This window comes from Coregonus lavaretus (assembly GCF_964263955.1).
Source record: "Coregonus lavaretus genome assembly, chromosome: 17".
Taxonomy (NCBI): domain Eukaryota; kingdom Metazoa; phylum Chordata; class Actinopteri; order Salmoniformes; family Salmonidae; genus Coregonus; species Coregonus lavaretus.
Genome location: NC_140004.1, coordinates 44,036,901 through 44,181,079, shown reverse-complemented (window position 1 = coordinate 44,181,079; position 144,179 = coordinate 44,036,901). Strand labels below are relative to the sequence as shown.

Genomic DNA, 144,179 nt, shown 5'->3' with positions numbered 1-144,179 from the left:
AGGCCTGTCCGGCCCGTTCCTGCTCCCCGCACCAAGTCTGTGGTGCGCGTCGCCAGCCCAGTCCGGCCCATTCCTGCTCCCCGCACCAAGTCTGTGGTGCGTTTCGTCAGCCCTGTCCGGCCCGCTCCTGCTCTCCACACCAGGCCAGTGGTGTGCGTCGTCAGTCCAGCACGGCCCGCGCCTGTTCCCCGCACCAAGCCAGGGGTGCGTATCGTCAGCCCGGTCCGGCCAGTGGCTACTCCACGCACCAAGCCAGGGGTGCGCTTCGTCAGCCCGGTCCGGTCCATTCCTGCTCCACGCACCAAGTCAGGGGTACGTATCGTCAGCCCGGTCCGGCCAGTTGCTACTCCACGCACCAAGCCAGGGGTGCGCATCGTCAGCCCGGTCCGATCCGTTCCTGCTCCACCAGTGTTCAGTCCAGCTCCGGCCAGCAGGGCCAGACCGGACCAGGGGTACTTTGGGGGGTTAGAGAGCGAGTGGGGATCATGCCCGGAGCCGGATCCGCCGCCTAGGCGGAGTGCCCACCCGGTCCCTCCCCTGTTGTGTTTGGTTGGCGCGGCCGGAGTCCGCGCCTTTGGGGGGGGGTACTGTCACGCCCTGGCTCTGGGGACTCTCGTATGTTGAGCCAGGGTGTTATATTCTATGTTTGTATTTCTAGGTTGGCTTGAGTGACTCCCAATCAGAGGCAACGAGTGTCAGCTGGTTGTCTCTGATTGGGAGCCATATTTAACTGTCTGTCTTTCACTTTGTGTTTGTGGTTTCTTGTTCCTTTTGATTTGTGTTTGTGTCGAAGGACTTCACGTTTCGTTTGGTGTTGTGTTCGCTGTGGTGTACAATAAAATAAATATGTACGCATCTCACGCTGCGCCTTGGCCCGCTACTTTTCAAGACGATCGTGACACTTAACCAACAATGCAGTTTTTTAAAAGAAAAATGTAAAAGAAAAAAGTGTTAATTAAAGAAAAATAGAAAATAAAAGCAAATAGCTAAAGAGCAGCAGTAAAATAAAATAGCAGTAGGGAGGCTATATACAGGGGGGTACTGGTACAGAGTCAATGTGCTGGGCCACCGGCTAGTCGAGGTAATTGAGGTCATATGTACATGTGAGTAGAGTTAAAGTGACTATGCATAAATAGTAAACAGAGTAGCAGCAGCGTAAAAGAGGGGGATGGGGTGGGGTGGGGTGGGGTGGGGTGGGGTGGGAGGCAGTGCAAATAGTCCGGGTAGCCATGATTAGCTGTTCAGGAGTATTATGGCTTGGGGGTAGAAGCTGTTGAGAAGCCTTTTGGACCTAGACTTGGCGCTCCGGTACCGCTTGCCATGCGGTAGCAGAGAGAATAGTCTATGACTAGGGTGGCTTGAGTCTTTGACAATTTTTAGGGCCTTCCTCTGACACCGCCTGGTATAGAGGTCCTGTATGGCAGGAAGCTTGGCCCCAGTGATGTACTGGGCCAAACGCACTACCCGCTGTAGTGCCTTGCGGTCGGAGGCCGAGCAGTTGCCATACCAGGCGGTGATGCAACCAGTCAGGATGCTCTCGATGGTGCAGCTGTAGAAGTTTTTGAGGATCTGAGGACCCATGCCAAATCTTTTCAGTCTCCTGAGGGGGAATAGGTTTTGTCGTGCCCTCTTCACGACTGTCTTGGTGTGTTTGGACCATGACAGTTCGTTGGTGATGTGGACACCAACATGTTCAGGTTATCAGTCAACCTACCACGGTATTTACAAACAGCACAGGAATGAAATCATCCACATGTATTGATCACATCTTTACTAATGCTGCAGAAATCTGCTCTAAAGCAGTATCAACATCCATCGGATGTAGTGATCATAATTTAGTAGCCATCTAGGAAAACCAAAGGGATGAGGCAAAAGGAATGGCAAATAAGTCTGGCTACACAGCTGATCGTCAAATATACCGTAAATTGGGAAATCATGTGACTAAATTAAATATTTACTAATGTCCTGCCACTGGCACTGAGTAAAGCCTGTGTGCCTATGTATGCCGATTACTCAACATTAGCTACCACAGCAAGTGAAATCACTGCCAACACTTAACAAAGAGCTGCAGTCAGTTTTAGAATGGGTGGCAAGTAATAAGCTAGTACTAAATATTTCAAAAACTAAAAGCATTCTATTTTGGACAAACCATTCACTAAACCCTAAACCTAAACAAAATATTTTAATGAATAATGTGGAAATTGAGCAAGTTGAGGAGACTAAACTGCTTGGTGTAACCCTGGATTGTAAACTGTCATGGTCAAAACATATTGATGCAATGGTAGCTAAGATGGGGAGACGTCTGCCCGTAATAAAGCGCTGCTCTGCTTTCTTGATATGGCTATCAACAAAACAAGTCCTACACTCTTAGAAAAAACGGCGTTATCTAGAACCTGAAAGGGTTCTTCGGCTGTCCCCATAGGAGAACCCTTTGAAGAACCCTTTTTGGTTTCAGGTAGAACTCCGGTTCCAGGTAAAACCATTTTGGTTTCCTTGTACAACCCTTTCCACTGAGGGTTGTAAATGGAACCCAAAAAAGTTCTACCTTGATCCAAAAAGGGTTTTACCTGGAACCAAAAAGGGTTGTTCTAAGGGGACAGCTGAAATAACCATTTTGGAACCCTTTTTTTCTAAGAGTGTAACTAATTTTGTCACACCTGGACTACTGCCCATTCATGTGGTCAAGTTCCACAAAGATGGACATAGTCAAATTACAGTTGGCCCATAACAGAGCAGCACGTCTGGCCCTTAAATGTACACGGAGAGCTAACATTAATAATATCAAATCAAATCAAAATCAAATCACATTTTATTTGCCACATGTGCCAAATACAACAGGTGTAGACATTACAGTGAAATGCTTACTTACAAGCCCTTAACCAACAATGCAGTTTTTTAAAGAAAAATTTAAAATAAAAAAGTGTTAAGAAAAATAAAAAATAAATACAAATAGCTAAAGAGCAGCAGTAAAATAAAATAACAGTAGGGAGGCTATATACAGGGGGGTACCGGTACAGAGTCAATGTGCGGGGGCACCGGCTAGTCGAGGTAATTGAGGTCATATGTACATGTGGGTAGAGTTAAAGTGACTACGCATAAATAGTAAACAGAGTGGCAGCAGCGTAAATGAGGGGGATGGGGTGGGGTGGGGGTGGGGGTGGGGGGGCAGTGCAAATAGTCCGGGTAGCCATGATTAGCTGTTCAGGAGTCTTATGGCTTGGGGGTAGAAGCTGTTGAGAAGCCTTTTGGACCTAGACTTGGCGCTCCGGTACTGCTTGCCGTGTGGTAGCAGAGAGAACAGTCTATGACTAGGGTGGCTTGAGTCTTTGACCATTTTTAGGGCCTTCCTCTGACACCACTTGGTATAGAGGTCCTGGATGGCAGGAAGCTTGACCCCAGTGATGTACTGGGCCGTACGCACTACCCTCTGTAGTGCCTTGCGGTCGGAGGCCGAGCAGTTGCCATACCAGGCGGTGATGCAACCAGTCAGGATGCTCTCGATGGTGCAGCTGTAGAAGTTTTTGAGGATCTGAGGACCCATGCCAAATCTTTTCAGTCTCCTGAGGGGGAATAGGCTTTGTCGTGCCCTCTTCACGACTGTCTTGGTGTGTTTGGACCATGATAGTTCGTTGGTGATGTGGACACCAAGGAACTTGAAGCTCTCAACCTGTTCCACTACAGCCCCGTCGATGAGAATGGGGGCGTGCTCAGTCCTCTTTTTTTTCCTGTGGTCCACAATCATCTCCTTTGTCTTGATCACGTTGAGGGAGAGGTTGTTATCCTGGCACCACATGGCCAGGTCTCTGACCTCCTCCCTATAGGCTGTCTCATCGTTGTCTGTGATCAGGCCTACCACTGTTGTGTCGTCGGCAAACCAATCTTTATGCAAGCCAATCTTTCCTGGCTCAAAGTAGAGGAGAGATTGACCTAATCAGTACTTGTATTTGTGAGAAGTATTGACATGTTGATGCACTGAGCTGTCTGTTTAAATGACTAGCACACAGCAAAGACACCCATGCATACCCAACAAGACATGCCCCAAAGGTCTCTCCACAGTCCAGAACAGACTATGGGAAACGCACAGTACGACATAGAGCCATGACTACATGGAACTCTATTCCACATCAAGTAACTCAAGCAAGCAGTAAAATCAGATTTAAAAAACAGATTGGCAGGGTTGTATCTGGAACTGCATGTTGAAGTTCAGTCATATATGATCTACACAATACATTTCTATCTGAACATTCTGTAAATGTCCATTCTCCTGAATGTCCATTGCCCCAGGTGTACATAATCAAGTCAAACCAATTAACCAGTGATATTCTGTACAGAGACGTATAAATAAGTTGTGATGCTCAACTACTGTATGACTCTTTCAACATGCCACTGAAAAGTTTGAAAGCTGCAATACATTTTTTGATACCTGAAAATACTGCAGAGAAATTCAAAGCCATTTGCAAACAGCAAGTTGGATGCTTAGCAAAAAACAACTTTGGACCTTTTTGTCCATCTGAGGGGAAATGTTCTTGTTTCAAACACACTATACCATATTTAAAGGGATAGTTTACTCAGAATACAAACTAACATGATTTTCTACCTACATTCACTGTAGTTGATTCAAGTTTTTTTTATATTTAGTTTCCTTTAGACACTTAATAGCTATGTTTTGTAACGGTTAGCATTCTCAGTAACACTTAACATTAAACTGTTCGTGTGCCTGTGTAATAAAACTAATTACTTTTGGAGCAACATTTTATTAGCATGTTGTTAGATAATACTTTGGTAATTGCATTTAATTGCATAGCAATGAGCTGAGAGTTTAGTAACTACTGTAAACAAGAGGACTAGTGACTGTTCCTTATTCCAATTATGTAATAACTCCATTATGATACAATTATAAAGCAATTTACAAAGTCCTATGCAACAACAATGTTGCTATTGTAATAATCACAAAGTTACTACACATGTATAAGAACTTGATGTCAAGTGTTACTGTATTACCTTATGTCATTCATTATGAACATATATTTGTTAGTAATTTTGAAGCTTCAGAAGTGATCTACTCTAATCAAATCAAATCAAATCAAATGTTATTGGCCACATGCGCCGAATACAACAGGTGCAGACATTACAGTGAAATGCTTACTTACAGCCCTTAACCAACAGTGCATTTATTTTTAAATAAAAAAGTAGAATAATACCAAAATAAAGTGTTCCGAAAAAAAGAGCAGAAGTAAAATAAAATAACAGTAGGGAGGCTATATATACAGGGGGGTACCGGTGCAGAGTCAATGTGCGGGGGCACCGGCTAGTTGAGGTAGTTGAAGTAATATGTACATGTGGGTAGAGTTAAAGTGACTATGCATACATAATTAACAGAGTAGCAGCAGCGTAAAAAGATGGGGTGGGGTGGCAGTGCAAATAGTCCGGGTAGCCATGATTAGCTGTTCAGGAGTCTTATGGCTTGGGGGTAGAAGCTGTTGAGAAGCCTTTTGGACCTAGACTTGGCACTCCGGTACCGCTTGCCGTGCGGTAGCTGAGAGAACAGTCTATGACTAGGGTGGCTGGAGTCTTTGACAATTTTGAGGGCCTTCCTCTGACACCGCCTGGTATGGAGGTCCTGGATGGCAGGAAGCTTGGCCCCAGTGATGTACTGGGCCGTACGCACTACCCTCTGTAGTGCCTTGCGGTCGGAGGCCAAGCAGTTGCCATACCAGACAGTGATGCAACCAGTCAGGATGCTCTCGATGGTGCAGCTGTATAATTTTTTGAGGATCTGAGGACCCATGCCAAATCTTTTCAGTCTCCTGAGGGGGAATAGGCTTTGTCGTGCCCTCTTCACGACTGTCTTGGTGTTTTTGGACCATGATAGTTCGTTGGTGATGTGGACACCAAGGAACTTGAAGCTCTCAACCTGTTCCACTACAGCCCCGTCGATGAGAATGGGGGCGTGCTCAGTCCTCTTTTTTTTCCTGTAGTCCACAATCATCTCCTTTGTCTTGGTCACGTTGAGGGAGAGGTTGTTATCCTGGCACCACATGGCCAGGTCTCTGACCTCCTCCCTATAGGCTGTCTCATCGTTGTCGGTGATCAGGCCTACCACTGTTGTGTCGTCGGCAAACTTAATGATGGTGTTGGAGTCATGCCTGGCCATGCAGTCATGGGTGAACAGGGAGTACAGGAGGGGACTGAGCACGCACCCCTGAGGGGCCCCCGTGTTGAGGATCAGTGTGGCAGATGTGTTGTTACCTACCCTTAACACCTGGTGGCGGCCCGTCAGGAAGTCCAGGATCCAGTTGCAGAGGGAGGTGTTTAGTCCAAGGATCCTTAGCTTAGTGATGAGCTTTGAGGGCACTATGGTGTTGAATGCTGAGCTGTAGTCAATGAATAGCATTCTCACGTAGGTGTTCCTCTTGTCCAGGTGGGAAAGGGCAGTGTGGAGTGCAATAGAGATTGCATCATCTGTGGATCTGTTGGGGCGGTATGCAAATTGGAGTGGGTCTAGGGTTTCTGGGATAATGGTGTTGATGGTGTTGATGGTGTTGATGTGAGCCATGACCAGCCTTTCAAAGCACTTCATGGCTACAGACGTCAGTGCTACAGGTCGGTAGTCATTTAGGCAGGTTATCTTAGAGTCCTTGGGCACGGGGACTATGGTGGTCTGCTTGAAACATGTTGGTATTACAGACCTAGTCAGGGACATGTTGAAAATGTCAGTGAAGACACTTGCCAGTTGGTCAGCACATGCTCGGAGTACACGTCCTGGTAATCCGTCTGGCCCTGCGGCCTTGTGAATGTTGACCTGCTTAAAAGTCTTACTCACATCGGCTACGGAGAGCGTGATCACATAGTCATCCGGAACAGCTGGTGCTCTCATGCATGCTTCAGTGTTGCTTGCCTCGAAGCGAGCATAGAAGTGGTTTAGCTCGTCTTGTGTCACTGGGCAGCTCGCAGCTGTGCTTCCCTTTGTAGTCTGTAATAGTTTTCAAGCCCTGCCACATCCGATGAGCGTCAGAGCCGGTGTAGTACGATTCAATCTTAGTCCTGTATTGACTCTTTGCCTGTTTGATGGTTCGTCGGAGGGCAGAGCGGGATTTCTTATAAGCGTCCATGTTAGAGTCCCGCTCCTTGAAAGCGGCAGCTCTACCCTTTAGCTCAGCGTGGATGTTTCCTGTAATCCATGGCTTCTGGTTGGGGTATGTACGTACGGTCACTGTGGGGACGACATCATCGATGCACTTATTAATGAAGCCAGTGACTGATGTGGTGTACTCCTCAATGCTATCTGAAGAATCCTGGAACATGTTCCAGTCTGAGCTAGCAAAACAGTCCTGTAGCTTAGCATCTGCGTCATCTGACCACTTTTTTATTAACCGAGTCACTGGTGCTTCCTGCTTTAGTTTTTGCTTATAAGCAGGAATCAGGAGGATAGAGTTATGGTCAGATTTGCCAAATGGAGGGCGAGGGAGAGCTTTGTATGCGTCTCTGTGTGTGGAGTAAAGGTGGTCTAGAGTTTTTTTTCCTCTGGTTGCACATTTAACATGCTGGTAGAAATTAGGTAGAACGGATTTAAGTTTCCCTGCATTAAAGTCCCCGGCCACTAGGAGCGCTGCCTCTGGATGAGTGTTTTCCTGTTGACTTATGGCCTTATACAGCTCATTCAGTGCAATCTTAATGCCAGCATTGGTTTGTGGTGGTGTCGTATCGAGTAAATGCTGGCAATTATTGCTGATAAACAAAGGAGTCCGCTCATACTGAACCTTTGATCATACGTTTTATTCATATCACAAGCTTCCAGCATGAGTTACAGGTGTCAAGATCACCCGGAGAGCAGTGTCCTCAAATTGTAATGGCTGCTCTAACCTCTTCTTCGTCTAGCCCATACTTATAAACAATGCAAAAATATGGGTTGCTCCCTCTGCTGTCCAATCACCTGTCTCCCCTGGGGCGTCACCCTACAAATGGCTACTTTTGAACTAAGATAAACATTCTTTCAGTTCCACTTAAAAAACCATTAACAAAGACATAATCCTAATACACTACATTTCCCCCCTTCGAGACTAAACAGTCTCGAAAACAAACAGAATAGGATTATGACAAGTAAAAATTTATCTTATTGAGTATCTGTAACATTAAACCAAAAAACATTATTCTCTAGAGTGTAAATACCTTTCCATGAAATATGAATAAATGTTTATGAAGTGTGAATACATTACTATGAAATATGAAAAAATCTTTATGGAGTGTGAGAGCGAAAAACTGTCTGGCAACCTTCGTTCCAAATCCATCCATCAATCAAGACAGTAAAATTCTCTCACGGTCCCTCTGCCCCAGGCAACCACCTAGGTACTCCCGATGAACTCATAAATCCTTATCAATGCATTTGAAACTATGATGCAATTAAATACACATATAAGCCCCTGCAAACAAAATACTATCCAAAAAATGTCCACACCAAGGCTGGTCAACCCATCGGACCCTACCGTGGACCTCTATCCCTGCCTAGACCCAATATCCCTAACCATCAACGAAATAAAAAAAAACATCTAAGATCCCCACATGTATTCAATAACATCAAATATCATTCTACAAAATTAATACCTAAGAATATGACACAAATTATGTATTTACACATGCAAATATGTCTATATTTCATTCAGACACTGGAATGTAGTCCACTACACTTCATCTCCTCCGTAGTCTCCTCTTCCAATGTATTGTTGATGATGGAATCGGAATCTTTCCACACCTTCCTTGTTCCATCTCCTCCAGTCATTGTCCTTTCATATTGTCCCTTCATATTGTCCTTGTTTGAGTATTTCAATCTCCACATATTCCCCCAAATGCTTCTGGAAGAAAAGAAAAGACCAAACAGTATCTTTTGCAAAACAACACTTTCAAATTAAACATCAATATCAACTAAGAATATAAAAATTATATATAAATGATGTATGAATCACTATAAATGATAGAATAATGAACTAGGATAATACGATTCATTCATACACTTCCCCCCTTTGATTCATAACATCACACTAAAATCACACTAATATTGAACAAATTTTGAAAAATGATCAAATAATCAAAAAGGATATTTATCATCAATACTCCATCCAGTCCCACTTGTCCCTCTTCATCCAGATCAGGAACAGTCAACAACGGCATCTTAGTGTTGTCTCCAGGCATCACAACTCCAACCTATCTCATAGCTTTCTCAAAGGTCAGTAACAAATTACAAACATCACACACAGTGCTATCAAAGCTGCCATTAAAATCTAATCCATCACTGCTCCTACTGGGCCTAACTGATCTTGCAACCAAGTCTTCGCTGACCATCCAGCTCCTTCAGATCTACCAAACGCATCCCTTATATTCTTCAATGCATCTATAACACTCGTGATATTATCGGAACTATCTGGGATCAAAGTATAACAATCATCCCCCGTCCGATTCATAGCCAAACATAAGCCACCTTGTTTTGCTAAAATATAGTCAAGAGCCATGTCATGTTTCAACAGCATCAGTCTGTGACTTCTTTGAGTATTTGACAGAAGGTTAAACCCTCTTATTGTTTCATTCGCAAACCCCTGCAAAGTATAGGTAATATTATCAATATGATCTGCCAAAAATGTTACACCATACCATGGAAAAAGTACCCCCTTCTCTCTTAGAATTATCCTCCAATGATAGGCTTCCCAGACTATGAAATGTCGCCATGTCCCTTTCCACCCTACTTCCAAAACTAGATTCAGATTTATCTGTGTCCGATGCTACCCCTCTTTTAATGCTAGAAACCTCATATGGAAGCTTCAACGTTGACATGTAACAACATCCTGTCCATCAATAGGGTAAGAATATATATGCTTCATCACCACAAAACCTCAAAATATCTCTAAAATATCTCTAAAATTCCAAAATATCTCTAAAAAGAACACCTAAACCTAGGCTTAAACAAATGTTTTGACAAGGACATTATTTTATCTGTTACTGATTGTTGCTGATACAACAGCCATTACCAAGCATAAGATTGACACATACTTGATAGAGGTCGAGTGACCGTCTAAAATGTTTGGTGCTAGAATTCTCAACAGACATGGACCCTCAATATTCCTCACTGATCTTACAGAATGAGCTAGCTACTGGAACCAAAGATTCCTACCTGCCCATCCATTTTTAATTTTCACAACAGAAGAATCAAACCACATGCATTTAGTTTCTCTCTTCCCTAACGAGCGGTACTGATCAGATACCTCTCCTTGTCTGTCATTAAAATCAAAGACCTCATCCTGTACCTCCATGATAGTATCCTTCACTATTTCAGATGAATCTATATTGTTCTCTACTACTATCTGCTCTCCTATTTTAACCCTATTCGTACTATCATTGACAGCACTCTCCATCCGTAACATAAACCCTGAGTCCTTCTTGCTACCCCCTTTAATTTCAGAAAAGTTGTTGTCAGTGTCGGTGTCATACTTCCTACATTTGTTATTGCCGTCGTACCATTAATTCCTTCCAAAGTTACCATTAAAGTATTTGATTTAGTTGATGTATTAACACCCTTAATTACTTCTAGTGGGAAAGTTACCGATATCCTCTGTGTATTATTTACTGTTGGAGTGGCTAATGTAACATACTCCTCCTGAACTCCTTCGGTGACTGTGGAAGCTTCAACAAATTTCAAATCTTCCATTATAAGCGTCACTTTACGAATTACATAGCCTTTTAACCAATAATTCTTAACCGGAACAAATTTTAATGCTTGCACTAGGTAAGTACACATATATTCTACCTGATCTTTCTCTGTAACATTACGCAAAATAAATGAACAATCACTCATAACCCTCTTCCACTTCATAACGTTGTACAAACTATACCTCCTTTGACTAGGGGGCACAGCTTCTACATCTGGTCCTGATAACAATACTTCTTCTCCATAATTATCTCTCCATGTGGGAGGAACGTCCCCATCCTAACCCTAATAACAGTATTTTCCTCTAAAATTGGTGCTGGAGCTATTGGTTCCCTTATAATCAAATGCGATATATTTATGGCTTTAATAACTATCAATGATGAAAGAGTTAAATTGCTTCTCACTGTTGTTTTAATATGCTGAAGTGTTAATGTCCTTATTGTTACTTCATCTAGTTTCCCCAAAGCTTTGAACTCTTTACTTGTACTTCCATCTATCACCACTAGTGTCACTTTATTTATTTTTTAGCTCTCAGCCCTACCTCCAATCCCTGACTTTCAAACTTTTAATTATAACAAAATACACCTATAATTACCTTGATCTCCCTGCTGGGAACTGTAAATATAGATACTCAATCACCCTCAATCTTCTCTTATCATTCAGCAACGCATACTTTCTCAATGCATCTGCTCCTAACAGATCTAAACTCCTACCATATCTATCTTCCCACTAAACTCTAAAATGTCCTTCACCACTGTTCTTTCTCTCTTACTACTAACTTTGAAACTTAGCTTACTGTCTTAGAGTTCCTTCAACCCTAGTTCTCCTAACTTTTTTAATCTAATCTTTTCTCCTAACCTTTAAAAACCTTTTTCCACTGATTTATTCACAAAATCCCTTTACCACCAAATTTTTTGAATATGTGATTGGGAAGTCCCCACCTGCTTCTGACTTCTTCACACACAGACTTGGCAAACTACTAAACATCTTTTAGCCTAGCCTGAAATCTCTTGGTGTAGGAATGTAACCCAGAATAACAGTCACCCCTTTTAACTTTATTTTCAGACAGATTGTCTAATAGGCAGTCTAATAGATTATCATCCTTCCTATGATATTATCTTTTTAAGCAAATATGATTCCCAAAAACCCTACTTTTTTAAAAATCCTCTTCCAGACAGTCGTCTAGTGTACATCTTATTGTACAGTTCAATTTACACCATGCATCTCTTCCCAACAATGCAATAGGTATATGTTCTAATATTAGTATGTCTATTTTAATTTCTCCTTGATTTTTATAGCAGAGCTCAATTGGTTCCTTAAGAGTAATTAGCTGTTTTACTACCTCAAATCCCTATCCTAATTAGTTAATTTTACATAGTGAGATGTTTAACCTCTTTAGGCTGAACACAGATAAAAGCTTTTCCACTATTCACCTCTCCTAGTCCTCTGTTTTTACTTCAATTGTTGGATATTTTCCTTCCTAATTGGTGCTACCAGCTGACACCCCCCTTTCGGATCTTCTAGGCACTCTAGAATCCTTGCTCTGGACCCCTGTAGGGGTTCACCTGGAGAACAGGTGATCTTCACTTGCTCCTTTATCTTCCTTAGAAATGTCCTCTGTTGTTTCCTCCTGACGCATTGCAATCACAGGTAAAGTAACCAATCTGTCCATAATTATAACACTCTTCTGAAAGTTGCTGGAAGTGTAGCTGAAATCTTCCTCCTCCTTCTAAGCCTTCTCGTCCTCTTCCTCTCCAATTCTTGGGATTCTTTTCTTAGCAGGTTTTCTTCTCTTCTGTATCTTCATCCTCATCTTTCCGAACCTCATTCTTCTCTTAGTTTCCAGACATCTCGGTTTTTTCTTACTTCTGGAGTTTTGGATTCATCTTTCTGGTTGTTTCTGTTTGTCCTCTATCTATGATTCGTTCATCTTCATCTCTGATGCAATAATCACCCTCCTGGATGATCCCTGGAAGCTGAGGATAAACATCCCTAAGCTCTACTTCCTTCTCATAAGGTGGGTGTCTTTTTGCTGAATCCGTATGTGAGAAAGGTGTACTAACTTCTGCCATTAGTTTTTCTGTCGCCTTTTCTTCCTTTAGCATTTTCCTCTATACCTTTGTTTATCTTATCGCTGGAATCTTTTATCAGTTTTTGTTTGAGAATGAAGGGCAACTTTCGTTTCATTTGCCGGATAACCTAGCCCTACTTTAGTTAAAGGATTACTATTTTGTACTATATCAACAGGTGTACTCACCTTCATAGCCTTGCTGTCCTTTCTCCCCATTGTAACTACTCTTTTATATTCCTTTATTGTGAATTATTTTATTTTAGACTATATAGCCTATGGCTTCCCCCCTTTAATTTTTTTTATTTTAAATCAATCAACAAAAATATGAATATTAAAAATCAATTAAAAAATTAATTAAAAAAATATTTGTAATTAAAATAAAAAATCAATAAAAAAATCAATTAACAATTATGAATAATTAAAACCAATTTTTTATTTCTATATCCTATCTTCAACTAGTCAACTTCACAGCAATCCTAAAAATAAAGCCCTCTAACCTTACAACACTACAATTCCCATAAACCCCCTTGCTCTATAAGCACCTAATTATCCTAATTTTACAGAATAATGTCAGTACTTAATTTCCAACACAACTGCAATCAAACCCAAGTGATGCCAGAGACTCTAAAATGCAAATTTTATTCAAATGATCTGTCTGTTGCCAAGCCTCTGTGAAATTGTCATAACATCAAATATCCTGTAGGGGAAGATTTTGCAAACAGACCAGTACCAAAACCTTTTTGACTCGATCCTCCCCCTGTCACGTGATGTCACGTCAGCACCTCTCTTTCTCCCTCTCTCTCCTCTCGTCTCGTCCTATCATTCCTCTCATATGACAAAAGAACATAGAAACAGAAAAAGAATTTAGCAGTCATGCAATCACTGAGTTATCCACATTCAATATTCCCCCACTCATATTCGCTCTAAGACTTAACTCAGGACTAAATAGCTCAATAACATTTTTATTTATTTTAATCCGTCATTTTATTTTATTTATTATAATCCGTCAACATATATCTAATTTATAAATTCACTACATCCCAACAAATAGTTTCATTTTCAAACAACAGCCGCATTTTCCTGTGTCTGTTTCTCTGTCTCCACCTGCAGGCCAGCCCAACAGAAATATGACAATTTACCCACAACCCCCGTGTTGTAGTTTTAGCAAACAACGTGCTGTAGTCTAGTACCGTAAACTCAAACGTCTCATAATCTCGTGCCGTAAACTCCCCCGTTTTGTAGTGTAGTGTCGTAAAATTAAACGCATGCGCAAATACATTTAACGATACGATTCCCAGACAATAGAACGCCAGCATTCTACCACAGCCTCTCTATTTTACCCCTTATAATCAAACAATAACACTTAACAGAGCTCACAATTGCATAGAACTCTGAATTCTACACACACGAACATAATTTAAGAGGCTTATTCCATCGCAATGGCCCCCTTAGGTCACGCGTTAGCATGTAGCACGCAACACAATTAGCATTAGCATTTAGCATTAGCCTTTGTGTACAATGTGGCATGAAACACAACCAGCATTTAGCATCAGCATTAGCAGTAGCCTTTAGCTAACCTGTGGCTTGCACCACGCAACAGGTACCTTCACTGCCCTTTTCTTTGTCTATTCTCTACCGTTTGTGATGCCGTGGGTTCAATGACCATCCACTGAGAGATTACCCCAAGCAGACACCCCGTCGGATGAAAGATGAGCAATAATCACAATCAGATAAATCTCATCAACCCGAGTTTTTTAGAACACACCAAATGCACATCTAACGCGCAAACGGATTTTCGGCCCATTCCTGGATGGCCCCCCCGGGCTCTTAAATGGTGCAGTGCCCTAATGTATAGGTATATCTGCCTTGTATTATATCTGCCAATATCTGCCTTAATCCCTACCATCGATTGCTCTAAAATTCCAAGCCTACTCTCCCCCCTTTTGCACTGTCTACCAGTGTAACAATTTATAATGATTAGCCAGACCCCCAGTTCTCAGCAATAACGCCACACGAGGCACATTTCGGTCCTAATGGTACATTTCTCCAGTGTACAATCACATAGCATCCAAACTAACAACCTTCCAAGACGGTGAGGAAAAACTCACCCTTTTCTGGCCATGACTTCAGAACGAGTTAGCTTGGCGGCAACGAATGAAACAAAGAAGATTTGCAGACCAGCCCCACGTTGGGCGCCATTTGTCGTATCGAGTAAATGCTGGCAATTATTGCTGATAAACAAAGGAGTCCGCTCATACTGAACCTTTGATCATACGTTTTATTCATATCACAAGCTTCCAGCATGAGTTACAGGTGTCAAGATCACCCGGAGAGCAGTGTCCTCGAATTGTAATGGCTGCTCTAACCTCTTCTTCGTCTAGCCCATACTTATAAACAATGCAAAAATATGGGTTGCTCCCTCTGCTGTCCAATCACCTGTCTCTCCTGGGGCGTCACCCTACAAATGGCTACTTTTGAACTAAGATAAACATTCTTTCAGTTCCACTTAAAAAAACATTAACAAAGACATAATCCTAATACACTACAGTGGTAAATAGACAGCTATGAAAAATATAGATGAAAACTCTCTTGGTAAATAGTGTGGTCTACAGCTTATCATAAGATACTCTACCTCAGGCGAGCAAAACCTTGAGACTTCCTTAGTATTTGATTTTGTGCACCAGCTGTTGTTTACAAATATACACAGACCGCCACCCCTTGTCTTACCGGAGTCAGCCGTTCTATCCTGCCGATGTAGCGTATAGCCCGCTAGCTGTATGTTGTCCATGTCGTCGTTCAGCCACGACTCGGTGAATTTTTAATGTCCCGTTGGTAGGATAACCGTAATCTTAGGTTATCCAATTTATTCTCAAATGATTGAAGATTTTCTAATAGGATTGATGGGAGTGGCAGTTTACTCGCTCGCCGTCGGATCCTTACAAGGCACCCCGACCTACGTCCACGATATCTCTGTCTCTTCCTCATGCGAATGACGGGGATTTGGGCCTTGTCAGATGTCTGTAGGATATCCTTCGCGGCCGCCTCGTTGAAGAAAAAATCTTCGTCCAATACGAGGTGAGTAATCTCTGTCCTGATATCCAGAAGCTCTTTTTGGTTATAAGAGACGATGGCAGAAACATTATGTACAAAATAAATTACAAATAACGCGGAAAAACACACATAATAGTACAATTGGTTAGAGGGCTGTAAAACGGCAGCCATCTTCTCCGGCGTCATCAACCTCTAATGTTGAGGTGATTCCATGTCCTCATGTATTTAATTCAATATTCATACATGAGCCCTCCAAAACATGTGCTAATGATCATATATTTAGACTAATTCAACTTGTCACACCCTGATCTGTTTCACCTGTCTTTGTGCTGATCTGTTCACCTGTCTCCACCCACCTCAAGGTGTCGCCCATCTTCCCCATTATCCCCAGGGTATTCATACCTGTGTTCTCTGTTTGTCTGTTGCCAGTTCGTCTTGTCTCATCAAGTCTACCAGCGTTTTTCCCGTACTCCTGTTTTTCTCTAGTTCCTGTTTTCTAGTTTTCCCGGTTTTGACCATTCTGCCTTCCCTGACCCTGACCCTGCCTGCCGTTCTGTACCTTGTGACACCACCTTGGATTACTGACCTCTGCCTGCCCTGACCCTGAGCCTGCCTGCCGTTCTGTACCTTTTGGACTCTGTTCTGGATTACTGACCTCTGCCTGCCCTTGACCTGTCGTTTGCCTGCCCCCCTGGTTTTGTAATAAACTTTTGTTACTTCGAAACTGTCTGCATCTGGGTCTTCTCCTGAGCCGTGATACAAATATTTGGCAGCCATCAAATAAATACAGTTTTGTTTTAAAATAACTTGCATATATTCAAATACCTTCAAACGTTCAAATATGATTTGTTTTTCTGAGACTTGTATTTGAATATCAAAGAGAATAGTTGCCTTTTAGTTGAAACACTATATGAACTATATTCGACTACTTTGATTATTTGAAAAGTTTGTATTTTCAAACAGGGGTGCAACTTTCACTGGGGATGGGGACACATTCTTCATTTGCATTTTTGTCATTCCCAGTTTTATCATTGGAATGTGATACAAAATGAGGCAACGGTGTGTTTTAGGACCATGCGGTTGGGTAGGCTATTTGGAATGTTTATCCCACTTCTAAAACCAAAGTTGCGCCCGTTTTCAAATAAACTACAAACTACACCTATTTTCTGCACAGGTCTGGCCTCGAGGGGCGTACGGCCCATGTGCACTGTCCCTGCATTCTATTTACAACCGTTATTGTCAGTTGGAAACATCGACATCTCTGTCCACTCCCTTGCTAAAAACCCATTGCTGAGTTATGAAAATAAAATAAAAACACAGGAAAATTCTCCCTTCAATGGTGACTGTTTATGATAGCCTGCAACTTTGTCTAATTTCGTTGCTGATGACTGTTTGATTGAGAAAAAGTTGATTGAGAAAAAGTTAACAAGTGATTGAGAAAAAGGGTAGAAAGTAGCTAATCATTTAGCTAATCACTTGTTAACCAGCTAGTGAACTGTTAGCTAACGTTTTGAGATATGTATGTATTATGTCAGTTACCTTGTACAAACACACTGTCAATTAATATAGGCCTAGCTGTAGCTAAGTTAGCAGACCTTTATAGTTAGCTAACTAAACACAGCTTTCTAACCTGAGCTGGGTGGGTAGCTAGCTAAGCAGCTGGCCAGTTCAGATTGGAGACCTCTTGCCACTGATCAACACTGTCTGCTTGTTTTGGTGTAACTCTGCTACATTAGTTTGGAGATGGATAGCAGCTGTTGAAAACTGTGCTTAGTTGAAGAGGAGGGCAGAGTCAAGGAATGGCAGTATTTGAGGCAAGGAGGTCTGACAGCTTGATGTTGCCACTACAGTATGCTTAATAAAGGTGGTAAACAAATGCAAAAGCATAAAGTATAAACTGCACGAAAGAAACAAACTAATAATCAGTGTCATAAGTATTTCAGGATTGTACAAATCCTTAACTGACAAAAAAATCAAATGAACCTTGCCAAAAAGTATTTAAAAAAAAAAGGTCATATGAGATTAGTAGTGCAAGATATGTAAACATTATTAAAGTGACTGGTGTTCCATTTCTTAAAGTGGCGAGTGATTTCAATAGGCAGCAACAGCCTCTAATGTGCTAGTGATGGCTATTTAAAAGTCTGATGGCCTTGAGATAGAAGCTGTTTTCATTCTCTCTGTCCCATCTTTGATGCACCTGTACTGACCTCGCCTTCTGGATGATAGCAGTGTGAACAGGCAGTGGCTCGGGTGGTTGATGTCCTTGATTATCTTTTTGGCCTTCCTGTGACATCGGGTGCTGTAGGTGTCTTGGAGGGCGGGTAGTTTGCCCCCGGTAATGCGTTTGGCAGATTGCACCACCCTCTGGAGAGCCCTGCGGTTGCAGTGCAGTGCAGTTGCCGTACCAGGCAGTGATACAGCCCGACAGGATGCTCTCAATTGTGCATCTGTAAAAGTTTGTGAGGGTTTTAGGTGCCAAGCCAAATTTCTTCAGCCTCCTGAGGTTGAAGAGGCTCTGTTGTGCCTTCTTCACCACACTGTCTGCGTGGTTGGACCATTTCAGTTTGTCAGTGATGTGTACGCTAAGGAACTTGAAGCTTTCCACCTTCTCCACTGCGGTCCCGTCGATGTGGATAGGGAGGTGCACCCTCTGCTGTTTCCTGAAGTCCACGATCATCTCCTTTGTTTTGTTGACGTTGAGTGAGAGGTTATTAACCTGGCACCATACTCCCAGAGCCCTCACCTCCTCCCTGTAGGCGGTCTCGTCATTGTTGGTAATCAAGCCTATTACTGTTGTGTCGTCTGCAAACTTGATGATTGAGTTGGAGGAGTGCTTGGCCACACAGTCATGGGTGAACAGGGAGTACAGGAGGGGGCTGAGCACGCACCCTTGTGGGGCCCCAGTGTTGAGGATCAGCGAAGTGGAGATGTTGTTTCCTACCTTCACCACCTGGGGGCGGCCCGTCAGGAAGTCCAGGACCCAGTTGCACAGGGCGGGGTTCAGACCCAGGGCCTCGAGCTTAATGATGAGCTTGGAGGGTACTATGGAGTTGAATGCTGAGCTACAGTCAATTAACAGCTTTCCTACATAGGTATTCCTCTTGTCCAGATGGGATAGGGCAGTGTGCATTGTGATGGCGATTGCATCGTCTGTGGATCTATTGGAGCGGTAAGCAAATTGAAGTGGGTCTAGGGTGTCAGGTAAGGTATAGGTGATATGATCCTTGACTAGTCTCTCAAAGCACTTCATGATGACAGAGGTGAGTGCTACGGTGCGATAGTCATTTAGTTCAGTTACCTTTGCTTTCTTGGGTACAGGAACAATGGTGGCCATCTTGAAGCATGTGGGAACAGCAGACTGGGAAAGGGAGAGATTGAATATGTCCGTAAACACACCAGCCAGCTGGTCTGCGCATGCTCTGAGGACGCGGCTAGGGATGCCGTCTGGGCCGGCAGCCTTGTGGGGGTTAACATGCTTAAATGTCTTACTCACGTCGGCCACATAGAAGGAGAGGCCACAGTCCTTGGTAGTGGGCCTTGTCGGTGGCACTGTGTTATCCTCAAAGCGGGCGAAGAAAGTGTTTAGCTTGTCTGGAAGCGAGACGTCGTGTCGGCGACGTGGCTGGTTTTCTTTTTGTAGTCCGTGATTGTCTGTAGACCTTGCCACATACGTCTCGTGTCTGAACCGTTGAATTGCGACTCCACTTTGTCTCTATACTGATGTTTTGCCAGTTTAATTGCCTTGAGGAGTGAGTAGCTACACTGTTTGTATTCTGCCATGGTTAAATGCGGTGGTTCATGCTTTCAGTTTTGCGCGAATGCTGCCATCTATCCACGGTTTATGGTTAGGGTAGGTTTTAATAGTCACAGTGGGCACAACATCACCTATACACTTCCTGATAAACTCAGTCACCGTTTCAGTGTATTCGTAAAAATTATTTTCGCAAGCTACCCGGAACATATCCCAGTCCGCGTGATCAAAACAATCTTGAAGCGTGGATTCCGATTGGTCAGACCAGCGTTGAATAGTCCTTAGCACGGGTACTTCCTGTTTGAGTTTCTGCCTATAGGAAGGGAGGAGCAAAATGGAGTCGTGGTCAGATTTGCCGAAAGGAGGGCGGGGGAGGGCCTTATAACCATTCCAGAAGTTCGAATAGCAATGGTCGAGGATTTTAGCAGCGCGAGTACAACAGTCGATTTGTTGATAGAACTTCGGCAGCCTAGTCCTCAAATTTGCTTTGTTACAATCCCCGGCTATAATAAATGCAGCCTCAGGATATGTGGTTTGCAGTTTGCATAAAGTCCAGTGAAGTTCTTTGAGGGCCGTCGTGGTATCGACTTGAGGGGGGATATACATGGCCATGACTATAACCAAAGAAAATTATCTTGGGAGATAGTACGTTGGCATTTGATTGTGAGGTATTTTAGGTTGGGTGAAGAAATGGACTTGAGTTCCTGTATGTTACTACAATTACACCATGAGTCGTTAATCATGAAACACACACCTCCGCCCTTCTGCTTCCCGGAGAGATATTTATTCCTGTCTGCGCGATGAACTGAGAACCCATCTGCCTGTACCGATTTCGACAGAATATCCCCAGAGAGCCATGTTTCCGTGAAACAAAGTATGTTTCAGGCCTTGATGTCTCTCTGGAAAGAAATCCTTGCCCAGAGCTCGTCGACCTTGTTAACCAGAGACTGAACATTAGCGAGTAGTATACTTGGAAGCGGTGGGTGGTGTGCGTGCCTCCTAAGTCGAACCAGCAGGCCGCTCCGAGTGCCTCTCCTCCGCCGGCAATGTTTTGGGTCAGCCGCTGGAATCAGATAAATTGCCCTTGGGAGAGCAAACAAAGGATCTGCTTCGGGAAAGTTGTATTCCTGGTCGTAATGCTGGTGAGTTACCACCGCTCTGATATCCAATAGGTTTTCCTGGCTGTATGTAATGATACAAAACACTTTCTGAGCTAATCATGTAAAAAATAATACATAAAAAAACGAAATACTGCAACATTTCCTAAGAGCTAGTCGCGAGGCCGCCATCTTCGTCGGCGCCAGGATCAACATGTATGCATTTGTGTATGAATGTGTGAATGTATGCAGAACATTCTATTTTCTGAACTTTACAGTTAAAAAAAAAACTATATCTTCTGCTAAAGATTCTAAACGGTACTCCTGCCTCCTGAGTCGTTATTGAAAGTTTGTAAGCTGTCTGCCAAGCTTTATAACTTCGCACATATTGTGAGGGCAAAACACAATATACAGTGCCCTCCGTAATTATTGGGACAGTGAACAATGTTTCTAAACACTATTATGGATAATCCTGAATGAATCGTGAATAATGGAGAGTGAAAGTTGGACGCACAAAAGTCATACCCCCAAAAAATGCTAACCTCTCCTGTTATTGTAATGATGAGAGGTTAGCATGTCTTGGGGCTATGATATTTGTACGTCTGTAACTTTCTCGCTCATCATTATTCACAATTCATTCAGGGCTATCCGTAAAGAAGATTTTTTTTTTCACTTTCCCAATAATTACAGAGGGCACTGTACTTTTTAAGTGAAGGCACAACCACAAACATCTGGCTGATAGACAGAGGCTGAGAGAGAGGGAAAGAGAGAGGGAGAGGCAGAGAGAGAGAGGGAAAGAGAGAGGGACAGGCAGAGAGAGAGAGAGAGAGAGAGAGAGAGAAAGAGGCAGAGAGAGAGAGAGAGAGCGGGAAAGGGGGAGAGAGAGAGGAGGGGCTCTTTTCTCGCAAGCCCAATTTGTTCTCTTTGCAAGCCAATAATATTTCCCCATCAACCCCTCCCCCTCATTCTCTTCTCAGAAATCATGTGATTTTCAATCTTCCATCCCCGTTTTTTTTTTTTTGTCTCCAGAAGGTTTTAGACCAACCCACAGCCAAACAGCAAACTTCTTATAAAAACCAATGCAATTTGAAACACATTAACTTCTGCAAATTGACACACTCAGAGAGAGAGAGAGAGGGAGAGAGAGAACACAGTGCTGAATCTTCAATCCAGGACCACATATCAAGTTGTTAACCTTCATAAAGGTAAGAGTCACTTCATTTCTGTTTGATTTTTCTGAGAAGAAAAACTTTTATTCACTTGAAAATCCATTTGCCAGCATTTGTTTCTTGGCTCAAGAAATGCATTCTCATTTTATTGGTTGGGTGTCCATTCGAGAGATTCAAAAATTCTAAATCAAATAGCTAAATGATCCTTGGTATGACCTACTTAAAACAATTAATTACACTTTGGATGGTGTAGCAATACACCCAGTCACTACAAAGATACAGGCATCCTTCCTAACTCAGTTGCTGGAGAGGAAGGAAACCGCTCAGGGATTTCACCATGAGGCAAATGGTGACTTTAAAACAGAGTTTTATGGCTGTGATAGGATCAAACTGAGGATGGATCAACAACATTGTAGTTACTCCACAATACTAACCTAAATGGCATAGTGAAAAGAAGGAAGCCTGTATAGAATACAAATATTCCAAAACATGCATCCTGTTTGCAATAAGGCACTAAAGTAAAACTACAAGAAATGTGGCAAAGAAATTAACTTTATGTCCTGAATACAAAACCAAGAGGGAGAAAGAGGAAATATTTCTTAGGGATTTCTGGAGGATAGTTCAGGCCTTGATAGGGAGAGGAAGGGTTTCTGGAGGATAGTTCAGGTCTTGATATGGAGAGGAAGGGTTTCTGGAGGATAGTTCAGGCCTTGATAGGGAGAGGAAGGGTTTCTGGAGGATAGTTCAGGCCTTGATAGGGGAAAAAGCATTCATACGAAACAAACAAACAAGCAAAATACCACTTGGAAAGGAGATAGAAACATTCTGGACATTGAGAGAGTATCTTAATTTATGTGCAATGTGTGGTTTAATTGAAAAACACATTTAATACACTATATTATACAGAAGTATGTGGACACCCCTTCAAATTAGTGGATTCAGCTATTTCAGGCACACCTGTTGCTGACAGGTGTATAAAATCAAGCACACAGTCATGCAATCTCCATAGACAAACATTGGCAGTAGAATGGCCTTACTGAAGAGCTCAGTGACTTTCAACGTGGCACCGTCATAGGATGCCACCTTTCCAACAAGTGAGTTCGTCAAATTTCTGCCTTGCTAAAGCTGCCCCGGTCAACTGTAAGTGCTGTTATTGTGAAGTGGCAACATCTAGGAGCAACAACGGCCCAGCCGCGAAGTGGTAGGCCACACATGCTCACAGAACGGACCGCTGAGTGCTGAAGTGTGTAGCTTGTAAAAATCGTCTGTCCTCGGTTACAACACTCACTATCGAGTTCCAAACTGCCTCTGGAAGCAACGTCAGCACAAGAACTGTTCGTCGGAGGCTTCATGAAATTGATTTCCGTGGCTGAGCCTAAGATCACCATGTGCATTGCCAAGCGTTGGCTGGAGTGGTGTAAATCTCGTCACCATTGGAATCTGGAGCAGTGGAAACAATCTGGCAGTCAGACGGACAAATCTGGGTTTGGCGGATACCAGGAGAATGCTACCTGACCGAATGTATAGTGCCAACTGTAAAGTTTGTTGGAGGAGTAATAATGGTCTGGGGCTGTTTTTCATGGTTCGGACTAATGATCCTATTGCTCTATATAATACCAACATGATGATCCTAATGCTCTATGTAATACCAACATGATGATCATAATGCTCTATATAATACCAACATGATGATCCTAATGCTCTATGTAATACCAACATGATGATCCTAATGCTCTATATAATACCAACATGATGATCCTAATGCTCTATATAATACCAACATGATGATCCTAATGCTCTATATAATACCAACATGATGATCATAATGCTCTATATAATACCAACATGATGATCATAATGCTCCATATAATACCAACATGATGATCATAATGCTCTATATAATACCAACATGAGGATCCTAATGCTCTATATAATACCAACATGATGATCATAATGCTCTATATAATACCAACATGAGGATCCTAATGCTCTATATAATACCAACATGATGATCCTAATGCTCTATATAATACCAACATGAGGATCCTAATGCTCTATATAATACCAACATGATGATCCTAATGCTCTATATAATACCAACATGATGATCCTAATACTCTATATCAGGGTTCTTCAATTCCGGTCCTGGAGGGCCGAAACACCTCTGTTTTTCATCCTCTCCTTCTAATCAGGGGCTAATTCAGACCTGGGACACCAGGTGAGTGCAATGAACTACCAGGTAGAAATAAAAAACAGAGGTGTTTCGGCCCTCCAGGACCGGAATTGAAGAATCCTGCTCTATATAATACCAACATGATGATCCTAATGCTCTATATAATACCAACATGATGATCCTAATGCTCTATATAATACCAACATGATGATCATAATGCTCTATATAATACCAACATGATGATCCTAATGCTGTATATAATACCAACATGATGATCCTAATGCTCTATATAATACCAACATGATGATCCTAATACTCTACACAAGACCAACAATGAACTTCAAATGTCAGAAAACCGAACAATGGGGCTGTACAACTGTACAATGAGTCCACCCCCAAATGTAGCATTCATATTGATAATAACGACACTGTGATGGTTTAAGGTTCAGAGGCCAGTCTGGATACATTTGTCCACTACTTCGACCAAATAAAACCTCTTGTTGCTGAAGTTAAAACCTCTCCACTGTCACTACCTAGGACAGCCTCCGCTCCCTCTGTGCCCCAGTATGTTAGTCCCCAGTGTCCCTCTCCCTCCCTCACCTGCAGCAGACACAGCCCTGAGCAAGCCTCTCTCACACGTGACACCTGCAGTACCACAGCATCTTATAGAGGAGTAGATCAGCCTGGTGCGTCGTCAGCATAGGGATGAGATCCGGGAGCTGCAGTGTGCAATGAAATCTGTTGAGGAGGACAACCAGGCTCTCGGGATGGAAGTGCGCAGACTTAGAGAGGAACTGTCCAACACAGTCCAAACCAGCCACATGCACGACCTGCAGAAGGAGCTACATGAGCTAAGGCAGGAAGTTCTCAGCCACCACCCTCCACTCTACAGATTCCCACAAAAAACCCAGGACCAGGCCAACAGCTGAACAGAACCCATCAACCAACACAAACAACCAACCAACCCAACCAATGGACCAACCCAGCTGACCCCCTCCATCCCCATCTCACCTCCTGTAATTACTCCCATCAATCCTGCCATCCTCCACAGACCTGACAAGAAACCAGGCATTATATTAATGATGGGCTCCAATGGCCAAGGACCTTGGCAAAGTCTCAGCTCATTCAACAAATAGCTGCAGATGACCCTATGCCTGTTAGCTCTTATGAATACCCCATTCTGACTTTAAATCTCGTAGGGGTCTTGGGCTAATGCACCTAAATGTGCGAAGTACGATTTAAAAAATGGACACAATTGACATTTCCATGTCCTGACATTCTGGTTCTCTCTGAAACCTGGTTAAATGGTTCTGTCTCTGATAAAGACATTGAAGTAAATTATTAAAATCAAATTTCATGGTGTCCCGATCTTTAAAAGCTCCTGGTTGTAGATGTGTCCATAAACCAGAATACACATGTAGTAGGACTTCCGGTAGACAAGATGGCGTATTGAATACACAGCGGTACGAATCACCTCAAGATAAAAACATAATATTCAATATCAGTAAGTTAGACTAAATATTAGCACTTCATATATTCGCAGGTAATAAGATTCAATCTGGATAATAACACAAAACAAATCATAAATGTATCAACAAATATTACAACAACAAGCAACACTCAAACATGACGGAGGATAAACGAGGAGAATCAATCTCCAAGAGGAAACGCGACTCCTCGACTGATACAGATGATTTATGCTTTTCACCACTGGGACTGGTAAGTGTGGAAAGCGACCTGTTGAAGTCGATAAATGACAAACTAGGCATACTAGAATTGGTCAGTAATGATGTAAAAGAGTTGAAGGTGAGTCTTGAAATGAGTGACGAAAAAGCTGCGATAATGGAGAATGATACAAAATAACTAAAAGGGACAATCACTAAGATAGAAACAGACGTTAAGGAACTTAAAAAGGAGAACAACTTTGAGAGAAGCCTTACTAGACATACAAACTAGATCTATGAGAGAAAATCTAGTACTTACGGGTATCCAAGAAAAATAAGTAGATGTTACCGAACAAATTGTGAAGGACTTCTTTTTTACAGCGCTTCAAATCCCACTCGAGGTTGTCGATTAAATCCTACTCGAACGTGTACACCGTTTTGGACAAAGAGGACAGGGCTATGAGCGTCCAATCGTAGCCAAATGTGTTTTTTTTTAAGGATGAAGTAATGGTTAAAAGCCTAGGTAAAAGACTGAATTATCAGTTCCCGAGGGAGATTGCAGAACGGCGCAAAGTTCTGTACCCAATCTTCAACGAAAATAGATTAAAAGGGAAGCGTGTTGCTCTCATTGTCGATAAACTGTATATTGACAACCAAATGTTCTGCGACCCAAAGACTACTCCATGGCTATTCTGAAAGTTCTAATAGAGGAGTCGAATAATGGATCACCCAATACTAGCCATGGTAGGGATTGTAATAATAAAGCACATTTATAGTATTTTATAAAGCGATAAGACGGTATTACAAGAAAAGATAACAAGTAAAATAGTATATCTTCAAATACAATTAATTAGATTAGAACACATGTACTCAATCAACATAGTGGAGATAAAAACATAGCGAACAGAAGACATAGAAGGCACAGTGTGGGGATATGTGTGGATGTATTGTGATGGAAGGGGTGGTGTGCGTTTTTGTGTTTGAAAAAGTGTGGCGTTAAGTGAGTGAGAAAGGAAATGGTTGCATGTCCCAGAACCAACGTGTGTCTGTGAGCAGGGGTTGTGAGAGAGAACTTTCAATTTTGTGCAGATGAGGGATATACAGTGAGGGAAAAAAGTAATTGATCCCCTGCTGATTTTGTACGTTTGCCCACTGACAAAGACATGATCAGTCTATAATTTTAATGGTAGGTTTATTTGAACAGTGAGAGACAGAATAACAACCAAAAAATCCAGAAAAATGTTATAAATTGATTTGCATTTTAATGAGGGAAATAAGTATTTGACCCCTCTGCAAAACATGACTTAGTACTTGGTGGCAAAACCCTTGTTGGCAATCACAGAGGTCAGACGTTTCTTGTAGTTGGCTACCAGGTTTGCACACATCTCAGGAGGGATTTTGTCCCACTCCTCTTTGCAGATCTTCTCCAAGTCATTAAGGTTTCGAGGCTGACGTTTGGTAACTCGAACCTTCAGCTCCCTCCACAGATTTTCTATGGGATTAAGGTCTGGAGACTGGCTAGGCCACTCCAGGACCTTAATGTGCTTCTTCTTGAGCCACTCCTTTGTTGCCTTGGCCGTGTGTTTTGTGTCATTATCATGCTGGAATACCCATCCACGACCCATTTTCAATGCCCTGGCTGAGGGAAGGAGGTTCTCACCCAAGATTTGATGGTACATGGCCTCATCCATCGTCCCTTTGATGCGGTGAAGGTGTCCTGTCCCCTTAGCAGAAAAACACCCCCAAAGCATAATGTTTCCACCTCCATGTTTGACGGTGGGGATGGTGTTCTTGGGGTCATAGGCAGCACTCCTCCTCCTCCAAACACGGCGAGTTGAGTTGATGGCAAAGATCTCGATTTTAGTCTCATCTGACCACAACACTTTCACCCAGTTCTCCTCTGAATCATTCAGATGTTCATTGGCAAACTTCAGATGGGCCTGTATATGTGCTTTCTTGAACAGGGGGACCTTGCGGGCGCTGCAGGATTTCAGTCCTTCACGGCGTAGTGTGTTACCAATTGTTTTCTTGGTGACTATGGTCCCAGCTGCCTTGAGATCATTGACAAGATCCTCCTGTGTAGTTCTGGGCAGATTCTTCACCATTTTCATGATCATTGCAACTCCACGAGGTGAGATCTTGCATGGAGCCCCAGGCCGAGGGAGATTGACAGTTATTTTGTGTTTCTTCCATTTGCGAATAATCGCACCAACTGTTGTCACCTTCTCACCAAGCTGCTTGGCGATGGTCTTGTAGCCCCTTCCAACCTGGTGTAGGTATACAATCTTGTCCCTGATATCCTTGGAGAGCTCTTTGGTCTTGGCCATGGTGGAGAGTTTGGAATCTGATTGATTGATTGCTTCTGTGGACAAGTGTCTTTTATACAGGTAACAAGCTGAGATTAGGAGCACTCCCTTTAAGAGTGTGCTCCTAATCTCAGCTCGTTACCTGTATAAAAGACATCTGGGAGCCAGAAATCTTTCTGATTGAGAGGGGGTTAAATACTCATTTCCCTCATTAAAATGCAAATCAATTTATAACATTTTTGACATGCGTTTCTCTCACTGTTCAAATAAACCTACAGTTAAAATTATAGACTGATCACATCTTTGTCAGTGGGCAAACGTACAAAATCAGCAGGGGATCAAATACTTTTTTCCCTCACTGTACATTTTAAAATAAAGTATACTAACCTATTTTTTTATTGTCCTATCATGATGGAACGATCCCCAACCCTATATCATAGACACCCACCTGAGCGACCCATACACCAAAGAGAAGTCCCCATCTGTTTTATGGCCCTGCTGTGAGTTGCCTATATGCAGCCAAAACAGAAAAATAAATGCAGTCAGAGACCTATTTGAGCAGCACAGCCCCCTCAAGATTCTGAGCCTGCCTGGCAGAGTTGGTCATACAAAGCCAGAGCCCCCTGATGGGAGAGCATAATATACAAGGACATTCTCCAAGCTGCTAATGAGAACCTTGACGACCTTGTACCTAGCCGGTGGGGATTCCGGTGGGGTACGCCCACCCAGGTAGTGGCAGTGCTGGCAACACTGGCTGCAGTAACCCATGGGGAGGGGGTCACACTCGGACAATCAGAGAGGGGGCATATTATTGTGACCCTGATGGCACAAAATAATCAAAGGTCTGACTGCACGGAGATGCTTGGGAAAAATGGTTAGAACGGGGGACCAGAGTGTTTGTGTCTCAGGGGAAGAGGGTGGATCTGATCTCCATCATCTAGGACTTGACATAAATTAATCAAATCTCACATTGTTGTCAAGTTTTGCTCAATCTTGCATGCTTTCTCAAACAGCTGTAACTGTATATGCATCCGTAAATCAGGTCCTTTCTTGAGTTGGGTTCTGGGATGTAACAGCCGTTGAGCATCTGATGTTATTGTTGATTGTGGAGGAAAGGGGTTGAGTGTGTTAGAGTATGTGTGTGTGTTTATCCCACATCTGTTGCAAGGGGGTAAGGATGTTAGGGAGAATATAGGATGAACCACAATAATTGTTTGCTAAAAATAATAATTGCTTGACAAAAATGGAAATGGAAATCCGGGTTATAGGTAACAATCCTACGCATTAACTGCCGACATTATTACGCATATTCATTGATCATTTTGGAAATTAAGTGTCACGATCGTCGGTAAGAGATGAGGACCAAGGCGCAGCGTTGCAGACGAACATACTCTTTATTTAGCGATATACGACCAAAACAAACAAAACGATAACGTGACAGTTCACGGTCTAACACAAACCAACTAGAAACACGAATGGAAAACACGAATGGAAAACAGACTGGAAAACACGAATGGAAAACAGAAAACACGAATGGAAAACAGACTGTTTAAATATGGCTCCCAATCAGAGACAACCAGCAACAACTGACACTCGTTGCCTCTGATTGGGAGCCACTCTGGCCAACATAGAAATAGCACCCATAGAATTTACACCATAGAAACAAAACACATAGATCTACACACCCTGGCTCAACATAACAGTGTCCCCAGAGCCAGGGCGTGACAGTACCCCCCCCTAAAGGCGCGGACTCCGACCGCGTCAACCAAATACCACAGGGGAGGGACCGGGTGGGCACTCCGCCTAGGCGGCGGATCCGGCTCCGGGCCTGTTCCCCGCTCCCTCTCCAACCCCCCAAAGTACCCCTGGTCCGGTCTGGCCCCGCTGGCCGGAGCTGGACTGCACACTGATGGAGCGGATTGCTCTAGCTCCGGTGTGAAGCATCTGACCGGTGCCGAACCAGGCACCAGTGGAACAGGCACGGGCCGTGCCGGACTGACGACGCCCACCTCCGAGGCGTAATGCCCACCCGGCGCCTCCCCTGTTGGGTTTAGTTGGCGCGGTCGCAGTCCGCGCCTTTGGGGGGGGGGTACTGTCACGCCCTGGCTCTGGGGACTTTTATATGTTGAGCCAGGGTGTTAGTTTCTATGTGTTAGTTTCTGGGTGTTAGGTTCTATGTTTCGTTTTCTATGTTCTTGTTCTAGTTTATGTGTTTCTATGTTGGCTGGGGTGGTTCCCAATTAGAGACAGCTGTGGCTCGTTGTCTCTGATTGGGAACCATACTTAGGCAGCCTATTGTGCACTTGTCTTTTGTGGGATCTTGTTCCGTGTAAGGTTTGTTTTGTGTTTGTTTAACCTTGGACTTCACGTATCGTTTTGTTGTTTTGTATTATTGTAAAAGTACTCATTGTAAGATGTACGCATATCACGCTGCGCCTTGGTCCGCTCATTACGACGATCGTGACAATATGCAAGATATTTGAATAGATATACAGTGGGGAAAAAATGTATTTAGTCAGCCACCAATTGTGCAAGTTCTCCCACTTAAAAAGATGAGAGAGGCCTGTAATTTTCATCATAGGTACACGTCAACTATGACAGACAAAATGAGAAAAAAAAATCCAGAAAATCACATTGTAGGATTTCTAATGAATTTATTTGCAAATTATGGTGGAAAATAAGTATTTGGTCAATAACAAAAGTTTCTCAATACTTTGTTATATACCCTTTGTTGGCAATGACACAGGTCAAACGTTTTCTGTAAGTCTTCACAAAGTTTTCACACACTGTTGCTGGTATTTTGGCCCATTCCTCCATGCAGATCTCCTCTAGAGCAGTGATGTTTTGGGGCTGTCGCTGGGCAACACAGACTTTCAACACCCTCCAAAGATTTTCTATGGGGTTGAGATCTGGAGACTGGCTAGGCCACTCCAGGACCTTGAAATGCTTCTTACGTAGCCATTCCTTCGTTGCCCGGGCGGTGTGTTTGGGATCATTGTCATGCTGAAAGACCCAGCCACGTTTAATCTTCAATGCCCTTGCTGATGGAAGGAGGTTTTCACTCAAAATCTCACGATACATGGCCCCATTCATTCTTTCCTTTACACGGATCAGTCGTCCTGGTCCCTTTGCAGAAAAACAGCCCCAAACCATGATGTTTCCACACCCATGCTTCACAGTAGGTATGGTGTTCTTTGGATGCAACTCAGCATTCTTTGTCCTCCAAACACGACGAGTTGAGTTTTTACCAAAAAGTTATATTTTGGTTTCATCTGACCATATGACATTCTCCCAATCCTCTTCTGGATCATCCAAATGCACTCTAGCAAACTTCAGACGGGCCTGGACATGTACTGGCTTAAGCAGGGGGACACGTCTGGCACTGCAGGATTTTGAGTCCCTGGCGGCGTAGTGTGTTACTGATGGTAGGCTTTGTTACTTTGGTCCCAGCTCTCTGCAGGTCATTCACTTGGTCCCCCCGTGTGGTTCTGGAATTTTTGCTCACCGTTCTTGTGATCATTTTGACCCCACGGGGTGAGATCTTGCGTGGAGCCCCAGATCGAGGGAGATTATCAGTGGTCTTGTATGTCTTCCATTTCCTAATAATTGCTCCCACAGTTGATTTCTTCAAACCAAGCTGCTTACCTATTGCAGATTCAGTCTTCCCAGCCTGGTGCAGGTCTACAATTTTGTTTCTGGTGTCCTTTGACAGCTCTTTGGTCTTGGCCATAGTGGAGTTTGGAGTGTGACTGTTTGAGGTTGTGGACAGGTGTCTTTTATACTGATAACAAGTTCAAACAAGTGCCATTAATACAGGTAATGAGTGGAGGACAGAGGAGCCTCTTAAAGAAGAAGTTACAGGTCTGTGAGAGCCAGAAATCTTGCTTGTTTGTAGGTGACCAAATACTTATTTTCCACCATAATTTGCAAATAAATTCATTAAAAATCCTACAATGTGATTTTCTGGATTCTTTTTTCTCATTTTGTCTGCATTAGTTGACGTGTACCTATGATGAAAATTACAGGCCTCTCTCATCTTTTTAAGTGGGAGAACATGCACAATTGGTGGCTGACTAAATACTTTTTTTCCCCACTGTATATTTATAAATATCTATCTATCTATCTATCTATCTATCTATCTATCTATCTATCTATCTATCTATCTATCTATCTATCTATCTATCTATCTATCTATCTATCTATCTATCTATCTATCTATCTATCTATCTATCTATCTATCTATCTATCTATCTATCTATCTATCTATCTATCTATCTATCTATCTATCTATCTATCTATCTATCTATCTATCTATCTATCTATCTATCTATCTATCTATCTATCTATCTATCTATCTATCTATCTATCTATCTATCTATCTATCTATCTATCTATCTATCTATCTATCTATCTATCTATCTATCTATCTATCTATCTATCTATCTATCTATCTATCTATCTATCTATCTATCTATCTATCTATCTATCTATCTATCTATCTATCTATCTATCTATCTATCTATCTATCTATCTATCTATCTATCTATCTATCTATCTATCTATCTATCTATCTATCTATCTATCTATCTATCTATCTATCTATCTATCTATCTATCTATCTATCTATCTATCTATCTATCTATCTATCTATCTATCTATCTATCTATCTATCTATCTATCTATCTATCTATCTATCCATCCATCCATCCATCCAGTGGGGGAAAAAAGTATTTAGTCAGCCACCAATTGTGCAAGTTCTCCCACTTAAAAAGATGAGAGAGGCCTGTAATTTTCATCATAGGTACACGTCAACTATGACAGACAAATTGAGAAAAGAAAATCACATATGTCCTGGAAAACTCCAGGCTCTAACCAGAATAGAAAGAGGAGTGGGAGTGAAGAGGCGACTCCGGGATGCTGACCTTCTAGGCAGATTTGCAAAGAAAAAGCCATAACTCAGACTGCCCATCTTAATCTTTTCTTTTTATTGGCCAGTCTGAGATATGGCTTTTTCTTTGCAACTCTGCCTAGAAGGTCAGCATCCCAGTGGCGCCTCTTCACTTTTGACATTAAAACTGGTGTTTTGCGGAGACTACACTGCTCAAAAAAATTAAGGGAACACTAAAATAACACATCCTAGATCTGAATGAATGAAATAATCTTAATAAATACTTTTTTCTTTACATAGTTGAATGTGCTGACAACAAAATCACACAAAAATTATCAATGGAAATCAAATTTATCAACCCATGGAGGTCTGGATTTGGAGTCACCCTCAAAATTAAAGTGGAAAACCACACTACAGGCTGATCCAACTTTGATGTAATGTCCTTAAAACAAGTCAAAATGAGGCTCAGTAGTGTGTGTGGCCTCCACGTGCCTGTATGACCTCCCTACAACGCCTGGGCATGCTCCTGATGAGGTGGCGGATGGTCTCCTGAGGGATCTCCTCCCAGACCTGGACTAAAGCATCCGCCAACTCCTGGTGCAACGTGGCGTTGGTGGATGGAGCGAGACATGATGTCCCAGATGTGCTCAATTGGATTCAGGTCTGGGGAACGGGCGGCCAGTCCATAGCATCAATGCCTTCCTCTTGAAGGAACTGCTGACACACTCCAGCCACATGAGGTCTAGCATTGTCTTGTATTAGGAGGAACCCAGGGCCAACCGCACCAGCATATGGTCTCACAAGGGGTCTGAGGATCTCATCTCGGTACCTAATGGCAGTCAGGCTACCTCTGGCGAGCACATGGAGGGCTGTGCGGCCCCCCAAAGAAATGCCACCCCACACCATGACTGACCCACCGCCAAACCGGTCATGCTGGAGGATGTTGCAGGCAGCAGAACGTTCTCCACGGCGTCTCCAGACTCTGTCACGTCTGTCACATGTGCTCAGTGTGAACCTGCTTTCATCTGTGAAGAGCACAGGGCGCCAGTGGCGAATTTGCCAATCTTGGTGTTCTCTGGCAAATGCCAAACGTCCTGCACGGTGTTGGGCTGTAAGCACAACCCCCACCTGTGGATGTCGGGCCCTCATACCACCCTCAGGGAGTCTGTTTCTGACCGTTTGAGCAGACACATGCACATTTGTGGCCTGCTGGAGGTCATTTTGCAGGGCTCTGGCAGTGCTCCTCCTGCTCCTCCTTGCACAAAGGCGGAGGTAGCAGTCCTGCTGCTGGGTTGTTGCCCTCCTACGGCCTCCTCCACGTCTCCTGATGTACTGGCATGTCTCCTGGTAGCGCCTCCATGCTCTGGACACTACGCTGACAGACACAGCAAACCTTCTTGCCACAGCTCGCATTGATGTGCCGTCCTGGATGAGCTGCACTATCTGAGCCACTTGTGTGGGTTGTAGACTCCGTCTCATGCTACCACTAGAGTGAAAGCACCGCCAGCATTCAAAAGTGACCAAAACATCAGCCAGGAAGCACAGTCCTTTATTGGGGGTGTCTTGCTAATTGCCTATAATTTCCACCTGTTGTCTATTCCATTTGCACAACAGCATGTGAAATCTATTGTCAATCAGTGTTGCTTCCTAAGTGGACAGTTTGATTTGATCACGCTCTCCGTAGCCGATGTGAGTAAGACTTTTAAGCAGGTCAACATTCACAAGGCCACAGGGCCAGACGGATTACCAGGACGTGTACTCCGAGCATGTGCTGACCAACTGGCAAGTGTCTTCACTAACATTTTCAACATGTCCCTGACTGAGTCTGTAATACCAACATGTTTCAAGCAGACCACCATAGTCCCCGTGCCCAAGGACTCTAAGATAACCTGACTAAATGACTACCGACCCGTAGCACTGACGTCTGTAGCCATGAAGTGCTTTGAAAGGCTGGTCATGGCTCACATCAACAGCATTATCCCAGGAACCCTAGACCCACTCCAATTTGCATACCGCCCCAACAGATCCACAGATGATGCAATCTCTATTGCACTCCACACTGCCCTTTCCCACATGGACAAGAGGAACACCTACGTGAGAATGCTATTCATTGACTACAGCTCAGCATTCAACACCATAGTGCCCTCTAAGCTCATCACTAAGCTAAGGATCCTGGGACTAAACTCCTCCCTCTGCAACTAGATCCTGGACTTCCTGACGGGCCGCCCCCAGGTGGTAAGGGTAGGTAACAACACATCTGCCACACTGATCCTCAACACGGGGGCCCCTCAGGGGTGCGTGCTCAGTCCCCTCCTGTACTCCCTGTTCACCCATGACTGCATGGCCAGGCACGACTCCAACACCATCATTAAGTTTGCAGACGACACAACAGGGGTAGGCCTGATCACCGACAACGATGAGACAGCCTATAGGGAGGAGGTCAGAGACCTGGCCGTGTGGTGCCAGGACAACAACCTCTCCCTCAACGTGACCAAGACCAAGGAGATGATTGTGGACTACAGGAAAAAAAAGAGGACTGAGCACGCCCCCATTCTCATCGACGGGGCTGTAGTGGAACAGGTTGAGAGCTTCAAGTTCCTTGGTGTCCACATCACCAACGAACTATCATGGTCCAAACACACCAAGACAGTCGTGAAGAGGGCACGACAAAGCCTATTCCCCCTCAGGAGACTGAAAAGATTTGGCATGGGTCCTCAGATCCTCAAAAAATTATACAGCTGCACCATCGAGAGCATCCTGACTGGTTGCATCACCGCATGGTATGGCAACTGCTTGGCCTCCGACCGCAAGGCACTACGTACAGTGCGTACGGCCCAGTACATCACTGGGGCCAAGCTTCCTGCCATCCAGGACCTCTATACCAGGCGGTGTCAGAGGAAGGCCCTCAAAATTGTCAGACTCCAGCCACCCTAGTCATAGACTGTTCTCTCTGCTACCGCACGGCAAGCGGTACCGGAGTGCCAAGTCTAGGTCCAAAAGACTTCTCAACAGCTTCTACCCCACAAGCCATAAGACTCCTGAACAGCTAATCATGGCTACCCGGACTATTTGCACTGCCCCCCCACCCCATCCTTTTACGCTGCTGCCACTCTGTTAATTATTTATGCATAGTCACTTTAACTCTACCCACATGTACATATTACTTCACCTACCTCAACTAGCCGGTGCCCCCGCACATTGACTCTGCACCGGTACCCCCCTGTATATATAGCCTCCCTACTGTTATTTTATTTTACTTCTGCTCTTTTCTTTTCTCAACACTTTTTTTGTTGTTGTTTTATTTTTACTTTTTTTGTTTAAAATAAATGCACTGTTGGTTAAGGGCTGTAAGTAAGCATTTCACTGTAATGTCTGCACCTGTTGTATTCGGCGCATGTGGCCAATAAAATTTGATTTGATTTGATTTCACAGAAGTGTGATTGACTTGGAGTTACATTGTGTTGTGTAAGTGTTCCCTTTATTTTTTTGAGCAGTGTGTTTAATGAAGCTGCCAGTTGAGGACTTGTGAGGCGTCTGTTTCTCAAACTAGACACACTAATGTATTTGTCCTCTTGCTCAGTTGTGGCCCGGGGCCTCCCACTCCTCTTTCTATTCTGGTTAGAGCAAGTTTGCGCTGTTCTGTGAAGGGAGTAGTACACAGCGTTGTACGAGATCTTCAGTTTCTTGGCAATTTCTCGCATGGAATAGCCTTCATTTCTCAGAACAAGAATAGACTGACGAGTTTCAGAAGAAAGTTATTTGTTTCTGGCCATTTTGAGCCTGTAATCGAACCCACAATTGTTGATGCTCCAGATACTCAACTAGTCTCAAGAAGGCCAGTAGTATTGCTTCTTTAATCAGCACAATAGTTTTCAGCTGTGCTAACATAATTGCAAAAGGGTTTTCTAATGATCAATTAGCCTTTTAAAATGATAAACTTGGATTAGCAAATACAACGTGCCATTGGAACACAGGACTGATGGTTGCTGATAATGGGTCTCTGTACGCCTATGTAGATATTCCATAAAAAATCAGCAGTTTCCAGCTACAATAGCCATTTACAACATGAACAATGTCTACACTGTATTTCTGATCAATTTGATGTTATTTTAATGGCCCCCCAAAAAAATATATTTTGAAAACAAGGACATTTCTAAGTGACCCCAAACTTTTGAATGGTAGTGTACATCAGTCGGGTTTTAGACCAGGTTATAGCACTATCTCTGCTGCATCCCTAGTTATAAATGATGTGGTTAACAGTATGGATAAAAGGCAACATTGTGCTGCCCTCTTCATTGACCTGTCATTGGCTTTTGATTCTGTTGATCACTCACTGCTAATTCAGAGGCTTTCCTCAATTGGCCTAGACCAGGCTGCATGTAACTGGTTTAAAAATGACTTGACAGAACTCAATGTGTATCTACTGATGGTGTTAAGTCAGGTTTCCTGGATATTACGAAAGGTGTCCCGCAAGGGTCGATTCTGGGTCCTGTACTTTTTACTGTTTACATGAACAATATCGACTTGTCTGTAAAAAACTGTAACCTTATGTAGATGATACTGTTGTGTATGCTATTGCCCCCATGGTTGACAAGGCTCTATCTGAACTACAGTCTGCCTTCATTGTATTACAGAAAAACTTGATTGACCTGAAATTAGTATTGAATGCAGGTAAAACTAAGTATATGTTGTTCTCTTGAGCGCATAAAAATAACTCTGATGATTTAAGCATATGTACTTCGGATGGTGTCCATTTTGATCGTATCCCTTATTACAAATATCTGGGCATCTGGATAGATGAAAAGCTGTCTTTTAAAAAGCATATTGATGAGTTAGTTAAGAAGCTGAGAATTTAAAAGGGCTTCTTCTATAGAAATAGGTCCTGCCTCTCGCTAAATAGTAGAATGCAGATTATTCAGTCAACGTTCCTATCGGTCCTAGACTATGGCGACATCATCTATATGAACGCAGCTGCCACTTAATTAATGTCGTTAGATGCAGTTTATCATAGCACACTGTGCTTTATTACGAGTGACAATTTTAATACTCATCACTGCATTCTCTACCAGAAAGTTAATACTATGAATCCTTAATAACATGAATCTATCCTTAATATCATCAATATATCCTTAATGTCATTCATCTATCCTTAATATCATGAATCTATCCTACTGAGTTAGGTATATCAGCTTTTAGTTTTCTTGCATCTTATTTGTTGAACATTATCAGTATGATCCTGATAAAATAAAGGTTAAATAAATATAATTAATCTATCGTTAATATAATTAATCTATCCTTAATATCGTTAATCCTTAATATCATTAATCTATCCTTAATATCATTAATATATCCTTAATACCATTAATCCTTAATATCGTTAATCTATCCTTAATATCTTTCCATATTTTGTTTTTCTTTCTTTTCCCAGGAGAAAGCAGTTATTGTGAATGTTGAACAGCCACCATGAGGCCTGCTGGTCTTTCCATTTTCATTGCCGTCCTCTCAGCCTCTGTCCTGGGGTGCAGCTCCATGTGGCCTTGGCCTTACTCCAGCCAGGAGTCGCAACATGTTGACAATAATCGGCCAAATGAAGTGGAAATTCACTTAGTGCTGGGGCCACTCGATGTCTTCGACAACGACCCAGCTTATAAAGCTTACATAACGTCTTACTTCACACAGAAAAAATATAAGGTGTGTGTTTTAAAATTAAACACGGACCAAAACGGTCAACCCATTTTTGAAGAGCTTTCCAGGCCAAGTGGTATGAGCGATACACTTATTCAGAATGCTGATAGAGTCAAGATTACCTTGATTTCTCATGGTAACAGAAAACTTATAGAGTCAATGTACGGAAATACGAAATATTATGGTGTGGACTACAACATCAATAACATGAATTACCAACAACTGGCTAGTGTGGTGAAGGAATTGGTCAGCAAGCTGAAACAACCCCTAGTTGAAATGCGATTCATTGTTTGCAATGCTGGCTCGAACGCCGCAGGAAATTATATGACTGGATTCATGAGGGAGGTGAATAATAACAATCAGGGGTTCCATCTCCGTGAGATTGTGGCGTACGACACCTACGTGTCAACAACCAACACATTAAATGTTTACCAAACTGAATTAGTTGATGTTCCTGAAAAACAATTCTGGAATTATGAGCAACAGGGTATTATGGAACCTTTTCCTGATCTCTTCAACCAGGGGCGAATGAGGAATGAAATGACCATAAAAGATGAAAGAAGATTTGTGTTTACTTATGAAAATGGAAACGTGTATCGCAGCAACAAGCGAAAAATTACTAATCATAATAATAATCAAATGGACGTCGACATGGAAACAAACATAAACCAGCTTAATGACCAAAACAGCTTTGGGGAGCAGCTTGATAATCACTTACATGGTTGTTTTAAGAAGAGGCGGCGGCGCAGAAATGTGTGCAATTCAGAGGAGTATGTGGTGAAGGAGACGTCACTGAGCATTAAAGACGGTCAAGTGGAGGTGGAAGTGGCAAGCAGGAGGAACCCAGAGGACACCCACCTGGTCTCCTTCCCTCTCGATGAGTCCAAAACCTTCTACACCCGGCAGATCGAAGAGAATGCCATGCATCAGGGCAGTCGAGTGAAAGGGGCAGGTGGGGGTGTCCTGGACAAGATCAACAGAGGCATGGCAGTGTATGGCATTGTGGCTGGCTTCATTGGGGCGGGGAAGTTTTTTGCAGAGAATGACACAGCCAGAGGGGCCTTCACTCTCACCCAGTCTCTACACGGGCTTGGGGGGCTGACTGGCGTGAATCAACAGCTCTCCAAAATGTCCCAGAACATATTAAAAAGCACCATCCGTAAAGGGGCAGAGAGATTGGGTCTGGAGAAGACACTGGAGAGAATCAGCGGCTCACTGGAAAGAGTTGAGGAGAGTGCCACTGGACAGTTTCTGAAGGACATTCCCTTCGTTGGCTTGGGTTTCCAATTCTATTTCATAGCTGAAGATTCTGTAGCTATTCAGACAAGCAACAACTCTGACCCAGAACAGAATAAATATTATGGCTTAAAAGTTTCCAACTTAGTCTTGGACGTGTCAACCACAGTGCTGTCCATCGCTGAAGTGGCCTTCCCTCCGGCAGCACTCATTCTGGAGCCCATAATCATTGGCCTGACCATAGTTAGGATGTCCATCAGTGATTTCTACTGCGATGTTGTGAGTGAGCTGGACCGGCTGCCCAAGGCTGCTAATGACATACAGAAACTGACTGCTGTTTTAAAAGGGTTAGCGGAAGGTGCTTTGGATTTTGGGACGGGAGGGCTGCTGAGACAGATGAAAGAGGTGGATGAAGAATACAGGAAAAACCAAGAGCTTCTGCTGAATTTGTCCTCTCCGGGCGCCTATTACAGAATAGTGGCCAATGACGGTAACGCAAGCACCATCGACCTGACGGAAGGGGCGCTCTCTCAGTACGGGGGTTTGATAACGGTCCAGCTGTCGAACCATGGCAATGTCACCATTCAGATTGGAGGCATTGATGATGGGCGAGGCGGGGTCAAAACCATTGTGAAAACATTCCACAACCCCGCCATTCAGAGCATAATTCTTGGGGTGGGGGAGTCTCGCCAGTTCCTGTACACCCAGAAGACTGCAAACCTGTGGTGGGTCATCCCAGTGCACTCCCAACGGGTCATCTGTGGAGAACTCCTGCTCCGCTCCTCCCTGTTCGGCACCTATTATGGGAATGACAAGGACAACTCCTTCTTTGCCCTCCAGCAACCCGCAGCGGAGCAGCCTCCCCCGGCTCCCTCAGACCCCTGTGCTTATGGAGGCCTCGACTTGGACTACGTGATCCGGAACTACCGCTACACCATCCATGGCCATGGGGGGGACGACTTTTTCTTTCTCGGGCAGCAGGCTTCGGTGCTCTCTGGCGGAGAAGGGAGGGACCTTTACGTCTTTCCCACAGGCGGAACCATTTCAGAGATTGACAACTTCTCCCACGATTTGTTTGAGGATCACCTGCTGATTAAAGCACCTTTCAGCCGCATTGATTGTATCCGGTATCAAAACGATCTTTTACTCGTTTACGGACAACAGAAGAAGCACCAGATCACCATAAGGAACTGGTTTACCCACAGCAACGTTGACTACTATCAGCACATGACATTTCAGTCTGCTGACGGTGTCATGTTTAAAATAGCAGACAGAGGACTTACGGGGCACAAGTTCCATACTAACTGTGTCCCGGAAACTCTGGACAACACCAAATCCCAAAGTCCGGTGTCTCTCAGACTGGAGGGGGATTACCAAAGCGTAATCAGGGTTTTGGGCAGCAATTTTAGTGACAGCATTTTGGGCAACAAAAGGGACAACGTTCTCAATGGTGGTCCGGGAGCAGACGTGCTTGAAGGAGGAGAGGGAGCCGACACCTATGAGATCTTCCCAGCAGAAGGCTGTGATATCATCAACAACTACGCCACAGACCAGAAATTAGACTTGGTGGTGTTTCACGTGCCCTTCCAGAGTATTCGTGCAGAACTGCTGGATGATGGTGTTCGGGTGACAGACGAAAAAGAGCCCAAGTCGACGTGTTTCCATTTGCAAAAGTGGAACATTGACAGACAATATCAACACTTGGCGTTTCTGTCTTCAGATCATGTGACTTTTTACATCTCAAAAAGTGAAGACAGTGGGCTGGTAAAGACGCCGCTGATGGTCGACCTCAGCACAGAGAAACACGGCAGCACCGTAAACCTCAACAAAACTGACCAACACTTCCACACTGTGGTGACTGTCTTCGACTCCCCCTATGATGACGTCATTGTCGGGAATGCGCTGGGCAACTTCCTGAGCTGCACCGGGGGCAGGGACCGCCTGCAGGGAGGAGGTGGCAGTGATAAATACGTCATCAAGTCTGGGTGCGGAGGAGCTCACATCAACAATTTTGCAGAAGACAAAACTAGCGATGTTTTGTTTATCCAGTATGCCTGGGGGGAAATCAAAACAGAGCTTAGATTCCCACATCTCGTGTTGAAGGTGGCAGTTGTTAACATTGAAGTCGTCCTGTGGGACTGGTTCCAGGGTGAGAACTTCCAACACCTGGTTGTGCAGACTTTAGACGGTATCATTGCCACCTTGCCGCTCAATGCGTCAGACCAGAACATCATGAGTCCCATGGAAATTAACCTCAGCAAGGAGGAGTGTACAGACCAGAAACAAATCTTTGACTTGAGCAAAGAGCCCTGGAGGAAAGTGGAAAGGTTCCAAGCCAAATCTAGCAAGTGTTCATACACTGTGATTGGAAATTCGTTGGACAACTTCATAGACCCTGGCATTGGAAACATTTACAAGTACCAGTACCTGCGGGGAGGCAATGGGTCAGACACCTATGTCTTAGGCCATGCATACGGCTATGAGAATGAAATTGACAATGAGGCAGGAGACATGAAAATGGACAACCTCTTCCTCCAGGTCCTCTATGAAGACATCGAAGTTCTCCTAGAGAGACCCCACATTATCATGTTCTCCCGCTCTAGAAACGACTCAGTCCGTGTCCGCTTGCTAAAGTACTTGAAGGGGCCGAAGTTCCAGCACCTCCTGGTTCGTTCCTTGGACGGATTTCTGTTCGAAATCAATGGTGATTCTTACCCCTACAAGTCCGTCCTCAGCATTGACATGGCATCCTCCTCCAAGAGCTGCAACATCAGCTGTGCCTCATCAGGAAGCGAATTTAGCAATGTTTCTAAAATACGCGGAGCCACTGCTTTCAGTAACTATATCACGAGCAGCAACAGCAGTTTCCTCATTGCCGGGGGCAACATGAATGACTATATCCATGGCAACCAGGGAAGCGAGAAGATTGAGGGCTTTGGAGGAAATGACATCATCATCGGAAATGGTGGGAACGACGTACTGGAGGGTGGAGAAGGGGAGGATGAAATCCAGGGCGGTGAGGGAGACGACTTCATCTACGGGGGAGGTGGGTCCGACAGGATTGACGGGGGTCCTGGGATCGACACAGTGTTCTTTAGTGGAGACGTGCAGACGGGCAGCGGGGTCACAGTGGACCTGCACTCAGGCAGGGGGTGGGGAGCAGACGCAGAGAATGACACCTTCACTGGTGTTGAGAGGGTGATCGGGACAGAGTTCAACGACCTGCTGATCGGCGACAACGAGGACAACCAGCTGATTGGGAAATTTGGAAATGACACTCTGGTGCCGGAACACGGGTCAGACCTGCTGTGCGGGGGGCCAGGAAGAGACCTCTATATTCTGGACGACAGCAGCGGAGTGAAACACATCGACAACTTCGCCTCCGACGGGATCGAGGATAGTGTTCTAATTCGTAACTTCGCCCCACAGGACGCCTGCTTCTTTACTCTAGAAGGAAACCTGGTTGTTTCTCTGCATTACCGAGACCCTCTTCTAAACCTGATTGGCAGAGACACGCTCACTGTTATTTTTGACAACTGGAGCAGCAACCGCTCGCTTTACCAGCACATCAGCTTTGCCTTTGCAAACGACACCCTGATTGACTCATCCTACTTCAGCTCAGCCGCTGAGATTAGCCCCTCCCTAAAGGCTTGTAACTCATCCCTCCCACCCCTCAGCGTGACACGTGCTAATGAGACAGCCATTGAACTAGAAGACATGGCTCTGGGGAGAGTAGGAAGTGTGGCAGAGTCAATGTTCCGCTATAATTTAAAAGTGTCAGACCAGCTTTTCCACACCGACACTTTAACTTGGGGTAACAGGCCCTCATTGGAAATCAGTGGCCTCCTTTCTGGAGTCCTTTACACCTTTCAGCTTTACCTGACGAAATGTGAGGTTCCCGTTTTGGTTTTATGGGAGGCAGCACAGAGAACGAAACCCAATCCGCCAGCATCTCTGAAAGTGCTGCACATCACCCATAGCAGTGTGATGATAAACTGGGCAGCACCCCCTGAGGGATCTGACCCCAACAGCGAGAGTTACGCTTACATGGTGCTTGTGGAAGAAGACAGCGGTGACCTGGTGACGCACTTCAACACCAGCGACACCAGGGCGGAAATCCGCGACTTAAAACCCAAATCTGCATACAGGGTCGCTGTGTCGTCGGTAATGGAAGAGATGGAAAGTCAGAAGGCTGTCTTTCCACCCATAGAAACTCTAAACATATGCCTAGGCTTCATCGCCCCCAGTGGAAGCACTATCGTTGAGGAGAAAATGACAGCAGATGGACCGGTGGCGGTGATTGAGTGCCTGGAGGGCTACCAGCTGACCTCCGGCTCTGAAATTCAATGCACACCAACAGACCTATTGCAACCCTTGGACAGACCCTGTGTCCCCATAGGCTGCATCCATCGGGGCGACCGTGTTCCTCATGGCAGTACGATCTCTGTTATCTGTCTTGGCTTTCTCTTTGAAAGCATGTGTCGCTACGGGACTTTACAACCCACCCCTCCGGTGTGCTGTGGGAGCCCGCCGGAGATCAACAACGGGCATCACCAATCCTGGCGACACTCAAACTCCATTACAATTTTCTACAGCTGTGACCCAGGCTATGATCTTTATGGGGTGTCCAGCTTTACATGCCAGGTAGACTCAGGAGAGTGGTCCCCACCCACTGGAGGAGTGATACTGGACTGCATACCAATCCCTTGTCCTGCCCCTCCCCAGGTTCCTCATGGTACATTCTATTCACCTTCAGGTAGCACAGAGAATTTCAAAGAAGACGACTCTCTGTACTTGAGATGTGATGATTTCTACCACAGTTCCTCTGAGGACAGCAGCATAACCTGCCACAGTGGTTACTGGGGACTGAGAACCCCATCCTGTGAGCCCAACTTCCATCTTGTCAACGTTCAAGACAACCTTTATGACTTAGTTGACGATATCCAAGCACTGAGATTTTCTTCCGAAGATATTGGTCTCTACGCCAGGCTATCCTGCGAAGACAGACAGTTGGAGTTTGTAAAAGCGACAAGTACTCGCTGGACTGCACAGGTGCAGTGTAGAAAAGTAAAGCTGCAGACAAGTGGCTCGGATTACACAGGGATCGTTGAAGGGAACGTGGACGGGGCCGGTTGGAGCAAAATTTGTGTTAAAGACTTGACTGCAGCTAAAGCTGTCTGTGGACACCTGTTTCCTGGTCATGGTGAGTAAGCATTTATGTACAGTGGGTCCAAAATGATTGACACCATTGATAAAGATGACTGTATGAAATAAATAATACCAAGACTGAGCTACAGTATATTGTATGCTCCAATTTGTTTTGAAATTATATATTTGTATACTAATGCAATTGCTCAGAGAATGAGATTTTGATTAACAAGTAATATTTTTTCTCTCAAAAAGATAATTGTAAAAATTATTCAGACACACAGACGTAGACACACAGACATAGATACACACGCGCACACACACACACACACACACACATAGAAACACACAGACATACAGAAAGACACGCACACAGGCAGACATACACTCAAATAGACACACACACACACTCATAGACCCACACACACTCATAGACCCACACACACACTCATAGACCCACACACACTCATAAACACACAAACACACACACACACACACACACACACACACACACAGACATAGACACACAGACATACAGACACACACACATAGACAGACATACACACAGACACACACGGACACACTCACTAAACACACACAGAGAGACACAAGCACAAACATACAGAGAGACACGCACAGCAATATGAACTCACCAGACTATCATATATATAACCAAGTACCGTAATATAAATTCCTCTTATGTAATATTGTATGGTGAGTTTATATTGTTTATATTGCTGTTTCCATGACAGATATTGTGTTTATATTTTTTTTATTTCATGTTTATTTACAGTTTTTTACAATCACTTTGGCACTAATTTCAGAACCTTGACGTCATTTTTCAAAACTCTAGACACAAAACTCAAAACGGTCATCACTTGTAACACAGGCTGTCCAATGTTCAAAACATTGCATTGTGCGTTCAAATCTTTAAAGAAATCTTGCACTTGCACAATCATTGGTTCAAAAAACAAATGTATTGTGAAATACCAATGAAACGTTGATTTAGATCACCCACACACAAGCAACCGATAGTTTCACTGTGTCATTGTTCGTACAATCATTAAATATTGTAGTACAAAATAGGTGATACATGTTTCATTATGGTACTACATGTAAATACATCCCTGTAAAAGTACTGCTATAGTAGAGAGAATACTACAGACACAGTGGAATCATTGAACAAAATCTGAAATATGTTGATGAAAAACGATACAGTACTGTAAAACATAAAATGCAGTGTTCCTCAACTTGCTTGCTTGTACTGTAAAAAGCAAAACATAGGAGTGATTACTGTACTTCTACATTTTCATCAACTCTGTCTTGTGGATTTGGCCACAGGTTCTCATCTACATCACAATGGATGTTTTCATTAGCCAAACATCTTGGAAGAAACCTTCGGGCATGGCGAATCCAGGCCTGACACTGGTCTGCCGTGATGTCATTGCATGTGTCATCCATGGCCTGGAGAAAAGTGACTTGTTCATGAGGGCGCCTATCATAAACCTTCCATCTCCATGTGGAGAAAAATTCCTCAATCGGGTTAAGTAAAGGAGAGTATGGGGGTAAATACAGGGTGGTAAATTGTGCATGGGCCTGAAACCATGCTTGCTCGGATTTCATTGGACACTCTTTGCTGTTGCTGCCGCTGTCTTGGTCCGTGGCCTTGTCCTCTACCACGTTCCCCCACACCTCTCAAACGAGGCCCATGACCACCTCTCAGAAGGGGTGCTTGTCCCCTGCCATTCCTTTGACCAATACGTCTTCCTCGTCTTCCTCCCACCACTGCTTGACCTCTATTGTGACCTGGATCACCTGCCGGCTTCATGTTACAGTACGTATCGCTATATTGTTGCAAGTGGATCCCAATCAATTCTTTATGTACTCGTTCCATAATGTGAACTCAATCATCAGTAACAAGTTGGCAGAATTGGACAAGCAATTACAAGGGCCTTCATCCATACAGTGCAGTACTGTCAATACTGTAAATAGTCTGAAAAGGTGGCACATGGGACCATATAAACGGTGTCTGATAAAGAATGATGATGAAATATTACATCCATAGATAATGTAGTCTAATTGGTTCATGCTCCACGCTAATTGGTGACAATGAATCTCGTTATCTTGAAACTTTCATGATCTAAACATGGAATATTGTTTGTCTGTTTCCATACAACTATGCATTAAGAGTAATGCAACAGTTACTTATCATTTTGAGCAGTTGTATCAATTGATAGTTGGATAATTGTAATGAAATGAATAGACACTCATCTGAAATGTAATGTGTGAATTGCCTTTTGAAATAGTAGTACTTTGATGTTAAGTTGTGTCATATTGAACAGGTGATTTTTGTTAAATGAACAAATGATCTTAGTTTTATGTGTATTGTATCCAAGCAATTGAAAAAAGTGATAGAGTTTTTTCAAATTTGGTTGTGAGTTTTGTGTCTAGAGTTTTGAAAAATGACGTCAAGGTTCTGAAATTAGTGCCAAAGTGATTGTAAAAAACTGTAACCAGGTAAGCCAGTTGAGAACAAGTTCTCATTTACAACTGCGACCTGGCCAAGATAAAGCAAAGCAGTGCGATAAAAACAACAACAATACAGAGTTACACATGGGATAAACAAAAACGTACAGTCAATAACACAATAGAAAAAATAAAATATATATACAGTGTGTGCAAATGTAGCAAGTTATGGAGGTAAGGCAATAAATAGGCCATAGTGCAAAATAATTACAATTTAGTATTAACACTGGAGTGATAGATGTGCAGAAGATGATGTGCAAATAGAGATACTGGGGTGCAAATGAGCAAAATAAATAACAATGTAAATAATAATATGGGGATGAGGTAGTTGGGTGGGCTAATTACAGATGGGCTGTGTACAGGTACAGTGATCGGTAAGGTGCTCTGACAACTGATGCTTAAAGTTAATGAGGGAGATAGGTGTCTCCAGCTTCAGAGATGTTTGTAGTTCGTTCCAGTCATTTGCAGCAGAGAACTGGAAGGAATGGCGGCCAAAGGAGGTGTTGGCTTTGGGGATGACCAGTCAGATATACCTGCTGGAGCGCATACTACGGGTGGGTGTTGCTATGGTGACCAATGAGCTAAGATTGGTGGGTAGTATATGCGGCTTTGGTGACAAAACGGATGGCACTGTGATAGACTACATCCAATTTGCTGAGTTGAGTGTTGGAAGCTATTTTGTAAATGACATCGCCGAAGTCAAGGATCGGTAGGATAGTCAGTTTTGCGAGGACATGTTTAGCAGCATGAGTGAAGGAGGCTTTGTTGCGAAACAGAAAGCCGATTCTAGATTTAACTTTGGATTGGAGATTCTTAATGTGAGTCTGGAAGGAGAGTTTACGGTCTAACCAGACACCTAGGTATTTGTAGTTGTCCACATATTCTAAGTCAGACCCGGCGAGAGTAGTGATTCTAGTCGGGCGGGCGGGTGCAAGCAGCGTTCGATTGAAGAGCATGCATTTAGTTTTACTAGTGTTTAAGAGCAGTTGGAGGCCACGGAAAGAGTGTTGTATGGCATTGAAACTTGTTTGGAAGTTTGTTAACACAGTGTCCAATGAAGGGCCAGATGTATAGAAAATGGTGTCGTCTGCGTAGAGGTGGATCTGAGAGTCACCAGCAGCAAGAGCGACATCATTGATATACACAGAGAATAGAGTCGGCCCGAGAATTGAACCCTGTGGCACCCCCACAGAGAGTGCCAGAGGTCCAGACAACAGGCCCTCCGATTTGACACATTGAACTCTATCTGAGAAGTAGTTGGTGAACCAGGCGAGGCAGTCAGTTGAGAAACCAAGTCTACTTAGTCTGCCAATAAGAATGCGATGATTGACAGAGTCAAAAGCCTTGGCCAGGTCGATGAAGACGGCTGCACAGTACTGTCTTTTATCAATCACGGTTATTATATTGTTTAGGACCTTGAGCGTGGCTGAGGTGCACCCATGACCAGCTCGGAAACCAGATTGCATAGCGGAGAAGGTACGGTGGGATTCGAAGTGGTCGGTGATCTGTTTGTTAACTTGGCTTTCAAATACTTTCGAAAGGCAGGGTAGGATGGATATAGGTCTGTAACAGTTTGGATCTAGAGTGTCACCCCCTTTGAAGAGGGGGATGACCGCAGCAGCTTTCCAATCTCTGGGGATCTCAGACGATACGAAAGAGAGGTTGAACAGGCTTGTAATAGGGGTTGCGACAATTTCGGCTGCAAATTTTAGAAAGAAAGGGTCCAGATTGTTTAGCCCAGCTGATTTGTTGGGGGTCCAGATTATGCAGCTCTTTCAGGACATCAGCTATCTGAATTTGGGTGAAAGAGGGGGGGGGGGGGGGGGGGGGGCATGGGCAAGTTGCGTTGGAGGGTGCAGAGTTGGTGGCCGGGGTAGGGGTAGCCAGGTGGAAAGCATGGCCAGCCATGGCAAAATGCTTATTGAAATTCTCGATTAGCGTCGATTTATCGGTGGTGACAGTGATTCCTAGCCTCAGTGCAGTGGGTAGCTTGGAGGAGGTACTTTTATTCTCCATGGACTTTACAGTGTCCCAAAACTTTTTGGAGTTAGTGCTACAGGATGCAAGTTTCTGTTTGAAAAAGCTAGCCTTTGCTTTCCTAACTGATTGTGTATATTGGTTCCTGACTTCCCTGAAAAGTTGCATATCGCGGGGGCTGTTTGATGCTAATGCAGTACGCCACAGGATGTTTTGTGCTGGTCAAGGGCAGCTATATCTGTTCTTAGTTCTGAATTTTTTGAATGGGGCATGCTTATTTAAGATGGAGAGGAAAGCACTTTTGAAGAACATCCAGGCATTCTCTACTGACGGAATGAGGTCAATATCCATCCAGGATACCCGGGCCAGGTCAATTAGAAAGGCCTGCTCGTTGAAGTGTTTTAGGGAGCGTTTGACAGTGATGAGAGGTGGTCGTTTGACCGCAGACCCATTACGGACGCAGGCAATGAGGCAGTGATCGCTGAGATTCTGGTTGAAGACAGCGGAGGTGTATTTAGAGGGTACAACTGGGGGCTGAGGGGGGGCTGTAGCAAGCGGCAACAAGTGAGAGACTTATTTCTGGAAAGGTGGATTTTTAGATGTAGAAGCTCAAACTGTTTGGGCACAGACCTGGATAGTATGATAGAGCTCTGCAGGCTATCTCTACAGTAGATTGCAACTAGGGATGGACATTTCTGAATTTTTGGTGGCCTTCCTACGCCAGGATTCAGTCACTGCTAGAACATCAGTGTTGGCAGAGTGTGCTAACGCAGTGAATAACTCAAACTTGGGGAGGAGGCTTCTGATGTTAACATGCAAGAAACCAAGGCTTTTACGGTTACAGAAGTCAACAAATGATAGCGCCTGGGGAGCAGGAGTGATACTGGGGGCTACAGGGCTTTGGTTAACCTCTACATCACCAGAGGAACAGAGGAGGAATATAATAAGTATACGGCTAAAGGCTTTAAGAACTGGTCTTCTAGTGTGTTGGGTACAGAGAATAAACGGGGCAGATTTCCGGGCGTTGTAGAATAGATTCAGGGAATTATGTACAGACAAGGATATGGAAGGATATGAGTACAGTGGAGGTACACCTAAGCATTGGGTAACGATGAAAGAGATAGCATCACTGGAGGTACCGATTGAGCCGGTCTCCGTGTGTATGGGGGGTGGGACAAAGAAGCTGTCTGAGGCAGGTTGAGCAGGACTAGGGGCTTTACAGTGAAATAGTACAATAACAACTAACCCAAACAGCAATAGGCTAGGCATATTGACATGGGAGAGAGGCATTACGCAATCACAGGTGTTATTTGAGAGGGCTAAGACAACAACTGGTAATGGCAACGAAAGTTTGGGCTGAGGCTAAACAGATAAACAGGATGGGGTACCGTGTAAAGGAACAGTCCAGTGGGCATCAGATGTGTAGCTGAGTGATCATAAGGTCCAGTGAACAGCAATAGGTAAGTCCGGGAGCAGTTCGTAGGCTGCTACAGCACAGGCGAGCAGGAGGCACGGCTGTTGATTGCGCGTGCTAGCGGGCCGGTGCTAGCAGATGGATCTTCGTGGTCGTCGCAACGGGAAGCTTGTTGAAACCACATCAGACGATTACATCGGCAGACCAGTCGTGATGGATCGGCGGGGCTCCGTGTTGACACTAGCATGTCCTGTCCGGTTGACAGAGAGGTGGATAGCCGGGAGTTGGGCCTGGCTCGAGGCTGGCTCAAGGCTAACTGGTGCTAGCTTTGGGACAAGTGGTGATTAGTGGTGATTAGCCAACAACAACATCCATTCGGTTGCAGCTAGCTAGTTGTGATGATCCGGTGTTAAGGTCCAGTGATTCAGTGTTTCCAGCAGAAAATCTGAAATGCTCTGGGTCGATAGCACGCTGTGCATACTGGCCAATAATTGTCCAGGCTAGAGCTGGCTGGTAGGTAGTGCAGGCCATGGATAGTGGTGAAGACCGCTAACGGTGGCTAATAGCAATAGCTAATAGCAAGTAGCTAGTTAGCTGGCTAGCTGGCTAGCTTTAGCCGTGGGTTCTTGATAAAAGGTATGAAGAAATAATAGAATCCGTTCCACATTGGGTGAGGCGGGTTGCAGGAAAGTATATATAGTTAAGGATGGAAAGTGAGATAGAGAAATATATAAAAAATAAAATAAAAAAAAGAAGCTATTTACATGAGGACACAACATAATACACGACCACACTGGTATGGCATCTGTTTCCATGACAGATATTGTGTTTATATTGCTGTTTCCATGACAGATATTGTGTTTATATTGCTGTTTCCATGACAGATGTTTATATTTCTGTTTCCATGACAGATGTGTGTTATATTGCTGTTTTCATGTGCTCTTGTATTTTGTTGCTGTTGTGTGTACAGAATGGACAGCATCAGTGATCGACAGTGGAGAGTTTGTTTCTGAACAGACACACATCTGCGATGTCACGGGATGTAGGTTCATACCAGAAAGATTGAACTGCCTCAAACAGATCCAGTGCAGACACCGCTGTGATCCCGCTAATGTTCCCAATGGCCAAGCATTTTGTGCCTCCAATTTTGAAGGAGAAGAATGTGCTATAATGTGCAACCGACTCTATAATCTTGAAGTCTCCTCCCAGATCCAGTGTACCAGTTCTGGATGGTCAAGCTTTCCCTACTGCATCGGTGAGTGGACGTCTACACAGTTATTAGGGGCGGCAGGTGGCTTAGTGGTTAAGAGCGTTGTGCCAGTAACCTGAAAGGTCGCTGGTTCTAATCCCCAAGCCGACTAGGTGAAAAAATCTGTCGATGTGCCCTTGAGCAAGGCACTTAACCTTAATTGCTCCTGTAAGTTGCTCTGGATAAGAGTGCCTGGTAAAAATGTTGTTGTTGTATTATTGTGGTGGAAATTAATCACTATACTTTATTAAAAATCAAAGTTCTTCCAGAGTTTTTGTAGAATCAAGATTTGACGTTATTTCAATTCGTCAAAGCCCGTGCTGGTCTGCAGAGTAGCCCCATTTTTTTCTCTCTCTCTTCCCCAGCTATATAGTCCCATTCACATCTCTTCTAGCTCAAAATCCCTCCCTCTTCAGTTTCCCGCTCTCTATCGCTCCGCCCACTTCCTTTGTCTATGAATTTGGCTAAATTTGACTTTCATTCAGTTCAGAATCAATGGTAATACAATCAATCAATCCCTTATTTTGCAAAAACACTCATGTTTAGTTTAAACTCTGTTCAACCCTGGCCACAGTCTGGTTTCAGTCTCTGATAAAGTAGGACAGCCATGGATTTAAGTAAGAGCGAGCAATTCAACCCTAGGTCAGATTCCCACTTCACACACACACACAGTGAAATGACCCAATTAAGTTCCTGCCTAGCAACAGAAAATTCTAACTATACAGTGGGGAGAACAAGTATTTCATACACTGCCGATTTTGCAGGTTTTCCTACTTACAAAGCATGTAGAGGTCTGTAATTTTTATCATAGGTACACTTCAACTGTGAGAGACGGAATCTAAAACAAAAATCCAGAAAATCACATTGTATGATTTTTAAGTAATTAATTTGCATTTTATTGCATGACATAAGTATTTGATCACCTACCAACCATTAAGAATTCCGGCTCTCACAGACCTGTTAGTCTTTTCTTTAAGAAGCCCTCCTGTTCTCCACTCATTACCTGTATTAACTGCACCTGTTTGAACTCGTTACCTGTATAAAAGACACCTGTCCACACACTCAATCAAACAGACTCCAACCTGTCCACAATGGCCAAGACCAGAGAGCTGTGTAAGGACATCAGGGATAAAATTGTAGACCTGCACAAGGCTGGGATGGGCTACAGGACAATAGGCAAGCAGCTTGGTGAGAAGGCAACAACTGTTGGCGCAATTATTAGAAAATGGAAGAAGTTCAAGATGACGGTCAATCACCCTCGGTCTGGAGCTCCATGCAAGATCTCACCTCGTGGGGCATCAATGATCATGAGTAAGGTGAGGGATCAGCCCAGAAATACATGGCAGGACCTGGTCAATGACCTGAAGAGAGCTGGGACCACAGTCTCAAAGAAAACCATTAGTAACACACTACGCCGTCATGGATTAAAATCCTGCAGTGCACGCAAGGTCCCCCTGCTCAAGCCAGCGCATGTCCAGGCCCGTCTGAAGTTTGCCAATGACCATCTGGATGATCCAGAGGAGGAATGGGAGAAGGTCATGTGGTCTGATGAGACAAAAATAGAGCTTTTTGGTCTAAACTCCACTCGCTGTGTTTGGAGGAAGAAGAAGGATGAGTACAACCCCAAGAACACCATCCCAACCGTAAAGCATGGAGGTGGAAACATCTTTCTTTGGGGATGCTTTTCTGCAAAGGGGACAGGACGACTGCACCATATTGAGGGGAGGATGGATGGGGCCATGTATCGCGAGATCTTGGCCAACAACCTCCTTCCCTCAGTAAGAGCATTGAAGATGGGTCATGGCTGGGTCTTCCAACATGACAACGACCCGAAACACACAGCCAGGGCAACTAAGGAGTGGCTCCGTAAGAAGCATCTCAAGGTCCTGGAGTGGCCTAGCCAGTCTCCAGACCTGAACCCAATAGAAAATCTTTGGAGGGAGCTGAATGTCTGTATTGCCCAGCGACAGCCCCGGAACCTGAAGGATCTGGAGAAGGTCTGTATGGAGGAGTGGGCCAAAATCCCTGCTGCAGTGTGTGCAAACCTGGTCAAGACCTACAGGAAACGTATGATCTCTGTAATTGCAAACAAAGGTTTCTGTACCAAATATTAAGTTCTGCTTTTCTGATGTATCAAATACTTATGTCATGCAATAAAATTCAAATTACTTAAAAATCATACAATGTGATTTTCTGGATTTTTGTTTTAGAGTCCGTCTCTCACAGTTGAAGTGTACCTATGATAAAAATTACAGACCTCTACATACTTTGTAAGTAGGAAAACTGTAAAATCGGCAGTGTATCAAATACTTGTTCTCCCCACTGTATGTTCGTGATTAACTCTGTTTTATCTCATAGTCCACTAAAAAATCTCCCTCATTATAACCTACAAAGGTTATAAAATACAATCCATTTTACACAAAGAATGGCAATTATTTTACCTCCATTTTCTCCCCAATTTGGAATATCCAGATATTGACATATTTATTTAAATATTTGAGAGCAGTAAATTTAGTGACCAGTACATGGTCTAATAATCACACAAAACAACAACAACACCAATAAAATAGATTGCATAGTAAAAACACAGGACAAGGGTAACACTAACACCTTCGATACACCAGAAAGGGGATAAACTGTATTTTTCCAAGGTCGTACGCAATGACAATACAATGTGTGTGCTTTCTGGGACAAAAAAGCCTAATTGAAGCTCGGTAAATAATTAATTGTAAACATAAATGTGCTCCAAAACATACTTGCAAAATTATTTTACTAAATAAGACATGACCCCTCTCAAGTCTTAAACTGTCTGCGACTAAAAATGGTTCACTAGAACTTACTCCACTAAAATACATAGTGTCTTGTGCTTAGCTTGTGGAAATGCAATGTTTTGAATGATCCTGTAAAAAAAAAAAATAGCAGCATACCTTGAATCCCACCGCTGGCATACCACCCTGCATCCCACCCTGTATCCCACTGCAGGCTTGTTGTCTGAAGCTAAGCAGGGTTAGACCCTGGATGGGAGACCAGATGCTGCTGGAAGTGATGTTGGAGGGCCAGTAGGAGGCACTATTTCCTCTGGTATAAAAAATATCCCAATCCCCCAGGGCAGTGATTGGGGCCATTGCCCTGTGTAGGGGAATGTTAAACAGGTGACCTGACTCTCTGTGGTCACTAAAGATGCCATTGCACTTATTGTAAGAGTAGGGGTGTTAACCCTGGTGTCCTGGCTAAATTCCCAATCTGGCCTTCATACCATCATCCCCTGCTTCCAATTGGCTCATTCATCCCCCCTCCTCTCCCCTGTAACTATTCCCCAGGGTGTTGCTGTAACTGAGAATGTGTTCTCAGTCAACTTACCTGGTAAAAAAACGAAACAGCCTTTTACTATGCAATCTGTATTTCTTCAAAGAAAATTGCATGTTAAAGGTCCAATGCAGCCTTGTTTAAAAACAAAATCTCAATATCAAATCATTTATGGGTAACTATTAAGTACCTTACTGTGATTGTTTTCAATAAAATATTCAAAATAAACAAAAATGTATTCTTAGCAAAGAGCAATTTCTCAAGCAAGAATTTTGCTAGGACTGTCTTGGAGTGGTCTGAGGGGGGAGGGGAAAATTAAAGTTAGCTGTTATTTGCATAAAGGTTTGGAACACTCTTTCTTATTGGTCTATTAACGAATCTACCGCCCAGTGATGTCACCAGGCAGGCCAAAACTCCATCACATCAAAACAGGCTGAAATGTCAGGCAGTCTTTTGAAAATGCACTGCGACCTCAATTTGTGCTCTAAATGTGCCCCTTCTGAAAAGAATGCTGTCAATTTTATTTTGTGAGTTAACACTATCTGAAAAGTTCAAAATGTAGATGATTTCCATTTCCAGGTCACAAGGGATTCCTTCTGTATCTAGCTGTGTGTGCGGAAGTGCCATTTAACTATGTTGATGCGATAAGGATTACTACAGTGCTTGAAAGAATACACGGGCACTGGCGGGCTTTCTGGGGTCAAAAGGGAACTCAAATAGTTTTGTGTGTGTGTGTGTGTGTGTGTGTGTTACATGTTCCCATATGTTTCTACTACTGTTAAGTAAGGTGTGTACATCCTGACCATTTGTTTTACGCTATTAAATTGAAGTCTACCCAGTGCTCGATTCTCAAGATAATTTCACATGTAGCCTGCAGAAGAACCTCAGAACTACCTTTCCCATCATCATCCTACTCATGTATCTCTGATGGAGGGGTGATGGGAAGTGTAGTTCTGAAGTTCTTTACCTGAAGCGTACTATCTTGGAAACCCAGCGCTGTGTAGAGGCTGCAATTTTTAAAGTAATAAATACAATACACACCTTATTTAAACAGCATATTTGAAAATGTAGCACACACAAAAGAAATCCCACCGGAGTTCCGCTTTAAGAGGGTTAAACAAAGTTGTACCTAAACTGCAAATATCGCTATCAACAGTGTTGTTCCATGCTGCAGTATTCAGAATATGGCACCTGCATTTTCTCTCTGTCACCAGAAAGTGGGCATTGCGGCTATGACGATGAGAGAGGACCCCATTTCATGAAGTGCCTGAGTAAGCTTTGGGTCGAGGCGGGTTGTAGCCTCAGCACCGACGGTTCTCCAACAAGGAACCCCAATTTAGTTAATTACTGGAACACATTGACTGTGGGTGAGGTGCGGAGGAACATGGCCAAAATGCCCAGTCAAGATCCATTCTATATAAATCCCTTTTGCCAGGAAGATGAGTGCTTCCCGGCCCATGCCACAGTGCTCGCCAGTGACGGGACCAGGAAGACCATGGCTGAGCTGCGCTTGGGGGACAGGGTGCTGGCGGTCGACGCTGCTGGCCGGCCCACCTTCAGCGAGGTCCTCCTGTGGCTGGACCGGCGGAGCGGCTCAAGGGAGCGCTACCTCCTGCTGGACACGGAGGGGTCCGAGGAGCCCCTGTACATCACGCCTGACCATGTTCTCTTCATCGCCCCCGACAACGCAACAACCACCGCCTTGGCCAGCGACGCACGCAGGGTCCCGGTGTTCGCCAAAGATGTCCTCCCGGGCCACCTGGTCTACTTGCATATCCCCAGCACCGGATCACTGGAGGCCAAACGCGTGACCGAAGTGAGCGAGGCAGAGAGCCTAGGGGCCTACGCTCCCTTGACTGTGGAGGGGAACCTTGTGGTGGACGGACGCCTAGTTTCCTGCTACACCCTGCAGTGCCGGCAGCATCTCGCTCACCTCACCTTTGTCCCCTACAGGCTCATCCACGCCCTGCGCTCCTTCCTCCCTCTCCTCGGAGACCTGCTTCTGGCCCCCCCGCGGCAGGGTCAGGAAGACCAGGAAGGTATGCACTGGTACGCCAGCGCCTGGTACCAGTTGGGCCTGTGGATGGGGTATCCATTCGGTGAGACGTGCTATCCCAACGAACTGCAGAGGTACCACTACCCCAGACCTACCTCTGATCCGCTGTGAAGGCTGCGCACCTAAACTCCTCCACAGTCAGATATCAAGATATATAGAAGGATTAGACTGATTATTATTCATTTCTTCAATAAACTAAGGTACCAGTGAGGATCTCCTACACTGGATAACTTGTTACAGCTGTTGATAAGTCATTGATAATAATCTGCCAATTTTTTAAACATCATTACCATTAAGATATAAGGGAGATCATAGCTATATTCAATAAAATTCACATGTTTAACCCTTTTTCATGGTTGGTGTCTTGATGGATTTGTCCAAAATCTTGTGACATAAAACATTACTTCTCTGTCCTTGCATTTATGGCAGTGTAAGTTGTCGTTATATCATACATTAACAATTAATCAGTTAAATTAGACATTGAACTGGAAAGCTGTAAGAATCCTGGATCTAGCTGTCAGACAGTTTTTTTGTATAGAGATCTCAGAAATGCAGTGGAACTATGAAACATTTCATTTTATAATTTTATCTCCTTATGTTAGGGGGTGAAAACAATTTTCATGGGCACACAAATCCAATATTATGTATGCGATTGCAAAATCGAATGCTTCTAACAGAAAGAGTCACCTTACCTTGATCCTTAAAACCTAAATAGATACTGTCATTAACGTGGTTATGCATAATACTTGTTGGATGCCATTTGGTGTCCAGCTGATTAGTGACGCTGTATTATTTTCACACATCATTATCTGATCCAGCAAGGAATTTTCCACATGACAGTCAAGTGACGAACAGCTGTTGTGATAGCGCATGCGATGCAACAACAGCCCAAGTGCTGGAAAAAAAGGTGTTGGCAAGGAATGTCCACAATATTTTGGTGTCTCATTCGTTTCGCCGGTGAAGACAGTTGTGCCTGGATCCATGTTGGATCTAATATCCCTAGAGAATTAATACTGATCATCTGTTGTTGTCTGCTTGATTTACAGCAAGGTCTCGTTAGATTTAACAGGGAAAGCATCAAGGTAATGACTTCATGTTTTCATATGTTTTTGTGCCTCGGATTGGACACCAAGTCTACTCTGCCAAATTGTGTAGGATGGACTATTGTGTAACACCCAATGCTCTTCCTATTAATTATTCTGCATAGAATGGGAACAAATGACATACCTTAGCCTAGTGGGCTTCTTCACAATATAATCTGATAATGAAATAACGTGTTACACCTGCGATTTTATACAATACAAGGGGCCTGAAGTAGCCTACTTGAATATGGAGCTCAGAAATTAAAGTAGGCTACTGGTATAGGCCTACCTTGAAAAAAAAACATTTCCTCAATTTGGTGCTTGAAAAGTCTTTGTAATTATTGTAGTCAATTTGTAAGTTCCCCTGCTCCCTTATAATTATCCATGATTTCATTTTTGATCCGTTTTTTTGTGAGAGATGTGGCCATAGCAGCAGGAAGTTGGGGTCCAGCAGCACCCCCTAAAAAATCAGAATAAAATATATTTATGAATGGCCACTTCTGTTTGTTTCCCCCACTGTAATTGGAGGGTTTTGCCCGACTCTGTTGCGCTAAAACCATGTGCGGTTATTATGAGGATGGCAACTTCTAATGTTGGCTTCAATTGGCTTTCCATATTCCTATAAGTACACATGTGGAACTTCATAAAAATTCATTTCATTTTTTGTTTTAAACCATTTTGAAATGTTGATCCCAATGTCACACATTGGCCCCATTATTTATAGAAATACCCTTATCTAGGGTGACTTACATTTGTTGAAATTCAATCACATTATTTTACATACAATTACCCATTCATACAGTTGGGTTTTTACTGGACCAATCTAAGTAAAGCACCTTGCACAAGGGTACCCCTGATAATCAGTGCCTTCCATTTTCTCTTGAGCTCAGTGTATTTTTTTCTTCTTCCATGCAACCAAAAATAAAAAACAAAACCACAACTTGTGTTATGGTATGGTACAGAATCTTTAATTTGACACATTTAGCAAGTTTACTGTGTATATGTAGCTAATAATGTAAGCATACTGTGTCCATAATAAGTATATAGGTTGTATGTTGGGAGCTTTTGGGAAAGAGCACAGTTAGAAAGATATGGCATATAGAAGCAAACCAGATGGACATCATGAAAATGATCGGAGAGGTTGAGGGTAGAAGAAGTTCAGGAGCAAAAAAAATTATATATATATATATATATATATATATATATATATATATATATATATATATATATATATATATAGAATTATTGTAAAATTAACTCTGTCCATAAGGTGTAGATAGTAAGTATAGACCGGAAGTAGAGGCCTGGGCGTTGTTGTTCACTAATTTACTCCAAGTAGGGAAAGGATGGTGGGGTTGAAAAGTAATAAAGGGGAATATATATATAAAAAATAACAATAAACATGGGGGATTGGGAGTGATGCAGACAATTACATTGATAGAAGATACAATCTATCTGCAATATTAAGCTGATCCATTCCCCCCGATAAAAAATAAATAAATAAAATGAACAAATAAAATAAAAAATATTTTTTAAAAAAATATTTAAAAAAATATATAGTTTACTGTGTATTTCTCATTAAGTTGTATCTCAATTAAAACCCCTTATAAACTCTAAAGAACCACCATACAGTATAGTGTATAAAACAAGTACAACACATTACTTGCAGATATATTACTTGCAGTGTGTACTTGTCTTGAACACTAAACTATGTGCTCTGTCATATTTATAACGACACAGGATGAGACCCAGATGCAGACACAGGAGGCAGATGGTTCGACTCTCTGATATTTATTCAAATACAACGGGCAGGCAGGAGGCAGAAGTTCGTAAACCAGGTCTGAGTCCGAAAGGTACAGGGCGGCAGGCGGGCTCAGTGTCAGGGCGCCAGGCGGGCTCAGTGTCAGGGCAGGCGGGCTCAGTGTCAGGGCAGGCGGGCTCAGTGTCAGGGCAGGTGGGCTCAGTGTCAGGGCGCCAGGCGGGCTCAGTGTCAGGGCGCCAGGCGGGCTCAGTGTCAGGGCAGGCGGGCTCAGTGTCAGGGCAGGCGGGCTCAGTGTCAGGGCACCAGGCGGGCTCAGTGTCAGGGCAGGCGGGCTCAGTGTCAGGGCAGGCGGGCTCAGTGTCAGGGCGCCAGGCGGGCTCAGTGTCAGGGCAGGCGGGCTCAGTGTCAGGGCAGGCGGGCTCAGTGTCAGGGCAGACGGGCTCAGTGTCAGGGCGCCAGGCGGGCTCAGTGTCAGGGCAGGCGGGCTCAGTGTCAGGGCAGGCGGGCTCAGTGTCAGGGCACCAGGCGGGCTCAGTGTCAGGGCAGGCGGGCTCAGTGTCAGGGCAGGCGGGCTCAGTGTCAGGGCGCCAGGCGGGCTCAGTGTCAGGGCAGGCGGGCTCAGTGTCAGGGCAGGCAGAAAAGGTCGGAACCGGGAGGACCAGAAAAAACAGGCGTACGGAACAACACGCTGGTAGGCTTGACGAGACAAGACGAACTGACAACAGGCAGACAGAAAACACTGGTATAAATACACAGGGGATAATGGGAACAAATGGGAGACACCTGGTGTGGGGTGGAGACAAGCACAAGACAGGTGAAACTGATCAGGGTGTGACAATGTTAGTATAGACACATACAGGTAACTGCCAAAATAATGGAACCATTTGAGTAAATGAGGGATAGCAGTAGTAGGTTTTGTTGGTTTCTCGCAGTGTTAAACTGAATTGTCCACCAATTTACAATCATATATCATAATCATATATAATTTTCAAATAGTAAAATCCTAAACTAGCAAAACACTTAACATAATTCAATGTGGTCCTCTGTAGCTCAGCTGGTAGAGCACGGCGCTCGATCCCCGGGACCAACCATACATAGAAAAAAAAAATTGTATGCACGCGTGACTGTAAGTCGCTTTCAATAAAAGCGTCTGCTAAATGGCATATTATTATTATATTATAATGGTTAAATATGCAATGTATACAAAACAACAACACTACAAGGACAAGGTTAGGGGTGGCAGCTTTAGAAAAGGCATGTTTAGAGTTCTTAGGAAGGCATTTCCCCATAGCTATATTTTTATTTTATTTTACCTTTATTTAACTAGGCAAGTCAGTTAAGAACAAATTCTTATTTACAATGACGGCCTACACCGGCCAAACGCGGACGACACTGGGCCAACTGTGAGCCGCCCTATGGGACTCCCAATCATGGTGTATGCATTGATCAGTTTAGTGAAGTATGGAATGGGAGAGTTCTGACAGTGGCCTGTGCGTGTCATGGGAGTGTTCAGTTTGTGGCTGTTGCGGGTTGCCCGTCCAGTAATCTGCTGTATGGTTGGATGGAGCCGTTGCCCGTCCAGTAATCTGCTGTCTGGTTGGATGGAGCCAGTCTGCAAACTGGGAGTTCTGCAGGGATTTAGCAAATGTCAGTCAGATCTGCTCCCGTCTGCTCTCCAAGGACATGATTCCGAGGGTTTACACAAGTGTGGTTCATGAGTTAATGAAGCAATTAACATCCTATCATGCATAAAAATGCTGGGAAGGCCATTACTTTGGCTACAATGGCTATGCCCCCATAGGATGAAAATGCCCTCATCCACAGGGCACAAGTGGTCACTGAATGGTTTGCTGAGCATGAAAACATGAAAACGATGTAAACCATATGCGATGGCCGTCTCTGTCAAGCTGACGGGACCCCCCAATGGGGTCTGGGCGTGTGTACCATTGTTGGACTAGCGGGCATGGTTAATTGCAGACCGGCAGTAGATACCCATCTATGGTGCACTGAATAAACTGGACAGGGGCAACAGCTTGGCTATTCTCGGTTTCAGGTTTATCACTGTGAATCCAGGAAACCACGATAGGGAAGACAAATGCCAGAACTTATGACCGGGTTTCGCCTGCTTAATTGTGTCAAAGAGTCACACACTACAAAAACTGATACAGCGTCAAGCTAATTAATTTTCATGTCAAAGAACGAATGTTATGCACAGTGTGCTCTGTTTACACAAGCAGGAGAGAGAGAGAGAGGTGGCACTCCTAGAAGCCCCACTATATTATCTACCAAATTCCCCCTCACTACCTGTAATCGTTGCCGGCTGCCATACCCAGCAGCGACCAACATCCTCCCCCGTTAGGATGAGTGCACCGTGACTACGGAGCTCATCGTTCGTCCCAATACCTTCCTCCTCTCTCGGCTCTGCCTCGTAAAGGACTTTCCAGTCTCATGCAGAGGAGCCAAGTAGCCACAGCCAATCACTGTGACTGTTGTGAAATAAAACGATAGAGCAGAGGGTTAAACACAGGCACCTTAATTGGGGAGGACAGGCTCGTGGTAACGACTAGGGCGGAATCAGTGGAATGGTATCAAATACATCAAACACATGGTTTCCAGGTGTTTGATGCCATTCCATTTGCTCCTTTCCGGCCATTATTATGAGCCGTCCTCCCCTCAAAAGCCTCCACTGGGGTTAAACTGTCGTACCCATCACTCCAGTCTCTCAGCCTCAAAGTATATTGTGTGACAGAGGTTCTGACAGTATGTGACACTGTAACAGGTTGTTATCAATAAAACATCACAATGAGGTGCAGAGCGTTCGATTTGCCTGCTGGGGGGGCAAGGAAACCCCCAGCTCCACTAAAACCATTGACAAATATGTGCCGTTTTCAAGGGATTGTTAAATATGAACTATTCAGTTGTAATATCATCACCTCTTGAAGAGCATGGTCAGAACTACACATTATTCCACATTTAGCGCTATCATCAGAGTAAAACAGCAAGTAACTGGATGCTTTTCATCTTCAGTAAACATCCATTGATTATATCATTTCAGATACGTGAGGGTAGCCTCACGATATCTCTCAATATTGGCCACCATTAATTGGATATGTAAGTGATACACTGAACAAAAATATAAACGCAACATGCACCACATAAAGAAATCAGTCAATTTAAATAAATTCATTAGCCCCTGATCTATGGATTTCACATGACTGGGAATACAGATATGCATCTGTTGGTCACAGATACATTTACATTTTTAGTCATTTAGCAGACGCTCTTATCCAGAGCGACTTACAGTTAGTGAGTGCATACATTTTCATACTGGCCCCCCGTGGGAAACGAACCCACAACCCTGGCGTTGCAAGCGCCATGCTCTACCAACTGAGCTACAGGGGACTACCTTAAAAAAAGGTAGGGGCGTGGATCAGAAAACCAGTCAGTATCTGGTGTCACCACCATTTGCCTCATGCAGCGCGACACATCTCCTTTGCATAGAGTTGATCAGGCTGTTGATTGTGGCCTGTGGAATGTTGTCCCACACCTCTTCAATGGCTCTGTGAAGTTGCTGGATATTGGCAGGAACATGCTGTTGTACACGTCGATCCAGAGCATCCCAAACATGCTCAATGGGTGACATGTCTGGTGAGTATGTAGAATTTGGACATTTTCAGCTTCCAGGAATTGTATACAGATCCTTGTGACATGGTGCATTATCATGATGAAACATGAGGTGAAGCTTTGTTTATACAGCACATTTCAGACATGGAATGCAACGCATTGTGCTTCAAAGGAAGAAAAAAAATAATAATTAAAATTAAAACATAAATATTTACTACACAACAAACATAAGATGATAAAAAACAAAAGAAAACACAAAAAACTGAATTACTAAAAAAACACCCTAAGGAAAAGCAAAGCTAAAAAGGTTTGTTTTAAGATCTCTTTTATAAAAATGTCCACAGTTTTGGCCCCCCTCAAGCTCTCTGGCAGGCTATTCCAGAGGATGGGAGGCATAATAACTAAAGGCTGCCTCTCCATGCCTCTTGGTCCTAGGCTTTGGGATAGTTAAAAGGCCAGTGCCAGAGGACCTGAGGGATCTACTGGGTACATAACTTAAAAGCATGTCTGTCATGTATTGGGGTGCACAATCGTGGATTGATTTTTAAAAACCAATAGAAGAATCTTAAATAAAGTTTAAAAAATTTATTAAAAAAATAGACTACTGTAATGCTCTCCTGTCTGGTCCACCCAAGAAAGCCATTGGTCAACTGCAAAACATACAGAATGCTGCAGCACGGGTACTGACCAAGACCAGACGGAGAGCACACATTACACCGGTTTTAAGGTCTCTGCACTGGCTGCCTGTGAGTTTTAGAATTCATTTCAACTAGGCAAGTCAGTTAAGAACAAATTCTTATTTACAATGACAGCCTACCAAAAAGCAAAAGGCCTCCTGCGTGGACGGGGGATAAAAAATATATATATATAAAGGACAAAACCCACATCATGACAAGAGAGACACCACAACACTATATAAAGCGAGACCTAAGACAACAACACAGCATGGCAGCAACACAACATGACAACAACATGGTAGCAACACAACATGGTAGCAACACAACATGGTAGCAACACAACATGGCAGCAGCACAACATGGCAGCAGTACAACATGGTAGCAGCACAACATGGTAGCAACACAACATGGTAGCAGGACAACATGGCAGCAGCACAACATGGTAGCAGCACAACATGGTAGCAGCACAACATGGTAGCAGCACAACATGTTAGCAGCACAACATGGTAGCAGCACAACATGGTAGCAACACAACATGTTAGCAGCACAACATGGTAGCACCACAAACATGGTACAAACAACAGCACAAAGGGCAAGAAGGTAGAGACAACAATACATCACGCGAAGCAGCCACAACTGTCAGTAAGAGTGTCCATGATTGAGACTTTGAATGAAGAGATGGAGATAAAACTGTCCAGTTTGAGTGTTTTTTTTTCAGCTCGTTCCAGTCGCTAGCTGCAGCGAACTGAAAAGAGGAGCGACCCAGGGATGTGTGTGCTTTGGGGACCTTTAACAGAATGTGACTGGCAGAATGGATGTTGTATGTGAAGAATGAGGGCTGCAGTAGGTATCTCAGGTAGATAGGGGGACGTGAGGCCTAAGAGGGTTTTATAAATAAGCATCAACCACTGGGTCTTGCGTCAGGTATACAGACATGACCAGTTTACAGAGTGCAATGATGTGTCCTATAATGAGCGTTGGTGGCAAACCTGATGGCCGAATGGTAAAGCACATCTAGTATGGGTAGGATGGTTATCTGAATCAGGGTTAGTTTGGTAGCTGGGGTGAAAGAGGAGCGATTACGACAGAGGAAACCAAGTCTAGATTTAACCTTAGTCTGTAGCTTGGATATGTGCTGAGAGAAGGACAGTGTACCATCTAGCCATACTCTCAAGTACTTGTAGGTGAGGTGACTACCTCAAGCTCTAAACCATTGACAACTGCGAGCCATTTTCAAGGGATTGTTAAATCTCCCCACACCAGTGGGGCAGTCTTCTTACCGAACCACATGACCTTTGTTTTGGAGGTGTTCAGAACAAGGTCAAGGGCAGAGGAAGCTTTGTTGTAGAGGGTTTAACACAACATCCGGGGACGGGCCAGCTGAGTATAAAACTGTATGGATGGATGAGAGAGCTTCCTACTACCTGAACTATGTTGTTGATGTAAATTGAGAAGAGCGTGGGGCCTAGGAGTGAGGCTTGGGATACTCCTTTGGTGATGTCGTGGAAAATTATCACTATACTTATTAAAAATCAAAGTTCTTCCAGAGTTTTTGTAGAATCAAGATAGACTTTATTACGTAGAGCAACAAAAGCCGAGCTGGTCTGCAGAGCAACTAATTCACAACACTCGGCCCTCAGTTTATATACAATGTCCATTCCTGCTCATTTTACATACCTTTTAGCTTAAACCCTCCCAGTTCAGTTCTCCACCATTGTTTCCAAACTTTCATCTTTTGACCGCTCCGCCCACTCTCTTAATTTATGATAGTGGCGAAATCTGACTCCTCTTATATTTATTTAGTTTGCATACAATGGTGGCCAAACCAAACTTTCTCATGTAAAAAATAACAGAGCCACCACCTGGCTCTGCTCTGTTTATTCCAAAACATATCAATCGATACTTAAATATGGTTTAAACATAGCAGATCCATAACCCATTCTCAACCATATACATTTAAGACATTCCTAATGCATTGCCTCATACATAACAGTATAATCAATCAAGAGCCATTTCCTGACTCTGGCTCAGACTCCCTCCTTGTGTACCACTCGGTACCACACTCCACATCACTTAGTCTTATTGCTTCATCCTCCGTACCATTCTGTACCACACTCTGTCTTTATAGTTAACTATATTTTAATCTTTATAGTCTAGAAAGATTTACCATGTCTTTATAATTAGCTATATTTTAATCTTTATAGTCTAGAAATATTTACTATTTTTAACCTATGGTCTGATCTTGGGTACCGCTCGGTACCATGGCTATGTATGTTCTACTGAAAAAATATTCAACAGTGATAGGCAGTGGCTGAGACAGCAGATCTTCTGACTTTGTACACTGCACTCTTTGAGAGAGGTAGTTAGCAAACCAGGCAAAGACCCCTCAGAGACACCAATACTCCTTAGCCGGCCCACAAGGATGGAATTGTCTACCGTATCAAAAGCTTTAGCTAAGTCAATAAAAATGGCAGCACAACATTTATTAGAATCAAGGGCAATGGTGACATAATTTAGGACCTTTAAGGTTGCAGTGACACATCCATAACCTGAGCGGAAACCAGATTACATACCAGAGAGAATACTATAGACATCAAGAAAGCCAGTCAGTTGATTATTGACATGTTTTTACAACACTTTTGATAAACAGGTGCAAGATAGAAATTGGCCTTTAACAGTTAGGATCAGCTTGATCTCCCCCTTTTTAAAAAAGGACGTACCGTGGCCGCCTTCCAAGCAATGGGAACCTCCCCAGAGAGGAGAGACAGGTTAAAAAGGTCAGAGATAGGCTTGGCGATGATAGGGGCTGCAACCTTAAAGAAGAGAGGATCTAAACCATCTGACCCAGAGGTTTTTTTGGGTCAAGGTTAAGGAGCTCCTTTAGCACCTCAGACTCAGTGACTGCCTGGACAGAGAAACTTTGTAGCGGGGCAGGGGAAAAGAGGGAGGAGCATCGGGGCTAGTCACATTAGAAGGGCTGGGAGATGAGGAAATGTTGGACGGGCAAGGAGGCATGAAGGAGTCAAATAGGAATCCTGACTTAATGAAGTGGTGATTAAAGAGCTCAGCCATGCGCTCCTTGTCAGTAACAACCACATCATCAACATTAAGGGGCATGGGGAGCTGTGAGGAGGAGGGTTTATTCTCCAGGTCTTTAACCGTTTTCCAGAACTTCTTGGGGTTAGACCCACAGAGAGAGAACTGCTCCTTAAAGTAACTAACATTAGCCTTACTGATAGCCTGAGTGCACTTATTTCTCATTTGCCTGAACGAGAGCCAGTCAGCCTGAGTAAGCGTGTACCGAGCCTTTCGCCAAATGGTGTTCTTGAGGTGGAGTAACTCTGCCAGATCACGGTCAAACCAGGGGCTGAACCTGTTTTGAATTCTCATTTTCTCTATGGGTCAAGCCTACTTGTAACAAAAGCATGGATGAGTCTCTCCTTTATCAGCCTGAGAGAGAACCGGCCGCACCTTGGCAATGTTCCTCAGGTGGTAAAAAGCTATTTTGGTCACATTTCCTAATGTGTGCTTCGAAATTTAGAATCTAAAGTAACACCTGGGTTTTTTACCTGGTGTTTCATCTTTATTGCCTGTGCATTAAAATGTGCGGCCAGATTCTCTCTCTGTGCTTTGGCCCCAACAATAAGAACCTCGGTCTTGTCTTGATTTAGCTGGAGGAAGTTGTGAACCATCCAAGTATTTAAATCACTAATACGGTCTAATAATTTATCCGTGGGGCTAAAGTCCTCTGGTGACACAGACATTTAAAGTTGTGTATTGTCTGCGTAGCAGTGAAAATCAATGCTGTGCTTTCTGATACCGCTGCTAAGGGTTAACATATAGAAACTGAACAGTACCAGAACCAAAATCGAACCTTGTTGAACGCCACATGCAATATGTATTTTCTCTGAGTTATGTTCACCAAGGGTGACAAAAAACTCTCGACCGGTTAAATAGGTCCTAAACCAATTTTGAACTGGAACTGCGAGGCCAACCCACCTCTCCAGTCTGTCCAGAAGGACGTCATGGTAAACAGTGTCGAATGCAGCACTTAAATCCTCTAAGATCAATTGGCTCTAAGATCATTTACCTAAGGCTGTCTCTGAGCTGTGGTGGGCACGAAAACCAGATTGGAATTTTTAAATAATATGGTTGGCACTTAAAACATCATTTAGCTGTTTGAAACCCAATTTATCCAGAATTTTGCTTAAGAATGGAAGGTTGGAGATTGGCCGAACATTGCTAAGAGCTGAAGAATCTAGATTACTTTTCTTCAGAAGTGGTTTCACCATAGCAGTTTTTAGTGCAGTGGGGAAAGTTCCTGTGAACAGGGAGGGATTAACAACAGATATGCAATTAAAAACTGTTTTGAAGAAGGTGGTGGGGATAGGATCGAGAAGGCAGGTAGAAGGCTTAAGTTGTGATATCACTTTCCTGAGCATGTCTGTGTCAACCAGGGGGAATACATCCACTGTGCCTTTGCGTGGTAGGCTAGGGCACATATCATCAAACTTCTCATCGGGTCTTGTTTGACTGATACACAGCCTTATCTCTGAAATATGCCACAAACTCATCACATTTAGATGTGGAGGAAAGTTCACATAGGTTTGAGGGGGTAGGATTTATCAGGCCATCAAATTGCCATCGATAGAATGCAATATTGTTCATTGTCCGTAGCTTATGCCTGCCCATACCATACCCCACCGCCACCATGGGGCACTCTGTTCACAACGTTGACATTAGCAAACCGCTCACCCACACAACGCCATACACTCTGTCTGACATCTGCCCGGTACAGTTGAAACCCGGGATTAATTTGTGAAGAGCACACTTCTCCAGCCATCAAAGGTGCATCTGCCCACTGAAGTCGGTTACGACACCGAACTGCAGTCAGGTCAAGACCCTGGTGGGAATGACGAGCACGCAGATGAGCTTCCCTGAGATGGTTTCTGACAGTTTGTGCAGAAATTGTTCGCTTGTGCAAACCCACAGTTTCCTCAGCTGTCCAGGTGGCTGGTCTTAGATGATCCCGCAGGTGAAGAAGTCGGATGTGGAGGTCGTGGGCTGGTGTGGTTACACGTGGTCTGCGAGGCCGGTTGGATATACTGTCAAATTCTCTAAAATGACGTTGGAAGAGGCTTATGGTAGAGAAGTTAACAATTACATTCTCTGGCAACAGCTCTGGTGGACATTCCTGCAGTCAGCATGCCAATTGCACTCTCCCTCATCATTTTTGACATCGGTGGCATTGTGTTGTGTGACAAAACTCAACATTTTAGAGTGGCCTTTTATTGTCCCCAGCACACGGTGCACCTGTGTAATGATCATGCTGTTTAATCAGCTTCTTGATATGACACACCTGTCAGGTGGATGGATTATCTTGGCAAAGGAGAAATGCTCACTAACAGGGATGTAAACAAATTTGTGCACCAAATTTGAGAGAAATAAGCTTTTTAATATTTTTATTTTTTATTTTTTATCAATTAGTATATTTGAGTTTAACCATAATATTTGTTCTGTCTTTTCTGGTGGATTAAACTGAAATTGCAAACAGCTTTCTATTGCTTGTTTTAAAAATAGTGATATTTTGGAGAAAGTGAAAAGTGAACGATTGAAATCGGAATTAAGGGAAAAAGGCCATTCTTGAACATGGGGTGAGCCATTCTTACTAATCTGGTAGATAACCAGTTTGGATTTAAGTGTAGCTTTTGTATGACTAAAGCCTTTAGTGAGAGGTCCAATGCTTTAATATTTAATAATTTCTGCCCTCCAAATTCATATTAATTACATAAATAGGCCCGTTTAATTTAGTCTGGCTTGCTGTTCCAAATAAAGTGGAATAGATTTTGCTCATATAATTTAAAGAACAAGTCGTTAGGCCATAAGTAAATAGGTAAACTGGGATTTGACTAAATAATTAATCAGGGTGATTTTTCCACAAATAGACAGGTGATGTCTTAGTAAAGTAAAGTACAGATACCCCAGAAAACTACTTAAGTAGTACTTTAAAGTATTTTTCCTTAAGTACTTTATACCACTGCTAACTTTCTATTAAAATGTACTGAAGTGAGATAATTTCTTTATTTCGGGATTTGAATACTGAGTATGTCCACTTCCCCGTCAGACCATTTTATTGGTAAACTACACGGTAATGTAAAAGTTGTATTTTTTAAAACTGTTTTACAGCTGGGGTTACTATACATAACATTAACCCATTGTATAAGAGATTCTCCAAAATTAAAATAGTCCAGGCATTTATATATTCATTCCTATTGTACTTTATCAAAGGCCTTTTCAAAGTCAGCTATGAATACCAGGCTTGGTTTTCCAGATTTTTCATAGTGTTCTATTGTTTCCAGTACTTATATTATCTCCAATGTATCGTCCATGTAAGAAACATGTCTGATTAGGATTAATAATATCCAACAATACCTTTTTAATTCTGTGCGCTATGTGTTTTTCTAGGATATTGGCATCACGACACTGAAGTGTAAGGGGTCTCCAGTTTTTTAAGTGGACTGGATCTTTATATTTACCACCTGTTGGTCCTGTTTCATTAATAGTGAAATCAGACCTTCTTGCTGAGTATCTGATAGTCTATAATTTTTATAGGAGTGGTTAAAACATGCTAATAACGAAACCTTTGAGTACATGTGGCGTGTTGTGCCAGTAACCGAAAGGTCGCTGGTTCTAATCCCCGAGCTGACTAGGTGAAAAATCTGTCAATGTGCCCTTGAGCAAGGCACTTAACCCTAAATGCTCTGGATAAGAGCGTCTGCTAAATGACTAAAATGTAAATATAAAAAACAATTATATACCTCAACTGGTATGCCATCCAGCCCTGGAGTTTTCCCGGACTTGAAGGCTTTAATTTTATCTAGAAGTTCCTCCTGTGTAATTAGGCCTTCACATGAGTCTGCTAATTCTAAACTATTAATAGAACAAAAAAAATCCTTACAATTAACTTCAGTTAGTGGAGATGGAGGAGGCTGAAATGAAAACATGTGCTTAAAGTACTTTGCTTCCTCTTTCAAAATATAGTTTGGTGAATCATGGATGACTCTGTCGTTTGTAACAAGTTTCTGTAAATACAATTTTTGGTAGCATTTCTATGTTGAATTTGATTTATAATAATTTGGTGCATTTTCCCCTCATATTCCATCCAGTTCACTTTATTTTTTATAATATATTACACTTGATATTTCTTGAATAAGTTCCTCCATTTCATTTCGTTTTTCCTCTAACTTATTCTGTGCCTCTGTTACAGTTTTTATTGCTATCTATCTGTACTGTTAGTTCCTCTATTTCCTTTTTTAAGATGAACTATTTTGGTTTTAAAGATGAGTATTGAATTGCATGCCCTCTAAAGGACATTTAAAAGTGTCCCATACAATAAGGGGATCTGCTGTACCTATGGAAAGTAGGAAAAAGTCAGTTATGAATTATTCTGTCTTGGTTAAAAACAAATTGTCATCTAGTAGGCTTTGATTCAATTTTCAATATCCTCGCCCTCGTGGAAATTCTGTAAGAGTTATGTGTAAACCAATTAATTGATGTTCCCACCGCATTCTGTCCCTTATCAACACTCTTTTAACATTTGTTGCCAGCGAAAAATGACATAGGAAAGTAGTCAAAACGACTGTCTTGATTGAGCCTCCGCCATGTATATCTCACTAGATCAGGATATTTAAGCCTCCATATATCCACTAGTTCCAATATATCAATAATATTCTGCCCAGGAATTGCGTTCCCATGCAAAACTACACAGATAGCTAACAACTGAGTCTTCAATAAAACTTCCAAGGCGTGACTTTTCTTGAACGAATGTATTGAAAACGTTTATGCTAGCTATCTGTCTAGTTTTGCATGGGAACGCAATTCCAGGGCAGAATAGTGAAAAAACAAATATTTTCCGAGACTGAAGCGTGACAAGAAATAGCTGCACAGAAAGAACTGTACTGTAGCGTTGTTTTAGCTGCTTGTCTGCGTGCAAAATGACCACTCTACTCGACTTCCGGTTTTTGTGCAGTCTTTCTAAGTACCAGAAAGCTCCACTAGGGGGCGATAAACACCATGGAACACATTTTACATTTACATTACATTTTAGTCATTTAGCAGACGCTCTTAACCAGAGCGACTTACAGGAGCAATTAGGGTTAAGTGCCTTGCTCAAGGGCACATTAACGTCATTTAGCAGACGCTCTTAGCCAGAGCGACTCACAAATTGGTGCGTTCACCCTATAGCCAGTGGGATAACCACTTTACAATTTGGGGGGGGGGGGGGGTTAGAAGGAATACTTTATCCTATCCCAGGTATTCCTTAAAGAGGTGGGGTTTCAAATGTCTCCGGAAGGTGGTGAGTGACTCCGCTGTCCTGGCGTCGTGAGGGAGCTTGTTCCACCATTGGGGTGCCAGAGCAGCGAACAGTTTTGACTGGGCTGAGCGGGAGCTATGCTTCCGCAGAGGAAGGGGAGCCAGCAGGCCAGAGGTGGATGAACGCAATGTCCTCGTTTGGGTGTAGGGACTGATCAGAGCCTGAAGGTACAGAGGTGCCGTTCCCCTCACTGCTCCATAGGCAAGCACCATGGTCTTGTAGCGGATGCGAGCTTCAACTGGAAGCCAGTGGAGTGTGCGGAGGAGGGGGGTGACGTGAGAGAACTTGGGAAGGTTGAACACCAGACGGGCTGCGGCATTCTGGATGAGTTGTAGGGGTTTAATGGCACAGGCAGGGAGCCCAGCCAACAGCGAGTTGCAGTAGTCCAGACGGGAGATGACAAGTGCCTGGACCAGGACCTGCGCCGCTTCCTGTGTAAGGCAGGGTCGCACTCTCCGAATGTTGTAGAGCATGAACCTGCAGGAGCGGGTCACCGCCTTGATGTTGGCGGAGAACGACAGGGTGTTGTCCAGGGTCACGCCTAGGCTCTTCGCACTCTGGGAGGAGGACACAGCGGAGTTGTCAACCGTGATGGCGAGATCATGGAACGGGCAGTCCTTCCCCGGGAGGAAGAGCAGCTCCGTCTTGCCAGGGTTCAGCTTAAGGTGGTGATCCGTCATCCATACTGATATGTCTGCCAGACATGCAGAGATGCGATTCGCCACCTGGTTATCAGAAGGGGGAAAGGAGAAGATTAGTTGTGTATCGTCAGCGTAGCAATGATAGGAGAGACCATGTGAGGATATGACAGAGCCAAGTGACTTGGTGTATAGGGAGAAAAGGAGAGGGCCCAGAACCGATCCCTGGGGGACACCAGTGGTGAGAGCACGTGGTGCGGAGACAGCTTCCCGCCACGCCACTTGGTAGGAGCGACCGGTCAGGTAGGACGCAATCCAGGAGTGAGCCGCGCCGGAGATGCCCATCTCGGAGAGGGTGGAGAGGAGGATCTGATGGTTCACGGTATCAAAGGCAGCAGACAGGTCTAGAAGGACAAGAGCAGAGGAGAGAGAGTTAGCTTTAGCAGTGCGGAGAGTCTCCGTGACACAGAGAAGAGCAGTCTCAGTTGAATGACCAGTCCTGAAACCTGATTGGTTTGGATCAAGAAGGTCATTCTGAGAGAGATAGCAAGAGAGTTGGCTAAAGACGGCACGCTCAATAGTTTTGGAAAGAAAAGAAAGAAGGGATACTGGTCTGTAGTTGTTGACATCAGTGGGGTCGAGTGTTGGTTTTTTGAGAAGGGGAGCAACTCTCGCTCTCTTGAAGACGGAAGGGACATGGCCAGCGGTCAAGGATGAGTTGATCAGCGAGGTGAGGTAGGGGAGAAGGTCACCGGAGATGGTCTGGAGAAGGGAGGAGGGGATGGGGTCAAGCGGGCAGGTTGTTGGGCGGCCTGCAGTCACAAGTCGCAGGATTTTATCTGGAGAGAGAGGGGAGAAAGAAGTCAAAGCATAGGGTAGGGCAGTGTGAGCAGGACCAGCAGTGTTATTAGACTTAACAAACGAGGATCGGATGTCGTCAACCTTCTTTTCAAAGTGGTTGACGAAGTCATCCACAGAGAGAGAGGAGGGGGGGGGGGGGGGAGGAGGATTCAGGAGGGAGGAAAATGTGGCAAAGAGCTTCCTAGGGTTAGAGGCAGATGCTTGGAATTTAGAGTGGTAGAAAGTGGCCTTAGCAGCAGAAACAGATGAAGAAAATGTAGAGAGGAGGGAGTGAAAAGATGCCAGGTCGGTAGGGAGTTTAGTTTTCTTCCATTTCCGCTCTTAACCACTATAATAAAATAATCTGTTACCTTCTAACAGGATAACAGCACCTGGTATAATGAAATTGTGCCACTATGAAAAAATAAACATATTTTGTCTCTAAGATGCTTCAGAAAGGGGCTGCAGGTAACTTAGTGGTTAAGAGCGTTGTGCCACTAACCGAAAGGTTGCTGGTTCTGATCCCTGAGCTGACTAAGTGAAAAATCTGTCGATGTGCCCTTGGGCAAGGCCCTTAACCCTAATTGCTCCTGTAAGTCACTCTGGATAAGAGTGTCTGCTAAATAACCAAAAAAAAGAAAGAAGATCAACAATCTCTGAGATTGGTCTCGGAAACACCTTAGCAGTCCCTTGCTTGACAACTTTTAGTTCTACTTTCCTGACCTTTTCATCAGTACTGGGAAAGGTTTTGACCTGGTCGTTTGTGTCAGTAACATTGAGGGTGTGAGAATGGCTGGCATGTCAGGATCGGCTGGCATCTCAGGATCAGCTGACACTGACACTAGGGGTCTCGCATTGATTATTGGCATGACTTCAGACATACGATTTGATTTGATTTGATTTGAAGAGTGCTCGAGACGAGTGGAGCCCGTCTGAAACAGCACAGCATCAAGTACATCCCTTGCGACGAGTTATGACATTTTATGGTCCAAACACATCAAGTCCAACGCTGGTGAATGGTGGCTCAGATGTGAGTCTGTCTGCAGGTAAGTCAGCCATCTTTTGGTCAAATGACCTCCCTCTAACCTTGCGGCAGGTGACACACTTGTGGATGATACCAGAGATCAGATGTTTGCTCCCAATAATCCAGAAGCCTGCTGCTCGAATAGCTCCATCTGAAAAATGATAATGTCTTCACAGCAGAGTTGCGACCTGATGCGTCCGTGGGATGATGAGAGAATGTTTTTCGTCTTGTGACAGGTCGGCAGAGGATAAGCGGCCTCCCACCCTCAGCAACCCATCCTCATCAATCACTGGGTTCAGCTTTTTGACTGTACTTTGTTTTGGGAACACTTTTCCTTTCTCAAGACATTTGAATTCCTCTTTGAAGGCTTCATGTTGCACACAGTGAATTATTTATGTTTTGGCTTGTGACAACTCACTTGTACTGCATGGTTAATTACACTGATGCCAGCCTCTGCAGTTTGTGTTGTCCTCACCTTCATGGAAGGATCTGGCAACATGAATGAGTCACGCTGTGGCTCGATTGAGAGCTTTCCAGTTCGAGAACCTCTCAAAGTGATGGGAGCCGAGTTGAGCTCCAGAAACCTTAGTGGCGAAGGCAGTGACGTCTGGCCGAATCTCTGCGTCTGCGTCAGGCTCTACAAGGTCAAAATGGATGGTCTCAGACTCACTTGAGTTTGCCTGGGCCGGGAAAGGTGGACCTGAGAACCAACTGGTGTGCTTTAAGAGTGCGGCTCGTATGGGCCTGGTTGCATGGTCTGCTGGATTGCTGTCAGGGTTTACGTAACACCACTGGTCTGGATGGGTAGACCTCCAGATACGAGTTCCCCTATTGGCAACATACACATAAAATATTTTGGTGACATTGTGGATGTAACCGAGAACTATCTTACTGTCTGTGTAGAACTTGGCTGCGTTTACATCAATGTCTATTTCGTCTCTGATCAGTTCATACATCTCAACAGCTAGCACAGCCGCACACAGTTCTAGGCGTGGGATAGTGTGGGCCGGTCGAGGGGCCAATTTAGATTTCCCCATGACAAATCCAACATGGCATTGACCTTTCCGAGTCAATAACTCTCAGATAGGCTACCGCTCCTATGGCTACTGTAGAGGCATCCGAGAAGATTTGCAGCTCTCTTCTTTGAGTGGTAGACAAGGAGACTGGGATGTAGGGTCGCTGAATATACAGATGTTCCAACTACATCAAAGATTCCTTCCACATTTTCCATTCCTCTTCTTTTTCTGCGGGAAGGGTGGCATCCCACTCACTCTGATCAGAAGAGCGTTCTCTGATTAAGGCTTTACCTTGCATTGTTATTGGAGCCACGAACCCAAGGGGGTCATAAATACTATTCACTGTGGACAGGATGCCTCTCTGCGTAAAAGGCTTCTCATTGTGGGACACCTGGAATGTGAAGCTGTCTGTTTGCAGGTTCCAGGAAAGTCCCAGGCTCCGCTAACATTGCTTGTGTTTTTCTCAGAATGTTAATAGCTTCTTCTGGAGTAGCTACTGATATCAGCCCATCATAGACATAAAAGTTCCTCACTACAAACTGCTTGGGTTCTGACCCGTATTCCTTCTCACCCTGTAGAGCTGCTCGTCTCATGCAGTAGATGGCTACGGCTGGTGAGGGGCTGTTCCCAAATACATGGACTTTCATCCTGTACTCAGTTATGTTTCTATCTGGGTTGTTGTCTTCATACCAGATGTTTTAATTTTTTTATTTAACCTTTATTTAACCAGGTAAGCCAGTTGAGAACAAGTTCTCATTTACAACTGCGACCTGGCCAAGATAAAGCAAAGCAGTGCGATAAAAACAACAACACAGAGTTACATATGGGGTAAAAAACATAAAGTCAAAAATACAACAGAAAATATATATACAGTGTGTGCAAATGTAGCAAGTTATGGAGGTAAGGCAATAAATAGGCTATAGTGCAAAATAATTACAATAGTATTAACACTGGAATGCTAGATGTGCAAGAGATTATGTGCAAATAGAGATACTGGGGTGCAAAAGAGCAAAATAAATAACAATATAGGGATGAGGTAGTTGGGTGGGCTAATTTCAGATGGTCTGTGTACAGGTGCAGTGATCGGTAAGGTGCTCTGACAACTGATGCTTAAAGTTAGTGAGGGAGATAAGAGTCTCCAGCTTCAGAGATTTTTGCAATTCGTTCCAGTCATTGGCAGCAGAGAACTGGAAGGAATGGCGGCCAAAGGAGGTGTTGGCTTTGGGAATGACCAGTGAGATATACCTGCTGGAGCGCAGACTACGGGTGGGTGCTGCTATGGTGACCAATGAGCTAAGATAAGGCGGGGATTTGCCTAGCAGTGATTTATAGATGGCCTGGAGCCAGTGGGTTTGACGACGAACATGTAGTGAGGACCAGCCAACAAGAGCGTACAGGTAACAGTGGTGGGTAGCGTATGGGGCTTTGGAGACAAAACGGATGGCACTGTGATAGACTACATCCAATTTGCTGAGTAGAGTGTTGGAGGCTATTTTGTAAATGACATCGCCAAAGTCAAGGATCGGTAGGATAGTCAGTTTTAAAAGGGCATGTTTGGCAGCATGAGTGAAGGAGGCTTTGTTGCGAAATAGGAAGCCGATTCTAGATTTAACTTTGGATTGGAGATTCTTTATGTGAGTCTGGAAGGAGAGTTTACAGTCTAACCAGACACCTAGGTATTTGTAGTTGTCCACATACTCTAGGTCAGACCCGTCAAGAGTGGTGATTCTAGTCGGGTGGGCGGGTGCCAGCAGCGTTCGATTGAAAAGCATGCATTTAGTTTTACTAGTGTTTAAGAGCAGTTGGAGGCTACTGAAGGAGTGTTGTATGGCATTGAAGCTCGTTTGGAGGTTTGTTAACACAGTGTCCAATGAAGGGCCAGATGTATACAAAATGGTGTCGTCTGCGTAGAGGTGGATCTGAGAGTCACCAGCAGCAAGAGCGACATCATTGATATACACTGAGAAAAGTGTCGGCCCAAGAATTGAACCCTGTGGCACCCCCATAGAGACTGCCATAGGTCCAGACAACAGGCCCTCCGATTTGACACACTGAACTCTATCTGAGAAGTAGTTGGTGAACCAGGCGAGGCAGTCATTTGAGAAACCAAGGCTATTTAGTCTGCCAATAAGAATGCGGTGGTTGACAGAGTCGAAAGCCTTGGCCAGGTCGATGAAGACGGCTGCACAGTACTGTCTATTATCAATCGCGGTTATAATATCGTTTAGGACCTTGAGTGTGGCTGAAGTGCACCCATGACCAGCTCGGAAACCGGATTGCATAGCGGAGAAGGTACGGTGGTATTCGAAATGGTCGGTGATCTGTTTGTTAACTTGGCTTTCAAATACTTTCGAAAGGCAGGGCAGGATGGATATAGGTCTGTAGCAGTTTGGATCTAGAGTGTCACCCCCTTTGAAGAGGGGGATGACCGCGGCAGCTTTCCAATCTCTGGGGATCTCAGACGTTATGAAAGAGAGGTTGAACAGACTAGTAATAGGGGTTGCGACAATTTCGGCGGCTAGTTTTAGAAAGAAAGGGTCCAGATTGTCTAGCCCAGCTGATTTGTAGGGGTCCAGATTTTGCAGCTCTTTCAAAACGTCTGCTGTCTGAATTTGTGTGAAGGAGAAGCGGGGGGGGGGCATGGGCAAGTTTCAGCGGAGGGTGCAGAGTTGGTGGCCGGGGTAGTGGTAGCCAGATGGAAAGCATGGCCAGCTGTAGCAAAATGCTTGTTGAAATTCTCGATTATTGTAGATTTATCGGTGGTGATAGTGTTTCCTAGCCTCAGTGCAGTGGGCAACTGGGAGGAAGTACTCTTATTCTCCATGGACTTTACAGTGTCCCAAAACTTTTTGGAGTTAGTGCTACAGGATGCAAATTTCTGTTTGAAAAAGTTTGCCTTTGCTTTCCTGACTGCTTGTGTATATTGGTTCCTAACTTCCCTGAAAAGTTGCATATCGCGGGGGCTATTTGATGCTAATGCAGTACGCCACTGTCAGTGTAGCTGTAGGTGGGTGTGGTGGTGGAATCAGGCGCAGGACGCACAAAGTAAGTCCAAAAGACTTTAGTAGTTTGGCAACAAAACACAGCACGAAAACAAATGCCCTGAGGCGAGAAACTCCGCACGCAGGCGAAACAAAGCGGGCGCACAAAATACGTGCGACAAAATACTCCAAAACACAGAATGGAGAGCAGCTCAACCGAGCCAACTGTACATACAATAGCTAAGCGCACGACAGTGAAAACAATCACACACAACACTAGACAAACACAACGAGAACTTATAGGACGCTAATTACACTAAACGATAACAGGTGTAACAACAATCAGACAAAAGCAAACGAACATAGAAACATGCAACGGTGGCAGCTAGTATTCCGGAGACGACGAACGCCGAAGCCTGCCCGAGCAAGGAAGAGAGGCAGCCTCGGCCGAAACCGTGACAGTACCCCCCCCTTGACGCGCGGCTCCAGACGTGCGCCGACTCCGGCCTCGGGGACGACCAGGAGGACGCGGAGCAGGGTGCGTCGGGTGCCCACGATGGAATTCCGTCAGGAGAGACGGGTCCAAAATGTCTCTCCTCGGCACCCAGCACCGTTCCTCCGGGCCGTACCCCTCCCACTCCACTAGATATTGGAGACCCCCCATCCGACGTCTCGAATCCAAGATGGACCGCACGGAGTACGCCGGTGCCCCCTCGATGTCCAATGGGGGCGGAGGAGTCTCCCTGATCTCACTTTCTTGGAATGGGCCAGCTACCACCGGCCTGAGAAGAGACACATGGAACGAGGGGTTAATACTTTTATACTCAACAGGTAGTTGTAATTTGTAACACACCTCGTTCAACCTTCTCAGGACTTTAAATGGCCCTACAAACCGCCGACCCAGTTTCCGACAGGGCAGGCGGAGGGGCAGGTTTCTGGTAGAGAGCCAGACTCGATCACCAGGTGCGTACACCGGTCCCTCACTGCGGTGGAGATCGGCGCTCGCCTTATGACGACGGAGGGCCCGCTGCAGGTGGACGTGTGCAGCGTTCCATGTCTCCTCCGAGCGCCGCGCCCACTCATCCACCGCAGGAGACTCGATCTGGCTCTGCTGCCAAGGTGCCAGAACCGGCTGGTAACCTAACACACATTGGAAAGGGGTTAGGTTAGTGGAGGAATGGCGTAGGGAATTCTGGGCCATTTCGGCCCAGGGAACGTACCTTGCCCACTCCTCCGGCCGGTCCTGGCAGTATGTTCTAAGAAACCTACCCACATCCTGGTTCACGCGTTCCACCTGCCCATTACTCTCCGGGTGGTAACCCGAGGTGAGGCTCACCGAGACCCCCAACCGCTCCATAAAAGCTCTCCAGACTCTGGAGGTAAATTGGGGACCTCGATCAGACACAATATCCTCGGGTACCCCGTAGTGCCGGAACACATGGGTGAATAATGCTTCGGCGGTTTGCAGGGCAGTAGGAAGGCCCGGCATAGGGAGCAAACGACAGGCCTTAGAAAACCGGTCCACAACGACCAGTATAGTGGTATTCCCCTGTGAAGGAGGAAGGTCAGTGAGGAAATCCACCGAGAGGTGAGACCATGGTCGTTGTGGAACGGGCAGGGGTAGTAATTTACCCCTAGGCAGATGTCTAGGCGCCTTACACTGGGCGCACACCGAGCAGGAGGAAACATAAACCCTCACATCCCTCGCCAATGTGGGCCACCAGTACTTGGAACTAAGACAGTGCACTGTCCGGCCGATACCAGGGTGTCCAGAGGAGGGTGACGTGTGAGCCCAATAGATCAATCGATCCCGAACCTCGAGCGGAACGTACTTCCGACCCTCCGGGCATTGAGGTGGACTAGGGTCGGTGCGTAACGCCCGCTCGAGTTCAGCATCGACCTCCCACACTACCGGTGCCACCAGACACGACTCCGGCAGTATGGGAGTGGGCTCCACGGACCTCTCCTCCGTGTCATACCGCCGAGACAGTGCGTCTGCCTTACCGTTCTGTGACCCAGGGATGTACGTGATCTTAAATGTGAACCGGGTCAAAAACATATTCCACCTCGCCTGGCGAGGGTTCAGCCTCCTCGCTGCCCGGATGTACTCCAGGTTACGGTGGTCCGTCAAAATGAGGAAAGGGTGTTGAGCCCCCTCAAGCCAGTGCCTCCACACCTTTAGGGCCTGTACCACGGCTAACAGCTCCCTGTCCCCCACGTCATAGTTTCGCTCCGCCGGACTGAGCTTCTTGGAATAAAAAGCACAGGGGCGGAGTTTAGGTGGCGCGCCGGACCGTTGCGACAGCATGGCTCCTATACCGGCCTCTGACGCGTCCACCTCTACCTGAAATGGCAAAGAGGGATCCGGATGCGCCAGCACCGGAGCCGAGGTAAACAGGTCCTTCAGCCTCCCAAACGCCCTGTCCGCCTCGGCTGACCACTGCAGACGCACCGGACCCCCCTTCAAAAGAGACGTTATGGGAGCTGCCACCTGTCCAAAACCCCGGATAAACCTCCGGTAATAATTCGCAAACCCCAAAAACTGCTGCACCTCCTTCACAGTGGTTGGCGTTTGCCAATTACACACGGCTGACACCCGGTCTACCTCCATCTTCACCCCTGACGCAGACAACTGATAACCCAAAAAGGAGACCGACTCCTGGAAGAACAGACACTTCTCTGCCTTGACATACAGGTCGTGCTCCAACAGCCTCCGCAACACTCGGCGCACCAGGGCCACATGCTCGACTCGGGTAGGCGAGTACACGAGAATGTCATCGATGTACACGACCACCCCCTGTCCTTGCATGTCCCTGAAGATCTCATCCACGAATGATTGGAAAACTGAAGGAGCGTTCATCAACCCGTATGGCATGACAAGATACTCGTAATGGCCCGAGGTGGTACTAAAGGCTGTCTTCCATTCATCGCCCCCCCTAATGCGCACCAAGTTGTACGCGCTCCTGAGATCTAATTTAGTGAAGAAACGCGCCCCGTACAATGACTCCGTCATGGTCGCAATCAGCGGGAGTGGATAACTGTACTTCACCGTGATCTGATTGAGACCACGGTAATCAATGCACGGGCGTAATCCTCCATCCTTTTTCTTCACAAAAAAGAAACTCGAGGACGCAGGGGAAGTGGAGGGCCGTATGTATCCTTGTCTCAGAGATTCGTCTATGTACGTCTCCATAGCTCTCTTCTCCTCCTGAGACAGAGGATACACATGGCTCCGTGGGAGCGCAGCTCCTGCCTGGAGGTCTATCGCACAATCTCCCTGCCTATGGGGAGGCAACTGCGTCGCCCTCGACTTACTGAACACAATAGCCAAATCCCCATACTCAGGGGGAACGTGCAATGCGGGCACCTGGTTTGGACTCTCCACCGAGGTAGCCCCTACGGAAACGCCTAAACATCGACCCACACACTGGGCAGACCACTCCATCAGAGCCCTCTCCTGCCACGAAATAGATGGGTTATGGGTACTCAACCAGGGCATGCCCAGCACCACCGGATACGCAGGCGAGTCGATCAGAAATAGCTGGATCATCTCCTGATGACCCCCCTGCGCACACATCCTAAGTGGCGCAGTGACCTCCCTGATCAAGCCCGCACCCAACGGACGGCTATCTAGGGCATGAACGGGGAAGGGAACGTCAACAGGAAGAAGGGGAATCCCTAAGGCTAAACAAAACTTCTTATCAACAAAATTCCCAGCCGCGCCTGAATCTACCAGCGCCTTATGCTGGGAATGAGGTGCTACCTGTGGAAAACGCACAGGTATACAGAAATGTGCAACAGAGAGCTCTGGGTGAGTGGGGCGCCTACTCACCTGGAAGGACTCCCCAGTGCGGGACCTGTCGTCCTCTCCCCTAGGAGGCCATCCCCAGCACCTAGCCGCGGTGTGTCCTCCCCGACCACAGTTGGTGCAGGAGATGGACCCCCTCGTAAGCCGACCCCTCCTCTCTCTAGCGCCAGCGCCCCCGAGCTCCATGGGGCACGGCTCGGAGGCGCTGGAGGGTGAAATGGACGGACCCCCCTCGGGACGTCCGCGGGTAGCTAGCAGGGTATCCAGCCTGATGGACATGTCGACCAACTGGTCGAACGAGAGGCTGGTGTCCCTACAGGCCAGCTCCCTACGGACGTCCTCGCGTAGACTACATCGGTAGTGATCGATGAGAGCCCGCTCATTCCACCCTGCATCCGCCGCTAGAGTACGGAATTCCAAGGCGAACTCCTGGGCACTCCTCTTCCCCTGCCGGAGGCAGACCAGACGCTCCCCCGCCGCTTTCCCCTCCGGGGGATGGTCAAACACCGCCCTGAAGCGGCGGGAGAACTCGTCGTAGGTGATGGTGTTAGCGTCGATTCTCCTCCACTCTGCGTTGGCCCATTCCAACACCTTCCCAGAAAGGCAGGAGATCAGGGCGGACACGCTCTCGTGTCCCGAGGGCGCCGGGTGCACGGTGGCCAGGTAAAGCTCCACCTGGAGAAGGAATCCCTGACACCCGGCCGCGGTCCCATCGTAGGCTCTCGGGAGCGAGAGTCGAACTCCTCTGGGTTCCGGAGCGGGAATGGGCTGACTTGCCGATGGTGCGGGCAGGGAGGATGGCGGTGGAGGAGTCCCTCGGGTCTCCCAGCCTCGGATGGTGGTGATCACCTCCTGCAGTGCGGACCCCATCGCAGGATCTGGTCATTTTGTTCGCGGACCCTGTCCTCCAACGTCGCCTGTGCTGCTGCGGCTCCTGCTGATTCCATCGAGTAAAGGTGTGTGATTCTGTCAGTGTAGCTGTAGGTGGGTGTGGTGGTGGAATCAGGCGCAGGATGCACAAAGTAAGTCCAAAAGACTTTAGTAGTTTGGCAACAAAACACAGCACGAAAACAAATGCCCTGAGGCGAGAAACTACGCACGCAGGCGAAACAAAGCGGGCGCACAAAATACGTGCGACAAAATACTCCAAAACACAGAATGGAGAGCAGCTCAACCGAGCCAACTGTACATACAATAGCTAAGCGCACGACAGTGAAAACAATCACACACAACACTAGACAAACACAACGAGAACTTATAGGACGCTAATTACACTAAACGATAACAGGTGTAACAACAATCAGACAAAAGCAAACGAACATAGAAACATGCAACGGTGGCAGCTAGTATTCCGGAGACGACGAACGCCGAAGCCTGCCCGAGCAAGGAAGAGAGGCAGCCTCGGCCGAAACCGTGACAGCCACAGGATGTTTTTGTGCTGGTCAAGGGCAGTCAAGTCTGAGGAGAACCAGGGGCTATATCGGTTCTTAGTTCTGTATTTTTTGAATGGGGCATGTTTATTTAAGATTGAGAGGAAATTACTTTTAAGGAACAACCAGGCATCCTCTACTGACGGAATGAGATCTATATCCATCCAGGATACCTGGGCCAGGTCAATTAGGAAGGCCTGCTCGCTAAAGTGTTTTAGGGAGCGTTTGACAGTGATGAGGGGTGGTCGTTTGACCGCGGACCCGTTACGGACGCAGGCAATAAGGCAGTGATCGCTGAGATCCTGGTTGAAGACAGCTGAGGTGTATTTAGAGGGTATGTTAGTCAGGATGATATCTATGAGGGTACCCATGTTTACGGATTTAGGGTTGTACCTGGTAGGTTCATTGATAATTTGCGTGAGGTTGAGGGCATCTAGTTTGGATTGTAGGATGGCCGGGGTATTAAGCATATCCCAATTTAGGTCACCAAGCAGTACGAACTCTGAGGATAAATGGGGGGCAATCAATTCACATATGGTGTCCAGGGCACATCTGGGGGCTGAGGGGGGTCTGTAGCAAGCGGCAACAGTGAGAGACTTATTTCTGGAAAGGTGGATTTTTAGAAGTAGAAGCTCAAACTGTTTGGGCACAGACCTGGATAGTATGATAGAGCTCTGCAGGCTATCTCTACAGTAGATTGCAACTCCACCCCCTTTGGCAGTTCTATCTAGACGGAAAATGTTATAGTTGGGGATGGAAATTTCAGAATTTTTGGTGGCCTTCCTGAGCCAGGATTCAGACACTGCTAGAACATCAGGGTTGGCGGAGTGTGCTAACGCAGTGAATAACTCAAACTTAGGAAGTAGACTTCTGATGTTTACGTGCAAGAAACCAAGACTTTTGCGATTACAGAAGTCAGCAAATGATAGCGCCTGGGGAGTAGGAGTGATACTGAGGGCTGCAGGGCCTGGGTTAGCCTCTACATCACCAGAGGAACAGAGGAGGACTAGAATAAGGATACGGCTAAAGGCTTTAAGAACTGGTCTTCTAGTGCGTCGGGTACATAGAATAAAGGGGGCAGATTTCCGGGAGTTGTAGAAAAGATTCAGGGCATTATGTACAGACAAGGATATGGAAGGATATGAGTAAAGTGGGGGTAAACCTAAGCGTTGGGTAACAATGAAAGAGATAGTATCACTAGAGGCATCAATTGAGTCGGTCTCTGAGTGTATGGGGGGAGGGACAAAATAGCTATCTAAGGCAGGTTTAGCTGGGCTGGGGGATCTGCAGTGAAATAGTACAATTAGAAATAACCGAAACAACAATAAGCTAACCATGTTTGGGCTGAGGCTAAACATAAACAGGATGTAGTACCGTAAAAAGGAACAGTCCAGCAGACATCAGCTGTATAGCTGAGTTATCATAAGGTCCGGTGAACAGCAATAGGATAGTTCGGAGGCTTCTGAAGCACTAGCAGGTAAGAGGCCACGGCTAGCGTGTGCTAGCGGGCCGGAGCTAGCAGATGGAATCTTCGTGGTCGACGTCGTCGCAACCACATCAGACGATTTCGTCGGCAGACCAGTCGTGTAGGATCGGCGGGGCTCCGTGTCAACACTAGGTGGTCCCGTCCGGTTGACAGAGAGGTAGATAGCCGGGAGATGGGCCTAGCTCAGGATGATTAGCCAGACCACAGCGTCCATTTAGTTGAAGCTAGCTGGTAGCGATGAATCCGGAGTTAAAGGTCCAGTGATTCAGTGATTCCGGCAGAAAACTGATATGTTCTGGGTCGATAACGCGCTGTGCAGACTGGCCGAATATCCGGTGATTAATATCCAGTGATTGAATTAATCCCGCAGAAAAAAGTCCAATGTTCTGGGTGAGATACCGCTAACTGTGGCTAATAGCAAGTAGCTAGTTAGCTGGCTAGCTGGCTAGCTGGCTAGCTAGTTTCAACTGGAGATTCTAGATAAAAGGTAAGTCAATAATAGAATCCGTTCCACATTGAGTGAGGCGGGTTGCAGGAAAGTATATTTTGTAGAAGGATGAAAAGTCTGATAGGGAAATATGTACGAGAAATACAAAAAACAGGGTATTTACAGGCTATTTACAGACACACGACAGAAACAGGACTGCACTACTTCGCCATCTTGGATTCGATTAAACCTTAAGTAATCTCTGTGATCCTCACGTACACCAAAACAGTAAAACATTTATTGCACATCTGTTGTTAGTGCAATGCAATCCTTGCGGAAGCGCATTAGGACACCCAAGAGTGTGTTGTTTAACTCTGGACCCCTGAGCAGGACGTCGTTCATTGACACGCCTTGACACTCAGCGCTGGAGTCAAACACCACTCTTATTTTTTCAGGCTTTTGTGGGATGGTAAACACAAAATATTGGCAGATACCAGCGTTCTTTCTCTCCCTCTAGTGGCGGAGAAGGTTCGGCTCGGTCGTTATCCAGCATCTTTTGCATGAAGTCAATAAAATGTTTCACGTCAGGCTTTCTGTCTTAAAGTCCTACGAAGTGATGTGAGACACTTCATGGCCTGCTCCCTGTTATTAGCAAGGGAACGTCTAGTGGGCCGAATGGGTGGTGGAGCCACCCGGTTGTTTCCATCATCCTGGGAAACCGAATGGGTAGTGGAGCCACCCGGTTGTTTCCATCATCCCGGGAAACCGAATGGGTAGTGGAGCCACCCGGTTGTTTCCATCATCCTGGGAAACCGAATGGGTAGTGGAGCCACCCGGTTGTTTCCATCATCCCGGGAAACCGAATGGGTAGTGGAGCCACCCGGTTGTTTCCATCATCCTGGGAAACCGAATGGGTAGTGGAGCCACCCGGTTGTTTCCATCATCCTGGGAAACCGAATGGGTAGGGGAGCCACCCGGTTGTTTCCATCATCCCGGGAAACCGAATGGGTAGTGGAGCCACCCGGTTGTTTCCATCATCCCGGGAAACCGAATGGGTAGTGGAGCCACCCGGTTGTTTCCATCATCCTGGGAAACCGAATGGGTAGTGGAGCCACCCGGTTGTTTCCATCATCCCGGGAAACCGAATGGGTAGTGGAGCCACCCGGTTGTTTCCATCATCCCGGGAAACCGAATGGGTAGTGGAGCCACCCGGTTGTTTCCATCATCCTGGGAAACCGAATGGGTAGTGGAGCCACCCGGTTGTTTCCATCATCCTGGGAAACCGAATGGGTAGTGGAGCCACCCGGTTGTTTCCATCATCCCGGGAAACCGAATGGGTAGTGGAGCCACCCGGTTGTTTCCATCATCCTGGGAAACCGAATGGGTAGTGGAGCCACCCGGTTGTTTCCATCATCCCGGGAAACCGAATGGGTAGTGGAGCCACCCGGTTGTTTCCATCATCCCGGGAAACCGAATGGGTAGTGGAGCCACCCGGTTGTTTCCATCATCCCGGGAAACCGAATGGGTAGTGGAGCCACCCGGTTGTTTCCATCATCCTGGGAAACCGAATGGGTAGTGGAGCCACCCGGTTGTTTCCATCATCCTGGGAAACCGAATGGGTAGTGGAGCCACCCGGTTGTTTCCATCATCCTGGGAAACCGAATGGGTAGTGGAGCCACCCGGTTGTTTCCATCATCCTGGGAAACCTGTTTGTCCATAATGTCCAAGAAGGCTTTGTCCTCCACAGATGGTGCTGGTTTATCGTCGTCTTGTGTTTTGTAGAACACGGAACATCCCAGGCTGTCTGTGTCACACCCTGGCTCTGGGACTCTATATGTTGAGCCAGGGTGTGTTCATTCTATGTGTTGTATTTCTATGTTGGGAGTTCTAGTTTGTTTATTTCTATGTTGGCCTGAGTGACTCCCAATCAGAGGCAACGAGTGTCAGCTGTGGCTGGTTGTCTCTGATTGGGAGCCATATTTAAACTGTCTGTTTTCCCTTTGTGTTTGTGGGTTCTTGTTCCGTGTTGGTCTATGTTACCTAGGACGTTACGAGTCGTTTGTTGTTTTGTTCATTGTCAGTATTTATCACTATAGATAATAAACATGTTCGTTCATCACGCTGCGCCTTGGTCTATTCCCTACGACGACCGTGACAGTTAGGGTCCACAGTTGTGCGTCTGGGTACACAGCTGGAATTCTGTCCGCCACTGGTTGCAGATGGGGATGATGATGATGCGCAATGTCTGGGGAGGGAATCTCCATCCTATTGTCTGGCATCATGTCACACTCTATCAGAGTAGAGAGAGTGAGCTGCATGTGTCCGTCTATAGACTCCACCATGAAGTTGACGGCTCTCCTGCCTGAAGTCTCTGCTACCCCAGAACAGGTCTTCATGGTGTATGGAGCAGAGTTATCATTGATGTTGAAGAGATTGAAAAACTCTGTCTTGGCCAGAGATTTGTTGCTCTGTTCATCAAGAACTACATACCTTTTGACAGCTTTCTCTCTTTTCCCAGCTGGATAAGCTTTGACTAGGCATATTTTTAAACACGATTTTGGATTGGCTGCCTCACCACAGATCTCGGTACACTTTGAGGTGACTGATAGAAGGGCATCTACGCCATGCTCTTTCTCTGCTGTAGCGGTGTCTGTAGTTGAAGGGGCTGGACCTGGATGCAGAGCAGCAAGATGTCTGTCGCTGTCACACTAAGATCACTTGATTGACACCTTACAGTCTTTAGCTCTGTGCTGAGTTGACCCACAACATCGGAAACAAATGCCATTCTCTTTGAGATATGATTTGCGCTCATCTAGAGTTTTGTATCTAAACCCACAACACTTTTTAAGAGGATGACGCTTGTTATGTATTGGACAGTGATGGTCAGGGCTTTCAACCTTTGTCTTACTGGGTTTGGTTTGGTGGTCTGAGGGCTCAGATGACACGTCTGTTTTGTGTACAGTCACAGGTGTCTTGCTGCTGTACCTGACAGGTTTCTCATTTTTCGCAGACACCTGGGTAGTTGAGGTGTAGAGGGTGAAACTGGGGTCGTTTCTAATTTTCGCCTGGTTCCTGATGAATCTCGAGAAAAACGAGAATGGTGGGAATGCTACCCAACAGTCCTCCTTGTATTTGGATCCCTGTGCTATCCATTTCTCTTGTAAACTGAATGAAGTTTCTCTACTATAGGGTTTACCCCCTGAGATGTGTCCAGATAAGCGAGGCCTGGAAGGTACCCTTCTACTTTAGCATGCTCCAGTTCGAGAAGAATGTCACCCAGTTCTCTTAGTTTGTGATTGCCTTAGTTAGACAGTTTTGGAAAATCATCAATTTTCTTCAACAGTGCATTCTCGATCACTTCGGGTGTACCATAGCACTCTTCTAGTCGTTGCCAGACCATGTTAAGCCCTGCTGTTGCATTGAGAATATGGACAGATCTAATTCTCTTCGCTTGCTCAGACGACTCTGCCCCTAGCCACTTGGTAATTAGATCTAACTCTTCCCTGGCTGTTAGATTCAAGTCTCTGGTCGCATTGAGAAAATATACTTTCCATGCCCAATAATTGTCAGGGCGATCATCAAACTTCAGGAGTCCGGAACTCACCATCTCACGGCACAGGAGGTACTTGGTGAGTTCTGGTGCCACTTGTGACTCAGGGAAGCTTTGTGTCGGTGACTTGAAGTGGGCTTGTTTTCCATTTCCACCATGCTGCTGTTCATTTCTTTTGAACGGAGAGTCTCTGCTCATGCTCCGTTGTTTGCTACTTTCTGGATTGTGGCGTGTAGCGTGGGTCAACATTAAGCTCTTGTGTCTCTACTTCAAATGGCAGTTCAGCAAAGTAGGGCCTAGCATGTTGTTGCACATACTCACAAGTACGTTGGACTGGACTTAAGGGCTGTGTCCCTGTGTCGAGTTCTTTGCGGAGCTCTCCGCGTTCTGACTCTACAGCTTCTTCAAAGGCTGCAGCTTCAGCCAATGCAGCAGCAGCTGCTCTCTGACCTTGGAGGACATATAAACTTGCATAGAGGTCAGCTTTTTGCTTCAACAAGCTGGCCTCCAGTTCCGCCTTTTGTTTCATCACAGAAGCTTCCTTTTCGGCATAGGAGACTTGAGCACACGCTGCGTCCACCTTGGCACATGCTTTGATGGCTGCAGAACTCGCCGTTGAGGATCTGCAAGACTGTTTTGATGACATTTTTTACATTTTAGTCATTTAGCAGACGCTCTTATCCAGAGCGACTTACAGGAGCAATTAGGGTTAAGCGCCTTGCTTAAGGGCACATCGACAGATTTTTCACCTAGTCTGCTCAGGGATTAGAACCAGCGACCTTTCAGTTACTGGCACAATGCTCTTACCCACTAAGCTACCTTGATCTTGTGGACTGAGACTTGGTCTCAATGTGCTGAAGAGGCTCCTCCATTTCACTTTACTCGCTCCTCTTCCTGTCGAACACTTGCCTCTGGTTGCTGCATCGTAGACTGCTGGTCATCCCTAGGATCAGAGGCTTTGTTGGCTAATGAATGTAGAATCATAACCACCACGTGCAATTATTATTCTGCTTGAACCCGCCGTGATGATGTTTTTTCACTATTCTGCCCTGGAATTGCGTTCCCATGCAAAACTAGACAGATAGCTAACATAAACGTTTTCAATACATTCGTTCAAGAAAAGTCACGCCTTGGAAGTTTTATTGAAGACTCAGTTGTTAGCTATCTGTCTAGTTTTGCATGGGAACGCAATTCTAGGGCAGAATAGATCATATTAGTACTTTTCTTAAGTGCATGAGGGTGATAGTTTGTAGTGTGATTTCCTTTACGGTCCATTGAGGTACTTAAAACCGTATAATAATCTCCCACCATAATAATTGAGTCATGTATTACCTGTAAGCGCGATAAATTATGATACATATCTTCAAAGAAGCGTGGATCATCATTATTTGGACCATATAGATTAATGAGCCAAATTTGTTTATGGTCCAATAGCATATTTAAAAGGATCCACCTTCCTTGCGGATCTGTTTGAACAGTTTGCACATTCAGATCAAAATGATTGTTAATTAATATCATCACCCCTTTTGAGTTTCTTTTGAGTTTTGTGGTGTCCGAATGATGCTGCAATGCTGTGTTGACAAGAAATCCGCTGACACTGTACTCTGATTATAATGGTTTATTATATCAAAGATTTCAGCATCAATTTACAGACTTCTGCAGAATCTGGAGTGCAACAAACCCAATCTCAAATATGATCATTCTCCTCGTCCCTTTGTTAAAACATGGTATATATCCTATGTAACATAAGATGGCATGTTTTGAATAGACCAATCCCTGGCCTCCACATATCCCAATCCCCACTGTTTTAGGGGGCCCCTATGGTAATACTTTCCAGATGTTTCAGCAAAGCAGAGCAAAGTCCATTTAACCAACAATATGAAAACCTCAGCCAAAGATATAAATGTTCAGATACTACAGTTTCCATGGGAGAAATATGTTTCGCCCACCCAGTCCTTCATCAACTTAGTCTAAAAGGGTAAAATGAGTTTCCTGTAAACAATAGATATTATATTCCTTCTCTTTTAGCAGGTAAATACTGATCTTTTTTCTTAGTATCTTCTAAGCCATTACAATTATAACTGGCTCTGCTTATTTCACCATTTACCATAATGAGATACAAGTTTTGATTATATTTACCATAATATATGTTTGTAAACTTACCATTAAGAAGTACCATTATAATTGAGTGTCCATATAGCTGTACCATGATATTTGCACTGTTAAGCATACTTTATCTGCGACTAAGTAAAGCTCTAATTGTCCTGCAATATTTCAACCGCTAAAACCGCCCCCCATCCCAAGTTGGGTTGTCATCCCAGTGACTGGCTGGCCATCCCTGTACACATGGATCCTAGGGCCGTTAAGAGATAGGGGCCCATCCTTTAAAAAGAGCACATGGATCCTAGGGCCTTTAAGAGATAGGGGCCCATCCTTTAAAAAGAGCACATGGATCCTAGGGCCTTTAAGAGATAGGGGCCCATCCTTTAAAAAGAGCACATGGATCCTAGGGCCTTTAAGAGATAGGGGCCCATCCTTTAAAAAGAGCACATGGATCCTAGGGCCTTTAAGAGATAGGGGCCCATCCTTTAAAAAGAGCACATGGCTCCTAGGGCCTTTAAGAGATAGGGGCACATCCTTTAAAAAGAGCACATGGATCCTAGGGCCTTTAAGAGATAGGGGCCCATCCTTTAAAAAGAGCACATGGATCCTAGGGCCTTTAAGAGATAGGGGCCCATCCTTTAAAAAGAGCACATGGATCCTAGGGCCTTTAAGAGATAGGGGCCCATCCTTTAAAAAGAGCACATGGATCCTAGGGCGTTTAAGAGATAGGGGCCCATCCTTTAAAAATACCATATGGTGCCAACTACAGTACAGAACCAGATCTGCAGCCAACATCATTTTCGAAAGACTTCGCCTTTGTTCTACTGCATCTAGTTATTTAAGAATACATATACAGTATATATTTAAAAATCTTGCATATCTTAATGTAGTCCCACAATTGACGAATAATATGCGTAATAATATAAGCACTTCTACGAAAGATTGTTACCCATAACAACGGCTGGCAGTTGGAATTCTGCATCTTTGTCAACAGATGTGGGATGCATACACTCACTCACCCCACCCCTCCCAAACAAACACCTCTGTCCCCCTTCCACCCATAGATCTTTTATTTTATTTTATTTTTTATTACAATCCCTAACATTAATAGTGTTGGATGTTCCATTTTATTTAGAATAGCCATGGAGTGGTCTTGGTGTCTTGGGAAACAGTTGGTTATCAATGTATCAATGTATCAATGTATAGCTTGTCGACTACGAGAGCTACGCGTCTCCCTTGTAGTTGATTGTCTTTGAAAAGTGGATAGAGTACTTAGCATCGTTCTGCGATTTCCTTTGGGAACTGATCGTTCATACCTATTTTAATGTCAGCTAATCTTTTGCCCAGGCTTTTAACTATTATTTTTTATTTAAATTATGCAAATTTGGCAACAATGTATGCATTCAAGTTTAATTTGGTCGACAGTGTCGCCTGGGATCTGTAGCGCTTTAACCATGAATTCTTTCAACATACTCTCTGGATCTTCACCTTCATCCTCTTTCATTCTGGTAAGGACCAGATTGTCCCGCGTTGATCTAGTAGGGATATCAAGTAGGGATTCTCTTAACAACGTTCTCTCTTTTAAATTCATTAACGTCAGCTTCGATAACATGGACTGTACCCTTCAGCTTTTTAGTTTATTTTCCCGGTGTCGCAGCTTTCTCACCACCCATTTCAAGGCTTCCCTTCATCTCTTGTCCATCTTTACAGACTAACTCAAGCCTAATTGATCATTTGTAGATTTTAGCAGTTCGGTTTCCACGCTTACCTTACAGGATGGTGAAAATAGGTCATCCGTGTCAGTCGAAGAGTCTCTTAGTTTTCTTTTAGAGTTTGGTTCTCCATTCTTTCCCTGTTTACTCTCCGCCATGTTTTTGTTTTGACTGCGATTTTGTTTTGAATTTGGATGTTGTTGCCCACGGGTGAGCAGATCAGCGTATAAGTACTATTATTTAGTCAGTTTTTGGGACATTAATTTATTCGCTTTTCACGAGGCATTCTGTACCGCCATCTTCAGTCCGCCCTTAATCTCTTAGGCTTAGTTTCCTCACTGTCACTGTGTTCTCTCCCACAATTTCCACATATTTTGGTCCTCAACTGTTCCTGTGCTAGTACAATGTCTATGGCTTTTTCCAAAGTCAAATCTGATGAGCCATGACTCAATAGCTTTTCACGCACTTTAGGTGAGTTCATAGCAAAAACAATTTGATCTCTAACCATCTCATCACTATTTGGATAGTTACAGTCTAACTAGCAACTTTAACTCGGTAACAAAATGCTTGAAGGACTCGCTAACACCTTGTAGCTTTTCTTGAAATTTGTATCTAGCAAAAATCGGGTTTGCCTTGGGCATGACATATTCCTCATAAATGTTCATACCTTTGCCTCTGCATTTGTAAGTGTCCACGTATTAAATACATCTCGTCCTTTTTCCCCGATCCACAACAGGAGATAGCTGCACTTCCCGTTCTCATTCTTAGCACGTAGCAGTCCAGAGAACATTAGCTCGACATGCTGTTGGAACATTCTCCAAGCGTCAGGTAAGTTTGATGAACGCCCGATGACTCTATTTTATTATTTTGATTCTTTCTACCTGATACCATGTTAAATTTCCACTTAACTGTCACTCGTAGTGTCTAATTAAAGGAAAGGGATAGACAACCAATATTGAATTGACTTGTTTATTTTCGCCATCTCGATCCAAAAGTAACGTACGTGCGCTTGACGTAAACTTACGTGACCTTTATGCCAATGATGCAGCATGTGATAGGCTAGACGTAATCACACTGAACATAATATATCCTAGCAGGATATTACATCTCCCTTCATTCGAATATAACAGGTATGTATGCATTGAATTCAACCGTATTCTTATGACTGTACTTCTATATTATGTTCAGTGTGATTACGTCTAGCCTATCACATGCTGCATCATTGGCATAAAGGTCACGTAAGTTTACATCAAGCGCACATACGTTACTTTTATACTTTTATGCCAATGATGCAGCCTGTGATAGGCTAGATGTAATCACAATGAACATAATATATCCTAGCAGGATATTACAGGGCTCTGAAGTGTTTTGTCTCCAAGTTGCCGGGAAGTCACGTGTCCGTCCTACTTATATCAGTACACTGGTAACAACCTAAGCATTACGGAACTTATATTCGAACAAATAAGCCACACGTAGCAAATAAGCCATTAAACTATTTGTTAACAAAATTCGACACTCTCTTATTGACCTCCATACCAAAAAACTCCTTGCTTGGTGAGCGATAAAAACAAAACAATGCACCTGCTGGAGAAGACAGATTTTTGGCCCAGTTATCTCTCTCGCTTCGCATCTTCCACTCTGGCTCCAGCCAATAGAGCCCCGCAGTGGAGGTGTCATAATACCCATGACACCTAACGGTCAAACAGGGAAATGGATCCAATAGTTTTTCCATCATTCATTTTTCCCATAGGGGATTTTGGAAACACTTAAAATAGACTCATACTGTGGTACTCTATACTTGCGCTCTCCATAACTATGACGCACTGGCTAGTACTGCAAACCATGCTCTATGAGCTCGATGAGCTGAGCAAACTGGCTCCAACTAGCAGCCTAGACAAAGCTTATTTGAATGGCCATTACGGTAGCTAGTTTGCCAGCTTGTTGATGAAGTTGTACAGCACCAGTGTCACGCCCTGACTCTGGGGACTCTTATTTGTTGAGTCAGGGCGGAATGCCCACCCGGCCCCTACCCTGTTAAGTAAAGGTTGTGCGGTCGGAGTCCGCACCTTTGGGGGGGGGTTACTGTCACGCCCTGACTCTGGGGACTCTTATTTGTTGAGTCAGGGTGTGATTTTCTATGTGGTGTAGATCTATATGTTTACAGTCTAGTATGTCTAGATCTATGTTGGCCGGTGTGGTTCCCAATCAGAGGCAGCTGTCGCTCGTTGTCTCTGATTGGGGACCATACTTAGGCAGCCTATTGGCAAGAGTGGGTTGTGGGATCTTGTTCCTTGTTAAGGTATGTTGTGTTGCCTTGGATTTCACGTTTCGTTGGTTTGTTGTTTTGTCGGTTGTTTATTCATTTAAATAAACATGTACGTATATCACGCTGCGCCTTGGTCTGACCCGTCTGTAAACGAACGTGACAACCAGTGTTATGGGACTGTTCTCAGAAATCGGCTTGTGTCTGACAGCTGGCACTGTGCCTCGCTCCTTAGCTAGCTACATTTGGCCAACGTGATAATGTCACAGCTAGAGCTAGCTGCAGAACTAATCATGGCAGAACAGAAACTGCCGTATCATGAAAAAATGTTTTTTGTTGCTATTAGCAAACATTTCACTACACAAGCTGCTAGAAGGAGTATTCAGCACTGAGTGTGTGAACTGCCTTTGTTTAGCATCCATGTAGTTTCAAATGGATTGATTTGAGACTGGTTCAGCCAGCCAGCAGACAAGCTAGCTAGATAGCTAATTTTCGTGCACATTTCGAATGTAATAAATACTGATTCTACAACCACAAGATATCTTAATCAGAGAGTAGAATTATGTCATGAAGACAAGAAGGTCGATATTAGCTACAGGTTTATGGTTTTTGGTTAGATTAACTCTTGACTCTTTTAAGGATGAAAGGGGGTTCAGTGGATGACGTCGCCTTGGGTAACATTTACGACTGTTAGGACAGTCTATTGTAGCAAATCTTGTTTTTAGCTATCCCATGAGAGTTTGCTATCGCACAGATCAATGAAGACTTAAATGGTTCTATTAATTATATTTCTATGGCAGTGACTTTGTGGTGAGTGGAAACCTTTATCATGCCGATCTGAACCGTGCTAGCGCAGATATTTTCTTTTCACATTGTCCTTTCCAACACGGCTCCAGAAACGTTGATGGATACGTAACCAGGTCAGCCTTGTACAGCTTGCTTTGGCTCAGTTCAACTCAGTAGTGGGAAACGGTAATAAACAAGTTTATTTATTTATTTAACCTTTATTGGGGATGAGGTAGTTGGGTGGGCTAATTACAGATGGGCTGTGTACAGGTGCAGTGATCGGTAAGCTGCTCTGACAACTGATGCTTAAAAATAGTGAGGGAGATAAGTGACTCCAGCGGGTGCAGCGGGTGCAGCTTCAGAGATTTTTGCAGTTCGTTCCAGTCATTTGCAGCGGAGAACTGGAAGGAATGGCGACCAAAGGAGGTGTTGGCTTTGGGGATGACCAGTGAGATATACCTGCTGGAACAAATACTACAGGTGGGTGTTGCTATGGTGACCAATGAGCTAAGATAAGGCAGGGATTTGCCTAGAAGGGATTTATAGATGACCTGGAGCCAGTGGGTTTGGCGACGAATATGTAGTGAGGGCCAGCCAACGAGAGTGTACAGGTCACAATGATGGGTAGTATATGGGGCTTTGGTGACAAAACGGATGGCACTGTGATAGACTACATCCAATTTGCTGAGTAGAGTGTTGGAAGCTATTTTGTAAATTACATCGCCGAAGTCAAGGATCGGTAGGATAGTCAGTTTTACGAGGGCATGTTTAGCAGCATGAGTGAAGGAGGCTTTGTTGCGAAATAGGAAGCCGATTCTAGATTTAACTTTGGATTGGAGATGCTTAATGTGAGTCTGGAAGGAGAGTTTACAGTCTAACCAGACACCTAGGTATTTGTAGCTGTCCACATATTCTAAGTCAGAGCCGCCGAGAGTACTGATTCTAGTCGGGCAGGCGGGTGCAAGCAGCGTTCGATTGAAGAGCATGCATTTAGTTTTACTAGCGTTTAAGAACAGTTGGAGGCCACGGAAGGAGTGTTGTATGGCATTGAAGCTCATTTTAGAGGTTTGTTAACACAGTGTCCAATGAAGGGCCAGATGTGTACAAAATGGTGTCGTCTGTGTAGAGGTGGATCTGAGAGTCACCAGCAGCATGAGCAACATCATTGATATACACAGAGAATAGAGTCGGCCAGAGAATTGAACCCTGTGGCACCCCCATAGAGACTGCCAGAGGTCCAGACAACAGGCCCTCCGATTTGACACATTGAACTCTATCTGAGAAGTAGTTGGTGAACCAGGCGAGGCAGTCATTTGAGAAACCAAGGCTATTTAGTCTGCCAAGTACTGATGTTGACAACATCGTTGGCCCCTGTTGTCACCCACCTGTTGGAGGAAAGCCTTTTCTCACAGGCGTACCCTAACCTACCTTTGATTATGTAATGAGACCATTTCTACCTCTGTTAACCAGGGCTTTGTCCCAAATTCCACCATATTCCCTATATATTGCTCTACTTTTGACCATGGCCTATAGTGCTATTTTGGGAATAGAGTTTCTTTTGGGAAGCAACTAAGGATTTCAGTTCAAACCCCTGCTTGCCATGTAGTATAGGGTGTTACCGTCTCATAGGCAGCACCGTGGACGCTCATTGGCTGAGACGATGCTTGAGAACTGACCATATGTATGCTGCTATCACCTTTAGAGGGGAGGGGGCTGAGGCAAGTGTACAGTATGTTATGTTTACAGGGGTAGAACGTACAACATTCAAAGGCTACAAGGCTGAGGTAAAGGACAGCCAAACTCTCTTTCTATCTCTCACTGTCTCTGTAGTCTTTTCTTTGTCTGTATTTGGTTGGTTTTTCTCAGAAGTATCTTGGCTTCTCTCTCTCTCTTCCTCTCTGACTTGTGCATTCTCTCCTTTTCTCTCCTAGTTGTAATTCCTAAATTGATCGAGACCTTGAAATGGATATACATTGTTATGTGCGTATCTTCACTGTTTGAAAACGGTTTATGCTCTGTGACGAGCTCTTATGTTCTCTTTAAGTTTTTTATTTATCTTTTCTCGCTCTCTCACATTCTCTCTCTCTGCCTCTCTTCTCTCTCTCTCTCTCTGCCTCTCTTCTCTCTCTCTCTCTCTCTGTCTCTCTTCTCTCTTTTGCTCTGCCCCCCCCCCCCCCCCCCCCCCCCTCCTAGTTGTCTTCCCTCCACGGATCAAGCCCTATCTAACTGAGAGCCATGTCCTCCTCCTCTCTTCTGTGCTGCCTGCTGGTGGTGTGTGTTCTGACTGTGGTCCAGATCTATGCAGCAGAGAAACGTAAGGTTCTCAAGGTCTTCAACCTCCGTGCCAGCGACCTGAACAGCGGCTTGTTCCAGACCCCTGATGCCTACGTCAAGGTAAATCTCTCCTCACCTGAGTCACCTGTCCACCATGATAGATGATGTACGGTGATCTGTCTGGTGCAAAATAGCCAGGTGCTAGTGCTATACATTAGTGGAGATTAGATGGTGAGTCCCCCTTCCCCCCTTTACTATGAGCATCTGGGGAGGGGGGGCTTTATACATCTAATCTATTAATGATGAGGATGATGAGGATGTGTATTATCATTATTATAATTCAGGTGTTTATGGGCTCCGGCTATGGTGGGAAGACAGAGGTAAAGAACAACAACCATGACCCCTGGTGGAAGGAGGACTTCAACTTCTTCAACGCCCGTGAGAACGACCCCCTGAGGCTGGAGGTGTACGACTCCGACGTGGTCTTCGACGACCTGCTGGGGACCTGTGAGCGCTCCATCAAGAACGGAACTTGGCAGCATCAATGTTTCCTGAAGAAAGGAGGGTCCCTGTACTACTCCTACACCCTAGAGCCTCTACAGTAGACCCTGTACTACTCCTACACCCTAGAGCCTCTACAGTAGACCCTGTACTACTCCTACACCCTAGAGCCTCTATACTAGACCCTGTACTACTCCTACACCCTAGAGCCCCTACAGTAGACCCTGTACTACTCCTACATACGAGAAACCCAAGCCTAGAGTAAAGCCCCTCCTCTTATCCACAACAACCTGTCAAAGCTCTGACCTCACTCTAATTCCAAACACCCTCTACACCAGTGTTTCCCAATCCTGGTCCTGGGGACCTGGGGGGTGCACATAGTTCTTTTGTCCCCTAGTACTAACACACCTGACTCAACTAAAGGCTTGATGATGAGTTGATTAGTTGAATCTAGTGTTTTAGTGTAGTGATAGTGCAAAAACTAAAACGTGCTCCCCTTTGGGTCCCCAGACACAGCTCTAAACTGTGTTCTGAATCACAATAGACTAATATACCTAGTCCCCCCCCCCCCCCCCCCGCCCCCCCCCTCACTCTGATCTCATGGTCCTCCCTTTAGACATCAATAAAACAACTGCATTTCAGTATAATGGTCTCAGTTTGGTTCTTTCTTTAAATCACCATGAAGTGTTTAGTTTTTCTCCTAATATTTGTCAGTGATTGTGAATTTATTCCTTTATTGCTGTGATGTCACTTTTTGAAACATTGCATTATACTCCTGTTATGCCTGCACCCTGACACAAGGCCATTGTGTTCTGGAACTGCTGCTTGTATAAAATAACTTATGCAACCAATATGATCGTATTATCACCCTTCTATTTGAGGGACATGTAACCATCTCACCAGAGAGTTCCTTCCCTGACTGTGACCAGATACAGATCTACCTGCTTATATTGAATATTCACTATTATACTTTAAATGAGTCTCTGCCTAAATCTTTGGATCAAGTTTTCCACAACATTTGGTACTTTGACCCGGATGAGAATGACCTGACTTTTTGATCCGTTTTGCTCGGCTTGGACCCAGACATCCCTCTGGCCACAACTAAGAAGGTAAGAGACCTTATTCAAAAATCTTCCAGCCGAGCCTTAATTGTAAAATATCTCTTGCCCTCCTCATCCACAAAATGTTGGTGTTCAATTTGGCCGGTTAACATTGACCAATGGGAGCACAGTGGTGTCTCCAATAGCAGGGATTGGTTTACCTACAATCACGTGAAATACACTGTTGGAACAGTATATTAGCAGGAATTGGATAGCCTACAGCACGAATTGGATAGCCTACAAGTAAGAATTGGATAGATTACCAGCAGGAATTGGATAGATTACCAGCAGGAATTGGATAGCCTACAAGCAGGAATTGGATAGCCTACAAGCAGGAATTGGATAGCCTACAAGCAGGAATTGGATAGCCTGCAAGTAGGAATTGGATAGCCTACAAGCAGGAATTGGATAGCCTACAAGTAAGAATTGGATAGATTACCAGCAGGAATTGGATAGCCTGTAAGTAGGAATTGGATAGCCTACAAGCAGGAATTGGATAGCCTACAAGCAGGAATTGCATAGCCTACAAGAAAGGAAATATAGTCGTAATATGCATCGGTAGGAATTGGTTGGCCTACAATTGATTATACATAGTTTTGACTAAAATGGGAGTAGAAGTTGGTTTGCTGACATGAGGAGAAAGGAAGGTAATTGCAGGAATGTGACTGTGATAGCTTGGTTGGTGATAGGACAGGCGGAGTATAGAGGTGAAGTGATAGACCAGTGGTCGAGTAGAATTGTGTCAGTTGGGAGACGTAGTTGGGTAAAGAGAAAGGAAATTGTATGTGTGTATTATGGGTTAATAGATATTTGGTGTACTAAAACGGGACTAAAAATACAATTAGAAGGAGCTGATACAGTGGGAAAAATATAACTTACTCAACCACACGTAAACTTACTTTCAGAACTCAGGAGAAGACCCAGGTGCAGACATTTCCAATCACAGATGTTTATTAATTAAACAGGGGGCAGGCAGACGACAGGTCGAGGGCAGGCAGAGGTCGGTAATCCAGGGCAGTGTCAGACAGGTACAGAACGGCAGGCGGGCTCAGGGTCAGGGCAGGCAGAGTGGTCAAAACCGGAAAAACTAGAAAACGGGGGCTAGAGCGGAAACGGGGGTATGGGGAAAACCACGCTGGTATGCTTGACAAGACAAACTGGCAACAGACAAACAGGAAACGCAGGTATAAATACACAGGGGATAATGGGAACAAATGGGAGACACCTGGTGTGGGGTGGAGACAAGCACAAGACAGGTGAAACAGATCAGGGTGTGAAGTGTACGTAAGTGGTGTAAAAAGTATTGTAAGAAATGTTCAGAGTGGTGCCTTTGCGGATAATTTGATAAAGATAAGATTAAAGCATTGTATGACTGTCTAAAGGGTCTGGGAAATATCATCGCCACGTTAATCATTTCCTTCGTCAATAATTAAATCAAGGAAAAAGCCACAAGGGGCAGATGAACCGACTCCTCCCTCAGCTCCCCCTAACAGCCTCAACCCCCACCACTAGTGGTTTTGCTTCCTCCACTGGAACACCTAAAATGTCCCTCAGATTTTCCTCCACCTCCTCCTCCTCCTCCAGCTTATCGAAGTACAAACACTGTAAACGTTTATTCACGCACCACTGGAGATGTTGTACATTTAGTTTGCTGGACCCAATTGGCTAGGGACACTGATTTGGAGACCCCACCAGAGCAAATAGAAGTGCTAAAAGCACTAGCGTTACACCGCTACCCTAACCAGGTAGCTTGGACCAAAATGACATCCTGTTTTATGACTGAGGGGGAAGATGCCCACAGTTTCTCGAGCAGAATGAAAGACATATTTTTCAAGCACTCTGGAATGGTGTCTGATGTATTTTATTTTAATTTCACCTTTATTTAACCAGGTAAGCCAGTTGAGAACAAGTTCTCATTTACAACTGCGACCTGGCCAAGATAAAGCAAAGCAGTGCGGAAAAAACAACAACAACACAGAGTTACATATGGAATAAACAAAAACGTACAGTCAATAACACAATAGAAAATAGAAAATCTATATACAGTGTGTGCAAATGTAGTAAGTTATGGAGGTAAGGCAATAAATAGGCCATAGTGCAAAATAATTACAATTTTAATTTGGTATTAACACTGGAGTGATAGATGTGCAGAAGATGATGTGCAAATAGAGATACTGGGGTGCAAATGAGCAAAATAAATAACAATGTAAATAACAATATGGGGATGAGGTAGTTGGGTGGGCTAATTACAGATGGGTTGTGTACAGGTGCAGTGATCGGTAAGCTGCTCTGACAACTGATGCTTAAAGATAGTGAGGGAGATAAGTGTCTCCAGCTTCAGAGATTTTTGCAGTTCGTTCCAGTCATTTGCAGCAGAGAACTGGAAGGAATGGCGACCAAAGGAGGTGTTGGCTTTGGGGATGACCAGTGAGATATACCTGCTGGAACGCATACTACGGGTGGGTGTTGCTATGGTGACCAATGAGCTAAGATAGGGGATTTGCCTAGAAGGGATTTATAGATGACCTGGAGCCAGTGGGTTTGGCGACGAATATGTAGTGAGGGCCAGCCAACGAGAGTGTACAGGTCACAATGGTGGGTAGTATATGGGGCTTTGGTGACAAAACGGATGGCACTGTGATAGACTACATCCAATTTGCTGAGTAGAGTGTTGGAAGCTATTTTGTAAATGACATCGCCGAAGTCAAGGATCGGTAGGATAGTCAGTTTTACGAGGGCATGTTTAGCAGCATGAGTGAAGGAGGCTTTGTTGCGAAATAGGAAGCCGATTCTAGATTTAACTTTGGATTGGAGATGCTTAATGTGAGTCTGGAAGGAGAGTTTACAGTCTAACCAGACACCTAGGTATTTGTAGTTGTCCACATATTCTAAGCCGCCGAGAGTACTGATTCTAGTCGGGCAGGCGGGTGCAAGCAGCGTTCGATTGAAGAGCATGCATTTAGTTTTACTAGCGTTTAAGAGCAGTTGGAGGCCACGGAAGGAGTGTTGTATGGCATTGAAGCTCATTTGGAGGTTTGTTAACACAGTGTCCAATGAAGGGCCAGATGTATACAAAATGGTGTCATCTGCGTAGAGGTGGACCTGAGAGTCACCAGCAGCAAGAGCAACATCATTGATATACACAGAGAATAGAGTCGGCCCGAGAATTGAACCCTGTGGCACCCCCATAGAGACTGCCAGAGGTCCAGACAACAGGCCCTCCGATTTGACACACTGAACTCTATCTGAGAAGTAGTTGGTGAACCAGGCGAGGCAGTCATTTGAGAAACCAAGGCTATTTAGTCTGCCAATAAGAATGCTGTGATTGACAGAGTCAAAAGCCTTGGCCAGGTCAATGAAGACGGCTGCACAGTACTGTCTTTTATCGATCGCGGTTATTATATCGTTTAGGACCTTGAGCGTGGCTGAGGTACACCCATCACCAGCTCGGAAACCAAATTGCATAGCGGAGAAGGTACGGTGAGATTCTAAATGGTGGGTGATCTGTTTGTTAACTTGGCTTTCAAATACTTTTGAAAGGCAGGGCAGGATGGATATAGGTCTGTAACAGTTTGGATCTAGAGTGTCACCCCCTTTGAAGAGGGGGATGACCGCGGCAGCTTTCCAATCTCTGGGGATCTCAGACGATGCGAAAGAGAGGTTGAACAGGCTGGTGATAGGGGTTGCGACAATTTTGGCGGCTAATTTTAGAAAGAAAGGGTCCAGATTGTCTAGCCCAGCTAGGGGTCCAGATTCCATGGGGGGGCATTGGCAAGTTGCGTCGGAGGGTGCAGAGCTGGTGGCCGGGGTAGGGGTAGCCAGGTGGAAAGCATGGTCAGCCCTAGCAAAATGCTTGTTGAAATTTTAGATTATCGTAGATTTATCGGTAGTGACAGTGTTTCCTAACCTCAGTGCAGTGGGCAGCTGGGAGGAGGTGCTCTTATTCTCCATGGACTTTACAGTGTCCCAAAACTTTTTGGAGTTAGTGCTACAGGATGCAAATTTCTGTTTGAAAAAGTTAGCCTTTGCTTTCCTAACTGATTGTGTATATTGGTTCCTGACTTCCCTGAAAAGTTGCATATCGCGGGGGCTGTTCGATGCTAATGCCGTACGCCACAGGATGTTTTTGTGCTTATCAAGGTCAGTAAAGTCTGGGGTGAACCAGGGGCTATATCTGTTCTTAGTTCTGAATTTTTTGAATGGGGCATGCTTATTTAAGATGGAGAGGAAAGCACTTTTGAAGAACAACCAGGCATCCTCTACTTACGGCATGAGGTCAATATCCATCCAGGATACCCGGGCCAGGTCAATTAATAATAATAATAATAATAACATGCCATTTAGCAGACACTTTTATCCAAAGCGACTTACAGTCGTGCGTGCATACATTTTTTTTTGTGTATGGGTGGTCCCGGGGATCGAACCCACTACCTTGGCGTTACAAGCACTGTACTCTACCAGCTGAGCTACAGAGGACCACCAATTAGAAAGGCCTGCTTGCTGAAGTGTTTTAGGGAGCGTTTGACAGTGATGAGGGGTGGTTGTTTGACCGCGGACCCATTACAGACGCAGGCAATGAGGCAGTGATCGCTGAGACAGCGGAGGTGTATTTAGAGGGTAAATTAGTCAGGATGATATCTATGAGGGTGCCCATGTTAACGGATTTAGGGTTGTACCTGGTAGGTTCCTTGATAATTTGTGTGAGATTGAGGGCATCTAGTTTAGATTGTAGGACGGCCGGGGTGTTAAGCATATCCCAGTTTAGGTCACAAAGCAGTAGAATCTCAAACAGTTTGGGCACAGACCTGGATAGTATGATAGAGCTCTGCAGGCTATCTCTACAGTAGATTTCAACTCCGCCCCCTTTGGCAGTTCTATCTCGACGGAAAATGTTGTAGTTGGGAATGGAAATTTCAGAATCTTTGGTGGCCTTCCTAAGCCAGGAGTCAGACACTGCTAGAACATCAGGTTTGGCTGAGTGTGCTAACGCAGTGTATTACTCAAACTTAGGGAGGAGGCTTCTGATGTTAACATGCAAGAAACCAAGGCTTTTGCGATTACAGAAGTCAACAAATGATAGCGCCTGGGGAGCAGGAGTGATACTGGGGGCTACAGGGCCTGGGTTAACCTCTACATCACCAGAGGAACAGAGGAGGAGTAGAGCAAGGATACGGCTAAAGGCTTTAAGAACTGGTCTTCTAGTGCATTGGGTACAGAGAAAAAAAGGGGCCGATTTCCGGGAGTTGTAGAATAGATTCAGGGCATTATGTACAGACAAGGATATGGAAGGATATGAGTACAGTGGAGGTAAACCTAAGCGTTGGGTAAAGATGAAAGAGATAGCATCACTGGAGTCACCTGATTGAGCCGGTCTCTGTGTGTGGGGGGTGGGACAAAGGATCTATCTGAGACAGGTTGAGCAGGACTGGGGGCTCTACATTGAAAAAGTACAGTTAGAACTAACCGAAACAGCAATAGGCAAGGCATATTGACATGGGAGATAGGCATAAAGCAGTCACAGGTGTTATTCGAGAGAGCTAAGACAACAGCTGGTAATGGCGACGAAAGTTTGAGCTGAGGCTAAACAGATCAACAGGATGGGGTACCGTGTAAAGGAACAGTCCAGCAGGCATCAGCTGTGTAGCTGAGTGATCATAAGGTCCAGTGAACAGCAATAAGTACGTCCGGGAGCAGTTCAGTGGCTGCTACGCTACAGGCACGGCTGTTGATTGCGTGTGCTAGCGGGCCGGCGCTAGCAGATGGATCTTCGTGGTCGTCGCAACGGGAAGCCTGTTGAAACCACATCAGACGATTACGTCGGCAGACCAGTCGTGATGGATCGGCGGGGCTCCGTGTCAACACTAGGAGGTCCCGTCCGGTTGACAGAGAGGTAGATAGCTGGGAGATGGGCCTGGCTCGAGGCTAGCTCAAGGCTAACTGGGGTTGGCTTCAGGACAGTGGTGATTAGTGGTGATTAGCCAACAATGACAACAGCCATTCGGTTGCAGCTAGCTAGTTGCGATGATCCGGTGTTAAGATCCAGTGATTCAGTGATTCCGGCAGAAAATCCTAAATGCTCTGGCTCGATAGCGCGATGTGCAGACTGTGCAGACTGGCCGATAATTGTCCAGGCTAGAGCTGGCTGGTAGGTAGATCTCTGAGCTACTCAAGCAAATTACTCCAGGTTGGCAGGCTAAAATCCTACCGGAAGTTGATATCCTAGCTCAGCATTGCATGGGAAATTCACCAAAACTGATTGTTGCTTACAGGCACCTCAGCTACAGTTTTACAAGGCAGGAGCTTTTCAACCTGGGGGCCGCGTTCCCGACAGGGACCGTGGTCGCAGTCGCAGGCATGGCAGGGGTGGTGACAGCGGAGCAGCTAGGGGGGATGAGATAGAGATAGGAATGGAGATGGAAGCTGCTTCTACTGTCATGACCCCGGCCACTGGAGAAATTGTTGTGTCCAAAGAGAAAGTGTCCAAAGAGTTTAGAACCGCAGAGGAGAGGAGATAGCTCAGAATAGGGACGCCCCTCACGGAAAACAATATCTTTAATACAGCAATGCTCACGAGTAAAAGTAGACCAATCTGGCCCAAACATTATGGTAAAAATACAAGGGAAAGAAATTCCTATGTTGGTAGATACAGGAGCCACTTCTACATCTACTTTTGGTGAAGGAGCTGGACTTGACCTACCCCTAAACAATAAAACTCTAAACGCTTATGGGATTTCCTCCACCCCGGTAGTACATTTTGACACAAAACCAATGCCTTGTTCTATAGGACAAGTAAACGTTGAAGATGATTATATATATATATATATAAATATACTGAACAAAAGTATAAACGCAACATGTGAAGTGTTGGTCCCATGTTTCATGAGCTGATATAAAAGATCCCAGAAATGTTCCATACACACAAAAAGCTTATTTCTATAAAGTTTAGTGCACAAATTCGTTTACATCCCTGTTAGTGAGTATTTCTCCCTTGCCAAGATAATCCATCCACCTGACAGGTGTGGCATATCAATAATCGGATTAAATGACATGATCATTACACATGTGCACCTTGTGCTGGGGACAATAAAAAGCCACTCTAAAATGTTCTGTTTTGTCACACAGCACAATGCCACCAATGTCTCAAGTTTTGAGGGAGAAATTGGCATGCTGACTGCAGGAATGTCCACCAGAGCTGTTACCAGAGAATGTAATGTTAATTTCTCTACCATAAGCCGCCTCCAACGTCGTTTTAGAGAATTTGACAGTACGTCCAACCAGCCTCACAACTGCAGACCACGTGTAACCACATAAGCCCAGGACCTCCACATCCGGATTCTTCACCTGCTGGATCGTCTGAGACCAGCCACCTGGACAACTGATGAATCTAAGGAGTATTTCTGTCTCTAATAAAGCCCTTTTGTGCAGAAAAAAAAACATTCTGATTGGCTGGGCCTGGCTCCCGAGTGGGTGGGCCCCTGCCCAGTCACATGCCCAGTCATGTGAAATCCATAGATTAGGGCCTAATTTATTTATTTCAATTGAATGATTTACTGTAACTCAGTAAATTGATTATCTTGGCAAGGGAGAAATATTCACTAACTGTGATGTAAACTAATTGTTGCGTTTATATTTTTGTTCAGTATATATAAACAAAGTGTTTCCATTCCCCTTTAACCCACTCCAGTGTGTCGCCAGTGTTTATGTTAATGTAGGCTATAGGGCTCTATTTTAAAAACCTAACGCTACAGTAAATCGCTATAGGTTCGGGGGTACATCAGAAATATTTTTGCTATTTTCACAACCGGAATTATGGGCACAGTAGCTGGCGGTGGGCTGGGTTTTGATGAATAAACAAGTTGTGGGTGTGTTGAGGCTTGACCCCTCACTGGCTAATCAGAACGTGTTCCATTGCTAAGCTTCAAGTTGTGTATCTACTGTATTTTATGTATTGCGTTGTCATCAACTCCTATTCGAACGTTAGTCCGTTATAACCTAGTTTGTTAAATAGCCTACAGAAACTAAATAACAACATGTACAGTATATAGGCCTATAAAATCTTTGCTAAATATGTTCAACATGTTTGTAGTCCACATTGTAAGAAGCATTCGCACTGATATAGAGGCTAGGCATTATGTCTGCCATGTCTGAGCCATGGACATGCCAAACGTTGTCAATAAGCAAGATTTTATTCACTATCGACAATGCTTAGAAAGAGAGTGAATAATACAATTAGAATCAAAACGAAAACAACAACTTGTTTTAGATTAAGGCTATGTTTAAATACAGTTACAGGCACCATACTTGCTCCCAGTGGGCGTATAATATTAAGGTAGACTACATCAAGGCTTTTATGCACGTCCAAATTAATAACGGGAGCTGGCAAAAATAAGGGGTTAAATATGTGTCCCAAAAAAAACGAAACGTTTCCAGAGCTTTCTTGTATCTCCTATATGTAGGACAGACACTGTCTTTTTTTCCCATTTAGAAATGCGTTATTCAATGCGTTTCTATGGGCTATAGTACTAAAGGTCATATTTAATATTTTAGCAAATATTCTTTACCTAAAGGGGGTCCTAAAATTTAAAATCAAATACCTAAATGATCCATGGTATGACCATCTTAAAATAATTCCATATGTTAGCTTAGTACCCCCCCCCCCCCTCTCCCAATGTTGTGGAGGCCAATGACAACATGAAGCTGGAGGTGTGGGACAAGGATGTGTCAGCTGACGACCACCCGGGGACCTGTTCCACCACAGTAACAGATGGAGCCCATAGTATGGAACGTTTCCTGGGGCAGAGAACCCTCAACTGTAGCTACAGCGAGACAGCAGCTCTGTCCCAAGAGGATTAACCTTGACCTTCAACCTTTGACCCTACTCTCATGTGAGTGGCTCATCCCTTGGCAGATGTGGCTAGGATCCTGTAGCACAGACAGACAGACGGCTGCTAAAAGATAAGACTTCCAGCAGCAGCCTGTGTTTGTGTTTGGCGCCACAGAGAGAGGAGAGAGGGGTATGTTCTGTAGCCAGTGTATATTGTCACTGTGGGAATGGCGCATATTATTACACCTTTTAATTAGCTCTGTAGTCTTCTGTACTTCTTTAATACAAAAAGTTTATTAATTAGATCTTGTAATATTAACCACAAGTGGATTCACTGCATTCAAAGTGATTGAGGATAAAACCAAAAGGTTTTACAACTCATCCAGTTGATAGGGCCCTGTGATGAAGCTTCTATTGAAGCCAGAGACACTGTTTGTATGTGGCTTCACAGAGAGAGTGGTATAACTGTAGTGTGTATAGGCTTTGTCCCACATGACACCCTATTCACTTTACAGTGCACTACTTTTGAACATTAGTGCACTATATAGGGAATAGGGTGACATTTGGGACGTAAACATTGTCACTGTAGGAGTGGTCCTTATAATACCACTCCTACTGAAACAGTGGGCTGTGTGGCGCCTGTTGTCTTCATATAGATAGTGATCAATGGTATTACTGATGAATTATTCTAAACTCTATGCAGTACTATTTAGCATCTCCACCCTTAGCAATGCCATTTGAGTAAGACCTTTAAACAGGTCAACATTCACAAGGCTGCAGGGCCAGACGGATTACCAGGACATGTACTCCGAGCATGCGCTGACCAACTGGCAAGTGTCTTCACTGACATTTTCAACCTGTCCCTGACTGAGTCTTTAATACCAACATGTTTCAAACAGACCACCATAGTCCCTGTAACCAAGAACACTAAGGTAACCTGCCTAAATGACTACCGACCCGTAGCACTCACGTCTGTAGCCATGAAGTGCTTTGAATGGCTGGTCATGGATCACATCAACACCATTATCCCAGAAACCCAAGACCCACTCCAATTTGCATACCGCCCCAACAGATCCACAGATTATGCAATCTCTATTGAACTCCACACTGCCCTTTCCCACCTGGACAAAACGAACACCAACGTGAGAATGCTATTCATTGACTACAGCTCAGCGTTCAAGAACATAGTGCCCTCAAACCTCATCACTAAGCTAAGGACTCTGGGACTAAACACCTCCCTCTGCAACTGGATCCTGGACTTCCTGATGGGCCGCCCCCAGGTGGTAAGGGTAGGTAACAACACATCTGCCACGCTGATCCTCAACACGGGGGCCCCTCAGGGGTGCGTGCTCAGTCCCCTCCTGTACTCCCTGTTCACCCATGACTGCATGGCCAAGCACGACTCCAACACCATCATTAAGATTGCTGAGGACACAACAGTGGTAGGCCTGATCACTGACAACGATGAGACAGCCTATAGGGAGGAGGTCAGAGATCTGGCTGTGTGGTGCCAGGACAACAACCTCTCCCTCAACGTGATCAAGACAAAGGAGATGATTGTGGACTACAGGAAAAGGAGGACCGAAAATGCCCCCATTCTCATCGACGGGGCTGTAGAGGAGCAGGTTAAGAGCTTCCAATCACACCAAGACAGTAGTGAAGAGGCCACGACAATGCCTATTCCCCCTCAGGAGGCTGAAAGGATTTGGCATGGGTCCTCAGATCCTCAAAAAGCTCTACAGCTGCACCATCGAGAGCATCCTGACTGGTTGCATCACCGCCTGGTATGGGAACTGCTCGGCCTCTGACCGCAAGGCACTACAGAGGGTAGTGCGTACGACCCAGTACATCACTGGGGCCAAGCTTCCTGCCATCTAGGACCTCTATACCAGGCGGTGTCAGAGGAAGGCCCTAAAAATGGCCAAAGACTCCAGGCCCCCTAGTCATAGACTGTTCTCTCTGCGACCACACGGCAAGCAGTACCGGAGCGCCAGGTCTAGGGTCCAAAAAGCTTCTTAACAGCTTCTTCCCCCAAGCCATAAGACTCCTGAACAGGGAATCTCTGTCCATTTGATACTCTAGTGGCACCTCCTGAGTGGCGCAGTGGTCTAAGGCACTGCATCACAGTGCTAACTGTGCCACTAGAGATCCTGGTTCGAATCCAGGCTCTGTCGCAGCCGGCCGCGACCGGGAGACTCATGGGCGGCGCACAATTGGCCCAGCGTCGTCCAGGGTAGGGGAGGGAATGGCCGGCAGGGATGTAGCTCAGTTGATAGAGCATGGTGTTTGCAACGCCAGGGTTGTGGGTTCGATTCCCACGGGGGGCCAGTATAAAAAATATATATATATATGTATTCACTAACTGTAAGACGCTCTGGATAAGAGCGTCTGCTAAATGACTAAAATGTAAATGGAATCAAATGGCTACCCGGACAATTTGCACTGCCCCCACCCCCCTCCCTCTTTTACACTGCTGGTAATCTCTGTTTACTATTTATGCATAGTCACTTTAACTCTACCTACATGTACATATTACCTCAATTACCTCAAATAACATGTGCCCCCGCACATTGACTCTGTACCAGTACCCACTGTATTTAGCCTCACTACTGTTATTTTACTGCTGCTGTTTAAGTATTTGTTATTTTATTTTTTACTTTTGTTTATTTTAGTAAATACTTTCTTAACACTTATTTTTCTTAAAACCACATGGTTGGTTAAGGGCTTGTAAGTAAACATTTCACTGTAACGTCTAAACCTGTTGTATTCGGCACATGTGACAAATGCAATTTTAATTGATTGAACTGTTTATTCACTGGACTGGCCTTTTGACATGATCTGGAAAATAATTTGTTCAATCAGCATTTCAGATAGTATCAGAATTTCTGTCTCCTGGTAATATAGGGTGTGTTCTCATTGGTTAAGGCATCACTAAGTAGTCCTACATACCACCTGTGGGTCATCATTGCCTGTGGGTGTGTGTATGTGCGTGCAAGTGAGTGTGTGTGTGTGTGTGTGTGTGTGTGTCTGAGGTCTTTATAAACAGCAAGATGGCACAGTAAGGACCATCAGCAGTTGGGTGACTAGAGAAAGACAGACGTCCATCTCAATAATATCCAGGTAAGACATGATCTGTTGTTCTGGAGCTGTTCTTCTCTTATTCTACCACTCTCTCTCTCTCTGTCTCTGTCTTTGTCTCTCTTTCTCTCTCTTTCTCTCTGTCTCTTTCCCTATCTCTGAGTCACTGTCTCTCTCCCTCTCTCTCTCTCTCTCTCTCTCTCTCTGAGTCGCTGTCTCTCTCTCTCTCCCTCTATCTCTCCCTCTATCTCTCTCTCTATCTCTGAGTCGCTGTCTCTCTCTCTCCCTCTATCTCTCTCTCTGAGTCGCTGTCTCTCTCTCTCCCTCTATCTTTCTCTCTGAGTCACTGTCTCCCCCTATCTTCCACTCTCCCTTTCTCTCTCTCTCTCTCTCTCTCTCTCTCTGAGTTGCTATCTCTCTCTCTCTCTCTTTCTCTATCTGTCTATTTCTCTCTCTTCCTCCACTGACTAATCTCATAATTCTGATATTATGTCCTGATCTTTCACCTCTATTTTTACTCCTGTCTGAATACAGTTTGTAGTGTTAGTTTCAAGCTCTTATGGACACCCATCTGACATGTTTACATCTTCCCCTCCACTCCACTCCTCTCCTCTCCTCTCCTCTCCTCTCCTCTCCTCTCCCCTTATTATTAAAATGATGAATATGATTATGATGAATTATTATGATATTTGTATTTATTATTATAATTAATGTAATTATTATTAGGTGTGGGACGATAACGTCGGACCAGATGAACGCCTGGGAACCTGAACCACCACCATCTACCCAGGAACACACATCGAGACCTGCCACCTGAAGAGAGGCACCGTCTACTACACCTACAGCTACCAGAAGGATCACCAGCAACAGAAGGATGGTTAGATTGTAACCTATGACCTTCTATCTGATTGGTTCTCTCACCCTGTCACTCATGTATTCACTTCCTTATAGCATAAATAAAAAAAAACATGCTTTACGGCAAGATGGTCTCAGTCTGGCTTAATTTTTTTTTTTTATAACATATTTTTTATGTTATTTTATTGTTTTATGCTTTCCCAGAAGATGTCTTAGATTGGTCCATAGAATATTAAAAGGGATAAATCAATATTTCTACTAGATTTGAGATTTTATGTCAAAGCTTTTTACAATTCAACATTTACCTTTTACAGTAAACCATTATTGTGCTTAAACTTGAGCTTAATATAACTTTTTGTTATTCTAAGCTTTGGCCTTCATTCCTAATCAGCGTATCAGATAAATACAAAACTGTTGACAGTACTGTACGTCACAAAACCGTATTTAGTTTGGTTTAGAGACATCACTGAGAACGGACCAGCTGTGGGTCTCCATTGCCTCTTTGCAATGTGTACGTGGGTGGGTACAGTATGTGTAAGGGGGGGGGGGGGGTTGGTATGTTTATGACAGGGTGCCTGGGTAAGGTCCTTATGAAGGGGAACAGTTATGTTACTGTATGTTATCTTAAGGGTCCAACCTGGGACGACATGCTGGGAAGCTGCAACCCCACCATCAGCACAACCACAACGTTGTCAGGGAGCACTCCGATATACTTACCGTTTCACATATGATCTAAAAAGCTAAACTGATCGTAGATCATCTTTTATGAAGACGCTTTATGATTACGAGCCCAGATCAGGGCCAGTATCCACATCAGAGTAGGGTTGCCGAGCTAGGATCAGTTTTAGTCTTCAGATCATAATGAATAATATTATACAATATATAACTTCTTCTTTAAGAGGCTCCTCTGTCCTCCACTCGTTACCTGTATTAATGGCACCTGTTTGAACTTGTTATCAGTATAAAAGACACCTGTCCACAACCTCAAACAGTCACACTCCAAACTCCACTATGGCCAAGACCAAAGAGCTGTCAAAGGACACCAGAAACAAAATTGTAGACCTGCACCAGGCTGGGAAGACTGAATCTGCAATAGGTAAGCAGCTTGGTTTGAAGAAATCAACTGTGGGAGCAATTATTATGAAATGGAAGACATACAAGACCACTGATAATCTCCCTCGATCTGGGGCTCCACGCAAGATCTCACCCCATGGGGTTAAAATGATCACAAGAACGGTGAGCAAAAATCCCAGAACCACACGGGGGGACCTAGTGAATGACCTGCAGAGAGCTGGGACCAAAGTAACAAAGCCTACCATCAGTAACACACTACGCTGCCAGGGACTCAAATCCTGCAGTACAGACGTGTCCCCCTGCTTAAGCCAGTACATGTCCAGGCCCGTCTGAAGTTTGCTAGAGTGCATTTGGATGATCCAGAAGAGGATTGGGAGAATGTCAGATGAAACCAAAATATAACTTTTTGGTAAAAACTCAACTCGTCGTGTTTGGAGGACAAAGAATGCTGAGTTGCATCCAAAGAACACCATACCTACTGTGAAGCATGGGGGTGGAAACATCATGCTTTGGGGCTGTTTTTCTGCAAAGGGACCAGGACGACTGATCCGTGTAAAGGAAAGAATGAATGGGGCCATGTATCATGAGATTTTGAGTGAAAACCTCCTTCCATCAGCAAGGGCATTGAAGATGAAACGTGGCTGGGTCTTTCAGCATGACAATGATCCCAAACACACCGCCCGGGCAACGAAGGAGTGGCTTCGTAAGAAGCATTTCAAGGTCCTGGAGTGGCCTAGCCAGTCTCCAGATCTCAACCCCATAGAAAATCTTTGGCGGGAGTTGAAAGTCCGTATTGCCCAGCGACAGCCCCAAAACATCACTGCTCTAGAGGAGATCTGCATGGAGGAATGGGCCAAAATACCAGCAACAGTGTGTGAAAACCTTGTGAAGACTTACAGAAAACGTTTGACCTGTGTCATTGCCAACAAAGGGTATATAACAAAGTATTAAGAAACTTTTGTTATTGACCAAATACTTATTTTCCACCATAATTTGCAAATAAATTCATTAAAAATCCTACAATGTGATTTTTTTTCTGGATTTTTTTTCCTCATTTTCTCTGTCATAGTTGACGTGTACCTATGATGAAAATTACAGGCCTCTCTCATATTTTTAAGTGGGAGAACTTGCACAATTGGTGGCTGACTAAATACTTTTTTTCCCCACTGTATGTCTCCACATGCCTGACTGAGATGTGAGGTCATTCCTCAGGATCTTCGGTGTGTGCGTGTGCGTGTGCGTGCGTGCATGTTTGCCAATGGTATGATATCCAGGTTGCGTCTCCCCTGCTTCTACAACAACACCACTGAGGCAGAATTTGACTTTATTCAAGCAAGGTAGTTATTGATGGCTGATAGAGAATTGATAAAAAATTGGTGGGAAATTACTACACTGTCTCAAACTGATTAGGTGATGGAGCCTGGCCTTTGTGAAGAAGATTATGTTTGATGGCATTGGTATCAGTCACAACAAGACAACCCATTGGATAATGTCATTAATAACGTGACAGCCCATTGGATAATCACAGTATTGTCATTAATAACGTGACAGCCCATTGGATAATCACAGTGTGGTCATCAATAACGTGACATCCTATTGGATAATCACAGTGTGGTTATTAATAACTTGACAACCCATTGGATAATCACATTGTTGTCATTAATAACGTGACAGCCCATTGGATAATCACAAAGCCCTTGGTCTTTTCTTGGTCTTCCATTCCCTCTTTCATAGCTTCCACTCCTTTCCTTCCCTAGCTTCCTTTCCTCTCCTCCTTTTCTAGATCCCGTTCCTCATTTCCTAGAATTCTTTCTTATTTTCCTTTACTTTCCTCCTTTCTTAGTTTCCTTTCCTCATTCACTTTCCTAGGTTCCTTTCCTCCTTTCCTAGGTTCCTTTCCTTGATCTTTCCCATCTTCCATTCCTCCTTCCCTAGCTTCAATTCTTCTTTCCTAATTTCCTTGTCCCTTTTTTTCCCTAACTTCCTTTCCTCTTCGCCTTTCCTACTTTCTGTTCCTTTCCTGGCTTCATTTCCTAGCATTCCTTTCCTGGCTTCATTTCCTAGCATTGCTTTCCTGGCTTCATTTCCTAGCATTCCTTTCCTGGCTTCATTTCCTAGCATTCATTTCCTGGCTTCATTTCCTAGCATTCCTTTCCTGGCTTCATTTCCTAGCATTCCTTTCCTGGCTTCATTTCCTAGCATTCATTTCCTGGATTAATTTCCTAGCATTCCTTTCCTGGCTTCATTTCCTAGCATTCCTTTCCTGGCTTCATTTCCTAGCATTCCTTTCCTGGCTCTATTTCCTTTATTTTCTCCCCTCCTTTGCTTTCCTAGCTCCCATTCCTACTATCCTTTCCTAGCTACCTTTCCTTTCCTACTTTCCTAGCTTCCTTTTGTTGGTCTTTGCACACTCTTGGCATTCTCTCAGCCAGCTTCATGAGGTAGTCACCTGGAATCCATTTCAATTAACAGGTGTGCCTTCTTAAAGTTAATTTGTGGAATTTATTTCCTTCTTAATGCGTTTGAGCCAATCAGTTGTGTTGTGACAAGGTAGGGGTGGTAAAAGACCAAGTCCATATTATGGGAAGAACAGCTCAAATAAGCAAAGAGAAACGACAGTCCATCATTACTTTATGACATGAAGGTCAATCAATACGGAAAATGTCAAGAACTTTGAAAGTTTCTTCAAGTGCAGTCGCAAATACCATTAAGCGCTATGATGAAACTGGCTCTCATGAGGACCGCCACAGGAAAGGAAGAACCAGAGTTACCTCTGCTGCAGAGGATAAGTTCATTAGAGTTACCAGCCTCAGAAATTGCAGCCCAAATAAATGCTTCACAGAGTTCAAGTAACAGACACATCTCAACATCAACTGTTCAGAGGAGACTGTGTGAATCAGGCCTTCATGGTCGAATTGCTGCAAAGAAACCACAACTAAAGGACACCAATAATAAGAAGAGACTTGCTTGGGCCAAGAAACACAAGCCTTTGGTCTGGAGTCCATATTGGAGATTTTTGACTGTTGGAAAATCATTCCAGGTGAAGCTGGTTGAGAGAATGCCAAGAGTTTGCAAAGCTGTCATCAAGGCAAAGGGTGGCTATTTGAAGAATCTCAAATATAACATATATTTGGATTTGTTTAACAGTTTTTTGGTTACTACATGATTCCATATGTGTTATTTCATAGTTTTGATGTCTTCACTATTTTTCTACAATGTAGAAAATAGTAAAAATAACGAAATCCCCTTGAATGAGTAGGTGTTCTAAATCCTTTGACCGGTAGTGTATATTTATACTACGGACTCCGACATTGCTCATCCTAATATTTCTTTATTTTCCATAGGGCGGCGCACAATTGGCCCAGCGTTGTCCGGGTTTGGCCGATGTAGGCCGTCATTGTAAATAAGAATTTGTTCTTAACTGACTTGCCTAGTTAAATACAGGTTAAATAAAAAATAAAAAAAGTATATTATTTTACTTTTCGATTTGTTTATTGTTAGATACTACTGCACTGCTGGAGCTAGGAACACAAGCATTTTGCTACAACCGCAATAACATCTGCTAAATATGTGTATGTGACCAATAAAATTTGAATTTATTATTTTATTTTATTTATGTGAATGTGTCTAAAGCATGTTAGAATACGCTCCAAAACAACTCATATTACATCACAATCCCATTCTGAATGTTTCTGCACAAAACAAAATGTTTTATCGTCTGTCACATAAATCCATATTTGCATATTGTCCTCAGATCCTCAAAAAGTTTTACAGCTGCACCATCGAGAGCATCCTGACTGGTTGCATCACCGCATGGTATGGCAACTGCTCGGCCTCCGACCGCAAGGCACTACAGAGGGTAGTGCGTACGGCCCAGTACATCACTGGGGCCAAGCTTCCTGCCATCCAGGACCTCTATACCAGGCAGTGTCAGAGGAAGGCCCTAAAAATGGCCAAAGACTCCAGGCACCCTAGTCATAGACTGTTCTCTCTGCTACCTCATGGCAAGCAGTACCGGAGCACCAAGTCTAGCTCCAAGAGGCTTCTTAACAGCTTCTACCCCAAGCTATAAAACTCCTGAACCCCCCCCCCCCCTATCTATGCATAGTCAATTTAACTCTACCTACATGTACATATTACCTCAATTACCTCGACTAACCTGTGCCCCCACACTTTTACTCTGTACCGGTACCCACTGTATTTAGCCTCATTACTGTTATTTTACTGCTGCTCTTTAATTATTTGTTATTTTGTTTTTTACTTCTGTTTATTTTAGTAAATACTTTCTTAACACTTATTTTTCTTAATACTACATGGTTGGTTAAGGGATTGTAAGTAAACATTTCACTGTAAGGTCTAAACCTGTTGTATTCGGCACATGTGACAAATACAATTTTATTTGATTGAACTGTTTATTCACTGGACTGGCCTTTTGACATTATCTGGAAAATAATTTGTTCAATCAGAACTTCATGTTACACCTTATAGGCTTCCATATGTCTCCTGGTAATATAGGGTGTGTTCTCATTGGTTAATTCATCACTAAGTAGTCCTACATACCACCTGTGGGTCATCATACCACCTGGGGGGGGGGGGGGGGGGGGGGGCTGGGATCTTTATAAACAGCTAGAGGGCACAGTAAGGACCATCAGCAGTTGGGTGACTAGAGAAAGACAGACGTCCATCTCAAGGATATACAGGTAAGACATTGTCTGTTGTTCTGGTTCTGTTCTTCTCGTCTACTACCTCTCTCTCTCTCTCTCTCTCTCTCTCTCTCTCTCTCTCTCTCTCTCTCTCTCTCTCTCTCTCTCTCTCTCTCTCTCTCTCTTTCTCTCTTTCAATTCAATTCAATTCAATGGGCTTTATTGGCATGGGAAACATATGTTAACATTGCCAAAGCAAGAGAAGTAGATAGTAAACAAAAGTGAAATAAACAATAAATATTAACAGTAAAATTTACACTCAGAAGTTCCAAAAGAATAAAGACATTTCAAATGTCATATTATGTATACATACAGTGTTGTAACAATGTGCAAATAGTTAAAGTACCAATGGGAAAATAAGTAAACATAAATATGGGTTGTAATTACAATGGAATTAGTTATTCACTGGTTGCCCTTTTCTTGTGGCAACAGATAACACATCTTGCTGCTGTGATGGCACACTGTGGTATTTCACCAAGTAGATAAGAGAGTTTATCAAAACTGGGTTTGTTTTCGAATTCTTTGTGGATCTCTGTAATCTGAGGGAAATATGTGTCTCTAATATGCACATAGCCTGTCTTCTCTTGAGAGCCAGGTCTGCCTACGGCGGCCTTTCTCAATAGCAGGGCTATGCTCACTGAGTCTGTACATAGTCAAAGCTTTCCTTCATTTTGGGTCAGTCACAGTGGTCAGGTATTCTGCCACTGTACTCTCTGTTTAGAGCCAAATAGCATTCTAGTTTGCTCCGTTTTTTTTTGTTAATTCTTTCCAATGTGTCAAGTAATTCTCTTTTTTGTTTTCTCATGATTTGGTTAGGTCTAATTGTGTTGTTGTCCTGGGGCTCTGTGGGGTCTGTTTGTGTTTGTGAACAGAGCCCCAGGACCAGCTTACTTAGGGGACTCTTCTCCAAGTTAATCTCTTTATAGGTGATATATTTGTTATGGAAGGTTTGGGAATCACTTCCTTTTAAGTGGTTATATTTTCTGGATTTTAATAATTAGCAGGTATCGGCATAATTCTGCTCTGCATGCATTATTTGGTGTTTTTCGTTGTACATGGAGGATACTTTTGCAGAATTCTGCATGAGTCTCAATTTGGTGTTTGTCCCATTTTATGAATTATTGGTTGGTGAGCGGACCCCAGACCTCACAACCATTACGTTTTTTTATATTTTTTTATTTTCATACTGGTCATACATTTTCATAATGGTCCCCCATGGGAATCGAACCCACAACCCTGGCATTGCAAGCGCCATGCTCTACCAACTGAGCTACATAAAGGGCAATGGGTTCCATAACTGATTCAAGTATTTTTAGCCAAATCCTAATTGGTATGTCAAATTTTATGTTACTTTTGATGGCATAGAAGGCCCTTCTTGCCTTGTCTCTCAGAGACAAGTGGCAACAGAGACAAGTGGCAAGTGGCAACAGGTCACAAGTGGCAACAGGTCACAAATCTTGCTGCTGTGATTGCACACTGTGGTATTTCACCCAATAGATATGGGAGTTTAACATAATTATATTTGTTTTCACATTTTTGTGGGTCTGTGTAATCTGAGGGAGGTATGTGTCTCTAATATGGTCAGCTCAGTTTCCACATAATTTCCCACCTAATCTCTCTCTCTCTCTCTCTCTCTCTCTCTCTCTCTCTCTCTCTCTTCTTACACTGACTAATCTCATAATACTGATAATATGTCCTGATCTTTCACCTCAAATTTTACTCCTGTCTGAATGCAGTTTGTAGTGTTAGTTTCAAGCTCTTATGGACACCCATCTGACATGTTTATATCTTCCCTTCCTCTCCTCTCCTCTCCTCTCCTCTCCTCTCCTCTCCTCTCCTCTCCTCTCCTCTCCTCTCCTCTCCTCTCCTCTCCTCTCCTCTCCTCTCCTCTCCTCTCCTCTCCTCTCCTCTCCTCTCCTCTCCTCTCCTCTCCTCTCCTCTCTCTCAGACAGTGTACCATGGCCTCTCTCTCTCTGTCCCTGGGTCTGCTGGTGCTATGCACCCTGGCTCTTGTACAATGTGGCCCGTATGACGACCGCGTCAGGGTGTGGGGCATTAGTGCCACCAACCTGAAAGGAGACCTCCTCTCCCAGCCAGACCCCTACGTCAAGGTGAATTTATTCATTCATTTAACCTTTATTTAACCGGAACAGTCAGTTAATGAAACATTGTTATTTACAATGAGGGACTGGCAGGTGGGGTGGTAAAACAGAAGAAGTACAATAATGTTACAGACAGGACAGGCATCATAACACAAAAGGACAGAGACACAGCAATAATCAACCACTAAACAGTAGACAGTCAGCAGTCATTTGTTTGGATATCAAGTAGGCTACAGTGACATGTGACCATGAAAATGTCAGTGATTGGCTTGTTACTTGTTAGGCTGAATGAACAAAAAAACTAACAAATGAATGAACAAACAAACAAACAAAATAATGAATGAATGCATTTTAAAATACATATAGAGGTTCCTCATCCAAGTGAGCCAACTATACATACATAAAAAATCCTTGAGTATTAAAGCACAATCATAATAAAACATGTTTAATAATAAAAGTCTACTGACAACATTAACTTCCTTAGGTGTGGTGCGGCCCAGCCTTCGGTGGAATGAGCAGCATTCTGAAGAACCAGGCCAACCCCAACTGGCCCGGCGAGTTCAACTTCCTAGACATCATCGACGACTCTGTCCTGAAGCTGGAGGTGAGCTTTGATCAATGGAAAAGCAGTTTGTATATCCAATAAATTATGATGATGAGGAAGAGGAAGAGGAGGAGGAGGAGGAGGATAATTATGAGTAATATTATTATTAATATGATAAATATGATTATGATGAATAATTATGATATTTGTATTTATTATTATAATTAATGTAATTATTATTAGGTGTGGGATGATAACGTCGGACCAGATGAACGCCTGGGAACCTGCACCACCACCATCTACCCAGGAACACACATCGAGACCTGCCACCTGAAGAAAGGCACCGTCTACTACACCTACACCTACCAGAAGGATCACCAGCAACAGAATGATGATTAGATTGTAACCTATGACATTGTGTCTGATTGGTTCTCTCACCCTGTCACTCATGTATTCACTTCCTTATAGCATCAATTAAAAAAAACGTGCTTTACGGCAAGATGGTCTCAGTCTGGCTTTATTTATTTTTTAATAACATATTTTTTATGTTATTTTATTGTTTTATGCTTTCCCAGAAGATGTCTTAGATTGGTCCATAGAATATTAAAAGAGATACATCAATATTTCTACTAGATTTGAGATTTTATGTCAAAGATTTTTACAATTCAACATTTACCATTTACAGTAGACCATTATTGTGCTTAAACTTGAGCTTAATATAACTTTTTGTTATTCTAAGCTTTGGCCTTCATTCCTAATCAGCGTATCAGATAAATACAAAACTGTTGACAGTACTGTACGTCACAAAACCGTATTTAGTTTGGTTTAGAGACATCACTGAGAACGGACCAGCTGTGGGTCTCCATTGCCTCTTTGCAATGTGTACGGTGGTTGGTACAGTATGTGTAAGGGGGGGGGTTGGTATGTTTATGACAGGGTGCCTGGGTAAGGTCCTTATGAAGGGGAACAGTTATGTTACTGTATGTTATCTTAAGGATCCAACCTGGGACGACATGCTGGGAAGCTGCAACACCACCATCAGCACAACCACAACGTTGTCAGGGAGCACTCCGATATACTTACCGTTTCACATGTGATCTAAAAAGCTAAACTGATCGTAGATCATCTTTTATCAAGACGCTTTATGATTACGAGCCCAGATCAGGGCCAGTATCCACATCAGAGTAGGGTTGCCGATCTAGGATCAGTTTTAGTCTTCAGATCATAATGAATGATATTATATGGACAGATCCTAGATCAGAACTCCTACTCTGAGATGCTTTGGGGATATTGGCCCAACACTCTTCATCTGTCCCTGAGGTGGGTTTTGAATATGGGGTGAGAGAACGCTTTCCAACAACAGGTGGTTTCTGTTGACTGTCTAATGGATGTTCTTGAACAGCAAAACAGCTGAGAGCAGAGAATTACATTCACTTTTGAGTCATTTAGCAGACGCTCTTGTTCAGAACGACTTACAGAGGAGGACAGAGGAGTCGAGGAGAGGACAGACTTTTGCCCAAATGAGAATCTCCCAGGGAATAAAATGTATCTCAGTGACCGGGAAAACTAATGAGTGGTTGAGAGGTCGAGGAGAGTGTTAATTCGTTTGTAGGTGAAAGGAGGAGTCTGCTCTCCTCCTGGATTACCTACTTCAGCAGAGGATTCCCATGAGTATCCTTTTGGGTTCTAGAGTATCCTTTCAGCTTCTAGCTCGGAAGTGTTTTAAAATCCACCTCACCCCCTTTGAATCAGCTGTTGTTTTCTGGAAGGAGAAAAGCATGCTACTTATACTTTTATCTATAAAATGTCTTCTACAACTAATAGCTACTTTTATTTGTATCACTTTACACATTTATTTTGGGATTACAATGAGCCAACGAGGATGGTATGACGGTATGTCTCCACATGCCTGACTGAGATGTGAGGTCATTCCTCAGGATCTTCGGCGTGTGCGTGTGCGTGCGTGCGTGCGTGTTTGCCAATGGTATGATATCCAGGTTGCGTCTCCCCTGCTTGTACAACGACACTACTGAGGCAGAATTTGACTTTATTCAAGCAAGGTAGTTATTGATGGCTGATAGAGAATTGATCAAAATTGTTGGGAAATTACTACACTATCTCAAACTGATTAGGTGATGGAGCCTGGCCTTTGTGAAGAAGATTATGTTTGACGGCATTGGTATCAGTCACAACAAGACAACCCATTGGATAATCACAGTATCGTCATTAATAACGTGACAGCCCATTGGATAATCACAGCATTGTCATTAATAACGTGACAGCCCATTGGATAATGACAAAGCCCTTGGTCTTTTCTTGGTCTTCCATTCCCTCTTTCATAGCTTCCACTCCTTTCCTTCCCTAGCTTCCTTTCCTCTCCTCCTTTTCTAGATCCCGTTCCTCATTTCCTAGAATTCTTTCTTATTTTCCTTTACTTTCCTCCTTTCTTAGTTTCCTTTCCTCATTCACTTTCCTAGGTTCCTTTCCTCCTTTCCTGGGTTCCTTTCCTTGATCTTTCCCATCTTCCATTCCTCCTTCCCTAGCTTCAATTCTTCTTTCCTAATTTCCTTGTCCCTTTTTTTCCCTAACTTCCTTTCCTCTTCGCCTTTCCTACTCTCTGTTCCTTTCCTGGCTTCATTTCCTAGCATTCCTTTCCTGGCTTCATTTCCTAGCATTCCTTTCCTGGCTTCATTTCCTAGCATTCCTTTCCTGGCTTCATTTCCTAGCATTCCTTTCCTGGCTTCATTTCCTAGCATTCATTTCCTGGCTTCATTTCCTAGCATTCCTTTCCTGGCTTCATTTCCTAGCATTCCTTTCCTGGCTCTATTTCATTTCTTTTCTCCCCTCCTTTGCTTTCCTAGCTCCCATTCCTACTATACTTGCCTAGCTACCTTTCCTTTCCTACTTTCCTAGCTTCCTTTCCTTGGTCTTTGCACACTCTTGGCATTCTCTCAACCAGCTTCATGAGGTAGTCACCTAGAATCCATTTCAATTAACAGGTGTGCCTTCTTAAAGTTAATTTGTGGAATTTATTTCCTTCTTAATGCGTTTGAGCCAATCAGTTGTGTTGTGACAAGGTAGGGGTGGTAAAAGACCAAGTCCATATTATGGGAGTTCACAGAGTTCAAGTAACAGACACATCTCAACATCAACTGTTCAGAGGAGACTGTGTGAATCAGGCCTTCATGGTCGAATTGCTGCAAAGAAACCACAACTAAAGGACACCAATAATAAGAAGAGACCTGCTTGGGCCAAGAAACACAAGCCTTTGGTCTGGAGTCCATATTGGAGATTTTTGACTGTTGGAAAATCATTCCAGGTGAAGCTGGTTGAGAGAATGCCAAGAGTGTGCAAAGCTGTTATCAAGGCAAAGGGTTGCTATTTGAAGAATCTCAAATAAAACATATATTTTGATATGTTTAACACTTTTATGGTTACTACATGATTCCATATGTGTTATTTCATAGTTTTGATGTCTTCACTATTTTTCTACAATGTAGAAAATAGTAAAAATAAAGAAAACCCCTTGAATGAGTAGGTGTTGTAAATCCTTTGACCGGTAGTGTATATTTATACTACGGACTCCGACATTGCTCATCCTAATATGTCTTCATTTCCCATAGGGCGGCGCACAATTGGCCCAGCGTTGTCTGGGTTTGGCCGGTGTAGTCCGTCATTGTAAATAAGAATTTGTTCTTAACTGACTTGCCAAGTTAAATACAGGTTAAATAAAAAATTTAAAAAAGTATATTATTTTACTTTTCGATTTGTTTATTGTTAGATATTACTGCACTGCTGGAGCTAGGAACACAAGCATTTCGCTACAACCGCAATAACATATACTAAATATGTGTATGTGACCAATAACATTTGAATTGATTATTTTATTTTATTTATGTGAATGTGTCTAAAGCATGTTAGAATACGATCCAAAACAACTCATATAACATCACAACCCCATTCTGAATGTTTCTGCACAAAAAAATTGTTTTTATCGTCTGTCACATAAATCCATATTTGCATATTGTCCTCAGATCCTCAAAAAGTTTTACAGCTGCACCATCGAGAGCATCCTGACTGGTTGGATCACCGCATGGTATGGCAACTGCTCGGCCTCCGACCGCAAGGCACTACAGAGGGTAGTGCGTACGGACCAGTACATCACTGGGGCCAATCTTCCTGCCATCCAGGACCTCTATATAGCAGGCGGTGTCAGAGGAAGGCCCTAAAAATGGCCAAAGACTCCAGGCACCCTAGTCATAGACTGTTCTCTCTGCTACCTCACGGCAAGCAGTACCGGAGCACCAAGTCTAGCTCCAAGAGGCTTCTTAACAGCTTCTACCCCAAGCTATAAGACTCCTGAACAGCGAATCAAATGGCTACCCGGACTATTTGCATTGCCCCCCCCCCCACCCCCTCTTTTAATCTGCTGCTATTCTCTGTTTATTATCTATGCATAGTCAATTTAACTCTACCTACATGTACATATTACCTCAATTACCTGGACTAACCTGTGCCCCCGCACTTTGACTCTGTACCGGTACCCACTGTATTTAGCCTCATTACTGTTATTTTACTGCTGCTCTTTAATTATTTGCTATTTTGTTTTTTACTTTTGTTTATTTTAGTAACTACTTTCTTAACACTTATTTTTCTTAATACTACATGGTTGGTTAAGGGCTTGTAAGTAAGCATTTCACTGTAAGGTCTAAACCTGTTGTATTCGGCATATGTGACGAATACAATTTTATTTGATTGAACTGTTTATTCACTGGACTGGCCTTTTGACATGATCTGGAAAATAATTTGTTCAATCAGCATTTCAAATATAATTTCTTGTTACACCTTCTAGGTTTCCACATGTCTCTTGAAAATATAGGTTGTGTTCTCATTGGTTAATGCGTAACTAAGTAGTCCTTCATACCACCTGTGGGTCATCATACCACATGGGGGGGGCTGAGATCTTTATAAACAGCAAGATGGCACAGTAAGGACCGTCTGCAGTTGGGTGACTAGAGAAAGACAGACGTCCATCTCAAGGATATACAGGTAAGACATGATCTGTTGTTCTGGTTCTGTTCTTCTCGTCTACTACCTCTCTCTCTCTCTCTCTCTCTCTCTCTCTCTCTCTCTCTCTCTCTCTCTCTTTCAATTCAATTCAATGGGCTTTATTGGCATGGGAAATGTATGTTAACATTGCCAAAGCAAGAGAAGTAGATGGTAAACAAAAGTGAAATAAACAATAAATGTTAACAGTAAAATGTACACTCAGAAGTTCCAAAAGAATAAAGACATTTCAAATGTCATATTATGTATATATACAGTGTTGTAACAATGTGCAAATAGTTAAAATACAAATGGGAAAATAAGTAAACATAAATATGGGATTTATTTACAATGGAATTAGTTATTCACTGGTTGCCCTTTTCTTGTGGCAACAGATAACAAATATTGCAGCTGTGATGGCACACTGTGGTATTTCACCAAGTAGATAAGAGAGTTTATCAAAACTGGGTTTGTTTTTGAATTCTTTGTGGATCTCTGTAATCTGAGGGAAATATGTGTCTCTAATATGGTCATACATTTGGCAGGAGGTTAGGAAGTGCAGCTCAGTTTCCACCTCATTTTGTGAGCAGTGTGCACATAGCCTGTCTTCTCTTGAGAGCCAGGTCTGCCTACGGTGGCCTTTCTCAATAGCAAGGCTATGCTCACTGAGTCTGTACATAGTCAAAGCTTTCCTTCATTTTGGGTCAGTCACAGTGGTCAGGTATTCTGCCACTGTACTCTCTGTTTAGAGCCAAATAGCATTCTAGTTTGCTCCGTTTGTTTGTTAATTCTTTCCAATGTGTCAAGTAATTCTCTTTTTTGTTTTCTCATGATTTGGTTGGGTCTAATTGTGTTGTTGTCCTGGGACTCTGTGGGGTCTGTTTGTGTTTGTGAACAGAGCCCTAGGAACAGCTTGCTTAGGGGACTCTTCTCCAAGTTAATCTCTTTATAGGTGATGGCTTTGTTATGGAAGGTTTGGGAATCGCTTCCTTTTAAGTGGTTATAGAATTTAACGGCTCTTTTCTGGATTTTGATAATTAGCGGGTATTGGCATAATTCTGCTCTGCATGCATTATTTGGTGTTTTTCGTTGTACATGGAGGATACTTTTGCAGAATTCTGCATGCAGAGTCTCAATTTGGTGTTTGCCCCATTTGATGAATTCTTGGTTGGTGAGCGGACCCCAGACCTCACAACCATTACATTTTTTTACATTTTAGTCATTTAGCAGACGCTCTTATCCAGAGCGACTTACAGTTAGTGAGTGCATACTTCATACTGGTCATACATTTTCATACTGGTCCCCCATGGGAATCGAACCCACAACCATGGCATTGCAAGCGCCATGCTCTACCAACTGAGCTACATAAAGGGCAATGGGTTCTATAACTGATTCAAGTATTTTTAGCCAAATCCTAATTGGTATGTCAAATTTTATGTTACTTTTGATGGCATAGAAGGCCCTTCTTGCCTTGTCTCTCAGATCATTCACAGCGTTGTGGAAGTTACCTGTGGCGCTGATGTTTAGGCCGAGGTATGTATAGTTTTTTGTGTGCTTTAGGGCAACGGTGTCTAGATGGAATTTGTATTTGTTGTCCTGGCAACTGGACCCTTTTTGGAAAACCATTATTTTTGTCTAACTGAGATACACTGTCAGGGCGCAGGTCTGACAGAATCTGTGCAGAAGATCTAGGTGCTGCTGTAGGCCCACCTTGGTTGGTTGGTGACAGAAGCACCAGACACTTTCTCTCTCTCTCTCTCTCTATATCTCTTTATCTCTGAGTCGCTGTCTCTCTCTCTTTATCTCTCTCTATCTCTGAGTCGCTGTCTCTCTCTCTCTCCCTCTCTCTCTCTCTCTGAGTCGCTGTCTCTCTCTCTTTATCTCTCTCTATCTCTGAGTCGCTCTCTCTCTCTCTTTCCCTCTCTCTCACTCTCTGAGTCGCTGTCTCTCTCTCTCTCTCTATCTGTCTATCTCTCTCTCTTCTTACACGAACTAATCTCATAATACTGATAATATGTCCTGATCTTTCACCTCTATTTTTACTCCTGTCAGAATACAGTTTGTAGTGTTAGTTTCAAGCTCTTATGGACACCCATCTGACATGTTTACATCCTCCTCTCCTCTCCTCTCCTCTCCTCTCCCCTCCCCTCCCCTCCTCTCCTCTCCCCTCCCCTCCTCTCCTCTCCTCTCCTCTCCTCTCCTCTCCTCTCCTCTCCTCTCCTCTCCTCTCCTCTCCTCTCCTCTCCTCTCCTCTCCTCTCCTCTCCTCTCCTCTCCTCTCCTCTCTCTCAGACAGTGTACCATGGCCTCTCTCTCTCTGTCCCTGGGTCTGCTGGTGCTATGCACCCTGGCTCTTGTACAATGTGGCCCGTATGACGACCGCGTCAGGGTGTGGGGCATTAGTGCCACCAACCTGAAAGGAGACCTCCTCTCCCAGCCAGACCCCTACGTCAAGGTGAATTTATTCATTTATTTAACCTTTATTTAACCAGAACAGTCAGTTAATGAAACATTGTTATTTACAATGAGGGACTGGCAGGTGGGGTGGTAAAACAGAAGAAGTACAGTAATGTTACAGACAGGACAGGCATCATAACACAAAAGGACAGAGACACAGCAATAATCAACCACAAACAGTAGACAGTCAGCAGTCATTTGTTTGGATATCAAGTAGGCTACAGTGACGTGTGACCATGAAAATGTCAGTGATTGGCTTGTTACTTGTTAGGTGAATGAACAAAAAAACGAACAAATGAATGAACAAACAAACAAACAAAATAATGAATGAATGCATTTTAAAATACATATAGAGGTTCCTCATCCAAGTGAGCCAACTATACATACATAAAAAATCATTGAGTATTAAAGCACAATCATAATAAAACATGTTTAATAATAAAAGTCTACTGACAACATTAACTTCCTTAGGTGTGGTGTGGCCCAGCCTTCGGTGGCATGTCCAGCATTCTGAATAACCAGGCCAACCCCAACTGGCCCGGCGAGTTCAACTTCCTAGACATCATCGACGACTCTGTCCTGAAGCTCGAGGTGAGTTTTGAGCAATGGAGTGCTTTGATCAATGTAAAAGCAGTTTGTATATCCAATAAATTATGATGATGAGGAAGAGGAAGAGGAGGAGGAGGAGGAGGAGGATAATTATGAGTAATATTATTATTAATATGATAAATATGATTATGATGAATTATTATGATATTTGTATTTATTATTATAATTAATGTAATTATTATTAGGTGTGGGATGATAACGTCGGACCAGATGAACGCCTGGGAACCTGCACCACCACCATCTACCCAGGAACACACATCGAGACCTGCCACCTGAAGAAAGGCACCGTCTACTACACCTACACCTACCAGAAGGAATACCAGCAACAGAATGATGATTAGATTGTAACCTATGACCTTCTATCTGATTGGTTCTCTCACCCTGTCACTCATGTATTCACTTCCTTATAGCATCAAGAAAAAAAAACATGCTTTACGGCAAGATGGTCTCAGTCTGGCTTAATTTTTTTTTTTTATAACATATTTTTTATGTTATTTTATTGTTTTATGCTTTCCCAGAAGATGTCTTAGATTGGTCCATAGAATATTAAAAGGGATAAATCAATATTTCTGCTAGATTTGAGATTTTATGTCAAAGCTTTTTACAATTCAACATTTACCTTTTACAGTAAACCATTATTGTGCTTAAACTTGAGCTTAATATAACTTTTTGTTATTCTAAGCTTTGGCCTTCATTCCTAATCAGCGTATCAGATAAATACAAAACTGTTGACAGTACTGTACGTCACAAAACCGTATTTAGTTTGGTTTAGAGACATCACTGAGAACGGACCAGCTGTGGGTCTCCATTGCCTCTTTGCAATGTGTACGGTGGTTGGTACAGTATGTGTAAAGGGGGGTTGGTATGTTTATGACAGGATGCCTGGGTAAGGTCCTTATAAAGGGGAACAGTTATGTTACTGTATGTTATCTTAAGGATCCAACCTGGGATGACATGCTGGGAAGCTGCAACACCACCATCAGCACAACCACAACGTTGTCAGGGAGCACTCCGATATACTTACCGTTTCACATGTGATCTAAAAAGCTAAACTGATCGTAGATCATCTTTTATGAAGACGCTTTATGATTACGGGCCCAGATCAGGGCCAGTATCCACATCAGAGTAGGGTTGCCGATCTAGGATCAGTTTTAGTCTTCAGATCATAATGAATAATATTATATGGACAGATCCTAGATCAGAACTACTACTATGAGATGCTTTGGGAATATTGGCCCAACACTCTTCATCTGTCCCTGAGGTGGGTTTTGAATATGGGGTGAGAGAACGCTTTCCAACAACAGGTGGTTTCTGTTGACTATCTAATGGATGTTCTTGAACAGCAAAACAGCTGAGAGCAGAGAATTACATTCACTTTTGAGTCCTTTAGCAGACGCTCTTATTCAGAACGACTTACTAATAGCCTTTGTTTATTCAAAGGTTTGGCCTTCTTTCATAATCAGCAGTTAAAAACTTCAAAACTTTTGACAGGACTGTACGTCACAAGACCCTATACAGTTTGGTTTAGAGACTTTACTGAGGACGGACCAGCTGTGGGTCTCCATTGCCTCTTGGCGAATGTGTCCGGGTGGTTGGTACAGTATTCGTGTGGGGGGTTGTTATGTCTATGACGGTGTGCCTGGGTAAGGTGCTTATAAAGGGAAATAATAACGTCCTTATGTTATCTTAAGGTAAAGATTTTTAAGGTTATATTGTTTTTGTGCATCTCTGAGTGATGTTCTATCGATTCCCTGGGTCATTTCATGTGTATCTGAGCTATTGCCATTCAAGCAGGCAGAAATTCGGCCGGTATGACGTAGCATTGCTTAATCAAGGTGACAGACAGTGACACATTCAATACCGCCTTTCACACTCTTGCCTGCATCTAGCGGATCTAGAGTGTAATCATTAGTCCAACAGTTGCAAAGGAGATTTCTATTGGACAAATTCAAATATGTTTATCCCCATTTCGTTCCGTTTGCTTCCGTTTAAGAAACGTTTTTTCAAAGAAACGTTTTTTTCAAAAGAATCGGTGGAATGAATACCGTCCTGTTCACATGCAAACACAGTTCAGTTTCATAGCAGCCGCATACAAACAGCATTAACATTTTGCTCGTTTTATAATTCCTTCTCGCATCTACGCGCTCTCCTCCTCTCACCTTTTCCCTTCGCTTGTGGACTTCGGTGCACAACACATCAGCTGTCTGTGACCAGGCGAAAAAACCTTTCCAAGCCAAACCTTCATATCATAACTGCTAACCGCTACACACAGCCTAAATCGTTGTCATCATATTAGCTAATGCCATAGTCAACATAGCTACTAAAACTAATGCGTTAGTAAACCCGCTACAATCACGCAGTAGAATATACAGTCAGCAAGCAGTTTAGTAGTTACACCGGTGGGCCCTGGTGGCAATAAATTAATCAAACCAAAATCTTACCTTGACTTGGAAGAGTTCCAGTGTTGGATAGCCATAGCCAGCTAGCTAACATAGCATCCCTCTCTGTTTAAGCCGGGGTTTGTGTCGGCTAAACTTGCTAGCTGCATTCACTAGCAAAGTAAAAGTGAAAAATAATACAATGAAATACAGCTAGCTGTCTCGCTCTCTCTCTTTCTCTCTCTTGCTTCTCCTTCATTTTTTAAATAAAAACATTTGTTAAAAACGGTTTAAATATTGTGTTTCTCTCACTTTGAGTCAACTACTCACCATATATTATGCACTGCGGTGCTAGCTTATTGTAGCTTATGCTTTCAGTACCTGATTCATTCTCTGATCCTTTGATTGGGTGGACAACATGTCAGTTCATGTTGCAAGAGCTCTGATAGGTTGGAGGATGTCATAATTACTGTGTAAGTCTATGGAAGGTTTTGTATTGAAGTCAATGTACCCAGAGGAGGATCGATACTAGCTGTCCTCTGGCTACACGATGGTGCTACCCTACAGAGTTCTGTTGAGGCGACTGTTATTGCAAAATAGTGTGTTTTAATCAATTATTTGGTGACATGCGAATATATTTAGTATATTTGTATTCATGTTTCACAATTTTTGTATGTATGAAATTCACTGAGGAGGATGGTCCTCTCCTTCCTCCTCTGAGGAGCCTCCACTGTTTTAGAAACGTATCTGTTTGGCATCTTCATTTCCGTCTTTCCTAGCTTGCTTTCGTTGATCCCTTTCCTTCCTTTCCTCCCCTCCTTTGTTTTCCTAGCTCTATTTTCTCCTATCATTTCCTAACTCTCTTTCCTTGCTCCCTTTACTTCCCTCGCTTCCTTTACTTTCCTCCTTTACTTGCCTCCCTTTCCTCCCCTGGCTTCCTCTTCTCTCCTTCTTTCCTAGTTCCCTTCCAATTTCTCCTTTCCTAGCTCCCTTTCCTAGCTTCCATTTCTTGGTCTTTCCTATCTTCCATTCTTTCTTTCCTAGCTTCCATTCCTTGATCCCTTTCCTGCCTTTCCTCCACTTTGCTTTCCTAGCTCTCTTTCCTCCTATCCTTTCCTAACTTCCTTTCTCTCCTCCTGTCCTAGATTCCTTGCCTCCTTTCCCAGCTTCCTTTCCTCCTACTACAGTAATGACTTTGGGCCTTATACACTACTACCACTGTTACATAAATGTTCTGCCACCAGAGGTTACTCAGAAAAAATGCAAGTTTAGCTTTAAAAAACAGATAAAGAACATATTGTATCACAGTGCCTCTCATCTTTCTAAAGATCTAATGTAACTTTACTGTATTTAAGAATATGAACATTTATATATATGAATAGTGTGTAAATAGTATTTTTGTTGTCTCTTGGTGTCTTCCCTATATATATATTACTTTTATTTAATTTTTTATTTTGAATTTAATATAATATGTTGTTCTTGTCTATTAATGTTCTGTACTTACTGTAGTCATGTATTAATGTTCTGTACTTACTGTAGTCATCTATTAATGTTCTGTACTTACTGTAGTCATCTATTAATGTTCTGTACTTACTGTAGTCATCTATTAATGTTCTGTACTTACTGTAGTCATCTATTAATGTTCTGTACTTACTGTAGTCATGTATTTGTTTTATGTGTACCCCAGGACGAGCAGCTGCTGCATGTGGTATCTGGAGGGGGGCCCTTAGCAAAAAAATTAATAAATAAAATAATATGGTGGCCATCTTGAGAATCATCTTCAGCACGGAATACCAAGGATCATGGATGGATGGACTAAACATACTATCACTGCCCTCACTTCATGAGCAAAGACAACCTGTGCCTGGACTTTGCAGTGTCCCTGTTAAAGTCCCCCTTCAGAGACTGTTTACCTGCCTGCCAAGGACACACAGGACTGAAAGATACAAAGTTACCCACTCAGTCAACTCTTTGAGTATCTCCTAAAGTAAAAGTCAAACGTGTTTTATGTGTATTTTAAAACCTCTACTAGATCAGTGTCCCGAAATCGGGACAGTTGCTGCTCAATATGCGATATTTGACTAGAATGGCGTTGTAAACAAAAGCCAAACTTTCCAGGACATAGACTTGTCTTATATGTAGGATGGCCGGGATATGCTTAATACCCCGGCCATCCTACAATCCAAACTAGATGCCCTCAATCTCACGCAAATTATCAACGAACCTACCAGGTACAACCCTAAATCCGTAACCATGGGTACCCTCATAGATATCATCCTGACTAACTTACCCTCTAAATACACCTCCGCTGTCTTCAACCAGGATCTCAGCGATCACTGCCTTATTGCCTGCGTCCGTAACGGGTCCGCGGTCAAACGACCACCCCTCATCACTGTCAAACGCTCCCTAAAACACTTTAGCGAACAGGCCTTCCTAATTGACCTGGCCCAGGTATCCTGGATGGATATAGATCTCATTCCGTCAGTAGAGGATGCCTGGTTGTTCTTTAAAAGTAATTTCCTCTCAATCTTAAATAAACATGCCCCATTCAAAAAATACAGAACTAAGAACAGATATAGCCCCTGGTTCTCCTCAGACTTGACTGCCCTTGACCAGCACAAAAACATCCTGTGGCGTACTGCATTAGCATCAAATAGCCCCCGCGATATGCAACTTTTCAGGGAAGTTAGGAACCAATATACACAAGCAGTCAGGAAAGCAAAGGCTAACTTTTTCAAACAGAAATTTGCATCCTGTAGCACTAACTCCAAAGAGTTTTGGGACACTGTAAAGTCCATGGAGAATAAGAGCACTTCCTCCCAGCTGCCCACTGCACTGAGGCTAGGAAACACTTTCACCACCGATAAATCTACAATTATCGAGAATTTCAACAAGCATTTTGCTACGGCTGGCCATGCTTTCCACCTGGCTACCACTACCCCGGCCACCAACTCTGCACCCTCCGCTGCAACTTGCCCATGCCCCCCCCCCCCCCCCCCCCCGCTTCTCCTTCACACAAATTCAGACAGCTGATGTTCTGAAAGAGCTGCAAAATCTGGACTTCTACAAATCAGCTGGGCTAAACAATCTGGACCCTTTCTTTCTAAAACTAGCCGCCGAAATTGTCGCAACCCCTATTAGTAGTCTGTTCAACCTCTCTTTCGTAACGTCTGAGATCCCCAGAGATTGGAAAGCTGCCGCGGTCATCCCCCTCTTCAAAGGGGGTGACACTCTAGATCCAAACTGTTACAGACCTATATCCATCCTGCCCTGCCTTTCGAAAGTATTTGAAAGCCAAGTTAACAAACAGATCACCGACCATTTAGAATCCCACCGTACCTTCTCCGCTATGCAATCCGGTTTCCGAGCTGGTCATGGGTGCACTTCAGCCACGCTCAAGGTCCTAAACGATATTATAACCGCGATCGATAATAGACAGTACTGTGCAGCCATCTTCATCGACCTGGCCAAGGCTTTCGACTCTGTCAACCACCGCATTCTTATTGGCAGACTAAATAGCCTTGGTTTCTCAAATGACTGCCTCGCCTGGTTCACCAACTACTTCTCAGATAGAGTTCAGTGTGTCAAATCGGAGGGCCTGTTGTCTGGACCTATGGCAGTCTCTATGGGGGTGCCACAGGGTTCAATTCTTGGGCCGACTCTTTTGTCCGTGTATATCAATGATGTCGCTCTTGCTGCTGGTGACTCTCAGATCCACCTCTACGCAGACGACACCATTTTGTATACATCTGGCCCTTCATTGGACACTGTGTTAACAAACCTCCAAACGAGCTTCAATGCCATACAACACTCCTTCAGTAGCCTCCAACTGCTCTTAAACACTAGTAAAACTAAATGCATGCTCTTCAATCGAACGCTGCTGGCACCCGCCCACCCGACTAGAATCACCACTCTCGACGGGTCTGACCTAGAGTATGTGGACAACTACAAATACCTAGGTGTCTGGTTAGACTGTAAACTCTCCTTCCAGACTCACATTAAGAATCTCCAATCCAAAGTAAAATCTAGAATCGGCTTCCTATTTCGCAACAAAGCCTCCTTCACTCATGCTGCCAAACATGCCCTCGTAAAACTGACTATCCTACCGATCCTTGACTTCGGCGATGTCATTTACAAAATAGCCTCCAACACTCTACTCAGCAAATTGGATGTAGTCTATCACAGTGCCATCCGTTTTGTCTCCAAAGCCCCATACACTACCCACCACTGTGACCTGTACGCTCTTGTTGGCTGGTCCTCACTACATGTTCGTCGTCAAACCCACTGGCTCCAGGCCATCTATAAATCACTGCTAGGCAAATCCCCGCCTTATCTTAGCTCATTGGTCACCATAGCAGCACCCACCCGTAGTCTGCGCTCCAGCAGGTATATCTCACTGGTCATTCCCAAAGCCAACACCTCCTTTGGCCGCCATTCCTTCCAGTTCTCTGCTGCCAATGACTGGAACGAATTGCAAAAATCTCTGAAGCTGGAGACTCTTATCTCCCTCACTAACTTTAAGCATCAGTTGTCAGAGCACCTTACCGATCACTGCACCTGTACACAGCCCATCTGAAATTAGCCCACCCAACTACCTCATCCCTATATTGTTATTTATTTTGCTCTTTTGCACCCCAGTATCTCTATTTGCACATAATCTCTTGCACATCTAGCATTCCAGTGTTAATACTAATTGTAAATATTTTGCACTATAGCCTATTTATTGCCTTACCTCCATAACTTGCTACATTTTCACACACTGTATATATATTTTGTGTTGTATTTTTTGACTTTATGTTTTTTTACCACATATGTAACTCTGTGTTGTTGTTTTTATCGCACTACTATGCTTTATCTTGGCCAGGTCGCAGTTGTAAATGAGAACTTGTTCTCAACTGGCTTACCTGGTTAAATAAAGGTTAAATAAAATAAATAAATAAATATTCAACAGGTGTTGAGCTTTCGTAAATTTGTCAGTTATTCTGCGCTCTGGCACCCTCAGACGAGAGTGCTCTGAAATCGGAGTAGATAGCCAGAGCTAATTTACCTGCTACGTCTATCAACAGTTGTCACAGTGGCATCATAAACATTCTATTGAAATAGTTACTTGCATAGTGGAGTCTTTTGTTCAGACATGTAGCTAGCTAGCTAAACAATGAACCATAATCCCAACTCAACTCGCATGAATCTGCAGGTAGCTAACCCACCAGGTTCAATGTTAGCTAGCTAACATTAGGTTTAACTGCCATAAATGTTATTCATGTCATTATTAATGTTATTCATGTCATTATTAATAGGTTTTACATAATATCATTATTATTTGTACAACTTGTATTTTGAATATTGATTTTGCTTGTATTTATGTGATAGGAACTATCTGTACATTCTATGTTGTGTTGGGACGCTTTTTTTTTACACTTTAACTTGAAATGAAAACGACTTTTTGACAAAATTAGAAATGTGTCATATCTGAAAATGTATCTAGACTCTCTTACCCGTATACATGGATGGACGCTTCTCCCTCTCTGTCACGGATGCCATGGTTGCCCTTAGTTTGAAGATGTAATCCCGTGTAGCTCAGTTGGTAGAGCATGGCGCTTGCAACACCAGTGTTGTTGGTTCGTTTCCCACGGGGGGCCAGTATGAAAAAATGTATGCACTCACTAACTGTAAGTCGCTCTGGATAAGAGCATCTGCTAAATGACTAAAATGTAAATGTTATCCGGAGACAGGTGTTTTATACAACAGCCTTCGTGTGTTCTCTTTTCGGATTCGTCTGCATATTTGCAATCAAACGGCAGAATTTTCTTGATCTCCTTAGCTATCATCCTCCAGAAAGTGGAGAGCAACACTTATGCATTTCTACTACTTATATCTTTCAAAAAAGCAGAGTTAGAAAGGATTAGCTACACGTATTGACCAGCTCATATTATAGACAGAAGCATGCTACATGGCAGACCAATCTGAACTCATCTTTCGGCATGTCCAGCCCAGTCATTATTTCAGCCAATCATTGCTAGCGGGAAGGTTGATGTCTTTTTCCAGGGCTAAACCAACTAGGCTCATAATTTAACAATCATATTCATATTTACAGATGGAATATGAGTTTGTTATTAAGGCACATGAAATGTTCCAGAAGGCATTTCTGCCAAAAAACACATTTTGATAAAAAAAAAAGGTTACGTTCAAATGGCGCTCCTGTGAAGTAGTGATGCGCGACATACGCCTAGTTTCCTGAAACAAGTCACAGTACTGAGTAAAGGGTCTGAATAATTATGTAAATGTGATATTTCATATTATTCATTTTTTTACATTTGCAAACATTTCTAAATAACTGTTTTTGCTTTGTCATTATGGGGTATTGTGTGTAGATTGATGAGGGAAAAAAACAATTTAATCAATTTTAGAATAAGGCTGTAAGGGGTCTGAATACTTTCCGAATGCACTGTAATGGCATAACATACGGACATAATTATCACCATAGGGAAATGACCCCCTTTATAAGGACCTTACCCAGTCATATAATTATACCAACCCCCCCACCCCCACATGGAGACCCACAGCTGGTCCTTTCTCAGTGATGTCTCTAAACCAAACTGTGTACGGTTTTGTGACGTACAGGACTGTCAAAAGTTTTGTATTTATCTGATATTCTGATTATGAATGAAGGCCAAACCTAAGAATAACAAAAAGTTATATTACGCGCAAATTTAAGCACAATAATGGTCTACTGTAAAAGGTAAATGTTAAATGGTAAAAAGCTTTGACATAAAATCTAAAATCTAGTAGAAATATTGATTTATCCCTTTTAATATTCTATGGCCCAATCTAAGTGTCACGAATTCAGCCGAGGCTGCTCCTCCTCCTTGCTCGGGTAGGCCTATTACAACCCTTACCCGTTCCACAACGGCCGTGGTCACACCTATCGGTGGATTTCGTTACGGACCTCCCCCCGTCACAAGGGAATACCACGATCTTAGTCATTGTGGATCGGTTTTCTAAGTCCTGCCGTCTCATTCCTTTGCCCGGTCTCCCTACGGCCTTACAGACTGCGGAGGCCCTGTTTACTCACGTCTTCCGGCACTACGGTGTACCTGAGGATATAGTGTCTGATCGGGGTCCCCAGTTCACATCAAGGGTCTGGAGGGCGTTCATGGACCATCTGGGGGTTTTGATCAGCCTGACATGAGAGTAATGGGCAGGTGGAGAGAGTAAACCAGGATGTGGGTAGGTTTCTGAGGTCCTATTGCCAGGACCGCACAGGGGATTGGTCGGTTTACATCCCCTGGGCAGAGATGGCCCAAAACTCCCTCCGCCACTCCTCCACTAACCTGTCTCCATTTCAGTGTGTACTAGGTTATCAGCCGGTCCTGGCACCGTGGCATCAGAGCCAGATCGAGGCACCTGCGGTGGATTAATGGTTTCAGCGCTCGGAGGAAACCTGGAACGCTGCCCATGTACGCCTGCAACGGGCTATCAGGCGACAGAAGGCGAGCGCCGACCGCCACCGCAGTGAGGCCCCGATGTATGCAACGGGGGACCGGGTCTGGCTCTCAGCCCAAAACCTGCCCCTTCGCCTGCCCTGCCGGAAGCTGGGTCGGCTGTTTGTGGGGCCATTTAAAGTCTTGAGGAGATTGAACGAGGTTTGTTATAGGATTCAGCTCCCTCCTGATTACCGCATTAACCCCTCGTTCCATGTGTCTCTCCTCAGGCCGGTGGTAGCTGGTCCGCTCCAAGAGTCTGAGGTGCGGGAGGCCCCTCCGCCCCCACTGGACATCGAGGGGGCACCGGCGTACTCGGTCCGTTCCATCCTGGATTCGAGGCGTCGGGTGGGGGGCCTGCAGTATCTTGTGGAGTGGGAGGGGTACGGTCAGGAGGAACGGTGCTGGGTTCCTAGGAGGGACATCCTCGATCCATCCCTGTTGAGGGATTTCCACCGTCGTCATCCGACTAGCCCTGCTCCGCATCCTCATGGCCGTCCCCGAGGCCGGTGTCGGCGCATGGCTGGATCCGCGCGTCAATGGGGGGGTTCTGTCATGAATTCAGCCGAGGCTGCTCCTCCTCCTTGCTCGGGCAGGCTTTGGCGTTCGTTGTCATCGGAGTACTAGCTGCCACCGATCTATGTTTTTTTGTTCTACTTGTTTTGTCTATATTGCACACACCTGGTTCCAATTATGATAATTTGTTTCCCTATTTTACCCTCTGGTTCCCTCATTGTGTTGTGCGTGATTGTTCGTTGTTTTGTTGTCATGTGAGTCTGTATTTTCTTCCCTGCTTGGAAGATATGTTTATTTACTTGTGACAAGTAAAGTACGTCGTTGACTAAGTTCTGTGTCCTGCACCTGACTCCGTCCTACCGCTACACACTGACGCAGGACACTAAGACATCTTCTGAGAAAGCATAAAACAATAAAATAACATGATAAAGCCAGACTGAGACCATCTTGCTGTAAAGCACGTTTTTTTAATTGATGCTATACGGAAGTGAATACATGAGTGACATGGTGAGAGAACCAATCAGACACTAGGTCATAGGTTACAATCTAACCATCCTTCTGTTGCTGCTGTTCCTTCTGGTAGGTGTAGGTGTAGTAGACGGTGCCTTTCTTCAGGTGGCAGGTCTCGATGTGTGTTCCTGGGTAGATGGTGGTGGTGCAGGTTCCCAGGCGGTGATCTGGTCCGACGTTATCATCCCACACCTAATAATAATAATTACAATAATAAATAAAACATCATAAATATTTATTAATTTATTAATAATAACAATACTAATAACAATAATAATAAAAATACAAAATAAATAATAATAATAATACTAATAAATAATACTCATAATTCTCCTTCTCCTCCTCATCCTCCTTGTCCTACCTGTCTTCCTCCTCCTCTTACTCATCATCATCATCATCATAATTGATTGGATTTACAAACTGCTTTTCCATTGCTCAAAGCACTTTGCATAGTAAGGGGGGAAACTCACCTCTAGCTTCAGGACAGACTTGTGGATGACGTCTAGGAAGTTGAACTCGCCGGGCCAGGTGGGGTTGGCCTGGTTCTTCAGAATGCTGGTCATGCCACCGAAGGCTGGGCCGCACCACACCTAAGGAAGATAATGTTGTCAGTAGACTTTTATTATTAAACGTTTTTTATTAAATATCAACGTTTCATTAACTGACTGTTCTGGTTAAATAAAGGTTAAATAAATGAATAAATTCACCTTGACGTAGGGGTCTGGTTGGGAGAGGAAGTCTCCTTTCAGGTTGGTGGCACTAATGCCCCACACCCTGACGCGGTCGTCATACGGGCCACAATGTACAAGAGCCAGGGTGCATAGCACCAGCAGACCCAGGGACAGAGAGAGAGAGGCCATGGTACACTGTCTGAGAGAGAGGAGAGAGAAGAGGAGAGGAGAGGAGAGGAGAGGAGAGGAGAGGAGAGGAGAGGAGAGGAGAGGAGAGGAGAGGAGAGGAGAGGAGAGGAGAGGAGAGGAGAGGAGAGGAGAGGAGAGGAGAGGAGAGGAGAGGAGAGGAGAGGAAGATGTAAACATGTCAGATGGGTGTCCATAAGAGCTTTAAACTAACACTACAAACTTGAAAGATCAGGATGTATTATCTTTAGTAAGAGATCAGTCAGTGGAGGAAGAGAGAGACAGACAGCGACACAGAGAGAGAAAGCGAGAGAGAAAGAGAGAGGGAAAGAGAGACAGGGAGAGAGAGAGATGGAGAGAGAGCATTGAAAGAGAGAGAGAGAAAGAGAGAGAGAAAGAGAGAGATAGAAAGAGAAAGAAAGAGAGAGGGAAAGAGAGACAGGGAGAGAGAGAGATGGAGAGAGAGCATTGAAAGAGAGATAGAGAAAGAGAGAGAGAAAGAGAGAGAGAGATAGAGAAAGAAAGAGAGAGGGAAAGAGAGACAGGGGGAGAGAGAGAGAGAGAGAGAGAGAGAGAGAGAGAGAGAGAGAGAGAGAGAGAGACAGAGAGAGAGAGAGTGGTAGTAGACGAGAAGAACAGAACCAGAACAACAGACAATGTCTTACCTGTATATCCTTGAGATGGACGTCTGTCTTTCTCTAGTCACCCAACTGCTGATGGTCCTTACTGTGCCCTCTAGCTGTTTATAAAGATCTCAGCCCCCCCCCAGGTGGTATGATGACCCACAGGTGGTATGTAGGACTACTTAGTTACGCATTAACCAATGAGAACACACCCTATATTACCAGGAGACATATGGAAGCCTATAAGGTGTAACAGCAAATTCTGATACTATCTGAAATGCTGATTGAACAAATTCTATTCCAGATAATGTCAAAAGGCCAGCCCAGTGAATAAACAGTTAGGTAAGGTAGAGGGTGGAGATGGTAAATAGTACTGCATAGAGTTTAGAATAATTCATCAATAATACCATTGATCACTATCTATATGAAGACAACAGGCGCCACACAGCCCACTGTTTCAGTAGGAGTGGTATTATAAGGACCACTCCTACAGTGACAATGTTTACGTCCCAAATGTCACCCTATTCTCTATATAGTGCACTAATGTTCAAAAGTAGTGCACTGTAAAGTGAATAGGGTGTCATGTGGGACAAAGCCTCTACACACTACAGTTATACCACTCTCTCTGTGACGCCTCATACAAACAGTGTCTCTGGCTTCAATAGAAGCTTCATCCCAGGGCCCTATCAACCGGATGAGTTGTAAAACCTTTTGGTTTTATCCTCAATCATTGTGGAGAGTGTGTCTCTCAAAAGGAAACATTCCATACTATGGGCTCCATCTGTTACTGTGGTGGAACAGGTCCCCAGGTGGTCGTCAGCTGACACATCGTTGTCCCACATCTCCAGCTCCAGGTTGTCATTGGCCACATCATTGCAGATGAACTCGTTACTCCAGGTGGGGGTCAGAATTGTTGTTAATGATTTCAGAAACAAAAGAGGTGTTGTGCAAATATAGAATGCAACTTTCAAATAAATATCACAGTCTGTAAATATGCCCGTATAGTTTCACAAACATATGTCATGATCCAAAAGAAAATATGAGTCATCATTAACAAAAACAAATGATGATTAGCAAATAAATGCAAGTCAGGTTTTTTTCTGGTTAACACAGAGCATTTTACAAACATATTTCTTACTTTGCAAAAACAGTGGTCAAATATGTTTTTGTAACTATGACAACATTGTGACTCCACAGATTAGATATGTGGCCTGTATCGTACTTTATTATTAGGATATCCTCATTTCTTTTTTTGGTGATCAAATGTTTTTTATTTAGTAATAATAATTGTCAGCAAACAAGAATACATACATACAACATGAGGTTACACCCATTTTTCCCAAGACCAGCTTATCGTAAATTGAGACAATATTCCTTCCCCCTCCCCCAATACAATTTAGATTCTATTGTCCCCAAGTAACTGTTCTTCTCTAGAAAGTAACTATAGAATTAGTCAATGCCAAGGAGATACATGTACACTGAAAGGACAATATAAAAGAGGAAATATAGCATGTAAGTCAATCATTTTTCTATGGATGTGTGTGTGTGTGTGAGTGAGAGAGAGAGGGTGTGAGTGTGTGTATATGTGGGTATGTGTCTGTGCAT

At 44.1% G+C, this 144,179-nt stretch overlaps 4 protein-coding genes and 1 long non-coding RNA gene across 7 annotated transcripts; 4 read left to right on the top strand and 1 right to left on the bottom strand.

The window, feature by feature from the left end:
• Positions 1–38,570: 38,570 nt before the first annotated feature.
• LOC311145169 (uncharacterized protein) lies at positions 38,571–100,399 on the top strand. Of its 3 annotated transcripts, none has more exons than XR_014614564.1 (4): positions 38,571–44,987; positions 51,820–52,104; positions 99,237–99,437; positions 99,662–100,399. XR_014614564.1 is itself a non-coding variant. In XM_084181378.1 (3 exons), the coding sequence occupies exons 1-3, from the start codon at positions 38,627–38,629 to the stop codon at positions 57,569–57,571; spliced, it is 7,599 nt and encodes a 2,532-aa protein (XP_084037504.1). In that variant the 5' UTR covers positions 38,571–38,626; the 3' UTR covers positions 57,572–57,808. The 3 variants fall into 3 exon arrangements, 1 of the variants encoding a protein (XP_084037504.1); XR_014614565.1 differs by lacking the exon at positions 99,662–100,399 and adding an exon at positions 94,731–94,822 and having other exon boundaries at positions 99,237–99,323; XM_084181378.1 differs by lacking the exons at positions 99,237–99,437; positions 99,662–100,399 and adding an exon at positions 56,619–57,808.
• Positions 100,400–112,162: 11,763 nt separating this feature from the next.
• LOC311144860 lies at positions 112,163–113,802 on the top strand. Its single transcript, XR_014614540.1, has 2 exons — positions 112,163–112,862; positions 113,547–113,802. It is a non-coding gene; the product is annotated as an uncharacterized lncRNA (long non-coding RNA).
• Positions 113,803–119,425: 5,623 nt separating this feature from the next.
• Positions 119,426–122,597, top strand: LOC311144592 (perforin-1-like). The gene is made up of 4 exons (XM_084180626.1): positions 119,426–119,449; positions 121,401–121,563; positions 122,039–122,158; positions 122,342–122,597. Exons 2-4 carry the CDS (start codon positions 121,411–121,413, stop codon positions 122,495–122,497), a joined length of 429 nt encoding a protein of 142 aa, XP_084036752.1. The 5' UTR covers positions 119,426–119,449; positions 121,401–121,410; the 3' UTR covers positions 122,498–122,597.
• Positions 122,598–127,121: 4,524 nt separating this feature from the next.
• Positions 127,122–130,650, top strand: LOC311144492 (perforin-1-like). The gene is made up of 5 exons (XM_084180517.1): positions 127,122–127,147; positions 128,627–128,677; positions 129,436–129,598; positions 130,072–130,191; positions 130,395–130,650. Exons 2-5 carry the CDS (start codon positions 128,664–128,666, stop codon positions 130,548–130,550), a joined length of 453 nt encoding a protein of 150 aa, XP_084036643.1. The 5' UTR covers positions 127,122–127,147; positions 128,627–128,663; the 3' UTR covers positions 130,551–130,650.
• Positions 130,651–141,130: 10,480 nt separating this feature from the next.
• Positions 141,131–141,841, bottom strand: LOC311144738 (perforin-1-like; the record flags this gene model as incomplete). Its single annotated transcript, XM_084180834.1, has 3 exons — positions 141,802–141,841; positions 141,565–141,684; positions 141,131–141,286 (listed from the first exon to the last, which is right to left on the bottom strand). The coding sequence occupies exons 2-3, from the start codon at positions 141,655–141,657 to the stop codon at positions 141,131–141,133; spliced, it is 249 nt and encodes an 82-aa protein (XP_084036960.1). The 5' UTR covers positions 141,658–141,684; positions 141,802–141,841.
• Positions 141,842–144,179: the final 2,338 nt, after the last annotated feature.

Bases quoted from the DNA above. Each gene is read 5' to 3' on its own strand.
- LOC311145169 (XM_084181378.1), top strand. From the start codon at position 38,627: ATGAGCGATACACTTATTCAGAATGCTGATAGAGTCAAGATTACCTTG. The intron at 44,988-51,819 runs GTGAGTAAGCAT...TTGTGTGTACAG, and splicing joins ACACCTGTTTCCTGGTCATG to AATGGACAGCATCAGTGATC. The intron at 52,105-56,618 runs GTGAGTGGACGT...CTCTGTCACCAG, and splicing joins AAGCTTTCCCTACTGCATCG to AAAGTGGGCATTGCGGCTAT.
- LOC311144592 (XM_084180626.1), top strand. From the start codon at position 121,411: ATGGCCTCTCTCTCTCTGTCCCTGGGTCTGCTGGTGCTATGCACCCTG. The intron at 121,564-122,038 runs GTGAATTTATTC...TAACTTCCTTAG, and splicing joins AGCCAGACCCCTACGTCAAG to GTGTGGTGCGGCCCAGCCTT. The intron at 122,159-122,341 runs GTGAGCTTTGAT...AATTATTATTAG, and splicing joins ACTCTGTCCTGAAGCTGGAG to GTGTGGGATGATAACGTCGG.
- LOC311144492 (XM_084180517.1), top strand. The intron at 129,599-130,071 runs GTGAATTTATTC...TAACTTCCTTAG, and splicing joins AGCCAGACCCCTACGTCAAG to GTGTGGTGTGGCCCAGCCTT. The intron at 130,192-130,394 runs GTGAGTTTTGAG...AATTATTATTAG, and splicing joins ACTCTGTCCTGAAGCTCGAG to GTGTGGGATGATAACGTCGG.